Source organism: Chiroxiphia lanceolata, chromosome 2 (assembly GCF_009829145.1).
Source record: "Chiroxiphia lanceolata isolate bChiLan1 chromosome 2, bChiLan1.pri, whole genome shotgun sequence".
Classification (NCBI taxonomy): domain Eukaryota; kingdom Metazoa; phylum Chordata; class Aves; order Passeriformes; family Pipridae; genus Chiroxiphia; species Chiroxiphia lanceolata.
Window position 1 is genome coordinate 33810826 of NC_045638.1, and position 144179 is coordinate 33955004.

Sequence of the window (144179 nt, forward strand, 5' to 3'; positions counted from 1 at the left end):
CAGTGCTATCCCACATGCCCATGTGCCACAAGGACTGAGTGCCAGCTACCAGTGAGATCTGTGTGTGTGTGTGTGTGTGTGTGTGTGTGACAAGTGGTGCTGGCTGCTGGCACAAGTGGGGTCCTGGCATCAGCTGCTGGAACAGGTGGGGTTTTTAACTCCTGGGTGGGACTGGCTGTGTCAGTGTCCTGGGAATGTCCATGCCCATGTGTGCGTGTCTCTGGGACACACGCACAGCTTCCCCACAGGTTGAACCTGCAAAGGGGAAACAGGCAGCTGCGTCACTGTCCCAGGGTCCCTTGGACAGATTTCAGGCAGGGGGGTGCTGGGCCAGGATGGTAGGAAGAGATGGCCACACTCTTAACCATCCCTTAACAGTACTGTAAGAGACAAAATACGCCACCACATTCCTGCCACTCTGTCAAGGTCACATGCACCCAAGGAGACCAATGTCCTCCCAGGTATCTGGCTTCTAGACCATACCAGCCATTGTACGGTGTAATCCTCTAGGGATGGTAGTTTGCTCCATCATACAACAGGTTTGTGCTATTAAATTGTCACTTCATTGCAGGGACAGAGGCAACATGACTGTTCCCTGGGTACCACCAGCCTAAATTCCCCATCTCCCCTACTGCTATCGACCACTCATTGTCCACAGGTGCAACTAAAACGTCTTCCTTTGTTCCAAAATGAAAAATTCTAAAGGTTGCTGGGCAGTAATTCCACATGGGTTACTGGTACCACAAGTACAACAGATTGGAGCCTGGTTGGTGTCTCTGCAAGGAAGCAGCAGCCTCGAGGATCACAGGAAAGAATGTGCCTCATTTGCACTCCACAGTTCATTTCCTTCATGGTTTTGTCCAGCCAGTTTTCCCCCAGGAATTCCTTGTCCTCTGCAGAAGCATGGAGGAAGACCAACTCACTCAAGCCAGCCCAAATCTCACTTGGCTTCCTAACACAGGTATTTCATGCATTTGATTTCTTTCTCCTGCTGTGCACAGCACTTCATAACCCATTGACTTCTGCATTGCTCAGGTCAGACAGGCCTTCTCCTATCAACTTCATTTTGGACATGGACCCTCTTCTCCATAATGTTTTGAGGTCAATGTGATGAAATCAATGAAAAACATTAGAAGCAGCAGAACCAGAAACGACTTGTGTGGGAGTCTAGCTCAAAAAAATCTTTCCAGTTTAGGAGGAACCTTAATGCTTCTCCTGAAGTTTACCTGTAAAATTTTGATTTTACACTTTTTTTTTCCCCTATGAGTTGCTGCTGGTTTTGATAACAAAGCTCTGCCTACCACTGAAACCAAAAAACATTGGCACGTTTTGCCCTCCCACACTGATAAAGTTGTCACGAAGAAACAAGAAAGTTTATACTCCTATCTTGGACTTTTCTATCAGCACTTTTCTAGAAGTGCTGTACCCCATCCCTATTAAGGTTTATCATCAGTACTAAGAAGATGCAAGTGCCCATTAAGTTTCTTTTCACTTAACACTGACCATTTACAAAAGAGAATCCCAGAGTATTTTATATCATGTCCTCCATTTGACATTATATCATGTCCTCCAAAGAGACTTCTCAAAATGCTTCTGCTGAAACCTTTTACAGGTCATGCTGCTAGTCCACCACATGCAAACTCACTGGAGAGAGCTGATCAAGAATGACCACAGTCAGGAAACAACTGAGACAATTCTACTCTGTGTTTCTGAGAATCTTTGCACAATCATACTCACTGGCCATCAGATGACTAAATTCAAAGTTGAAGAACCTGACAGATATAACCATCTGCATTCAAATTTGAGACAGACATAAATCAGCACAATCTTTTCCAAGTATCAGGAGCATCAATTCATAAATAGTTTGTGTGTCACATTCACAGTTCTGTTGCTTTACTGCAATTTTCACTTAAGACAGGGACATGATAGAATATTTTTCCCACCAATTTCACACCTTTCAACCCCAGTTAGGCAAAAGAAACTACAGTGACATGTTTTAGTTCACACCAAAATTTTTAAGGATAAGGTTCATCAGGAGATTAATCTTGAAAGGCAACATCTATAGGAAACTCTACATCTGTACATTTTCTTCAAACTAAAAAGGGAAAATATTTTGTCAATGAGATCTCTCTTTCCACTTTTTCTAGAAGAGTACTGAACGATTTAGTTTTGCACATAGTCTGTTGATTAAGATGCCTGCAGGGAGGGCAAGTACCTATATATGCTGGCCTGAAGACTTCTCTGACTAACATGTTAAGGAACATAAATCACGATAAATGGTTCATGTCCCCTAACCTCCCTGATGAGGGTTGAGTCCTTTTCCTTCTTAGACTAGGAACTTGCACGTAAAAGCCCATTAATAGCAAATCCTATTTTCTGACCACTTGAAACGATGTTTTTTTCAAGACCAATAGCTGGTTACTCAGAAATACTATAGCCTATTAAGGAGGGATGGGATCCACCTGTCTAGAAAAGGCAAAGGAATCTTTGGCAGCAGGCTGGGCAGCTTGGTGAAGCAGGCTTTAAACTGAAGGACCTGGGTGGTAAAGTCCAAAGTGGCAACGCTCAAATCATCACAACTAAGTCAGGAATAAGCCAGGCCAACCAGAGCAGTGACAAATACTCCTTAGGATCAATCACTTCAAGTCTATGTATACCACTGCATGCAGCCTGGGGTACAAACACAAGGAACTGGAGCTCCACACCCAGTCAGAAATTTATTATGTCATAGGAATAACTGAAACATGACAGGATAACTCACATGCCTGAAGATTAAACTGGATGGTTATAGGCTATAGGAAATGTGGGTGGATACCCACTGAGAACTACAAGGGCATTGTCAGGGTTTGCAGAGGTACAGTCAGAAAAACAAAAGCTCTGTTTGAACTGAAATTGGCCAGATATCAAAAACCACAAGAAAGGGTTCTTCAGGTATGTAAACAAGCAGAAACAGAAGGAAAACACTGGCTTGCTGTTTAACCAGAGAGGTGAATTAGTCACTAGCAATGCTCAAGAGGCAGAGGTTCTCAACACTTTCTTCACCTCAGTATTTACCAGCACTGTTGGGCCTCTTGGTCCAACAAAAGTCCACGCTGATGCAAACACAGACTCATCACCATCAGTGAAGGAAGAGTTGGGTATGAACTGTTACAGTTCGACCCCTACAAACTGATGGGCCCTGACATTATCCACCTAAGGCTGTTTAAGAGAGTGGGCTGACATTTTGTGGGTTCACTCTCCATAATCTTAGAGAAACTGTGGAGATCAGGGGATATCCAGAAGACTGCAAGAAGCCTAATGTCACCCATCTAAAAGAAGGGCTTAAAAAGATGATCCAGGAAATTACAGGATCAGCAGTCTTACTTCAGTCCCTGGGGAAGTTATGAAACAATGCTCCCAGGGGCTATCACAAATCAGATGAGGCCCATGATTGAGAAAAGTCAGCACAGATTCACTAAGGGCAAATCATGCTTGACAAACCTGATCACCTTTTATGACAAAATAATTTCTTGGTTGATGTGGGCCGAGTGGAGGACATTGTCTACCTGGATCTCTCCAAAGGTTTCAGTATTGTTTCCCATAGCCTCTTCCCAGAAAAAGTGATGGGTCTAGAGAAGTGGTCCATGTGGTAGGTGGGGAACTGTGTGGCTGACAGGCTGTACCCAGAGGGTGGGCTAACAAGAACCGTATGAAGTTCAACAAGGACAAGCATAAGGTCTTGCACCTGGGAAAACAACCCAGGAGTGCAGTGCAGGTTCAGATCTACCCAGCTGGGGAGTGGCTCCATGAAAATGGACTTGGGGGTCTAGGTGGACAGCAAGCTCAGTCCAGTGAACAGTGTGCTGCTGCAGTAAAGAAAGCCAACGAGATGCTGGGTTGTATCAACACAGACGTCAACAGCAGAAATAAAAGTAGTCTTTACCCCACTCAACACCTATGAGGGCACACCTGGAATACTGTGCTGTTTTGGTCCCTACTACGCAAAAACATGTGAACAGGCTGGAGATGGTCCAGAGAAGGGCCACAAAAATGATCAGAGGGTGGGGAAGCCTGCCATGTGAGGAAAGGCTGAGAGAACTTTGTTCAGCCTTGAGAAAAGAAGGCTTAGGGGAGACCTTATCACCATGTTACAGTATATAAAGGGTGGCTACAAAGAAGATACAGACTCCTTCTTACAAGGAGTCACATGGAAAAGATAAGGGGTAATGAATAGAAGATTACCCTGTGGAGATTCATATTAGACTGAAGAGGAAAGTTATTCATGGAACAATCTCCACAGAGAAATGACAGACTCCCCAACATGGACAGTTTCAAGGTTCAGTTGGACAGGATGCTTAACCATGTTATCTAGATTGTGTTTTTGCCAATAAAGGTTGGAGCAGATGATCTTTGAAGCCCCTTCTAACATGATGATCTATGCAATGCTGTAGTCAGGCCGCAGACGACAAGCATCACACTGTAAAAAGGTCTCTTGAGACTCTTCTGTTAGGATGGGAAAGCAAAGAAGGCAGCTTAAAAGAAACTTCCTTTATGCAGTTCACGGATTCCTTATATAAACGATACTTCCTTTTAACTTTTCTTGGGAGAAAAACTCTGACATTCTTTTGCTTTCCTAGAAGCAAGTTATAAACTTCTCCATCTTATTAGTAGTCCATATGCTCCTGAAATGGGATTCGAAATTTATGAATGGCAATTGAACTTGGACTGAGATTTGGGCATGACTCATTCATTGCATCTCCTGAAAAGCTGACTACAGAATCTCTTTGATCAAGCTAGATGCCTACGGGGCTCCAGTGTTACCACAGCGAAGGGCAACAGATGACCTCACGAGCACTTCTGTACTAGCTTCTCCACTCTTTACCCCCAGGAGAAATTCAATTCAGCAGCAAAGATAAAAGAGGTTGCTTAAGTTTTTTTTGAGTTTTGCATCTTTAAGACTCAAAAAAGATACAGCATTTTTCATCAGCAGACAGAGTAAATCTGGAGGACAGAGCACAGGCCTGACTCTTGAATCTCCAGCGAGACAGAGGATCAGGACAGTAGCAAAAGATCTTCAGCACTAAACAGAGGTGTCTAAAGCTAACATATTTCAAAACTCTGACATCTTAAGAACAAATAGATAGTTTCACCACTATTTTGAATATCAACTTTGTCTCATGAGAACTTTGAAATAATATTAACCCACATTTAATATTTAAATCTAGTTGGAAGAGAAGTCAAATGCACACACTAAAAAATTAATTAATCCACTCAGAATAGTAAAATGTTAAATACTCACATATACCTATCCTGATAATTAGCGAAGCAATGGTATGACGTCACCTACTACTGGATTTTAAAGTAAAATATTAGTGCCTTGGTACAACTAAATCTTAATTCTCCTACTCTGAAAAACCAGTGCATACACCATATGGTCAACACATAATACCTGCCCAAAGGCCCTTGACTTTGATCACTGATTCAAACAGGCCACTGTGGATGCACAGTGTGTCATGATCAAGCCTTGTAAGATGACCTAATCTCCGTGACAGTACGTTGCACAAGCATCATCATACTCTTCTACTCACATTCAGGTACCTGATGACACCTACCCCTTAAACTTCCTCAAAATTTTTTTCCAGGTGTCCAAGAACAAATTCACCATTTACTGACAACAGCTGCCTTAGGAACAACTGCAAAAACATGGTGTTTTGCTACCATTGACACATCACATAGACTTGCTCAAGTTTACTGTAGCTCACGTTCTGTCTCTGGCAATGCACCTACTACTGGTGGAACAGCACCAACAACGTTTACTCAGCAGCTGTAAATTGCAGAAATGTTTCTTAGTAGAGCCATTTCAGTGTTTGTCCTATGTAGCAGCTGCATTACCACAGAAAAACACATACTGTTTTTCAATGTGGCAGAACTTTTATTTGGAAGGAAATTATAACTTCTGCATTTACATGGCACCAATTATATACAGTACACTTTCCATGATAAGAATTATGATGCTGTTCACAGAAAGTATCAAATTTGAGATAAATAACACATAAGCTAAAATATACAAACCAGGGGTGGAGGTGAAACTATTGGCGATTTTTAATTATCTATAGAAGAATTTCAAGGAATAATGTTTATTCAATGTTCAAAAACTTTTAACAAACTTCTAGTAAAGTTAAATGAAATATTTATAATACTATTCAGTTGTTGCACAGTATTTCCAATATACAATCAAGAAGATGCACAGAACACAACACTTAATATGAAAAAAAACCTATTGCACCCACAATTTAAAGGTTTCACTGCCTTTTGGATGCTGCACTACTATATTTATATAAACATTTACAACACTTCAGTAAACACAAAGGTTCTAAATGCAGTGCAGCATTATGGGGGGCCACTTTCAGCTCTTAAAATAAATGTTAAATGCCCATATACTGTGCCATTTATTTTAAGCTGATGGTTTAAGCTGTAACCCTTAACTCCTACTGTGAGTAGCAAACACACTTTCCCCACGTTCAGAAGATTAACATCCCTCTGACTATATAGTCTATATTCTCAAACCTAAACTGTCCTTGGCTTCATTGTCATTTTGGCGTTTTGCCTCAGTGCTTTTGACAACTATTTCTTATGTTACTTTTCAATGTCCTGTTAGGTAGTCCTGTGTAGAATCTGAAGCAAAAGAGTCTGCATCTTCATTATCAGAATCATCACTACTGTCATCAGCTGCTGGCTCTCCTGTCAGTGCTATCCGGGCATAATCATCAGTGTCTATAGACTTGCAGAAGTGAATGGCATACTTCAGTTTTTCCTCTAGTACTTGCTTACAGGAATACCTGGGCAGCTTCAGGAGAAAGAAGCATGTGTACGACTCAGGAAGGAAGTGATCTGGAGGATTGTATTTATCCAATACCTGTTGAAAAAAAAAAGCATAATATTTTTAATTCACTGTCCAAACCACAAATGAGTATCAAAATAATAACTGGGATTTGTTTTTAAACAGGATATTATATTTTTGATTCTGATGTTGATGTTTCTTAAAAGAAAACTAAAATGCAAAATCCATTTTCCCTACTCTAAGTAAATAAATAAAAACAGACATGTATGAGTTGCTTTGATTATGAATATGTGGTGTATTACTTCAGCAAATATCAAAACATGATTTGAAGATCATGGGGGTTTAATTTAGTTGAAATTACTAATTAAGCTGAATGAACTGCTAAATACAGGCCAGCAAAAACAGTTGAATGACAGTGGAAAACTATCAAAATCCAGAGAAATAAGTGGTTGGGCAATTAAATTAATTGTCCAAGTCAAGAGAGAATATTTATATACATTAACAGTCTCTGTTGCACTGTCAAATCTACAATGTAATGTTGCAAAACAGTTTAATGAAATCAGCCTGTTCTCTTGTTATGTCATGCTACTACTTCTCCAGTAGTAGCTTTTTTAAATACCCCCCTACATCCTCTCCATCCCATACACCTTACCTGAATAACAAAGTCCCTCCCCCTAAAGTCTGCAATAGTCCTGGGCAGCCTTGTTCTGCCCCACACAAAACGCAGGAAGAGAGATCGCTCTGTATTAGAGAAGGACTCCATCACTTCCCAGAACCACTGTATCAAGGAAGCAGTTGGTTCAATGCCTTTATAAGTCGCTACAGATTTCAGGAGATGAAGTGGAATATCTGGGCTTCCACATACCTGAAAAATAAGATTCAGTGATAGGCTACACAAGTCTGATAAAATCAATTAGAGGTGATTTGTTCCCTCTATTCCTTTAAAATATTTAATCATCTTTTACACTGACAAACTGACCATTCGAATATTTGAAGTGTCATGAATAGTCTCCTATTACAATAGTACTAAACACACATCTTCCCATCAGGGGACAGTAATGAACCTTCTTTCACATTCCTGGATCACATAACAAATTAAACATTTTACTTGGGACACATATCTCCAAATCACCTCCTAGATCCCTGTCATGTGAGGTTTTTTGGTTTTGTTTGTTTCTTACTGAAAAAATTCATTACATCACTGCTCAGCTATATCAAAATAATCTTACTAACACTAATAGGGCAATTAAACATTTTCTAGTCTTTTCTTGAACTGAATGTTTGCAACCACAGAGCAATCATTGTAAACAGCATTTAATGTGGAGTTTGGATTAATAAAATGAATGAGTGAATAATCTCACTTCAAATTAGTCTGACAGAAGTAATAAAGCAGAAATTGATACCATAGTTTCCAGTTCGTATCCTGTAAAGAGCGAAAGTAGAGGAACTGGAACAACACGGGCCATGCCCTCACGAACTGCTGCAACCTGTTCATCAAATTCATGAAGCCTGCAAAGAAACATTTTTGGAGTTTCTGTGAATGTTATTTCTAGCGATTATTTATAGCAATTACTGTGACATCAAAGCAAGTTTAACTGCTCTCCTCAAGTCTCCAGCTATAAACCAAGAAACATTAACATTTATCACAAAATACTTGACTTTATACACCAATTCATATTGCACAGCAAGCTCAATATGGAGAGATATTTCCCAATGTTTATGATATTTTATTTCCAGTATTATTCCTGTGCTATGCCTGGCAAAAACAAACCAATACCCAATTTGGAAACAACATACTTGTCATGGGTTAAGATTGGCCCCCCCTGAGAGTTGGGGGGCTCAGAGGTGATTGGGTGCCAGGGCAGTGTTCCCTGGAGAGTCAATCACCACTCGTCCTGTTTGCTTCTGCTAAAAATCATATATACACAGCACCGGAAGCTGTTGGCAGTTTCTGCTGGTGTCTGCTGTGTGTAGGTGTAGGAGGCCAGGGGGTGGCTGGGCTCCTTCTTGCCCCCTTTGGGGGGTAGAGGCGAGCCCTGCGGCCCCCCAACTCTGCCTAGGCAAGAGTTAGAGACAGCATTGGAGTGAGTGTATATTTGTGAGGGACACGACTCACAAACAACTGGTAAGCGGGACAGAGAGAGAGGTAGGCCTTGCAGCCAAGCCTTCTTCCCCACCCCCTTTTGCAGTTAAGTTGTGGAGGGGGGCCTTTTCTTTCCCTCCACTGTAAAGTGGAGGAGAGGCTCAGCATTGAAGCAGAGCCAAGTGGACGGGCTGATAATGAAGCAGCTCGGCGCTAGGGAGAAAAATCCCAGGCGAAATCGGAGACGGGCCAGAGAGAGGGAGGCTCGGGAGTTGCCCTGCTGAGGTTTGACCCAGGGCAGCTGAAAACTGACTTGGAGAACAAGTACGTTGTAAGCTACACTACAGCAGCCTACAGAACTGAGGTATGAGACCGAGACAGAGAGATCACACAGCAGAAATGACACAGGACCAAGGAGAAAGGACTCAGAGCTACCTTCTTGGACTTCGTGAGGAAGGAAGGACTTCCACAAACAGCTGGAGCTTGGTGAGGGGCGAGCATTCGGGTCCCCGAACACTCCCACGAGAGAGAGACTGGTTACCTATCAGCCTGGAAAGGCTTTTCCTGGACTAAAGTTAAAAGGAGAAGCTTCGAAGAGACTGATAGAAATATATATATATATATATATATATATATATATATATATATATATATAGTTGCTTTTAGTTTGTACAGTATATTTATTTGTGTAAATAAATGTAAATACTTCCCCCTTCCCCTATAGAAGCCTCTTGCCTGAAAGTTTTCTCTTCAGTGTTGAGATAAATTGTGGGAAGGGGTGGGGGAAGCCTGGTAATTGGATTTTGGATTTCTAATGTGGCTCAAACTGCCACAATACTCTTGGGAAAAGAGAGGCTATGTCTTGAAACCTTAAACATTCTCAATATATGATAGACATTACAGTAAAAGAAAAATGGGTCTAAACTAAAACATCGTTTCTGTGGGGACAGGAGGTTTTCTGATTTCAGGGCAGATACCGATAAGTAACATTTTGCTGCTTCTGATGCCACACATGATTTGTGTTTGGGGTTTTTTTTCCCTATCAAATAATTTCTGAGATGCTTTACAGAGCTCTCCAGAGCACGGATTCACATGCTTCATAAGTCCTGTCTTCAGGCTAGTCATCACCAAAATAAAAAAAGATGTCAGGACAAGTTTGGTCTTTTGAATCCACTTTTCCCTATGGATTCTATTCAGGTGCTAGTTTTCCCCTCTTAAGGGCTTCATATAGTAAAAACCTGATACTTAATCTAAACCTTTAAACGTTTCCCCCAAAGGCCTTTTGACTGCAAAATGCTTTAGAATTGCTTGTGTCCTTTGAGAATAGCCAGAACTGGCAATAAAACAAAGCCATTTCTTCAAAGGAATATCCACTCCAAATGAAATCCCTCTCTTTACTGTCAAAATCAAGTTTAAGTATTGGTTCATAACCATTTATAGAGTAAAAAAAAAAAGAAAAACAAAGACTAATTCAGTAGTTGTTGCCAGACACTAACTAGAAACTAATAAGCAAGTATATAGTGACAACACAGTCTTGCTCAAGCACTCTCTGAAGCAGATAACTATGGTGGAGTGAATAAAACAGCCATGAATCAGTTTCTCATCCAAATTATCTAAATTTCCATATTTCAGTAGGCACTAGACTTACTACTTCACATAGATGCTTATGGTTGCTTCTTAGCTGTGCTCATCTAGATTAGCTACCTGGCTACACAAGCAACCAAAGGCCTGTCTTTTCAAATACTAAACAACTATTTGCATTTCAGTGCAATGTTTGTGCAATCGGATATGTCTGTCTTGTATTGGCCTCATAAGCCACCAGCATGCCCGTAACAAATGTGGACAGAGCCTTCCTAAATCTTCGTTCGCGAAGCCCAGCCATGATGATGATGCAATGTTTGGCTCTTGGCCCTTTTCGGCTTTTGCCTTTTTTGGTGGGTGTGCATAAGTGTCATATCCAAGGAACGAACATTTTGTTTTGTCTATTCCAACTTAGATAAGAATAGAGTAAGAATTCAGCTGATACTGCCTTTGACTGCAATTGATGATATGAAAACCTGTGAGTGCAGCAGTACTACATCTATGTTCTCTTCACAAGATCAAGCCTATTACTTTACTGCATAGGAAGAACTAGATGCATGGGACATATCTCCACCTGTAAAACTGGCTGCCAAAACTGCTCTGACAGGTCATACCTCTGTCTAGAGCCATACCTGCTTGTTTGTTTTGTTTCCTAAAAACTAAGTTTAATCTTTCTCTCCTTGGAGAGATAAGTGAAATCAGAAATTCAACACTGCAATCCTGTGAAAATATTAAAATATTTGTGCATAAGAGGTTGAAGTAGTACACTGTTTAAAAGCTGTTGCATACTTTTTGAAAGAAAATGCGTATTCATGTCAATAATTTTAATGATTTCTTCAACAAACCTGTAGTTTATTGCCAGCCTCACATATTCTGCTCTGTTATCCAGTGTAATATGGGTGTACTTAGAACTCAGCTGAATATCTTGACCACTTGCATTAGGCACAGTGAACGGGAGGCTCATAGCTTCAAACTCTTCTGAAGTAGCTTCATTATCTCGAATGTACATAAGCCCAGGAATAAAATCCTTATCAACCTTTTGAAAGTAACAAACTCGAGTTAAATTCAGTTTATTAGCATTACACAACAGCGTCTCTTGTATACCAAAAGCAGCGCATCATGTGTTACTGCCAAAAGCTTTGATGAATGTCTGACCAGAATTCATCAAATTTAATTTCAAAAACATAAAACAGCTTAGTATTTTACATAAAATTTCATTATGTTGGATGTTGGAAAGTGCATGTGTTCCAGATTTCAACCTTTTTGGAGAGCATTTCCCAAGAAACTGTATTTTGTGAGAAAATAGATTTAAAGCTTAAAAAAATAATTATCTCTACCAATGCTGTGTTTGGTACAAAAGGAATCCCCTTAGTGACAAGTGAATGACTCAATGCTTTTACAGTAAGTACATTTCTACATGACGGGATTTGAGAAGGAGCTCTTCTTTGTACTGAAGATCTAAGTCTTATCCCACATTTACTGAGCTCATTAAACAGACATTGCAAGCTTGTGATATTCAGTATGTGAGCACAAACTAGTAGTAGTTTGCACTCATTTTCTTTTACTTCAAAACAGTGCAGGCATATGCACTCCAATCAGTTGGCACAACAGACAGTAACAGCTACAGAAAGGTCTACTGGAAGTAGGAATTCAACCACAAAGATCTGTCTAGTCAAACCCATGAGATTTAAGAATGCTCTAGAATTCAAATAGATTAACTACTTTTGAACAACTCACATTTACAGTTTTAACAGTCAGTACAAACCATCCTTGTATACTGGCTCAAAATGTAAAAGGCCAGTCAAAATACAAGCATATGGAAAACAGGGAAACTAATCACTTGAGAAAAACTTATGCTAGAATCTGCTTGTCTGCTATAAGCTATATCCTACTCAGGAACTTCATCATACTTACCTCACTGAGATCAGCAATTGTTAGATTCATTCCTGCAAGCTGTTTCCACACTGGCTCAGCCAGGTTGAGGCTCAGAGGGCTTCCAGTCCGGATAGCAATACCCAAAAGTACACCTGTAAGTTTAAACACTTTTTTTTAGATTCCCAATATTCTGATCATGTAATGCCAGTAGCATATCACAAAGTAGGTAAGAAATTACCAAGAAAACGAAACATGTTCATATGCAGGAGTGACTTGGCAGCAGGATTTAACAGGAAACAATCTCTGTTTGCTCCAGATTCATCTCTTCCATTTGGTGTCACAATTAACAGAGGGGTCAGCCCATTCTGAAGCTCTTCGCACATTTCTGCTATTGATTCACTATAACCTCCACCACAATCATCCACAGATTCACCTTGAAGAAAAAAGGCTCAAAATTAAATGTTCTTTCAAAAATAACTGAAGTATTGAAACAAACTGTATTTCATTCCACAGGGATAACTGAGTAAACAAAAGTTTACTAAAAGCTGTGCTGTCTTATCTCTTCATACGAAAACGCTTGAAGTTTTGCTCTCTGGATGTTTCCAGCTCATTGTAAAATGCATTATTTAGAAGATTATATGATATATCACAGTGCCAAAAATACTATTTTGACGGAATGTAACTAATTTTTTTTATCGCTATCCACTAATCAAAATAAAATAGAACAGAGATAGTAAAAGAAGTGGAGCTTTGAATTTCATGAGTGGCATTTTAAAGTAGTATATTTTATTGAGCCCATATTCCGTAGATAGAACTGCTCTTCAATTTCAAATATTTTTCATTAAAAAGCTCAGTGATATGGTGATTTGTAGAAACAACCTTACCAGTAAGACTAGCTAGCCAGGATTAATTACCAATTCAGACAGCTCAAAAACTGGTTTAGGTTTTGCAGAGTGTTTGCAGCAAGCAGAATAGCTGCCCCTGGAATTTGAGGAGAATCACAGACACATTTCCATTAAACCTGAGGGGTTTTATAGAATAATTTAAAAAAGTTTTTTACTTCCTAACATTTTAAGCACTTTGTCTACACACATACACTGTTTTCTATATCACTTCCTTCCTTCAGGTTCTCCAAGAGTTAACTGCAACGTAGAGGGGTGGGGTGAGAAGAATTCTCTTACCAACAAACTTGACTTTCCAAACACGATGAGGAAGCAGAAGGCTATCAGGGCTAAAGGAACTCATTTTAGCACACATCTGTCCAAACACTGACTTTGTACCATCAGGTCCAGCCAGTCCTCCTTTACTTCTGGAACGCTTTACCTATTGAGTAAGCATATTATAAAAGTCACAGTAAGAACATATTTCAACTGGCATTACTGTGCATACAGATAAGGAATTCTCAGTACTCTCAACCACCAACACCTTACTTATCTTTCATTTCAAACAGTTCTTTGTTCATCTGTCACTACTCAGCACTATATCTGTTTATCTTTAAAAGAAAATGAAAAGACAGAGGGATGTCAATGATAAAGTCTGATGATAAAGACTTCTTTTCTTATTTCTGAAGAAGCAGCCAATGCATCAGCAAATTCAGTTTTTCTGATTGTAATTTTCATCCTGTCTCTATTCCCGCAGTCAACTGGCAAACCTGGGTAAGTTTTTCATATGAGACAGATCAGAGGCTGTGTTGTTGGCCAGTAAACTGAATATGTGTTAGTCTTATATTCGTTAATGATAAGAACTAAATATGTATCTATGGTACTTACTAGGAGTCTCTAACAATGAGAAAGTGCTACCAAAATACATATGCATATAGACACAAAGGTAATGTGTTCTAAGGCACCTACAGAAAAAGTGTATTTTAAGAGTTGATGAAGATTCATAAGAATTGGCATGCAAGGAAAATCCCATGGATTCTGCTGTAAGAGATGCACACAGAGATGGTAAGAATATAAAAAGCATTTCACCAATATAGAGAGGAAAGAAATGGAAAGTAAATAGAGGGCTGGAGAAACACAAGGTATTTTTTTCCCCTTGTTGTTCTGCAGGTTATATTCTCAATCTGTTCTGACCGCAAAGGAACTCCTACAGTGCACACAGTTCACCAACATCCGTGAGACTGTTCATTCAGAAATAAACCAGACTCATCCCACCAACCTGTATTTAGTTCCACTACAAGCTATAGTGCATCTCAAAATCCACTTGTTCTGATGGCTTTGGATAAAACAACCATCACGTTTCTTTCAGGTTTTATTGAAAGACTAACACATCCAAATCTTCCTCATGTATAAGATGTTCTGTATCAACACAAGCTGGTTTTATTTCAGTGGACTTCTGAGAAATTTGTATGCCCAAGAAGTTTTACGTTGAGAACTAAGTCACTGAGTCTTCTCTTAAAAAGAAGAAAGTATGAATAGAAGGTCTATGAAAGCACTAGTTAATTCACTGTTTTTTCAAATCTCACACTTAACAAATTAATCAAGTGACAATAAAACCAGAAGAAAACCTGCCTGAACAGAATAGGATGGAATGCACATGCTATTACACATTCCATTTATTTCCTAATACTTAAATTTCTTTTGACTGACAATTTAGATGCAGGAATGATTAAAATTTGACTTTTAACAAAGCAATTTAAGAATGCCATGAAGGATTATTGGCATTTCTGCCAGCATCTTACTATATTCCTTGTTGACAGATGCCCATAATAAGTTATTTTAGGTTACTAGCAAAGAGTAAAACACTTCACTGAAAAATGGCAAAACTTCATACAAATACATTTAGGTCACAATCCACCACAGGTATTTTTGCTTTTTATTGTAGAGGTCTAGAGCACAGTATCTTGCTCAGGTTTCAAAATCATCCCTTATTAAACACAGATTGTACAGCATCTCAATTTTTTAAAATACAGTTCCAGCCTTCTTGTAGATCAGATAATTTTTAGCATAAAACAAGTTAATAAGTTAATTAGAACCCAAGAAGGATTTTCATAAGACAGTCTTCCATCAGAAGATACCAACCTATGGAAAACTGTCCATTCTTGCAACAGAGGAAACGAGGCAGCTCAGAAGCAGCATTCAGTGAAGTGTGGAAGAACCAAATTCAAGAACTTGCCCTAATGAATAATCACTTATTGTGAGCAGCACTATTGCAACAAAGGGGGAGAGTCACTCAAGTCAATCTGTAAGATGGTTAAAGCGTTTTCAAGTGATAAAGAACAAAATTTAAGTTCTTTTTCTGAATCACAAAACTTTGTCTAAAGCAGCTTGAAATTACCCATCAAAATACTGGCCATTCTATGAGACTCTCTTCAACCCATAGAAGCTGGGAGAAATGTAGTACATAAAGCCATGCAACTGTACACTAATAAAAAAAGTTTACAAAAAGATGATGGCTTCTCAGTAGGAATCAGCCAAGAGAGAGAAATATATACAGTTCACGGACAAGACAGATCTATGAAGAAAACGAACACAATTCAAGGATATGTCACGAAATCAATCTCCAGAAGAGCCAGTGAAGTATCAGTGTAATAATTATAAGAGCACAGACATAGTCTCACCCGTACATTGAGTTTCAGTTACCTATGTTCAAAATGAAATGCTACAGAAAAAATAAGAGTATGAAAAGGCAAGGAGTAAAGAAAAGACTACTCTACACAAGCAAACAAAAAACTGTAGCTTGATCACTGTAGTAAAATGAAGGCTGTCATGAAGTAAGAGTTCTTTAAAAGTACATTTTATAAGGCAGAAGACAAAACCAGGACGGAAGAATGATATTTAAACTGAAATATAACCCTCAAAAAAGAACAAATCAATCATTCATATGCTGTGTCTACTTTAAGATCAGATCATTTTTACTCATCATGTTATTGAGACTTCTATAACCCACATTTAATAAGGAGAGACAGTAGAGAACATTAAACCAGGGGATTCCTTGCAGTATTACATTAATGAAAGCAGACAATCTCCTTCATAACTGAATTTTTTTTCTTTTTGACAAGGAAGGAATTCCTTTCAACTGCGGTGGAAAGATACGTTTTAACAGCTTTCTGAAAGTGTCTGCCTATAACACAATGTCCATTCAACACCACATGAGCTACAAGCTACACCTGTACTAAAACACTGGGTAAATCTGATCTGCTAGTAAGAGGGTCAGTAAGCAAACCTGAGCACTGGAACCCTGTCTAGACATAAAACTGTTAGTTCACTTTTTGGACTACTTCTATTACACCTTTCCAGAACAAGGCTCAGATGTTGTTTTGGAACATTTCACTTAATGACTATTCCCAGAAATTACTATGGATAAAACTGCATCAAATTTGGTTTTTATGCCCTATGCAGTCCTCCAACAGCATCCCAAACTGTCTCTGTGCATTCAAGCTACACTCCTTTATGCTACACCTCAAAGCATAAAATATCTACACTCAATTTTATGCTACAGAAACACCAGCTTGGCACTTGGCTGAGTTACAGTACAGCCATCATATTGTATTTCACACACTCTGAGCAGGAAAACTACATAAAACTATGATGTCCCACCTTTACGAGACTCCCAACAGAAAAAAACCAAGCTGTATGTAAGGTGAATGTGATCTACTCTAAAGGAATCTGGTCCTTGTAACCCTTGATCTCAGGACAAGGGAGTGGTGTTTTGCTTGGTTTTACACTGCAAGTTAGACAGCTGTTATGTCCAGTTCTGGTACTTCCAAAGAAACCACTGAACAGCAAGGGATGCTGCGGAAGTATTTTAAAAAACAAGTTAATATCTGGAAAACAACTTTAAATTAAAAACTCATCTGTTTATTTTATACAATTGAAGATGAAGTGAATTGACTGCACCATATATCTATAAACTGCAAGAACAGTTCTCTGAAAGCAAAGGCATTTTAAGGCCTAGTAGCACTTTTAACTTACAACTGCAAATAAGATGAATATTTTTAAACTGACAACTAGTTTTTTTGCGACTACGTAAAGCAGCTTTGAATCTTCAATTAAATATTATAAAGGATCAAATAAGAATTCACATTCTCATTCTCAGCAAAAGATAACTCAAGAAATTGTGAGCCATCCTTTGTACACTGTAATGAGGCCAGATATGTAATTAGGCCCTTTTTAGCCTTCACTTGGCTAAATCTAGGAAAGTCTTGTGTTAAAGCAGTATTTCATTTCCCACAGAAGAAGGGAAGCTACCAATTCATTTCTAGAGTTCAAGACAGATTTAAGTAACAAACATGCAAAAATACATGAGAAAGCCTATCTCAATTAATGAACTCAACAGTTCATTAAGGAGGACAATAGCAAACGAGCCCAAAACCTACTCACTAGTTTCCGGCCTAAAATGGTTGCACTCACTAATTTATTGAACTTTCTGAATACAAACAAAAAAAGTAATCAGAAAATCTCTGGCACTATAAACTAAAATACCACATTTTTATCAGAGAACATTACTACAAAAAAATTTTAAGTGCACATAGAAAATGGCAAAGAAGCAGAAACAGTCACAACAGGGTGTATTTCAGTTCACTAAAAGAAAACTAATCAGTCAAAGTTTTCACAATCTCTCCACTCTAACCTCACAAATAGATGTTCTTACTTTTTCCAGTATACCAGGAAAAAAAGATAGAAAAAAGAAAGCAGCTCTAAAGAAAAGAAATGCATGAGGACTCTGTAAGACCAGGCTTCAGTCCATTTAAATGAAAACAATGGTTTACTATTCTGTGTTACAGAAATATCTATGGAAAAAAGACACATCTGGCCTAAGGCACAACATTACATTTTCTAACGTCAATGATAAGGAAAAAAGCACTTTTGTATCAAAGAGTTCTGCAATCAATATGACCACATGTGACGACCAGCAACAGACAAGAGTTTATCAGCCTGATATTTAATTATATTCAAAGGGTTTTTTTCCCTTTGCTTTTTTTTTGCCCTTCCTGTTCTCTGTTATGAAAGCAACAGCTGAGTAATTCAGCTGATCATCTGGAAAGGTAAGAAAAGCATCAGAATCTCTGTTATCTTAAATTATCTAATATAGTGAGTTTTGAAAAAGCAGTCCTTTGTCAAGCAGGACATACTTTGCTCATTAGAGTCTAAACCATTCACTTAACATTTCACAAAGTGCCCCCCTCTCTCCGAACAACTACAGTGTGGATGAAAAGATACTAAAAATAAGTAGGTCTTACATTCAATTATTCATTGTTTGATTCACTGATAAAAATTAAACTCTTCAGTACTCAGATACCAAACAGCTGAAAAAAGGGTTTTGATCAACATAGCACTGCAGGCTAAACATATAGATAGTACATGGAAACTTCAGCATCAGATACCTGTATCCTGTTGAGCTCTACAACTGGCCCATGCTGACGATCTCTCACCATAGTTGCTTGCACAACTTTTCTGAAAGCTGCTTCCTAAAAAAAGGAAAGTACAAAAAGTTAAGATAGTGGCAAAACTGCAATCAAATAAGAATGCTGAACGTATTTCACAGATAAACACATACTTCAACTCAGAAAAAAGACTCAACAGAATAGAGAAACTGATCCTGCAATGCTATCCTTCAGCAATTTCTTTCTGAGTACAGAACAAGATACTAGAAAAGGCATAATACATGAGTCTTCTTTTGAAGAAATAAAACAAGCATCAAATAGTTTTGACATATTAAAAACAAACAAAATCAACAGAAGATAAAGCTGTGAGATGTTAGTCAAGGATCATGTAATTTGCATTAATACGATTCACGTCTGAAACAGTGGGGATACTAAAAAAGTAAAGAAGAAAGTCCCTCCTGTATAACTCAAAACCATGGTTTGAAAGGTTGCCCTGCCCCCAGATTCACTTATTATTAGGCAACCAACATACTGATGAGTACAGGTATACATTAGTTTATACCAGAATTATACATGTATATGGAGAATAATTAATGTCACAGAACGACAACCACAAAAGCAAAAAAAAGCTTTTTATGCAAATTCAAATATCTTAGGTTCTCTCACTAAATATTTGGATCTGATTTTACAGCCAGTTTCAAGCAAGATTAAGAAGATTTTTAAGTCTTTAGAATCTCTGACAGTAAGCCTGACTTCGATGTCTAGATATGAATATGGCATTGCAACTGCTGCTGCCTCTGTTGAATGTTTCTGACAAAAAATATACCTGATATCACATTTTATCTTATATGTGGAACCTTTCTGTAACTATTCTGTAGACTGAAAGTAAATGAGGTTGAATGCGCCTCCTGCACACCCATTCTTATACGTAATATCATACACGTAAGGACTGCAAATTAATAGCACTAACGTGTCATGAACAGAACAGTTAGGATTTCTGTTTCCTTTTTCTCTAGTGTAGGTTTTGATGAAAAATGTGTTGCCTTTCCTTGATCTGTGAAGTATGTTTACAGCTTGATTGTTCCACTACAAAATTTTACTGGAGTCTAGAAAAAGAGACTTTGAGACAATACATGCGCTAAGGAGTCTAGTTACAGGCCATGTGTCTTGTTTAAGGACATAAAACAGCACTGCAGGGGGAAACTTAACTGCTTCTCTTTTCAAAGATATCTCCCAGTAGGTTTTTTCTTTGTATATAATGTTTTCTTTTTCAGTTAGACAAATTACTATGACAGTGAGAAAATTCAGATCCAAAATTAATGATTATACTGAAGGCAAGTCATGTTTTCACAGGCTTACCATATCTAAAGTTTTGAGTAAGTTTTGCAGCTTCAAAGCATTATAATTATCTACATTTTCTCATGACTGACTTTACTTACAACTATAAAAATCCACTTTTATTACCAATTTGGGATTGAACTCTTAGGTATTCTATTCTCATTTTTAGCTCAGTCTAATAAACCAAGTTTGTACCTGCACAGAGCTTTGGATCAACTAGTATATCACCTGACCCTGACAGAGGAATGTAAACAGGTAGGAACTGGTAGTTGTCTACTATCTCACATTTTTTCCAGGAAACCATCTACTGAATTTTCTAGAAGAATTCAACTATACTACAAACTAAAGATTTACAGTGTAAAGTTATTGTCAATATCAACACACAAAAGCACTATGTCGAACTGTGAAAAACACAGTGGAAAGAACACAAAGAAGTTTGCATCCTCAGAATGCAAATATTTGAGATACAACTTACAGAACAAATTGAGATATGTCTTCTTTCTTCAGAAAGAGTTCAAACAGTACATTACACTTACAGTTACAAATCTCTCCCTAAAAAACACTCTGATAAAATACCTTTCCCTGTGATATCAGAATTCCCCGTAATGTGTCAAACCCAACCGAGGGTCCTTGGCCAGTTTCATCAAGTCTTCCTTCAAGATCAAACATTGGAATGCAAGGACAGAAGAGTTCTGAAATGTGGTGCAAGAGCAGAAGCCTGTTTCTTAATGAAATGATGGGAATTTCCTGCAGATGATTGTACTCCATAGGAACCTATGATAAAGCAATGATATCTAAATGTAATTTAGAATTATTATATAATTTATTTTATTAAATGTAACAACAACCTTTACATTTGTCGATAAATTTGTAATAGAAATTCAGATATTTGCTTATTCATACTGTCAAAATTTAATACATGGAGTTCAGCTGTTTCTAAAAGATACCAATAATATCCATCTAAACTGAAACAAGTATTAAAAATATGACAGCTAGAATATAAGTGCTATTCTATATTTTACAATTTATCCAAGAACAAACACATTTTACATCCTGTCATCACTACACCCAGGCCTTATAGCTGAAATACAAAATATTCAAAAAACAATCCTCTCAATATAAAGCAAGCAACAAAGAACTCCACCGAAAGATATAACATTTTCATAGCTGCGATACAGAATTAAATTCCTGCCAATGTACAAACTCAGTTACTGTTCTGCATTTGGATTAAAACCTGAATGAAGACGCTTTTTCAGCTCAGAAAAACAGAATCCTTTGAAAATACAAAAGTAAAACAAAGTAACTGGCTCAAACATGAAGCCAAATCAAAGCACACTAGGCTTATGCAGGGATTTAAAAGGAAATACATCAACCAAAAGAGCATATAAGCATACGAAGTACATTTAAATCTGAATTTGATAAGCCAAATACATTACCTGTGTAGGGAGCTTGCCAGCATTAGCAGGTTTACTGGTTGACCAAGCTAAAGTATGCGCTGAGCCACAGGCTACTCTGTTGATCTTTTTACCCTGAAGTGCTGCAACCAAGCGCGGTCTTTGGATGGCATTAGTTGTTCCATCTCCAAGCTGCCCTTCATCATTATCTCCCCACGTATACACTTCCCCTAAATCAATAAAAATAATTGATCATTCTGAAGCTAATATACAAGCTTTTTGCTCTTTTTTTTTAAATTAGTATTTATAAAACATTTAACTGAATGAGGCTGTAATCAAGACTTCTAGGACTGATGGCCATCCTGAAATCCACTATCTAGTACAGATAAATCTTCAGTGACATATCTAGGTCCGCAGTCTATGTAGAGCAGCTAGCATAAGATGCATTTCTTTCCTAGTAGTTTGTATAATTAAAGAGTTCTGTTCAGAATAGGAGAAAAAGGTGAAGCAGAAGAACAACAGAACACCAGAAACATAATTTCACAGAAAAAACCAAAGCCAATATTAAAAAAAAAGAATTTAAAAAGGCTTAACATTTTATATGAGACAAAAGATCCTATAAGTTATATTACTAGAAAGGACATTAAAATAGGTGCTCACAGTTGCAAGATAATTGGAAAATACTTTTAAAGTAACAACCTTGATCCTGAGCATTCATTTTCTGCTGCTATATTCACTATTCACATTCATTTTCTGCAGTTACATTTCACTAGAACCCATAAAACACTCAGCTATTGTGCAGATTTGTTAATTAAATGGGGGAGTGAGTCTGCTACAAAGGATATTCAGTATCTCAGCCTGCTCTGTAAGAAGCAATATTGTTTGTGAAATGCTACATTTAGCAAGTTAAACACTTCAGCAGGCCCACAAGACTCTGCAAAAAATAAAAAAAGCCAAATGCATTCAATGCTACTGCTTGATCATTCTGTAATTACTTTTAGAGTTCCATATTTTTCTTTGACCATGAATGTTTATGCAACTTGAATTCTTTAATTTTCATCAATTTAGTTTTATGTGATCACTTTAAATCAACGTCATGCTTGTTGCTTAAGAAACATGCAACATCTGCAAACATAAAATGTATCCATGCACACAGAGAACCAGTGTTTTTTGCAAGGACAACCTACCAACACCTGACTAAAAGATAAAGTTTCATTTTATTCAAATTCAGTGCTAAGAACTAAATAAATTATTTGATTACTATACCATCTTCAGTGCAGCAAACACAGTGCAAAGACCCTGTAGCAATTGCAATGACTTTCTTTCCTTGAAGTCCCTGCACTTGTCGTGGTCTTCTAACATGGTCATCAGATCCATGGCCTAAGCGATGATAATCTCCTTTGCCCCTGCACAGAGAAGAGTAAAAAAGTTGAAAATTGTGTTTTAATTGTGGAAAAAATGCAACGACAGATCATGTCTGATATTTGCTCTGCAGATGTACTTATAAAGTCCAATATCAAAATATTCTCCAAATATTCAACTTAATCATCCCTATTTTGTATCGATGTGATTCTGCTGACACAGTACAAATTCTTGTGCTGTTCCTACTTATTCTGCGTAGGTCCTTTTAACACTTTTGCAGGGGGTGGTTTATTTTTTTCTTCTTAAAGAGTCAAGTATTAGAACCATTTATCTGCAAAAACAGTAAGTTTACTGATCTCAGAGACTCGAACTTTGTACAGTTTAAGTATATCTAATGTCACGCAAACAAGGTGGCAGAGGCAAGTTGGGAAAGTATTTTCCTTAGTCTTATTAAACATTTTAGTCTAGTAGTTTAAATGACAAAATTCAGAGTGGTGTAGGAAGATTAAAACAATGAACTCTAAAATTAAATTCTCACGTTGCAGCCACCACAAGCTAGACACAATTTTGATAATACATGAGAATGTTATTTATGCTATCATCTTCCACCCTGCATGACACTTCATGCTTATAATTCTACTGTCTCCAAAACAAAATACTTGGATTTTTCATTCACAGCACTACAAAATGTTCCCCAAAGAACATTAGTGGATTACTAATCAAGACAGAGGAACTCAGAAAATTTTTGATGGGGTAGATCAAAACAGTGAAGGCAGTGTATTACTAATATCTGTTACAGACAAGGTTACATCTAATACTGTTAAAATAACTAATACAGAATACTTACCATGTATATACTGCTCCAGATTTGGTAAGGGCCACAGAAAATTGTGATCCACATTCTACTTTAACCACTCCAAGGCCTGTGAGGGAATCAATCTAAAAAAATAATATCAAATCAAATCAGAGTTAATTAAGGAGGCTATAAATCCATAGACTGCACAGTCTTAAGTAAAATATAATGTCCAAATATATAACTGTATGTATATTTGCAAATCAAAATGTTTATGTAGATAATATAGAAGAATTCTACTCCCTTCATGTTTCTACTGTTTACCACTTAAACACCAAAAAGAAGCTCAAATTTCACAAACTGTTGAAGATCCATCTCTGGTATGTTTTTCCAATAGTTACTTGGCAATTGCCCCAAGTAGCAATGATAAGGTTTTGTCTGCAAACACTCAACATTAATCATCCCCAGCTGGTATGACAAGGATGTGATTCTGCTGACATAATAAAAATATTTATACCTCTAGTAGACTCTTCCTATTTATTATTATCCTTATGCTGCTTTACCATCAATCCTATGGGACTGATGACTGATGAAAGATAAAGAAACTATTTTCACATCATGTTACATCATGCTGGAAATATTTGGAGACTGAATGGGGATACCTAATAAAGTGTGATTCTGGATTTAGAATCTAAAATCCATTGTGCATAGGTATACACAATGAAACACACATTTCTCACACACAAGCAACATTTGTCTTCATAGTAAGTACTGGAATTCAAATTTGATTGCTACACTGATTTCATTTGTAACATGAAGAAATTCCAAGTCAGCCATGCATTCACAGGAAGGGTTTAATATAAAGTTTAATGTAAGTTTAATATAAGGAAGATTATTTTTCAACTAATTGATACCCCTTTCTGGAATAAACTTATGATTTCAGGAGTATTATGGAAATTTATTAACACAAACAAACATGAAGATTTCTTGGCAAAATGCAATGTTTTGACAGGAACCAAAATTAAAATGATAAACACTGCTCAAATCAGCAATGCCCTCCAAAGAAAAACCTGCAAGTGCAACCTCATCGGTCAGCACAAAACTCAAAAGACTTGTTATTGTAGCCTATAAAGTTCATCTTAATGACAGGCAGCAGAATCCTGATGTCCCAGGAGGGGTCAAAGTTTGCACATATTGGCAAATCTGTCTCCAGTGTTCTCCACCAACATCCTAGTTTCTAAAGCAACAAAAAAAATTACACTGAAATACCTTCATTGGTACTTTACAGCCATCACTGCCTCCTCTCCCAAGTTTTCCATAGTCTCCATCACCCCAGGACCAGACCGTATCATCATCGGTCAGGCACAATGTCTGTGCATCTCCACTGCCACAGGCTATATCAATCACACGGTAACCCTGGAGAGCTTCCACCTGTAACAAAATCACCCATTTTTGTTCACAATAAAAGACTCACTCAGTTTCAGAAAAGATGACAAACCCAACTTGCAGAAGCGGTTCAGTGAAACTACAAGTCTGAAACAGCACAGGCATAAGCAAATAAAGGCAACTCAAAGAGCTTTGCTCTTTTCGAAACAGCAAAATGAAAACTATTTATTTTAAATACAGGATTTATTTATTTTAACTGGTGAACTAGTTAAATTTTTTGACCTAAAATGTCAGGGAAAACAATTAATACAAAATACCTAAGGTTATCAAACACTATATTCTGTTCAAACAATTTCAGGCTCTCTGGGCAAATACAGTAAGAGGAAAAAGAAAAAGCCTTATTTTCAAATAGTCTTTTACTAGTTTTCAATTTTTGAGCACTTGCATCATAACCTGAATGTAATCAACGTCTTTTGAAATGGTGCCATCTAGTGACGAAGTATGGGATTTGGAATCACAAAGTAAAAGCTTAGTGACCCACATATACATCACATCCTTCCCATCCTCACAACTACTTGAAATAGATTATAGGCAGCACTACCCAAAGCAGCATGGAACTTCACATACTTCAACTCATTTACAGGTTATCTATTTTTGTACTACCAAAGAACATGGAGGGGGGGGAAAGGAAAGGTGGGCAAACCTTGCTTTTTTAGGGTCAGGGGAACAAGAACATCTGAATACAGGTGGTAAGGTCCCAAAACTAAGAATGTATGATACCTCATCTCACAAATTGAAACACTGGTAAAAGTTAATGTTCGTTGAATAGAAATATATACACAGAGCTATGAATAAAAATAACAAACTAACATTCAGTTTGAGTCAAAAACCACAATCTTAGCCTTTGCTGTATTTTCAGCAAGAGAATGCAGGTAGCAAAATGAAAGCTCATTTCAAAGGCAAGGAAATTTTCTTAACACCACTATTTCTGGCTAAAAGCTCCTAGTTCACAAGTACAAGTCTGAATTTATCAGTATACTCATTCTTCTTACCTTCCATAGTGTTCAAGTTCTTAGATTTACTACTTAATCTTCTTCATCAAAAACTGCTTAACTCAACTTACTTTAGCAAATAGCAATTAAATACTTCATAATTACTTTGTTAAATTCTTATTAACTTAGTGTATACTTCTGTAACATGTCAGTATTCAATCATGAGAATCAAGAGTATCATTATTATGTCAGGAGAAAAAAGTAGTTTGTAAGTGACTAAGTGGCTATCACTGTAAACACTGTTGTATTTTCCAGGAAGTAAATAATGAGAAGACCCAGAAGACAAGGAACTCACTTTCAGTGCAAACTACATCTGGGAAAGGGTGAAATTTACTTACTGAGAGGTGGGGTGTTTGATTTGGGGTTTTCTTTTAACCTCTCTAAAAGAAATTCCCTGTAAGCTGTTTAGTGAACACTAAAAGCCACAAAGTTTGGAGTTCCTCTTTCATTTTATGCTTCCAGGTGTGGCAATTTGTTAATTTCTTATAAATACATGTCACTGTTTTGCCTTTTCATTCTCTATATGCAGAAATGCAAAAAGTTACAAATCAGAAGGTATGAACTTGGACTACGACTGTAATACTCCAAAGGTTTCTTACCAGTTTAGGTTTTAGTTGGTCCTCACTATCTCCATGCCCAAGGCGTCCATATCTTCCCTTTCCCCATGTAAAAAGGTCTCCTGCAGCTGTAATACAAGCGCTGTGTGCTCCCCCAGCAGCAATATCGACCACTTCTATACCTCTCAGAGACTCAATTACACGAGGACGATCACAAGGGCTGAAATGAAAACATTTGTCTGGACAAAACTTTCAGAACAGACCATTTCTACTATAAAACATACTAGTATAAAACATATAATGCTGCCCCCATGGACTTGAGCATTCCTTTTACTTTTTGGATCAGAACACTTATCTCTAACACAACAAAACTTCTCACTTAATGTAGGCAACAGCGCATGTGGGAATCAGGACAATGGCAGTTTTGCTCCCAAAAGGTTCCACATACCTACCTACAAGACAGATCTCAAAGGAAAGCCACTAAACTTTAGCATCCACAGATATGTGTGTTAGAAGATGATATCTAAATACAGAAATCACAGTAACTGCTTATCTGAAAAATACTTTGTGGTTCTCCAATTTTAAAATACATGTTTCCACATCACTACTTAAAGCTGAATTCTGCACGTAGGCAGTACTCACATAGCACTTTTAATACATAGTAACTATAATAAGTATCCATTAATAGTTTCTTTTAAAATAACATATCGGAGTGTTACTTACCTTCGGTTTCCATGACCCAGTTTACCATCTTCTGCTTCACCCCAAGAATAAACTTCTCCCTCAAAAGACAATGCCAGACAATGCTTTCCTCCTGAGTTCACTGCAACTTTCTTTATGAACACATGTTGAATGGATTCCAGTAAAGTTGGAGTAGAAACTGACTCTGTTCCTCCAATTCCAAGCCTACCACCCGCTCCATATCCAGTGGCATACAGCTTTAGAGTAAAGAATAAAATTTAATTTTGTTTGCCTCATGCAGAACATTGACTGGAGATGTAGAGAAGAATTCTTTAAGTATGTATGCCAGAATACAGTTAAAGGAAAGTCTGGAAAAAACAGTTTCTTACAGGACTTTTATTTTCTATCTTTTGGAATATAAGAAATATTTTGAAATATTTCACAAAAGCTTCCAGAAAATATGGCTCCATTCAAGCCAAGAAGAAGTCTCACTGACTTAACAGATTTCATTTGAAATCCTAAAGCTTGTTTTGTAAAACTATCAAGAAACCATAGTTTTGCAATATAACATCACAAAATCATCTATCACTATCACCTGTAGCTCTCTTTCCAACAGCACTATTCTAATGTTCTTTCTTTGACAGAATTCATACACCTAAACACAATTGCTATTTTCCCTTCCACCCCGTAAATACTGTTTTAAGTAGTGCTTTTCACTCTTTTTGCCTCTCTGAAAATAATTTCTTTCAACAGAATGTCAAGAAATATATTTAATCTGCCCTTTACCCTTCTCTGAATAATTAACAAGGACAACACTGACCCCAAGGAATCATTATAGTACCTCACTAGATGAATGTAACTGTTATGCAAAGCTCCAGCTAAAATTCTCCATCATGTCCTAAACAGAGAGCTGCCATCTGTATAAAAATAAAGGCTTTTCGAATTCATTAACTTATTTTTTTCTCCTATACCTTACACTAAACTTCTGCACTGTGATTCCTTTTTGCTCAGGATTTAAGCATCTGCAAACTGGATCCTGCAATATCTAATTTACATTTAGCCAAATATGAATAATCTAAGATTATACCTCTCCCCTGTTAGAGAGATATAATCATCATTACATTTTACTGTCTGTCCTGTTTCATGGAACTCTGTGAGCACATTGCTTGTGCCCAGCTTTGTTTTCCAAAATCTGATCACATTTTTGAACCAAGAACTAAAATATGCATCTTGTTTCACACATTTAATGCTATAGTACACTGCATTCTTAGAATGCACAGGTGGAGTTGGTACAGTTAAGATTCTTTAAAATAATAAAACAAAACTACTACTACCAATAATAATAATAAACCTGTGCTATGTACATTATTTTTCATTTAGTCAAACCCATTCTGACTTATGATGAAATATTTCAAGGGAATCAAACAAACAACCATTTGTTGCATCCTTACTTTCCCATCAGCGGTCACTGCAAACAGAGTCTGTTCACCACCAATTAACTGCACTGGTCTAAGGGTAGCAAGAGCTTCACATGGAGTTGGGACTTTGACTTTTGCCCCTTCAATTCCACCAAGCTGTCCTCTGTGATTATGACCCCAACCATAAATTGTTCCACTGCCTCCAGCTGAAAGTGTCCAATCATCAGGTCGCCTGCAGAAAATGCAAAACAAACAAAATCTTAAAAGAGCTTTTAAAAAGTCACAGAAAATGCAGTTTATCATTGTACAATAAAAATGCATCAGAAGACCAAACCAGTGACAGCTAAAAGAAATAACCTGTTCATCCACTGGACAAGCTGCTCATCCTGTTCTCTCTTGAAGACATCATGGCACTCATGAAGAACATCCATATTTTCATTATCTGCCATTAATTCTCGTATTTTCTTTGCCACCTGTAAAATATTTTGCATTAAACAACTTTATTCAAATTATCAGTTACTCCTATCACAGTTGGCATAAAATACTTCAATCTCAGTGTATCTTTTTACATGAAACACTTTCACACGTTCCATTAACCATTTAAAGTACTCCCAGAGTACCTCATCAAGGAAAAGGCGAGGTAATGGTGTCCTTTTATCAAGAGCCACAGCAACCCTGGATGCCATACAGTATCTCCTGAACCAGGCCCATTTGTGTGTCTCTGCACAGCAAGGGAGTGTGTCCAACTCCAGATCACAAGCCAGAGCCACAAGCACCTGCAGACAATCAAAAAACATTTTCGGGATGGATCAAAAATGTGCAATAAAAATTAATATGCATTTGATACAGTTGAACAGTGCATAGACCAGTAGGGTCTGAACATGGTCTCAAAGACATGTAAAGTGCAAGGGACACTAAGAGTCATCTTCATTACCCTCACTGATGGGGCAACATCAAGTGTACCCACACTATGTCACATACCTAATTTCCTCTTCCAACCCAGAAGTTTTCATAACCTCCCAGGGAAAAACACTCCTAGATTAATTAACTTTTTTATATCAAATACCATGTGCTGAACTTTTTACCTTCCATTTCTAAACTAAGTCTCCTTCCTACAATAAAATGAATTTTCAACTGATTTTCAACATGATTCGATTTCAAATCAATGTTACTGATGAATATTGGGAACAATGGATTACTTCTTCCTTGTATAAACTTCTGAGAATTTCTTTTTGTTAAGATAGGTAAGCTATCTTTAATTTCACTTTTACTACATAGGAGGCTTCTTCAGCCTTTTATTCTTCTTGCTCTTCTCTACAACTCCTCAACTAGTTTATTTTTATTTTGAAGGATAGGGTCCAAAACAGAATAGCCTTCCACTTAAGACACTTATTTGTTCCAACTGGATGTAAATAAAGCCTTCAGAGTATTTAACTAACTAAATAGAAATATACAACACTCCTATTAGGACAACTCAGAAATCACTTACCGAAAAGTGTAGCCTACTGTACTTCCAAGATGTTTTTCTACCTATCTCTGCCTAGCTAGGTCCTCCTTATCCTTTATTTGTATATTTGATTCTCCTTTTAGAAGTATTCCGGTTTTGTCAGAAAACATTTCTGATATAGGACTAGGTGTGCTTACCATGTCTTATAAAAAAAATCCCAGAACTGTTCTAACGAATTCTTTAATGATTGTATTTCATTACCTTAAAGAAAGGACTATGGAGCAATTGTTTGCCACCTCTCACAATGGGGTCTTCATAGTCAAACTGTCGTTGCAAAGCTTCTGGAAGACCTTTAACCAAAGCAGCTAAAGCACTCCCTGTGAAACTCTAGAACGTCACAGAACCAGAGAGTTAGTCTTACTGTATTCATTACAGAAAGTACATTATTTAGAAATAAAACCATAAATAACGTCCCAAACTACAAGAAGCTGTGTGAAGTATTATTTCCATCCACTTCTTGACATAAAAGTATTTCTACCACTTCCTGGTAATTCCAAAAGCACATCTACACAGTCTTGGAATTAGCCATTTTTTTCCTAAAATAAAGTACCTTTACAGACTTGCAGACCTGTGAAAGACAACTATTCATTTGCCTATTTCCTATTTTGCCATTGATAGCAAAAACATACATCAGGGCTAGCATTTAATGCTTCACATACATCTTAATGTGAAAATTGTGAAGAGGAGAGCATCACTGCCTTCTTACCAAAGCTCGTGTCTCTCCCTCGTTATCCCCTAAGATCCGGTTGATGTTAATGGACTGGCCAAACTCGGTTGTGAGCAGTTTCCGTAGTCTCTGCAAGGCCCACATTCTGTGGCCAGCAGCTAAAGAAAAATAAGTACACAAAGAATGTAATTACTTAAAACAATAATTTTAACTTCAAACAGACAATTTTAAGACTATACCTACCTAAGGCACTCAGTTGAGCACAGGCTGCAAGAGAAGCTGCCAAGCGAGGAACTATGCTCCTGTTGGAAGCAAAATTTAAGCGAAAATCCAACAAACATGTAACCAGATCCATCGAGGGACACGAAAGAATGCAACGATCTGAGAGAAGGTCTTTAGGGCCTGCAAGAAACAAAAAGCAACAAAAAAAAAAGCTGGGGAAAGTCTGTCCTCAGACTGAAATAAGAACAGAACACAGGCAGGATTTAGCTGACCAAATACATCACTGTAGAGTGCTAATCTGCATGTGAGTTGATCCATTCCACCTCCCTTTGAAGGGACTGAAGAAAGAGGCACTTTCATTACCTAATTCACCTAATTTCAAAGCAAATGCATTGAAAAAAATAAAGGCATTTCAGATGAATTGTGCCCCAAAAGTATCGTCTCTTCACCAATGAAGAGGCAAACTAGAGTGATTACAAAATATTTTTATCTCTTCCCTATGAACAAGTGCACCTTCTCAGGACTTAGTTGAAAATGTTTCCTTAGTATGGAAGTATATTTTTCTTAGTATAAATGTAAATGAACTACTGAACTCTGGCATGTAAATATCATGCAATAAATGCAACTGCAAAAAGCAGACAAGAAAATCTACTCTCTTACCTGTCTGTAAATGTCATATGTGACACCTTACCTGCAGCTGGCATGATCGGGTAAACAGTGAATCGCCATCCCCATCCATTCACAGACCCGTCGCTGATGAACTTCCACTTTAACTCATCCCCTGGAATTCTCAATTCACTAGACCAATCTGACCACTCACGACCTGTTACGGTAGGTAATATGAACATATTCATCTATACTGTCTGAGCCAATATGCAAGCCATTCATCCATAGCAACCTCCCTCCATGGTTACGCATTATAAACATTACATAAATGCATTTAAGAAAAAAAGCTATGCAAAGCACATAAACGTAACTATAAAGATGTTACATGAACAAAAGTGAAGTTTTTACCAGTTCAGTTAGCACTGCTAGTAGATAGCCTCAGTGTTTTTATTAGTACATTTAAGAGGTATTACAAAAGCTTACTAAAATCCACTGTCCTATTTTTAATTATCTTTCATATTATAAAAATATATAACAACATATACATTAAATTAAGCTTTACAGCTTCCAACCAGGAATCCAATCAGAAATATCTCAATAATGAAACATGCATCTGAAACAGTCTGGGGAAAAATGGGTCAACAGTAAAAGCCCACATCACAATTGCCCAGATATTAAGCACAGGCAGTAACTACTGATGCACATAATGGAGTGTATGGGCAGGTCCAACATAAAATTTGATGAGATTAAAAATGTTCTTCTAAAATCTACTACAAATTAATAGTGCTTAAAAATTAAATCAGAGATATCAAGATTAAAGATGTGAAGAATTCATGTAGTGTCACATATATAGGCCAGAGTAGAAAACAGAGAGAGCATCAAGCTATTATTTTGGACATTTGACTATTATACAGAAATTCACACATGTTGGCAGGGGTGCTAAACACTGATTTTTACACCCTTAACTGCTCTTAGGAAGAAGAGGACAGCACAACATGCTTTTCTGAGAGATTCTCTATACTTAAAGATGCAAGATCACTCTGTGTGTCTAGATCATATATCATTTTTAGTTTAAAAGAGAATTTGCATATCCCTCACAAGAAGTCTGTCACAGGGAGTGGTACATTTCATTCAACATTTAACAGTAAACCACACAAGAAATTTTGGAAAAGCACTGGATCTCATAACCTGATCGGACGGAAACAATTCTGTTGACACCATCCATTATGGTGAGTGGGTCATGGCGCCGCTCTGTAGAACACTGGCGATCAAATTCTACCCTCAGTCCCTCGGCACCTAAACAGCAACAAAGAGTTTACGGATTTTTACAGAGCTATCAATACCACAAATAAATGCAGTATTTTAGAAATCCACATGAAATCAAACAGAGTTGTTTGGAAGTCGTAGCACTCATTAATAAAAATAACTTCCTTTAGTTTAATGACATTATTTGTCTGTAATTTCTTCTCTTTGTAAGGCTTAGATCACAGCAAGCTCATGTGAGTAGGGGCTAGCAGACAAAAGACCATATCAGAACATTCAAAACTAAAGTTGCAAAAGACAAAAAATGCCTATTTAAAGTTAATGCAAACAGCTCTTTATTATCTGTAACTCTTCATAAGTACTAGGTAACTTACTGAAGGAAGCACTACTGAAGGAAGTGTTAAAACAAAGTATTTTTCTTGCTCAAGACTAGAAAATAAGTGTTCAATTACTGACCCTGAAAAAGACTCAGTCCTTCTCAGTTCCGTAAACGAACAAAAAACAGCAATGATATCCAAGTGCAATCACAGCCAGTGAACCCAAAAATGCACATTTCATCTGATCAAGATGTTCATGCAGTATGTAAGTGCATCAAAAAATACTTTTTTTATAGCAATATGATATGTAACATTTCAAAGCTCAATAAACATTTTTGCAAGCTAAGGAACAACTTAATGCATGCGAGCTTGAAAATAACTGAATCTTAGCAATGTAACTCTAAGAACTCTGTACCTGGTATTTTAACTGTGCCACTAGAAGAGGTATCATCAGTATATGGATGGCTGCTTTCTACCACAACTGGTTGTGAAGAGAGGCGACCACTTTGTGAATCAGTTGCTACATCTTCTAGTTCAGTAACACAGAGTTCCAACAACATATCAGCAACCTAAGAAAAGCAAAATATACACTTTACACACAGTATGTTTGATTAGTCCAAGAAATCTAAGCCAACTACCATTCTTCTCCAATTTAAAATAACTTTTTTTCTGAATTCTGATTCATAGACCACGATATTAATTCAAAAATACTCCTTTTGGTAAAGTTAGAAAAACTCCTGGAACTGAAAGCCAAACTATGTAAGTTTTCAGTAAGTAAATGACAACACATATAATTGTTTTTCCTTACAGAAAAAGCAAACTATTAAATCTAAGTTGTAAAGCATAGAGCAAGAGATTAATGAAAGGTATAAATATTTAACCAGTATGTAATATTGCAAACCACTGCTTAGGCAGAAAATTCCAATAGTACTAATTTTAAAAGAGCAGTTTCAAATAAAAATTCTGACTGCAAAATACAAAACCCCCACACAAACAAGAGTTGTTCTGCTACTCGCTATTAATGCTAGAAGCAAAAACCCCGGAACTAACGTATAATTGCACATACAGCATGTATCTAATTGGACTGGGAAAACTACATCTCAAACCCAACATAAATATACTTAGCTAATCAATGAAAATTAAGAGGGTGAGGAGTAACAGTTTTAGAAATCTTAAAAGAAATTAATTGTTACTACTATTTGAAGGGTAAAGCTACAAGAAATATTAAACAACTTTCAGTTCATTACTGTACACAGATTCTATAAATAATTTATCAATCATTTGCAACATTCTTTTTGTCAGCTATGCCAAAAAAACCCCACACCACAGATACTTTGTAAATAGTTAGAAAGTCCACTGCATCAAATGTAAATCTTAACAATTAAGAAAAAATATTAAATCTTTAAAAATTTATTAACGGAACTTTTAGCCAGCAATAATGACTGCATCAATCTGAGAAATAAACCCAGATGCAAAGCAAAACCACCATGGAAGTTTTTAAAGTAACATTCTACAGATCCAGCAAATAAGGCTTGGTTAATTCAGCTTCATTCCAATAACCACAGTCAATATATAAATACGCTAATTAAGCTTCTATTTTAATGCCTAACTGCAGCATGACAGATTGAGAAATTAGTCTATTTCTGACATCTGTAGCACATGCATATATTCATGTAGTATTTCCACTAAAATTATTAAAGCTTACATGCATTTAAGTTCAACTCAAATTTTCGTGTTTATTAAGTTTCTCAGTGTGTTGAGCTGTACTTCCAATAAAAGAAAATATTCTAGAAAGCTATTAAGAGAAAGGACATAGTTAAAATGCAACAGAAACAAAGCCTGACCTGTGGGTAAGCTGTGCCCATGCCAGACAGCACAGCTGAAAGAACATCTCTTCCCTTTTCACCTGCTCGGTTGGACACAGCAAGCTTTAGCAGGTCAACCATGACTCGCGTGTCATCTGGAACCAGAAGACTCGTAAACTCATCCAAGTACTGCGGTTCTGGGCCAGATACCTTACTCTGACTTTCTACATCCTACAAAACAAAGAATAAACATCACTCTGTCTTTAGATAGATTTAAAAATATGCAGTCATTTACAGAATAATTTTTAAAGCACACACACAAAAAAAACCCCTGCTTGATAAAAGCATGGTAAGGACTTAAGTTTTAAGGAAGGTATTGACGACATTACTTCTTTGGTTTTTGTCATGGTTTCTGCAATGATACTGGCAGCTCCAGGATCATCTGTGACTGGAATGAAAGGACGGGAAGAGGCAGCAGCAGCTGAGGGAGTTACAGCAGACGGTGTCACAGCATCTTCTGAAGGAACAACCTAGCCAAAACAAATAATAACTAATAAAAGCTTCAACAATACACTGTAAAACCTTTAAGAGTTTAATTATTCATTAGAAGGGCTAGTGTTCAAAGACAGCAGCAATCTAAAAAGAGCCGTAAGTTCAGATTCACTGCTTGTATTTTACGTTCCTACGACAGAAAAACAGCCAACACACCCCCTCAATGCCAGCTGCTACAAAAACATACAATAAAACACCAGTGCCTGCAGAAAAGTCTACAAACTACAACACAATCCCTAACAATACATGTCAAATTGATAGTTTGTTAGAGCAAAAGATCTCTTCAGTAGTAAGCCTTTTCTTTTTTCTGTTTCTGTTAGCAGTTGGGAATCAGAGTAGAATTTCATTTAGGGCCTCATGTCTACATTAATTGATCTAAGTTTATAATTTCATTTCATTCAATAATGGTCAAATATCCTCTTATTCTTGACTTTGGTTTTTAATATCACTCCTATAAAAAATTCAATACCTCTAAAATATTACTACAAATCATCATAATTGCATTTAAGTGACACAATGCTTTCTGCGAGTTCAAAATTGAATTCACACTAAAATTTTAGCTTTTCCAAATCTGACATACACAGAGAACCCAGTCCTGAAATTAGAGCATGAAAGATTTTTTCATTCTCTGCTATTATCAAACTAATGGAGATCATATTTTTCAGCTTTACTGTTAAAAACTGATGGAAAAAAAAATAATTTGACACTTTACCTCCCCTCTCCTGTCCTGCCATGGGTTTGGGCTCAGCCTCTCTTCTATATCTCCTACAAGCATGCATTCATCTCCATTTGCAGGGCTTCCTGCAGACGTAGCATCTGATGGGGGGGCTGGCGATGAAGAGGGACACTCTACTGGTGCAATCATACTTGCAGGCATCAACGCTCCAACAACCGCATCCCTGAAATCATTTAGGACAGATTAACAAAAACCTAACTATACTCCCTTGTTGAACTTGAAAAATTATATTAGCTTGTCTTAGTAAAATAAGGTAAGGCTTCCAAGCTCTATTTAGAGAGTAGTTTATCACTCTTCTCCTTTGGGCCTGATGATTAAATACCATGTTTTAAGGTCACTATTTTAACCTGAGTTTCTCTTCACAAATTTTAGCACAAATACTCTGTTCTCTACTAACAGTGAGAGCACTGTAAAGTTCTATTGTTCTTTCCAACCTGCCCCCAACTACTTCCTCCATATTATCTATCATGACTGACTTAAACTGCTAAACTGCTTCTACATTGTTCACTTGAGCATTCTTAAATAAACGTTTTTTTCCCCAGACAATTCAAACTTTTATAAACATAAGAGCATAGAGGTAGCATCAACATAAAAAAAAAATTAAAGGAAGTTTAAGCCCATCCCAAGGAGTCCAAACTTGTTAAGCAATTTATACCTGACTCAAGAGATCCTAATACGTGGTAAGCTGTGTCATCTTTTGCTCTGCAACAGACAAAAATATTTCCTACCTGGCATACATGATTTGTAACGCCATCAGTATATGAGATAATGCCTGCTGTTTGGCAACATTCCCATCAAGTGACAGGAGAATCTTAGCAAGAGAAGGGCGATTCGGCTTGGAACTGTTTGCCCCACTGATTTTGTTACTGGCAGCAGAAGAATCTGCATCTGAAGGAACACCTGGAGGATGGCCGGAAGAGAAGGTCAGCATTTTTTAATGGTGTAATACATCATTAGAACTGATTTATCCAATTTCTTGTCAAATCAGAAAGATGACTAACCCTACAATAGATTCTTAAACTGCAGTGCCTACAGCTACAATATTAAAGTCAATATTGAGGCTTTGCAGCAAGAGTTTTTGTAAAATACAAGTGTTTGAACTTGTTACTTACTTACACAGATTAAGTAATACAAACAAAATATTTTGGTAATTGGCACCTAAAACAAGGTTTACTTACACAAACATTCCCGAATAACAAGATACACATTGCCTTGGTCATCAAAAAGCTTAATTAGCAAAATGTTTGGTGCTTTCATATGCAACACAAAACATTGCTGTTTTGACTCCTCAATTCTTAAGTCTCTTACCTTAGAAACAAAAGGTAACAGGTGAAAAGATTAATATTACAGCAGCATTCATCTGTCATTACCACCATAAAGACAAAGTCTTTGGGGTGTTTGAGAAACCATGCTGCATTTTAATCTTCTGAACAACAATTAAAGTTCAAACCAATATGACTTCTGAACAACTCCTTTACAAGTTCAACTCTCAGGAAGAGGTTTTGTTGGCTTTTTTTTTTAAAGGTGTATTTTGTTGGTTTGTGATTTTATTTTTTTTAAGACTTTTTTTTTTTTTTGCATTCTTCTATCACCTATTTAACCACACACAAAACAAACACTCCAATGGCATTAAAAGAAAAAACAACGTAAGGCAACAAATACCAACCAAGATAAGAAGCACCTAAAGGGTCCCTTGCTGTCTGGAAAAGTACTGGCTCATGAACAGATGGTGTAGCTACATCCACCGTTGTCCATGCTACACTGTGGGAAGACCCACAAGCAACCCGAGTGATTTTCTGGCCTTCCAAGCCCTGGACAAGAGTGGGTTTTCTGTTGACTGTAGTAGTTCCGTTGCCTTGTTGCCCATGGTCATTGTCACCCCAAGCGTAAACCTGCCAGTAAACATTTCCACATATGATTTCACTGCATATCTCATTTAAGTGTTTTCTTAAAAATTCCTACAAAGGAATGTTAGTAGTTTGTACTGTTACTCTAGGACACTACTAGAACCTACTGTCATGACTTTTTCCTACCCTATTCATTAATGCAGGCATTATCATACATTGAAGAAAAAAATCAAAGCACTTTATCAGATGATTCATAAATTATTGCCAATTTATAAATGATCAGTTGATTCATAAATTACTGAATGTTCACAGTGAACAATAAGTTAGAAAAATTAATTGCTTAGTAATTACATTGGAGATCTGAACCAATACTATGATAATGCTGAATCACAGCAGAGAAATCTGTCCAGAATCCTATGACTGCTTCTGCATTTCCAGAGTAAGAAGTGGGAAACTGATAATGAGATAATACAAGGAAAGCATTACAAAAGCTACTACGACAAAAAAATATTTAAACTCCAGTACTAATATGAAAGCTAATATATTTTAAATTACAATCATGCTTTTATTTATGCAGGACTTTAAAAAGCAAATAAATATAATTAGAAATATTTATTTCATTTAATCAGCACCAACACAACAGAAAAGTTACACTTTTCTTCATCACCAGTTTACTTTATTCCTTTCTGGATGAAGGAATGAGGGGAACGGAGGATGAGGCACAACGTACCTGTCCAGTGTCAGTAACTGCTAGACAATGGAGTGCGCCTACGGCCACGTGCACAATCTTTTTACCCCTCAGTCCTTCCACAACCTGTGGCTTTCGTACATGTACGTCTGTGCCATGGCCTAGCCTGAAGTAGTCACCCTTACCCCTGCAACAGACAATAAATGTAACATTCAGAACAACTACACTGTTTACATATCCCTCTGTCAGTGCAGCTTCCCGAATGAAAATACTTCAGTTATCATTGCATTAAACACAAACAGTAAGGAGCAAATTCTTCAAAACTGAATTACAAAGCCCTAAGAATGAAGATAACTGCAGTTCTATGACTCCATAACTTCTCACCTCAATATAGAACAGGCATGAGTATGACTTTTTTGTATGCAAAGTAATTGGAATTACCTTTAATTTCCTCTTGCAGAAACGCTGCAATTATAAACACTTACAAGTTCATGTGTTTTGATAAGACCTGGATAGATTTATACTACAGATCCTTTAAGAAGTCACATAAGAAAATACATAGGAATTAACAGGTTTTCAGAATTGACTTTTTTCACGCTACTGGAAGCATCAATATAGGTTCTCAAGGTTCCATAATTTAAATTCTACGAAAATTGCTATACACAAAGTGCACTAAAAAAATAGCCTACACAAAATTAATGTAAATACCTTAAAATGCCTCTACCAAGAATGTCAGTAAAGAAAAAACCCTGAGATTTCTTCCACTGCATTTTTAGTAACTGTTCATTCAGTTCTGTTGTTCACCACCACCACCACCAATTTTTCTCAAGAAAGGTTATATTATTCTGGAGACAAATATGATATACAGTACTGTTATCTACCTGAAGTTATAACCCAGAAGTTGTGATTTTTTTCCTCAAACCATTACAAATTCAAGAAGAATAAAAGTTTAGAAGCAACTCAGCCATCCTAAAGCACAGACATGCCCAGCTGAAACAGACACCAAAAAATCTCCTTGTAGACATGTAATGTCATGAAATAGCTGTAGATTTTTGACTAGACATAAGTGTTAAGACAAACTGGGGCAAAGAAGGAATGAACAAGAATTTTGCAGAGAGTTCTTAAAGACTGCCAAATTCCCTTTCCTCTTACCCCTTTTGTCACTACAAAAAAAAAAAATTAAGAGGATGAAGGGCAAGAAAGAAATAGTTTCCAATGGCCACTCTGAGAAACAACATCTCTGCTAAAAACGTTTCTCCCCTTTAACAACAGCAGTAACCTATACAAATAAAAGTTTTGTGGGTTTCTGTTCATATCATTTAGCAACGACTGACAAATTACACAACAAAAATGACTGGTTTAAGTCTATTTAGCTTTGATAAACATAAAATGGGTCATAGTCTTAATAACAAAGATGGGGTAAGACCTTGATCTGGCTAGAAGTCTGAAGTTGATCTGCCATGCTGTAAGCTCTGAAATTTTACACAAAGGTTTATAATTTCAAAAAGCCAGAACTGTGTTCAAAACAAAGCAGAAGCAAGCACACAAACAGAAGAAAAATAAAAATGTTTCTGACTAACTCTATGATCATCTCCTACCAATTCTTGCTTCAAGGCACTATTACTGACAACTCAGTGGCCTTCTGTGTAGCAACAAGCTCCACAGAGACCCTGTGTTTCCAATGGAAGCTCTTCCCATCTGCCCTGAACTTCAGCTTACTTCCTTACTCTACTGCATGCTTACTCTCAGTCTCTGCTTTAGCTGGAGACTACATACTCCATGCTATAGTTCTCAGGTTCTCTTTTTCCTCATTCCACTCCAAAGTCTTGAATTAACATTCCTTTACATGTTCCACTGCAACGAAGAGAGGGAATGATCTCTCCCTTCCTCCAGTAATTCCATAAGACTCAGGCACTCTAAATACAACATACAACTAAACACACTACAGGACAGTGTTAGAGTAATTGAGCAGATACAGCTTGTCTCGAAGAGCTGCCAATTTAAAAATCAGAGTGCACAGATAAGGCACAAAGGGAGTTAAGACAGTTGAATAGCAGTAAATGCCACACATACTTAGGAACTGCTTTGTTAGCAGTTCCTGGCAAATGTAACATACCATGTCCATACCACTCCTGACTTGGTCAGTGCCAAGGAGAACTGTGCACCGCACTCAATCTGACAAACGCCTTGGCCATTCAGTCTTTCAATGTTCTGAGGAATGTTGCATCCTTCACTTCCTCCTCGGCCCAGTTTTCCAAAATCACCATCACCCCAGGAAAACACCAAACCTAACAAACACCAAATTTCAGGTCAAACAATGATCACAGTATTCCCATGTGCTAGAAAGCTTCTGGAACATGATACTCCTACCTTCATCTGTCAAAGCAAGAGTCTGAGCATCTCTGCTTCCACAAGCAACCTGAATGACTCGGTGGCCAAGCAGCACTTTAACCTACAAGGAATAAGCAAGAAGTTTAAAAAAACCTGTGTTTTAAAGCCTTACAAACATTTCCAAGGTCTTATGACTAACCTTGCTCATTGTGCCCAGCCTGATCAAAGAACTATCAAGCCACGCTCCCTCAGAATCCTACAGTGCTACAGTAGCAGCTTCCAGCTACACATCAAAGTAGATGCAGGACATGAATGTTCAAAACAGCACTAGTCATTTTATACCATTTCTCAAGAAAGAGACTGGATCTTTTTGGCCTTTCTGAAATAGCTTTACTGTTATTAGAGGTAGGTGTACCAAAATCTAATTCAGATCACTCCAAAACAATGTCTTCATACTGCTTTCATGCTTTTTGTTGCTTTAGCTTTATGTTATCATTTATTAAACACATTTGCATTTCACCAGAGATAAGAAACATTTATTTTACCATCTTAGGCTTCAGCTGTGTGGTATTATCTCCATGTCCTAGTCTTCCATATTCTCCAAGACCCCACGTATACAGTTCACCACTAGAGGTAATAGCAGCACTATGGGAACTGCCACAGGCAATATCACGGATGCGTTTGGTTTTCAGTGCTTCTATCAACCTGGGTTTATCACAGTTCCTAGAGAAAATGAACAACAAATTCATTGAATTAATTATGAAACAGTCACACAATGCAATCCAACCTTCATAATCCAAAAAATTCTGTGCAATTACCAATAGCAATCTCAAGATAAAATAAGATGCAACACTGTGATTCGAAGATGTACTCTTTAGTGGCACCATAAATCTAAAGTTAACACTATTTTAACATGTTTAATTCAAGAAGTTTTTGATGTATATGCTGCAAAATTTAGGTGACAAAGTCAAAATATCAAAGTGATGAATCAGTTAAACAGCATACAACATGAAGTGAAAACCAATATCCTGTTATTGCCCAAAGTGAGTGATTTGCTAGTAGTAGACAGAGACAGATAGAAAAAGATGATACTCCCATCTCAACTTTGCTCTTTGAGAGAAATCATAACTAGAATTTACTGTTAGGCTTCTTTGCAAGTACTTGAAACTTTTACTATTCATATGTTTACAATATTCCCTTAATTCAGGGAGAAGATTCATCTCAAGTTTTTCTAATATTGACTGTATATCAGAGCAACTTTTAAGGTTCTACATAATTATGCATGGTCTCTGGAAAATTTCCTCCCATGAAATGCTCCAGAATTCCAAATCTCACTTCTAATAAAATTACAGAAAACATGGGACAGTTGAACAATAAACAAACATACTGTTTTCATCTGACCTTCCCTTTTCATTAGTCTGACATGCACCCTTATGAATATGTATTTTTTTTAATATATTAACCATCTGAGTGGGGTACTGTAATTTTTTATGTATTATGAGCAGGTCCTCAAAATATATCAGAATGACAAACAAAGATTCCCCCACAGGCTTTGTTTATCAGGTTTTTTTTCTTTCAAAATATTGTTCTGTGAGTGCATACAGATTAAAATCCTGAGAAAATTCAAATTTTCCTCAAAGCTGTTCTACGGAGGATTAAACTCTGTATTACTGAAAAGTGTAAGAAATTTATTTCTGGCTAACAAGTCTGTGAACCAAGGTCTAAAGAAAAGTGCTATAAAATACTCTGACAGGCTCACATTATGAACTGTTACAGCTCAGGAATGTAAAACTGCAATGGTTTTACTCCTCAAGGCACCTCTGAAAACCTTACCTTACAAAAATAACCAAAAACTGTGTGTCCAAAAGCATGCAATTTCATCAGTGATATTCCAAAATACTACTTAAGACTTTATCCAGTAAGTATGTTTCTAAGTATCACATTAATTGAATACCTCCCTTTTAAATGACTGAAGAATGGCACACGGTACTGAAAAAAAAGAAAGTCTTCTTACACGACTTTTTTTTTTACTCCTATTGTATTAAAAATCCTGTTACTGTCTATAGTGGTGGGTCAGCTGTGCTGTAACATGAAACACAAATCTTTTCTTACTGAAATACACACAAATTTGATATCCTTACATTCTACTGAAGTGACCAAGTTTTCCATCATCTCCTTCACCCCACGAAAATACTTTTCCATCAACAGTTAATGCCATAGCATGTCGGCCACCTGAAAGTGTAAACAAAAAAATTAAATTCAAGCTTTCAAGCAGGCAGCAGGTCTAGCTACAAACTGACACTGATGTACAATTCAACTGTATGAGTCTTTCACAGCTTCTTTTCTTCAAAGTTTTTATGTGATTTAATTTAAAATATATAACTTTTGTAACAGTAGGTTTCCTGGCACATCACAAAAAAAAAAAAAAATAATCACTCGATTTTCTGTTTTCAGTGTTGCAAGAAAAAAGGGAAAAAACAAACCTGTCATTTAGCAATATTAAAAAAGGAAAACACTTTCTCTGAATTAGACAGAAAAAAATTACCAAAGTTCCAGCAGATAAGAAAAAAATGTTTAATAACAGAACCATTAGATTTAATCTGACATTGTTTGCAACAGCCAGAATTAAATAACCTGTATTTATTTAAAAAACAAAAAATCTGATATGTGATGCTGGGGCATCACAGGACCCAAGAAAATTGCAAAGCAACTATTTTCAGGCTTATTATGTTATGTTTGCATATATAAGCACAGTAATAGTCAGTACCTGAGTGAACAGCCACCTTCTTTACCACATAGTTACTGAGAGCTGTAATTTGGCGGGGAATAGGCACAGTTCCGCTAGATATTCCTAAACCCAGCCTTCCATTTGTGGCTTCTCCACAGGCATATACTTTACCCTCCACAGTCACTAAAATGAAGAAGAAAGTTTGAAACACCATTAGCGTTTCGCAACTGGAAATCTGCTTCTGGCCTTAGATAATTATACTTACTTCAAACTTACATTACCTGCAAAAAGGCTTTTGGATCCTCCAGCTACTTGTACAACATTCAAAGCAGACAAGGTTTCAGAAAACGAAGGGACCTTTATCTACAGCAGACAGAAAATAAAAATTCCACTTAAATGTTTTACACTTTAAAAAGAAGACCTTTTACATGATAAACCAGTTAATCTAACAGGTACTTTCAGATGCCTTACACATACCTGTTAATATACACCAGGCATAAGACAGAAAGCAAGAAAATGCATTTAATACTAGAACTACGACAAATACAAAACCTGAGAAAAAATGAACTGTGACATAAACAAGGACTTTCTTTCAGTAAAGTTTTCTTGAGAAAACCAAAGAATAAAGGAAAGGCTAATATTTTGTTTCTTAAAAGGCACTCTACGGATACAATAGTATATATTCACAACACAAATTATGAAGACTTGAATTACAACATAAATTGAAGAAATGCTCTCAACATAATGTTCATATTAATCATATCTTAAATTGTTTAAGCATTTGCCTTGTATCTCCTATCTTGGATTGTACTAAAAATTATGTCTAAATGGCTGCACACAGGGTTGAAATTCCTCCTGAATTACACCGAATAGCAATCAAGTTAAACCAATCATTAGATCAGAATTCAGCTTTTTTTCCTGATGACTGTACCATTTCCAGGAACAAGTAATACATAGAAAAGTTCACCAATATCTTCATTTTATGCATGCAAACTCAAAAGGAACTGAATATATACAGAGTGCTACACATTTTTAGAAAAATTAGTTCACTGTCATCTAAAATGAATGATTAAGTGGCTGCTAAAAATCAAACCAGATTTCAGAGTAACAAATCTACTCTTCATAGCTTTTGGCAATAAACCATAAAAATCTGACTAAATTTGAATTAATTTTAGTTGTGTGAGACTTGTACATTTTTATTTTTCTCTGTTTCTTTTTTGTACTGATGTATGAAAACAAACATACCTTGGAGCCTTTTAGCCCTCCCAATTGGTCTTTGTCATTCAGTCCCCAAACAAAAACTTTGGTTCTTATTGTAGCTGCTGATTCAAGCCCAGCTGCCTTCTTTCTGACAAGACTGAACGTATTCAGAAAAGAAAATAAAGTCAGTTTAGCAAACAGCATGTTTAGCATAGGCAACTTTTTACTATATTTCCTGATTTTTTCAGTTCGGAACAGTTTCAGGACTCAGACTACTCTACTACAGTTAAAAAAAGCCCCAGAATATTTTGCTGAGCACACGTGCTACATACCAAATATAAGCACATCAGGTTTTTAGGTCAGTTTACAACTCCAAGTACACTGCAGAAGCATACGAGATGTACAAAATGCTACCACCTAGTCAGCGTGACAATCTTAAAAACTAACTTATTGACAAAGGATCTACTTACAGTCCCCATAAAACTGATTTCTCTTTACTAGCATTCAAGCTAATTAAGTTACTTTTACAATAATCTCCTGATTATAAGAATGTGTAGGTTCTTCATCATTACCCCCTCCCCCCACCACTGTAGTTACCTACCTCCCAGTGTTAGCTTTATCATCATCCTCTTCCTCATTATCAGAAGCCAGGAAAGGGACTGCAGCCAAATCTTCATCCTCTGCTCGTATACGTCCCAGTATGCTGAGGCCATGTATTTTGCAATCAATCCCAGAGCTTCTGCACTGCTTGATTGCAATCTCAATATACCTGTGGTACTAAGAAGAAAAAAAACTATATTGCCATCTTTTGGGTTCTACGTAACTTCATAAAACATAGGAAAGAATTAGAACTTTTCCTTGACTTTATCACCTTAACAAAATGAATCTGTAACGCTAAAGACTTGGCTTTTGAGGTCTAAATTCATACTTTATGATAAACACATGGCCTCATTCGAGAAAAATTTCACTTACAGTCCCGTAAAAGTTTATTACGCATTTCTCCTACTGTTAGTCAAAAATATCAGAACTGCTGTCCAAAATTATCCCCAAATTTAAGTTTACTGCAATGTCTTCTTGAGTTCATAGATACACTGATTTTCATGAAAATTCCCTAAAATATCATTACTACTATGTTTACAATAGAGTTGCACCATGATTATGCTGAAACTTATCAGAATAATTAACTGTACTAAACTGCCAGAAATACCGCTAATTTAGACGAAAAATAAATACCATTACAAATAATAATTACAATAGTGCTTTTCATCCATCCCTTGCAGCACAGTATTTTTCTGTTGCACATGAGGAATTCTCACACAAACTTCACTTACTTCAGTACAATCACTGAGTAGAGGCACTGTGGTGTCTGTAGGATTTATATTGATTGTCTTTAGCTCTATAAGGTTATTTAAGGAATTACCCCCTAGAAAACATGGAAAGAAAAACATTTTAGATATGATGCTTGTTTCACAAACAGGCACTAAGCATGCTGAACAGCTGATTATGTTAACTGAAACCAGCTAAATATCTACTATTAAGCACAAAAAAAAAAGGTTTTGGACTTCTCAGAGAACAAACGTACCTGAAACTACAACTAAGGAGGGCATGTAGCTGCTGTCTGCAGGGTCCACAATCATCTTTAGTCTGTGAACAAGAACATCTGGAAAAATCTCCAAGCGAATCCAGTGCTAGGGGAAACATACAGAATTTCATTTTTAGATGGTACTGTTAGGACCATATGGTTAACAAGAACATATGTGTAATGCTTTTGAAGAAAACATGAAAAACAGATACAATATATGGCCAAAGGAAAATGATCTTGTGAACTTCTCGCTTGTCCGACCTCTAAATACAAGAAAAACAGTTGCAGCAAAAGATTTATTTCAGCCAAGACCAACACCACTGGGAAGACAGAGAGCACAATATCAGTGGAGGTCAAGAAATGGAATATAATATAAATCTTAGGTTTAAGACAGACAACTAGCAGCAAAATCCCAGTGCCTACGCTGCCCACAGAGCATTACTGCAGGCCAATAAAACTGATAAACCATGAAATAAGGAACAAGGTTTTTAATAAATATCTAGACACGGAAGTCAAATTTACACTAAACAACTTTGCCAATGACATTAAACTAGGAGAAGCTGTTGACTCCCTCGAAGGCAGAGAGGCCTTAAAGAGTGACCTGGGTAGACTAGACAGTTGAACAATCACCAACTGTATGAAATTTAACTAGGGCAAGAGTGGCATTCTCCATCTGGGATGGGGTAATCCTGCTTATACTTACAAAATGGGAGATGAGAGGCTGCAGAGCAGCCTCACAAAAAGAGAGCTGGGCGTCCCAGTGGATGAATAATTGAATACGAGTCCCCAGTGTGTACCCATAGTCCAGACGGCCAACCTCATACTGGGCTGCATCAAAACAGGAGTGGTTGGTAGGTCAAGGGAGGTGATTCTCCCTCTCCACTCTGCTCTTGTGAGATCCCACCTGGGGGACTGCATCCAGCTCCGGGATCTCCATCACTGGATGTGGACTTGTTAGAGCAGGTAGGTCCAGAGGAGGGTCACAAATGCAATCAAAGGGATAGAGCATCTCTCCCACAAAGACAGGCCGAGAGAGCTGGGGCTGTTCGGACTGGTAAAGAGAAAGGTCTGGGGAGACCCCACCGTGGTCTTCCAGTACCTAACGGGGACTTATAAAATGGAGGGAGAGGGACTCTTTATACAGGCAGACACCGCCAGGACAAGCGGCAATGGTTTTGAACTGAAAGAAGACAGGTTTAGACTAGATGTTAGGAAGAAATTCATTACTCAGAGGGTGGTGAAGCACTGGAAGAGGTTGCCTAGAGAAGTTGTGGATGCCCCATCCCTGGAAGTGTTCAAGACAAGTTTGGATGGGGCTCTGAGCAACCTGATCTAGTAAATAGCATCCCTGCCCATGACAGTGGACTTGGAATTAAATGATCTTTAAGGTCCCTTCCAACCCTACCATTCTATAATTCTATAACTAGGAAGATGAAGCACAGTTTAAAAAAAAATAGACACATTTATTATGAAGAAACATAGTTTTGTACTTCAGATGTCTGTTTTTACTACTCTTCTACCTTACACAAAGGTAATAAATAAATATATTTCCCTAACGTAAATACCTTTCCTCCGAAGAGGGAAATATGCCACAATAAACCAGTCAGGGCTTAAACTTACCTTTCCTTGTGAACCAGAAGACTGCCAGCATTGCTCACTACCATCAATAAGACGCGAAGCCTGATTCACAGAGGATGAGACATTCAAATTCTTAACTATCCTTGACCAATCATCCAGTAACATTCCCCGCTGACTACTGTGCCGTCTCTTCAGCTGCTTTCCAGAACGTCCACAGAATACAGGAGACTGACCTGCATGGTTAAGTGAAACATTAAGCATGTATCACTCAAAGAAAATGGCTTTTATGAAACCATAAGCAATGTGAAAGGTAATATAACAAATCAAAGATTTCAGGTATGTAGTCTAAATTTAGAACACAGAAGAATATCCCATCAGTACTCAAAGAGCATGGTCTTTTTTTTAAAGGAGTTTCACGTCTACAAGTTCTTGACTAGATAAATTCAAAAGACATTTAAAAGTTGTTTTTAAAAAAACAGTTTTAAATTTCAGCTCCTTAACACAATGAAATTACAGTTCAGACTGACTCCATAGACAACAAAACATTTTTAGCAGATCATAGCACTGCTACAAATGCAAGTGGTGGATTACAACAAAACATTGACCTTTAAACCTTTTTTGTAATGTTAAGAAGTTTAAAAAATACGTCATTTAGATTGTGAAACTTACCTGGCTCATTTATTCTGCCAAAAGTATGCCTGGTATTATGCTTCCTGGTTTTAAAACAGGTTTCACAAAAGTCAAAATCATCACAGTTCCTGCATTTGAATCTAGGTCCATTGATAGGAAACATCTGACAGCCATCACACCTGATTTGACAACAGAATAACAAGGAAATATATATGGTACAGGTTAACTGTAACACGAGACAAGATAATAGAATCAAGACAATAAGGTAAAGGATAACCCATATTCATTAAGAAAAAAGTAAATCATCACTTACGTGACTCCAGGATGAACGCTGGGGACCAATTCCATTTCTGACAATAAACCAGTCCAATGAGACTGTTGAGGAAAGTCCACAATAACATCTTTTCCATTGGCACTAAATGCTGTGACAAAAACATGGAGAAAACACGTTGCAAATTGCCATAAAATAAAGCCTAAAGTGCTTAGAATAGTATACTATTTGAATTCCTCTACTCCTATTTTTTCATTTGTTTTTTTAGAAACAGTTCCCAAGCAAGAGTGTACTTCTAAGCACAAATACAGCACGATCAAAATCTGCACCTCTTCAAAGAACCTATGCCTCACCGATTACTTCAATAACATCCCTTAGAGCTTGATACTAGTGCATCCCACTTTCTCCTCACTTCTTTATGAAGACTTCAAGTTAGAATTACTTCTTAAAGGAAAACTATTGATTCTTCCAAAGTATAAATGAGAACAGACTGCACAGATGCTTGAAGACTTTTACTGTATATGAATGAAGTGGCTCAAAAGCAGATGAACATGCTAAGAAAATGTGCTGCCCCAGAGTACATATCTAAATTTGTCACAGACTTCAAATGCATTCTATAGTCTTTATCATCATGCAATATTCCACGAAACAGTGTGATTTTTACATGTGTCTAGAAGAAAGTCTGTGTGGTTTTGAGTTTTATTACCTCCCCATACATTTTGAATATACATTACCTTTCACAATCCCCACACTTCGGTGAGTAACTGATCCCCATTTGTACTTAGGTGTGGTAACAGTGCTTTTCACACGCACTTTGTCACCTATCTTGATATGAGAGGCAGAACTCTGTGGTGGGAATCCTAGCAGATGAAAGAATAAATGTACTGTGAGTGGGTTTCCCCACTCCAAAAATAAATTTTCCTCAGTCTATCATTCACTTTTTTAATTAAAAAGCAGTCAGCAGTGAACTTACCTAAAAGCTCAACATGGATATATCTGACCCAGTATGTACCACCCTTTTGTTGCCAATCACACTGTACATTCAAGTCATGCAATCCATCTCGATCCAGTTTAATAACTTTGCCTACATCTCCTTCACAGACCTCCTCATAGGTTCTGCAGCACCTAACCATCATCCCCACCTAGGGAAAAAATGACAACAGAATGCAATAGCTATGCAAAGACTTTTGTACCAAAAGGAAAGTAGTTTCAATATAGCTTTTGATCGCCATACTTACCTGAATATTTTCCCTCACATACACAGCATAGTCATCATTACTTAAGAAATCAGCTCGTTTCTTATAGGTCTGGCTCTCTGTTACAACAGCACCACTTGACTGAAAAAAATCCAAAATAAATATGTAAGAATTACAAAATTTGTTTTCAATTCCGATAAATAAAACTGTTAGCAAAGACTGAAGATAACTCAACAAAAATAAACACATATAATACCCAAGTTGCATGCCAAAATGGGAAAAAACTTCAACAGGTTCAATTCACTATAGGGGTAACATTCATGTTCTACTTTACTTTCATTTAAAGTTACTTTCTAAAATTACTTGTCTAGGAATGCAGATGCAGATTTTCAAAAAGGTGTGAAACAAGCTGTAAATTGCTTTTATGAAACCTGATTGCCAAGAAAAATCTGAACAAAGTGGATTTGTCAGTACTCTACTCCGCCTTGAAGATATACATCCACTTCTTGGGCTACTTGTTGGGAAAGGGAAAAAACAAAAAAACCAGTGGTAAATGGTAATCTCTAACCTAAAGTACACTATTTTTTTAATATAATACAATGAGATCTAAAGTATTCCTTTAGAAAAACAAGCTAAAAAAGATAACACTGTAGTTATCCAAAATTATTTCTTTCAAGATTTGATTAACTTCTTTAAGAGAATCAGAAGTCAACGTCAAGTTAATTTCACTGAAAATATAATATACTTCTTTCAATTACAAAATCCCTCATGTGCAAGAAAACATAACTCCTTCAAGAATAAACAGAAATATGGAACCCATTTCATTTTATTAAAAAATCGTTACTGAAACAGTTCCTGAAAGTCAACAGAAGAATAATACAAATTCACATTAAAGCTATCACACTCAATAGGTATTGTAAAGGTAATTTTATCACCAATAAGTGAAAAACGTTTTTATAAGGAAAAGGTTAAGTTATTTAACAGACTTTTTGGCTATTTATTCACCAATTTCTCCATCATTCTTTGTAGCTAACATACATTTGTTTTTCAGACCAAAGGAAAGGAGAGGGGGGAACTCCTTTACAAAACATTACACTATAGCATCAACTACTTTTGAAGAAACTAAGAGCATCTATCAGGGATACTTATAGCTACGACCAGTGAAACATCTACCTGCACTCCATTCTCCCCTGTGCTACTCATATATAAAGTATTTATAGATTATTCTCAGTTGCTTTATGACACGCCTTGGAAACATAGGGCAACCACGATCCTTGTTACTGTTCTGAAACCTTGGGACAACAGAATGTCCCTGTATTCTCGCCATTTTCACAAAAAGGAAAGAATTACAAAATTTGCAGCTAGCTAGCATAACGTAGGTTTAATACGTTGATACTTACCACAGGACAAGCAGCTTCAGCTTCTTCCACCTCCTCTGTTATTTCCTCATCTGAATATTCGTCAGAGATAGTATCAGCATCAGAGAGATCCGTAATTTGAACATCAGGGTGATCCAACAACCAGCCAACTAAGGCTTCCACTCCTAATACAAAAAACAAACTCAGTCTCCAAAGGATTCCCTGACATTCTTAAGAAAGCATCCAAAAAAAAGAATAACAACTGCTACCTGCTAAGAACCATTTTAATCTGCTTGTAACTTTCCTTCTCCTTCTAATATCATTAATTTAACTAAATAAAATACCTGGTAATCCAGAAGCACTTCCAGAGGTTCCCGACAGAGATTTTAGTGCAAATTCTATGTTTTTCCTAGGAAATCCCATTTCCATAAGTTGAACTACAATGGGGAGGGGTGGAATTGGAGATTGTTTGCGTTTCTTCACTTTTGTGGGTCGGATATGCTGTACTGTGATGGGTGTTGTAGCTTCACTAGAGCTGCAGTCTTCAAATAATGGAGTTGAAGGATGTGTAGACTCTACAGCCAGATACTGGCATACTGCCAAAGCAGCAGCCTAAATGGGAACAGATAAATCAGTCCAAGTAAAGCAAGCATATTTAGTATGTCTGTGTGTGTGTACACCTAAAATTAAAGGTTATTTGCCAAAAAGGGTTCAGTGTCACTTTTTTAAACCCATAGTCTAAAAAGTTTCAATTAGGATGTGAACTATAAAGGGTTATTTATTAGGTTACTTAGCAGAAAACACAAACTCTACCTCAAGCTCCTGTTTGTCAAATATTGCTTTCACAGGTGATGGCTGTGTAGCAGATGACAGAAGTTGCTGTAAAAGGATCATGGGAGGCTGTGGTCCTTCAGGAGACATATCTCCTATGTCGGGAGAGGCAACTGCTCCATCCTCTTGAAATAAAAACCATTATTTTAACCAAAACCATGCAACATGAGTCAATCAAGAGACTTACTCTGAGGTCTACTGGTTGATCAAGTATACTGTTATTTTTCACATATTTCTTCTTCATAGGAGTCATGTGTTTAAGATTAAACCATTTGTGTCACAATCTCCATACCAAAAAAAGCAAGTAAAAAATACGTAGATAAACAGTAAATTTACCAAAATACACCTAGAACATGTCTAGCAGAAACTACTCAGTGGAGAGTGAATTTGTATAGGTATCTTCTGAGTCCAACCTTTTTGCAATATGATTATTACCAAGAGAACCTTCTGGGATAAACCATTTTTTGTAGAAAACCAACAGTCTCAATGATCCCAAACCCATGGTACATACTTCCTGGATTGGGTTATTTCCCCCATGATACACCTCTTGGGAAGAGCTCCCTATGGGAGCCCATAGTCCTTTTGAAAGAGAATACTTCTTTTGAATCCACTTGCTCACAATTCTGTAACTTTCTTATTTAATGTTGTATTCTTGTTGGCATAAACGTTCATATTTCCTAGATATTTTCTGTGATTATCTCAAGAAAGCGTTCTCACTTTTTATTAACTCCAACAAAAGAAAGCTTTATTTGAAACAATAATAAAACAGTTACTAGTCCTCATGTAGTTATGCTCTTCTGATTAAAAAAAAAAAAAAGTGTTAGGGTTTTTTTCCCCTTAAAAAATGATGGTAGAAGTAAAATCATGTTGCATTCCTAAAAAAACCTTGATGATTCTGCTGACTTAAAATTGGGCAATTGACAAAAACCCGCAGAAATATAGGAATAAAGCAAATCTATCATAATATTTAAAGACAGCACGTTTCACAAATGCCCAAAGAATAAATGTAAACTCTAAAGTCCTCAAATAGCTATCCTGAAAGCTGACAGAGTTATTGTATTTATTTTTATATGTAAAATGCATCTATAGAAGATCTAATTCAAATTATTAGAACTCCTTAGACTTTAAGGACTCCTTAAAGCCCTTTTGAGATTATTCTTAAGGCACTGTATCCCAATACTTGTTTGACTGGAAACTGCAAAACATTTGAAGTAAAAGCAATAGCCAACTGAGAATTCCTACTTTAAGCTTTGAAGTAGAAAAAGAAACCACTGCAAAAAACTTTCAAGTATTTTAAAATGACTTACAAAGCTTTAACTACAGAAGACCTAAAAATTCAGCTAACGCCAGTATTTCAAGCTTCAAACAAGCTTCAAAACCTAAGTTAAAAAGTCAAAATGCTTTTAACACACAATTTTAATTTAACATTCACAAATTTTAATTTTTTGTCTTTAAAGGGCAAACTGAAATTTCTACCCTCCAAATGCCATTAGCAAGGGTTATAGTCATACACTGTGTCTACCATCTAACCAAACAGCAGCACAGTCAGGTTGCATTTCAGAATACCTGCAGGATTTAATGCACACTCCTGAACAGCTGGCTGAGATAAGATCTGCCTTAGTGTATCCTGGTGAGAAAGCAGGGCTCGGCCTGCTTTCAGTATGTACAGTTTTAATTGCTGGCATCGCAGTAGATCCAGATCCACTTGACCTATCAGAAATATTAAGCAGCCATTAGTGCTAGGAATCTCTTGTATTAGATTAGAGAAGTTATCATTCATACAACCTCAGTCCAAACATCAGTTTACATCTTAACTCACTGTGCAAAAGTTTGTGAAATACCAATGATAAGACAGTTTGAACACATGGATTGAAGCACATGGATTGAAGGTCTGCACACATTGTACGACCCATGATATCAAAACCAGTGCCTTCCTACTTTTCACACCCTGGACAATCATGCGGTTGATCGACAGCACAGTAAGTGCAGTTAAAATGTTATATGGATTCAATATTTTAAACAATTCAGTACAAGCAGTTCAGCCCCTAAACTTACTTACATTTTCTCATCAAAGTAAAAAAAGATACTTTACTTACAATGCAGAGCAATTCATCTCCTAGCTAAACTCGTCTCTTAAGTGTGTATTATTCAATGTTGACTAAGAAAAAAAGCAAGATTGGAGGAAACTCTTTTTCTTATGTATGTTTGCTGTTACCAATATTTTTCCCTGAGTATATCCATCTACTTCCAAACAAAGCAAATCGTAAAAAGCCCCCAGCTGTACCTGAAAGACCCTGATTGGGAGATTTCATTCTTTGTTTTTCTATTTTACTTCCAGCCAGATTTACTAGTTGAGCCCAAATGGATAGCATAGGTTCAGTGAAAGGCAAGTTGTTCACATTAAAAGCCACAACTGGAAGCTAAACAGCGAGGGAAGAACCAGACAAAACAAAAAAAATGCAGGTAAGTATTTTCCTAAAATCCTACAAAATCATTCAAAAGTTTCAACGGTTATTAACGGAAGAACAAAAGTAGCATGTCTTACTGCTCTTGCCAGGAACAACTAGAGAGGATTTCTATTCCCTACACAGCTCCTAAGCCTGTATTTGTACCACACAATTTTAGGTCTACATGATGAAAAGGCAGGACAGTGTCAGAACAAGGAAGAACTGTGGTCTCTGAAGCAGATCAAGCACTTGGCCCGTGCTTTCACTAATGGCATACCAATCAAATCAAGATTCAAATGAAAACACCCAAGACTTTCTACATTGATTAGCAAATCAAGTTAAACACAAATAAGCTCCTCTCCTGTAAGAGCTATAAATCACATTGTAATGACTTGGGATTTTACCTCAAGTCAAAGAATTTTAGCCATCCCTCCTCCTTTCATCTCCTCTACAATTGAGGATGAGATTTAAAGGCCCTATAGAGGTTTGCATGAGGACCATCTTAGATGTGCGTTCTAGCATCGTATGTTTTCAGTGTCAACATATTTATCCAATGAAGAATGTCCTCTTTGCACTATATTAGAGATTTAAACCTTACCCTTCCCAGTATTAAAGCCTCAATAAAACAAACTTACTGGTTTCAGCTGATTCAGAGGGCACACTCTGCATGTCCGCATGTCATAGAACTGTACAGTGATTTTCCCTTTTGGAGTGATGCGTGTCACTGTGCCTTCTCCAAATTCATCATGAACTACTTGTCCACCCAGTCTCAAGCGACTGTCTATGCCACCAATCACAGCCAAGACTGCCATTAGAGCTCCCACCTCTGGATTCTCAGTGTCAGGAAAGTAGTCATCCAACACAGCCTAACAAAGAACAATAAAATTTAACTGTAGGGAGAAAATATATACTTCTATCTGCTTTAAAATACAAAGTTAATCACAAATATTTCAACTTAAAAATTATAACACAAATATATATAAAAATAGAAAAATGGTTTCAAAATTAAGCTTAATATTGTTTACAAATATTTAGTGTTTATAATTTCAAAATAAATATTGCTATAAAAATGAGCTTATTTTAAAACGTGGAAACTACCCCTTCTGACTGTTTTCCTGCAAAGATGTGGGTGATGGAGGTTAGCTGAGAGTTGATGTACTTGTTTATGAGTCCATTCCATTGGCTGAGCGAATGGAGCGTCCTCAGCAGTGCCACTATCTCTTCTGCTAAAGTACTACTATGAGTGGCAGTTAGAGATGCTTGGGGCCTGGCCTTTCTCCTTCTCAGAGTAGATTCTGGAAAGACAAAGTAATTGCACAACGGTTACCGTTTAATGCACACATTTTCCATACATAAGAATAAACCACTGAGGGAAAATTCCTCTACCTCTGAGTAGTGGGATATCTGAAGAACAAGTACTAAGTAGGCTCCCTAAAAATCCAAACAGTTTTTCCACAAGAAATTTCATGTCTCTTGACCTTTCATTTTTATCCCAGGATGGAAGTACTGCTTTCAATAAATGTACAGCAAGGATCTAAAAAGAGAACAAAATTAGTGTTATTCTATTCTAAGTCACCGCATATTAAAGAAACTTTCAAATATATTAAGTACAGAAGAAAGAAATTTTTAAAGTTAGCTTTCCTTTGCAGTTCTTTCTACAAGACTGATTTCTTTCCAGCTGTGGAAATTACAGAGCTACTGATCTTCAGTTTACTAAGGGATATTTTAAAAGAAGTTGTGACAGTTCAGAGTCAGTAACAATTTTACTGGCACATTTTATTAGTGAATCCAACCTCTTTAATACTTAAGGCATGAGACAAACAGAATGCTGGGAAACAATGTAAATGACTAAAACACATAGGAAAAATTGGAATACAAAATGGGAAAGTTTGTTCAGATTCTAGACTCAGAAATTAGTACTAAGATGTATTTCAGAATGAAAGTTTCCAAGTGTTCTGCAATGAGGGTATAATAGTTAAAATTCATGAGATATAAAGCTGAATGGTAGAAGGCAACAGTGACACCCAAAAGTAGTCCCTGTGAAACTAGGGCCTCTGACACAGTACAGAGGAACAGGCTGGCATCTCTATACCTAGACAGTGCAGGATTAACAAGGAACAGGGGAAGGTGCAGCACTTCAGTATCAAAGAGCAGAAGCGGTTCCATATTCTGAATAGAAGCATTTCAGGTTTTGAGCTTCATCGTTTTCTACCCAGAAGACCAATACAAGTGACTAACAGTGAAGAGAACTCACTTCTTCTAAACTTCTGTCAATAACACATCTTTCTAGAACTTCAAGGTCTCATCTTTTCGTTGTTATTAAGTTAGGTGCTGGTACACGATGAATGGTCATTTCTCTGAAGTATTCCCTGAACAGAACAGATGATTCTACTGCACTAAATCCTGGGTGATGACAGAAGTCTCAGTATATGAAAAATATTGGCAAGAATTTGCTGGAAGATCACACAAAAATTAACAGGCCTTTATGATACAAGGCTTCAGTTAAAAAATGCTGATGCCTTATCAAGGAAAAGATTAAGACTATCTTTAGATCCCCAAGCCTTGAAACTTGGTAGAGTTATTCCATAATAAGGTTGCTTTTCAGTCTCATGAAAAAGGCACTAACAAGATGTTAAGGAATGAAAAAGAAAAAAGAGGGAAAAAAAGAAAAAGAAAAGAAGAAATAAGGGGAAGAGGACAAGGGAAATACAATACCAAACTAAGAAGCAAAGATGTAGTTTCTTAAGAGAGATTATAATTAAAATAATATTAGCCGTTTACTATGGAAGGAGGGACAGTAGCTAATACACAATTGCATAACTTCTATTAAAACTGCACATTTTTCCAAGCCATCTTCTCGTTATTTTCTTTATTCACCATCTAGGAAATGTTACATGGGCGTTTCTGGAACACACTTTCAGAACACTGTTTTGACCTTTTATCTCCTTTCAACAGAACAAGGGAGTCAGTAGTACCCTGAAGGATCAAAACTTACAGGTGTATATTTTAAACAATGAATCCTCAACATAAAAAAATGTTATTTCTTTTAATTAACTAAAAACTGATTTAAGGACATTTCCCACCTGTTTTTTTAAAATACACCTTTTTTTTTAAGACAACTAAAGTCTACTAATTTTATTGCCTATCAAAGTAATTTGGAAATACACACATTACCTGTCTCTGTAGTGAAGCAGCAGTGAAAGATTCATGCCCCTCAACAATTTTCATTAGCAAAGTTATCCACTGAGATGTACTAAGAGTGCTGCACATCTGAGGCATGAGTGCTATGCTTCGAATGAATCCCAACGTGCACCAACTCCTATGCTGTTCTTTATAAACTAATTTATTTGGCAAGGAAGCTAAAAACAAAAAGATACATACATGTAACAGTTGAGTCTTCCACCAGCTACATCTATACACTACGTGGGGCTTTTTTGGACAAATCAGAACACTGCGCTACTCCACTGTCTTTACATGAACTATTAACTTCAGTTTTAGACCCTGTACTTAATTTTATTAAATACGTCTTTAAAACAATTCTCATCATTATACTGTTTTTTCACTTGAAAGCAGTTAACAGCATTACTTCTGAAATTACAAAGAAGTTACAAAACCAAATATGAAATAGTCATATTGTTGTGTCAAACAGAAAAAGGTTGCTATGAAATTAATTGTCTAAGCCAACAATTCATATCGCATGCATTTTTTCTGCCTTTACTGTTTATGTTCTACAAATGCTCCAGATCACTTACCTTATCTTTAACAATTAAGATTTTTAAAGCTCTGAGAACACATTTTCTAGCCTTTGGCCTTAAAAGATTAAAAACTAGTAACAAAAGACTTACAAAGCACAAAACAGAAGCACACAGCTGAATCAGACTGCTTCTATATAAAATACCTGATTTATCTATTGTTCCACTCTCCACAAGCATACGGAGTAGACCACACAAAGTCCTAGTTGCATCACTTTGCATGACTTCAGCATGGACACCAGCAGAGAGACACAGTGTCTGCAACAGGTTCACAGTACTTGTCAGCATCATGGCAGTAGGGTGGAGATTCCTTTCAACTTGTTCTCCTTCTGAAGAGAGACACAAAAGGCAAAGGAATACATTAATACTGAGTTATTTTATTTCACAAAGGTACTGAAACAAACATGATGTGAATCATTCGTTGTAAATATTTTCTCTGAGATTATTTGATAGGAAGAAGACCCCTTATTTCCAACTGCAAGAGCAAAATCTAAGCCAGATATTTTGTGCATACATTTTCAAGTTATTCTCTAGCAATACACAGCTTAAAAGAAATTCCAAGGGCAGTGCCAGGAACAGGGAAACAGTGTGACTAGATGTATAATTAGGTCATATAAAAATCAACTTTAGAATGGCATTAATATGTTAAAATGTATACCTCCTAGTATCTGTAACTGAAACTATTTCAATTTAATAATACTGTTCTCTTTGGCCCATGAACATGCAACAAATCTGATACCATCCTTTCTATCCTCCTTTATCATAGTAAAGTTACATTAGGAAAAATTCTGGTCAGAAGTGTACACCTATTAAATGAATCTTCTTTGATGAAGCATTTGCTCCTGCTGAAAGAAATATTTTCATATTACAAGATAGCAATTTTGAAATTTAACTAAAACTGTGCCTCCTTTTATTAAAAAATAAACTGGTTTTTTTTTACCAGAATCATCCTCAGTGTCTGAATCTTCTGTTGTGGGCTGCGTTGCAGGTGGTGGCTCAGCTAGTTTGAGATCATATTTTCCCTCCTTTCCCATTCTGTAAGAATTTGTACTTCCAGTGTCCCACTGCACTCTAATCCAGCCATCTTCTCCCAATTCTCCAATCACACGACCCAAACCTGGTGTGGGTCCATCCTGACAGAACAGAAAGGCTCAATTTGCACAATCAACAACACTATTTCGTATCCAAAGTGCATAAAATAATAATGCTGTTTCTTGTTGCTAACCTAAGGATTAGGTAGTAAACATTCAAAGTCACCAAACGCCATCTATAATGGGACTGGTTCCATTCCACTGGGACAGGACAATATTTTTAGTATAAAAGGGGGGCTTCAGAGGTAGAAGGGTGAACACAACTCTGCCTCCTCAAGATCTGGTGACAGACTGTGTCTCTCCTCCTGAAAGGAAGCCTTCAGGTGAGCTCTGTGCTTCCAACTGTGTTGGAGCACACCCGGGCATATTCATGTTTTTAATATATATATGTGTGTGTGTGTGTGTGTATATGTATTAGATCTCTCTTACTATACTTTCTGTCTCAACACATATTAATACTCTGCAGTTAGTGCATTTATCACCGGCAATCCTAAATCTGCTTTTCTGGTGCTTCAATTTATTTTTTTCTGGATCAAACGAGTCCTTACTGAATCAATCAGGCCTACAGTATTGCTTTGGTAAACTGCACTATTTGTGCATCTGTGCTTGGGCAAGTTCTTTCAAACTCAACCAGACTTATAATGCTGAACTGGCTATAACCAGAAATTAAGTCCAGGTGAACCTAGCCCCTCTGATCTCCAAGGAATGCAAGGGGGCTTATTTTCTGCTAAATTCCCATACCCTTAATTCAACATTTTTGAAATGTAAAATGACCCTGAAGTTTGAATGACCAGAAACTTCACAGACAGCCCACTGAACAGAGATTTTAGATTATAACACACCCAAACCTGTACGAAAGAAGTTGTACCTGATCGCCCCATTTCCAGTCTACCCCTCTCACCACTCGGGTACCAATTTTCATCATGGCTGCCAGCTCTGGGCCAGAAACAGGGAGCTGAACAGGTGTAGTTTCCTTTCTTGACTCTTCAAGGACCGTGGCAGAAGCCCCATGAGAAGAGGTAATCATATCCTCTTCAATGTTGTCAGAACTGGGTCCTAAAGAGGTAAAAAACATGAAAAAATTAAAACCTGCTACAAGTTTTTATATATACCTTTGTCACGCATAAACTTTCAGACACATAAACTTTATAATGGAAAAGCAGTAATAAACAGGAAAAGCTGACTGAAGAGCTGATAAGTCAAATGACCTTTTAGAAAACTAGGTTTTGAATGCACAGGAATTTAAATACTTGAGTTTGAACAAAAAAATAAGTGACAAATAAGAGAGACATGAATAATGATGATTCAATTGGCTCAAGGGGTCTACAAACAGATTTTTTTGGTTTTTAAATCTGCGAGCACTCCAGTTAAGTATAAGTCACAGGACAAAATGTTTGCTATTATCTAAGAAAACCAAAAGAGAACAAGCACAGCAATGGGAACCACGGCAAAACACCCCACAGAACTTCCTATAATAGAAAAAAAGAAAGTTGAAAGCTTAAATATCCAGACTGGGAATGTATTTTAATGAGTAGAACAAATGAAACAGAGTGAGTAGAGAGCAGGCAGTTTTTAATGTTTTCATTTTAAATTTTCATTTTCAGTTTATTCGTAATGTTTCCACCAAAACTACTCTATAACTCAAATTCTAGCAAGGGATGGTCAAAGCAAAGGCTTAATAGAAAAAAAATTGTGACTGAATAAAGGCTACAGTTGAATTAACTTTCTCAATCACACAGATGTGGTTTTTATGTAACGGTAAAGGTAAATAACATTAAGCACTATCTTTAAGCAGCAAAATCATTCTGTAATTTGAGTACACCAACAGGTAACAAACAAAGGAGATTTATAAAGCACATGCTTTCTTCCAAGTAAGAAACAAGAAGACCCTGTACCTATCAGCCGCAGTGTTGTTTGCGTCAATGCCAGCATGCCAGAATTCAGGAGGAGGCTCAAGGTATTTGCACCATGCTGCAGTGTCAACATGTTGAGCATGACCAGCAGAAAACGTGCCTGCGGAATAGTCCCAAGACTTGGTCCTGCTGGATTCTCATTCGTAATTGTTTGCAGAGGAACAGGTTGCAGACCTAATTCAAAAGCAACAAAGTCAGCTCATATTTGGGAGCTACAGTAGAATAGGTTATTGATTCATTTGACTGATGGTCTAAAACATTTTTTATTCCCTGCCTGGCTTTAAGAACTTACAAACTGAAGTTCCAAGAAAGTTTTTATAATTTACTTTTTAATGGTAAAATATTACACTAATGAGTATTCAATCACCTGCTGCTAGGAAATCACCAACATACTCTTGAACACTGAATAGTGAGTTAACATGGGGTCAAGGTGGGGGGGCTGGAACAACACACAAACAGAAAGTCTAAGTAATTTTCAGCACAAAACAAAGGCAGTGATTTTAACATTCCAGTTATTGGGAACTTTAAAAAAAAACCCAAACAGTAATGTTAATTTAAAACAGTTTTCTCCCCAGATGAGAACAACAAAATGAGATTCACCTAGTTCTTTAAATTTTGCATTAGCATCTAGCAGGATGTTCCGGACATTCTGAATAGCCCACGCATACAATTTTCCAAAAGTTACTTCTAACAGCATTCTGTTAAATGGTGGGATCAGATCGACATCCTTCAAGCAGTCAGTAAGAGGTTCCCTTCACAGAAAAACAACAACAAAAATAAGCATTTTTTTCTTATTGAAGAACTGTAAAAGCAAAAGCAACAAGAAGTTTTACCCTATATTGGCTCCTTCTGGAATAAGCCTCTGCCATCCACAGAACATAGCATACTGCACAGAAGGCAGCAAAAAATTTTTAGCTGCCAGTTTCAGAATAGTATCTATTCCCTCCAGACGAACTTCTGCTCTTTCCAACTGTGAAAGAGAAGAAATAAATTATCATACTTAAATAAACTGTTAGTATGTGCAAGCCCATTTCCATCCAGTTTACCTGTTTTAATAAACATTTTCTCATTTTTTCTACATCCACCGGCTCTTCTTTAAGTGCAAATTCAACAATGGTGTTAAGGAGGGCAGACTGTGGATACAAGCCCTGGACATTTTGCTTCAGCCACTTGTATTTGTGGACACCTGTAACTGTACTCAAAAGTGGTTGCCACTTATCCTGCAAAACAGGAAGGTAGCATGTTTAAAATTAAATTGTTTGAAAAGTTTTAATTACTTAAAATGTAAGTTATTTCATGTAAAATCATGTCCAAATTTAAAATAATAGAAAGGTGAAAAAAAAAAGAAACATCTTCAAAGCTCAGAAAAGAGCTTGGTATTATCTGAAACTCATTATCTAGTTTACAATTGCTACATAAAATTTCAAACGCATTAATATTCAAAAAAAGACAAAGTAATCCATCACATTTTATTTTGAAATGAAGTTTTATCTAAGATTACCAATAATCTAAAAATTTGAGGAGGTATCTTTACATATGCTAAATACACAGTACGAGTTTATTTTTAAAAATTATTCCAGGTTTCACTGAAACAACATGCCACACTAATTATACATTCCAAACACCATTACCAGAACATTAAGTGCCAAGTTATACCAATCATGGGGTTGATTTAAAATCTGATATCCTACCTTGGGTGATTTGATTGGTATGGGCTTTTTATCTATAGGTACAGGACTGTGAGGCACCACACAGGATTCTTCTAAATCACTTTCTTCGTTTCCAATTTTGGATTCTTCTACATCAGCAGATTCAGATTTTTTTGGCACTATAAAAAAACCAGTATTATTCTTTCATGTAATTTGATAAGATTTTCCACTGTCACATTTTTAGGTTTTCAAGATAACCTAAGCACACCAAATTTTTAAGATCTGCCTGTAATAAAATGGAAATGCACTCTTGGTGAACTCTGTGTCCAGCTATTACCAAATTAACTCTGGAATTACCTGCAATATGCTTTTACCTTTAAAGACCAACTTCAAAAGCACTTTGGTGTCTGTTCATAACATTAATTTATTTCCAGTTGAACAGTTCTCTGACTACACTGCTTTAATAAAACATGATTTCTAAAAAGATGTCACTTCCAGTTAAACTTTATGAAAACCAATTCAGAGGGACTGATACTAGAGGATCATTTTTAATATACTGGAACACAAACAAACATACCTCAAATAAACTTGACACTCTTGTTTGCCAGTTCCTGCTGCAGGAACTGTCATGCAACCATTGGTTTAGAAAACTTCAAGAAAATGCAGCAGAAAGCAAATGGCTTCAGTACTTTAACTAACTAGAGTCGCAAACAGCAGCAAACCTTGAAATAAGGTAGATTTTTATTTTTTCAAAGAGAATACAACATTAATGCTGCCTTACCTCTTTTTTTCCTTTTTTCTCTAATGATTTTCTGAGCTACCCTTCGCCATCGGGGCAAGGAACTAAGAAGTTTAAATTTAGACATTATAGAGAGATCATTGCAAACTGCAGGACGCAGTTCGTTGAATAAGAATCTCAAACGCTCAATGACAGGAGCACAGACTTCCTTGTAAGAACGACCTTGTTCTTGATGGGTCTAGAAAAGACATTGAAAGATAAGGTTATTGTCTAATACACAATAAAATGAACAATATATAACTTTTTAATAAAACATTTCAAGTGGAAATTAATCTAAACTTCAGCAGCTAAGAGGCTTACCTTAATCAGTGAGCACTTTGCTTGGTAGACAACACGACACACATCCACTACAGATTTTGGTAAGGTTTTGTGCTTTACTTGGTCAACTCCAAGGGTACCAGGATGAACAAGAGACAGTGCTATGTGACCTTAATAGGAAAAGACAATCTCTGAATATGCATTTCCACAATCATCCATAGCAGAGTTTAAACTGATCCTAAAAGATACACCACAAGCCTACCTACCCAAATCTTCATGCTTTAGAAGACAACATAGTAACAGACGTCCTACTTCTTCCACAGGATGCTCAGGAGGGAATGTGATTGGTGTTGTTAAGTGACACTGTTTACAGTATCTTTCTATTTGACACAAGAAGTCCTACGAAAACACACAACAGCCTCTATTTAAATTTGTTTTTAAAATGCAATCAAAGGACTCAAAATACAGACAGCATTTCAGTAACACCAAATAATCTCCACCATCTGAACTAATATTCATAAGTGAGATACAACACACAGTATGCACTATTTAATACACAGCAATTACAACCCAGTACTACAAATACCCTTTATCCTTCTTCCTATATGAAGAGCAACATGGTTCAAGGAACAAAGCTACTACTGCTTTTATCTCTTTGTGAGACAGTCAGGTCACCTAAAACAATTTTCAATTGTCTTCTGATTCATTATCATTATCCTATCCTCCCAAGGACTTATTTGGGGTTTTTTGATAAAGGAGATGAACTCAAAGGGTTAGAAAATCTGACAGCATTACCGAAGACACTGATCAATGAAAATCTTAGAGGTTTTCATGTTATCCATGGTTCCAACTACGTGAAACCTGAACCCCAAGGCACAGAGGGACTTCTAAGACAAAGGCATACATGCACCCGATACAAAAAATACATTTGCACCTTGACAAAGAAAATTCCATCTTAGTTCAAGTGGACATGAGTGGGATCTGTCAATGCTACTGAAACTTGACACGGAAAGTAATGCACTGTTAATTTTTTTTTAGTTATCCCTTGCAAAAAATCTAAAGAAAAAATGTATTGTTACACTATTAAGTGAAACATACAAATTTTATCCATTAGTAGTACTCAACCACTCCTTTCATATAAAGTAATTCTGAAAGAACTTTTTCAGTTGTTTTGCTATAACTTTTGGAGAATTTTCACCACCACTATCACCCTTCAGCAACACTTTTTGTGCACAGAACTACTGAGGGCTTACCTTCACGGTGTGATCCTGAATATTATTATCTGCAATAGCTTGGAGGAAAGGTTGTGAATGGTCACTCAAAGTTAATCGATGTGTATACAGTTTTGATTTATTTGGGGTAGTGTTACCAGGTGAACTGCAATGGTCTTCATCTTTTTCCTCATTGTAACTGTAATGAATCTGACTAGTTTGCAAGCCTCCAGAAAAGATAGATGACTTCAACCATTCTGAAATAAAGAAAATAGAAGTGTATATTCTGATCAAAGACTAAGCTATCAAGAATTTCCTCTAATAAAATGAATTCACAGCTTCAAATAAGGTTCAGCAGCTCTTCCATTTGCTGAAACAAATTACTGAGATAACTGTGCTATACAGTCTCTTTTCTCTTCCAACATTCTATGTTGTATATTATGACATTCTGGATATTTAACTGTTAGAAAGTATCTAATCCCCATCTAAATCTTGTAAATTATTGGATCTTGATGACTGTGGTAATTAATGTTAAGAATAAAAAACTTCTGCAGAAGACAGCAAGACTAAAGAAGATTTTCAGTTAATTTATTTGTCCTTTGTCGTCTTCTTGCATGCTTTCACAAGTATTTATCACTTATTTAAGCTCAAAACGAAGTTCTGCTTACTGGCACATTCCATTTCCAGAGGAGAAAGCGGTGTGCTCATTGCCAGGTAGGAAGCGTGCAGTCCAAGGAGAAGACCCAAATTCCGTTCTGTGTCTATTAGAGGTGATGACAAAGTACTGAGATCTGGTGTTGTAATCACCTCCTGGTCAGGCTAAGTAAAAGAAATCGGAGTTAAAAGGTAGAACTGAACTCCAACAAGGATTCTGAAAGTAAAGTAATACTTTACTTTAGAAAGGATTTACCCATTAATAACATTTTTACCTCTATATATTGGCCAACACAGAAAGCATGCATGGATTCCCGTGTGTCCTCAAATTGCAAAGCAGCTTCCAAAGCAACAACTGGGTCCTCACCTGCAAACTGAGCTAATGAAAGAATGAGACAGTCAATATAGTAACCAAAAATCTAATACAATAACCAAAAATCTAATACAATAACCAAAAATCTAATACAATAACCAAAAATCTAATACAATAACCAAAAATCTAATACAATAACCAAAAATCTAATACAATAACCAAAAATCTAATACAATAACCAAAAATCTAATACAATAACCAAAAATCTAATACAATAACCAAAAATCTAATACAATAACCAAAAATCTAATACAATAACCAAAAATCTAATACAATAACCAAAAATCTAATACAATAACCAAAAATGTAATACAATAACCAAAAATCTGTTCATTTCATCCAGTCTTGAAACAGAAGTAATCTGTGTCTTTAAGTCAGATGAAAATTCTCACCAAGTATGCTACTTCCAGTTAAAGACTGGGTTTGGAAGTCCTTTATATCATACACTTTCCCATCGATCACTGTCCAAAACCCTCCGTCTTTGTTATGGTTCTCTAGATCAGCCTTACGTATAAGTGTCACCTCCTCATTATTTCTGCAACTCTGGCCAGTAAAAAATGAACCTACAGGTATAAAAAAGAGAATTTATCAACAGAAAACCAGAAAGTAAGGTTTTTTTGTGAACATTCTTTTAATAAGTGCCTAATTGAATTCTTCACTTCTGTTTAAAGGCTGCTTAGTTTTTGATATGCTCGAAAAGTCAAAATGGCTATTAATATGTTCCTGTCTACATATTATGCAATTAAATTGTCTGTATACTGTGTTCTTTTATGCACTAATCTCTAATGTCACACTGTCAAAGACCTAGCATTGCCCAATTATATGGCTGTTTTGTGTGGAGGTGGAACAGAACAATCAGTGTTCTGGCAAATCACTGCTCTAATCGGTTCTTCCTCCAAATTCTTTCAGTTTTATTACTCACTTGCCTGCAAGGCATTTGCTGTATATTTAGTTTCAGTCTAAATGCAGACTTTTTTAATATAAAAGAAGCTTCTCTTTTAACCACAGACACAGTTCATATTATAAAGCGTACTGAGAAAATAAAAATTCCTGATTTCAAAGCTTTCATATTACTCACCCTTTATGTTACAGATGGAATTTAGTAACAAAATGTCTAGATGCACTACTCATGTTTTCACTGCAACTTTTCGCACTCAAAATGCAAAATTATGTGGACTACTTCTTGAAAAAGTTGCATCTCTACTCTGCTTATCCTACCTCTCTATATGTAACTTCCTTAAGAATGTACTGACAGAAATAAATACTGCCATATGACTCAGTTAATAAAAATTGGTAAAGTAGAATTCCCTTCCTGAGAATAGTTCATGAACAGTCACCATTTTTATGTAGCTACTTTATGAAAACATAAATAAACACCTCAGATGCTACTGGTACACACCCATTATTCCTGGCCATGCTAAATCCTCATTGTCATCCCTTTCCTTTCCAGGGGCTAAATGGTTAAATCTGTCTAGATGTTCTAGCAAGCCAGCCAACAGAGGGATAGCACCAGCTTCCTGCATTAATCCAGCATTTTTACTGAGGAGAAGCACTATAGAAACCACCAATTCTGGAAGAAGAATGCCTAAAACAGAAAACACAGAAGATACATTTAGTTCAAGATTTACGTTTATTGCATCACAGAAGTAAATCACCATCAATATATTCTGCCTTCTATTACTCTTCAGTACAAAGCTCTTGCCTTCCTTCTCTCCCATCAATCAAAACATTAAACTGCCTCCTTCTTAGTCATTTAGAACTTTCAAGAATGTCTGCAATATAACTTTAAAATTCCACGGAAGGGAAGAAAAGGACAACAAAACCCACCTGTTAAATCTCCATCCACGACACGAGATACTTCTGCAAAATGCCTATGACTAGTAGAAGCAATGCTGGTTGCCACAGGAAGTATATCACCAATGTGTGTGCACAGAAGAGCAGCGTATTTCTTCAGTAACGAACCTACACCTAAGAGGTCAGGACCTACATAAAAAGGAGGAAGAGCATGGAAAACCATCACATAGTCATATATAAGTAACAGGCTTCAAAGCTTGTAAACTCTTCTGAAACGATGCCACTCAGTACTAGCACTAATTTAAGAAACCACATATTTTTAAAAATTTATGGCAAGTTTATTATCTAGACCCTTTTATCTAACAGAAAACAATTTAAATAAACTACTTTCCAACACTGTCCAGACAGACTCAGCAACTAGGCTGATAAATGAGACAAGAAGATAAATTAAAGTAACAAACTGCTATCCTGTAAAACTTATTACAGAAATCTGTGAGGAGAGGGCAGGGGTTTTTGTTTGGTTTTGTTTTTTTTTTAAACAATAACTTACTGTATGTATTAGGGACCTGTCCAACACAATCTGCTGGGTAAAGTTTACTAACAAGCAGACGCTGAAAACGGAGTAACAGATCCAGAGAAGCAGATCTCTCCTTGCTATAAAGTTCTTGGTCCATGCAGGAAGAAATGCGACGAGCAACGTCTTTCAGTTTGGCTATCGTCTGTGAAGCAATGTTCCTAAGTGGTATAAGAGTATCATAAAGGGAGCTCAGAGTGAAGACAGTGCACAGAAACATAGGTTAAGCTTTTGCTAAAATTTCATACAAATACATAAGAAATCTATGCAAAGTTTCTTCATAGAATGTTCACTTCTCCGCACTGTAGTACTCAAAAAGTCAGTGGGTTTGTGGATACAATTTGTTTAACAGGATTCGTAAAATACCAAGTTTCTGTATTTTGTCATCACTCACTACAAAACACAGTCTGACAATTTTAACTGAAAGGCTGCAATGAAAGTCATGACAATATATAGTTCAAAACAGTCTCATTATTGATTAAATTATATGGTTGCCATCACAATTAAGTGAAAAAGCACAATAAATTTCTTGGTAAACTCATAATTGCTTCCTGCTTATACATGCTGTATGTTAAACACTCCTCTAGCTGACATAAAGAAGCTTTGTTCTCAGCACACTATTGGTTATGCATTGACAACTCTCTGAGTCAAGAATTTAAAATTCAGGTTTCTTCCCCACTTACAGCTCCAGATACAGTCTCCTTGAAGCAAAATATTCAGTTCTAAACAAATAGGGTAAAACATTCAGTTCTAAATAAATTCATGGTGATTCTCCTACTTTATAAGGACAGGTTTTTGAACATTTGTCCTATATTTGGTAAAAAAACTTTCAGACTAAAGGAATAAGTATTAAAATCCATTAAAGCATGGCAGTAAGTCTTTCTAAAATTGGGTAATTAAGTATAGAACATTGCTTCTTAGCAAACATAAAACAGCAGAATTACAGACAAATTAGGAGAATGTTCACTATTTTGAATTCTGAGGAGTTAAAAATGCTAACAGGAGACCTTATTTGCTAGCCAAATAAGGTAGACTAGTTCATAAAACATCTAAATACATCTTCTGTACAAAAGCCAAAGAAAACTTCCAAGCAATTACCTTAGTAACTGCTGAATTAACTGAACTAATGGTAAACTCTGTTTTCCTGCAGATTCATAGATTCCAGTATTAATAAGGTCTTTGTCCAGTGGAGTTCTGCTCCTATGAAGTGTTGATGCATTTGCTTCTTGTTCATCAATTTCTTTTTCTTTCTGTGCTTCTTTTTTTGCTTCAATATCCTAAAAAACCAAATCAAGTTAAAGAAAACATACAAACTTTCACTCTGATTACAAAACATTTTCCTAAACAAGTATCCATGGTAAAAAGATCAGGTTACTTTTACCTATGGTAGAAATGAAACACTTCCTAACAGACAAAATGTGTATTGCATATTCCATAACAACCACATGGACACAGTTTTTTCAAAGCAATTATAATATAAAAAGAAAGGGGAAGGGAGGAATGAGAGGTTGTAAAGGCAAAGAAGAGTAGAAAAACTCCACAAAACCGTGATGAAACCAAGCCAGTAGCTGCTGCACAGTTCACAACTGAAGGAATATTTACTCTGTATTCATAAGAGTAACAAATCCAGTACGCCACAAAAGAACCTGAACTACAAAGCTGCTGAAACATACCTGAATTTCTGCAGTGATAGCAGCATTTAGCGCAGACTCTAAGCCTCCATCAGCCATCAAGCTGCCCACCAAGAGGTCAATCATAAATCTACGTCCTGGGCTTACGTTCATTTCATTTCCTGAAACTAAGAGCAGGAGAAGCTATTAATGAACTCAAAATGCAAGCACCAAACAAATAGGTTTAAATCTCAGGACCAACCTGCACTGGGTAAGAGTGCTGAGAGCGCCCTAGCCCGCTCTTCCGCTGTTGGCAGTAACACAGACCATCCACTCTGCAGCACTGCTTGAGCAGCCGATTGCACTGTATTAAGGACCCCAGCATTGCTTGCCAATGTTACCACAGTCTGTTTCAGGCTATTGAGCAGGATACTGCCCAAACCTAAGCCAAGGCATTCTGGATCCACCTGATGACTAATGGCAGCATGAAGCTGAAAAAAAATGGGGGGGGGGAAGCAAATTTTAATTAAGAAGAGATATGAACTTGGCAGGGGTGGGGGAAAAGTCAATCCTGGAGCAATTGAGTAAGTTCACTGACCAAGATACAAATTTTCATCTACAAATCTAACAGGTTTGGCTTCCCAAATGCATAGTAAATTTAAACCGATACTCACAAATTATGAACAGTAGCTGTGAACCCTGAAGTTCAGAACTAAACCTAAAGAATAACCTAACTTGTTTCTACCTCCCTACAACTATGTTAGAAAAAGCAGTACATTTTCAGTGACTGTCAGATACCAACTGAAGAGGACATTCACTCTTAGAAATGCTATTTAAAAGTCACAGAAATGCTCAAAATCTCTGAGTGGGTATACAAGGTCTAATCAATTTAGATACTGTTTTTATAGTTCATTTTTAATGAAACCCAAAAGCTGTCAACAAGAAAAAACCCACAAGCACTAGATGCCAAATTTCAGAGTAAAAGCGATACTGTAATTATTTCACTTTTTAAAATCAATAGAAGTGTTTTAAAGCACATTAAATTTACTATTTTCATCCAAGCAATTTACTGAAAACATTTAGCTCAATGACTGCTCAATGCATAAGAAACTGAAGGTACCTGAAGCCTCAGAAGATTTAATGTTGCCACAGCCATACACTCCTTTTCCTGAGGAGGGGGCCAGTCAGAGGATCCATCCATTCCCTCTGTCACTTGTCTTAGTAGCAGATCTAATTGCTCAAATGTCATGGGGCAAACATCCACCACAAAAGGCACCCGCAAGCCTATTGACCATTCTGAACATGATGACCAAGCAAAACTCTATAATTGAAACAGAGTTCCACAGTTAGTTATTTCCTAAATACAAGATGGCACTGATTAGAGATAGGAGTGTAAAGCTAACATCTGCTTTCAGACAGCAAGAGATGATGCAGAAATAATACTAGCACATCTGCTGAAGAGAACCCTTCACTTGCATCCTTGGAAACATACATAAAACCCTACCAATCCAGAACTCTCTTATCAAATTTTCCAAACTGCTGTCATGCCAGTCCAGATACCTCACTATCTTTGCTGCAGGAAACAGTCTGGTTGACAACTCCTCAACTCCTGCACCAGACAAAACAAAGCAGGTAAATAGCTACTTGTCAGAATACCCAACAGAGGGAAAACTAGTCACCCCTTTTTGGCAGAAGAACTGCACAAGATTTTTTTTTTTCCCAAGTCTTCATTTATTCGGAATAAGACTGAAAATAAGAAAAGTCATGCAAGTACAGAAAGAGGGATTGGGATTAGAGTACAGAACTAATCTCAGTGGGAGACAAAACCAATAATTCAAAAATAAAACCTACCTGAGCAGGCCCACAAGCAATTCCAACTATATGCTTTGTGTCTAATCCTGGGAGAGCTGCAGGCTCTGGCTTGGTGATACGTAAAGTATCAAAATGTTGACACTGATCATTGCTCCCCCAGCTATGCACTTCACTATCTTCAGTCAGTGCTAAACAATGGGTAGATCCAGCTGCCACATCTATCACTTTTTTTCCTGAAAGTCAAATATTGAAAATATAACTTAAACATTACAATTATTGATAGAAAAATATTAGAGATAAGGAAAACTGCTAGTTGCAACCATACTTAACATATTATGGATGTCAAGAGCCTCACCTTTCCTCTAATAGTGGATTGGAAGAGTACAGTAAAGGATAAACCAAAGAAATATTTTAAGATTCATAAGAGATAGCTTAAGGACAAAACTTAACAAGTTTAAAAACAAAAAAAACCCAAAAGATCAACTCTGTATCCCTTCTACTTCAAAACCTTTTCAGGAAAGATTTATTAAAAGATCTCCCCATCTATGATGAGAGACTGTAAAGTTATTCGTAGTCATTAGTTCAGAAGCTATTTTCAATTAGATCATTCAACACATATGAATAACAATTTTAGGAAAGAGAGACATAAAAAAGGTTTCTTCCTCATCCTCCCCCTACAGAACCCAGGTTTCTCACAAATGAAAGAAATAGTCTTCACTCTGCTACAAACTAGTCAAAAATACACAGCTTTAACACTACTTGTTGTCTGTGATTTTCATTAATTCCATTCACGTGCCCTAATCTAAGCATATGATATATATTTATTTGCATGACAATGCAAAAATACATGCTTTAAGTAAGCATTTCGGTGAACCTAATAAAAGAAAACCAGTAAGAATAAAGAGAACACAAGACAAGCAACATTTAAAGTAGTCATAACACTGTCTCTAGGTCTGCTAAAATCTTAAAGGGATAAATGCAGAAATGATGGGAAACGTGCACTATTAACGTTTCCAATGCAACCAGCATCAAATACAACCGAGTACATGGTACCATCATACTTCAGTTTAGTTCATTTGTGTCCAGTAAAAAACTCCACCAACAGCAAAAAGAACTTTGGAATATTCCCAGCTCTGATAATTACCCTTCAAGCCTTCCAGCAGTTTGGGATATCGAACATGCTCTTCTGTCCCATGCCCAAGTCTCTGACTGTCACCTTTTCCCCAGGTGTAGACCTGGCCATCTTTGGTTAATGCAATAGAAAACTGACTCCCACAGCGAACTTTCACAATGTCCAGATCTTGAAGTTTTTCTATCAACTTGGGAGTCTTGCAACCATCACTGCCTCCTCTTCCCAGTTTTCCATAATCTCCATCACCCCAAGACCACACTTGACCTTTAAATCAAGAGAAAGAAAACAAAAAATATTGCACTGCTTTTATGTAATGTCGTTATCTGTTTTGACAAGTAAGTTCTTAAAAATCTGAGATTCTGTAATAAGCACAATTTTTAAACTGTTTTTCAAGAATAGCAGTTTCTAGTTAATTTCTAATTTTTTTGAAAAGAAGGAAGAATAAGATTTGAAAAGTTTTCATGTTGGTAAAACTAAACATAAAAAGTGTAAGATATAATATGCACTGAAAATTCATCAGTGTACTGAAAGTCCTTCTTAAAATCCTATGAAGCATAGGATTTACTGTATATCAAGCAAGTTATTTTATAATAAAGCAAGTTGCTTTATTATTTATAAGAACTTGCAAAATCTTTTCCATATTAAATGGCCAAATTGTCTGCAAAACCTGTTTTAATTCTCATTCAAGCATTTCTCAAAATGAAACAAGGAGTGCCATTGTCTATCATGTTTTTTGAAATACAGTACTAAATCTAAGTCCTGATGTAGGAACTTAGAAATAATCACACTATTTTGTATCTCCATTAAATAAAATTACGGTTCAAAAATTGAAAGCCACACATGTCCAAAAGGAAAGCCTTGTTTTACATTGTGATGCATTGTGTTCTCTACCTGCATAAGCAAGTCCCTAAGGTATTCTGATAAGCAATGAAAGCATGTAAGGTAGAGATCAAAAGGAAAAAAACTGGAACAAATCTGGTTTCCATTTCCTTTATGAGAAAACATTTCAGTTTTTAAATATTGCACATCATATTAACAAGCTATATTTTGAAAGAACAACTAGCTTCTGAGAACTATCTTCTTTCTAAGGGATTACTTCAGGCATAACCTCACATAACAAAATTTGGGCCTCGAAGCTGTCTCACCCTGGACAGCTTGCTCAGGGATGTTGGGAAGCAGAATTTCAATACAGCCTCTCTTTGGCACTTTCAATGGGTCAACACAGGCAGCTCTCCTACTCAAAATTCTGGCTGTTGTGACAACATGAGTTATTTACATTTATACAGTAATAAATAGAATGTAGACACATAAGTACGTAGATGTAATATCTGTGTGTCTATTTTATATTTACATGGATATTTTAAATATATATATCTCATAAAATATATATACCAATGCATATTCATAATGAACACACTGCATATCTATGCACAGAAATATATGTGCATACACTGTATGCAAAATATATAAATGTATACATATATATCTCCCCAAAAAGAATTTCAGCTTTAAATTCTTACTGAGTTCAAGCCACTAGAAATAAGCGTATCTGCAGTACAAGTATCTCCAGAATGAAAGGAAGAAAAGGTAAGCTTACTCAAAATTTTAAGTTTCACTTTGCTACTAACCATTTTCAGTAACTGCAAGAGTCTGAGCATCTCCACTCCCACAGGACACATCAATAACTTTGAGTCCTTTTAACCCCGTGACCAGCATTGGGATGGTCTGATCTTCACTGGAACCTGCAAAAACAAAGTAGTTCTACGAGAAGCAAAATCAAGAAGGCCTAGTATGTTCTTTTCTTTGTTTTTTTTGTTTGCTTGCTTTTGGATGTTTTGTTACATGGGTGTGGGGGGTGTTGGTATGGTTTTGTTTTCAGATCTGAGCATCATGATTAAGTTTCCATATGGTTTCTTAGGTATCTAATATGAATTTAGGTAAGTCATAGAAATTTAGTGGGTTTCAATTCATGCAAAGCCCCCTAAGGTTCTCAAATCAGCCTCAGCTAAGTTAGACAAAAGATCATTTGACACAGGCACTAAACAATTCTTTAACAACTTATTTGAAGATATCAACTTATTTGAAGATACCAACTAACTTACCATGACCAAGTCTGCCATAGTTTCCTCGTCCCCATGTATACAGTTCTCCTTCAGCAGTTATGGCTGCACTATAGGTACTTCCACATGCAATATGAACAACATGTTTTCCAGCTTGCTTCCCAGATAGAGCAGATATAATCTTAGGTTCCTCCAGGGGGCTATTGAAAGAGAGGGTGACATATTTCCATAAAGGTGATCTGATGAGTAGTTAATAAAAGGTGTGTTGTACTTGTTAGAAACAATTGCTACAATTCTACCTGCAAGCCTTATTACTAGTCTGCAGTATCAAGATATAAACAGAGCTACAAGCCAAAATTAAGTTCGGATTGTTCAACAACATCTAAACCACTGAAGGAATGTCTAACAGCTGTGAATTTTGTTTCCAATTGAACTAATGCAATCCTTTTAAAAAATATTTCATCATTAAAAACATTATCTTTAATTACTGTATCTGAACAATTAGTTTCATGACACTGACAAGCCTTGTGTATTATCTCCCTTGCTTTATAGGGAATTCAGCACTGGGGGAAGACACTTAAAATCTCTAAAATTCATTGATGCACATCCCCTACACAACACTGTTGCTGAAGACTGCTTCTACGCAAAAGCAGGACAGTAATGTCGTTGTCTGACACATAAGAAAAATGGAATGATATACAACAAGACTGCATAGGAAATGACAACCCCACTCCAACATGTGAGTCAATGTTTCAGGGAAAATATGCTGTGTATTCATAAAACCATTAACAAAAGGCCTAATAACAGTACAAGCACTACTACGCCCTCTGTCTACAAGTATTTCAGAAAGTAGCATTAATACAGAACTGGGAATATTACAGACAGAAAACATGTAGGGAGAATGCAACTTCTGTTCATAAAACAAATAAATGTCAAATGCTGAGAATGCTTATATACACAACAAAGTAATTTTTACTACAAATTCAAAACACTGGCAAATAAATGTTATGATTATTTTTAATACATACACTGTATCCCCATGACCTAGTCTTCCACCATCTCCGCAACCCCAAGAGAAAACTTCACCATTTGCTGACAAAGCCAGATAGTGATGCCCATCTGAATGTGCTGCTATCTTCACAATATTCCTGGAAGCTAAACTCTGCACCAGCTGTGGTCCCTGTGAACCAAGCAAAAGAAATATGGTTACGAAAACTGCTGACAATTTCCTTCACTTGCCTATATACAGAATAACTAGGTACAGTTTTCCTATGGCTTTATCAAAACTCTGAACTCAAATTAATGAGGTGACAGAAAGGTCAAATCTGACAAAAGCAATGCTCTGAAATTATTTTGTTCCCATTTTTATAATGTCTTCAGTACATATGAAAATGGTGTTTCTCTTAACGTTACAGGCTATCTTAGTGACAAATGCTCCTGTTACAGTATATTTTTGTTTGAGAAACTACTCACCTTGGGCACAGTTACATCACCAAAGTAAAATTCATTTCATATCTGCCACTTTCTGAAGTTGTTACCAAGGCCAGCATACCAATAAAAGCAATTATTGTATCCATAACCTCTAGTCTGATAGAAATTACAGAAACAGTATGGATTTCATCAAATCAATACAAGAGACAAAACACACTATTTCTGAAAGTTCTTATACAACACCATAAAAGCTCACAAAAATCAGCACGTCTCCACCTAGTCTTCCAAAAAGTTAAAGGAGTAGACTTATGCTATGAAGTAATACAGAAGAGAACAAATTTTTAAAACCATGTAAAAAACTCACCAGAGTATCGCTGTTGTACGCTTGCGTATAAACTCTTCCATTTCTAGATAATATCAGAAAGCGTTTCTCTGCACAGGCAACCTGTACAACACCAAGGTTGGCCAGTCCTTCACACTGAATTGGACCACTCACATTAGCATAATATTTCCAACCTATTAATCCCCAAGCAATGACCTCTTGCAGTGATCCCTAGAAAATAAGAAATTCTCTAAGTACTAATTTTGAAGTACACAACTTAATAACATGCACAGAGCAGATTATTTTTAAAACCTAATCCAATCTGAGACAGTCATTCCTGCCAGTAGTCAGTAAAAACCTACTTAATTAGAAGATGTCAAAAATAAAGACTTGCACGCATCATATTCAGTTCAGTCTGATACTGAATGAGCTATAAATACCTACAGAAACTGTTCAGAGATTTTTCAAGTTGGGAAGTTTAGCATTTACTTTTTTCTTTATTTTTTTAATATGTCAGATCCCTAACATTTATAAAGTCTGGTCTTGAGAATTTACTCTGATAAACACAGGGAAAAGCCCAAAATATGGTAGAATTAGCCAGAGTGTGATAAGAAAGAATGGTTCACAAAACAAAAGTAAAATTTGTACTCTAAGGGTGACTGAAAAAGGGATGATGAAATAAAAAATACCCAAGTAAGACAGATTTCAGCAACTCTGAGTTACTCTGTGAAAATCGAAAATTTGAATAATCTTAGGAGTCAGTTTCCTTACATTCTGAAAAATCAGTTACGCTTTGAGAGAAAAGATCTTACTAAATCTGACATTGCAAACAATTACCTTATGAGATGTAGGAGAGCTACACTGAGGAGGCATACATGGGGTGGCTAAACGATCTAAATGGGCCATGATCACCACAGCTGTTTGTCTCAGATCAATGGCCAGCTCATTGTCCTGTGGCAAAGTCAGATACCTTAGAAAACTTTCATTTGGACTTAGAGGGTAAGTCAGGAGCTAGAAAAGAAAAAAGGGCAGTCAGAAGAATTCAAGGTGTATCTATGTCACTACACATACACAATATTATTTAGACATGATGAGTATCTTCATAAGTTTAAAAGAAAATGAATTAACTCTGTACGTCCTTTTTTTTTTTTACAGTAAAGAAAAATTCAAAACATGCATGTTCAGAAAAGAGATTGTGAATATAATATAAAGTTTCAAGCATAATGAAATTGATTTACTATGTTTTATTAACCTCAGTAATTTGCACAAAGAGTCACGGTTCAAGTAACTTCAAACACAACTAAATAAAAACAATCTATATAGCAGAGAAGTTACCTGGTCACATCTCAGATAATTATCACAACAGCATTAACTATGAAACATAACATTTACCTCTAACCATACTGTGACATTCTTCGTCCTACCTAAAGGAACTCCAATGTACACACGAAAACCAAACAACAGTGGTGTATATACATCTTACATGGAAAACACCACCACCCATTTTGGTTGGATAATTTTATAATCATTGTAGCCAGGCAAGTGAAATTTGATTCCAACATAATTAACATCCCCTTCAAATAACCCAAGGATAAGTACCTGAATCTCTTCCTCTGTATTGGGCATGTCTTTGTTACATATTATACTCTGAAATCTTTGTAGCAAAGGTAGAAGAGGTGCACTTGTTCCCTGTGCAGATCGCTCATTATCCGTTTCCCTTGCTCCATTATCCCAAAGTTGAAGCAACAACATCACTGCAGACAACATTTGGCTGAAAGAGGGAGTTAACACCATCTATTAATATGTATTCCTAAAAACATTGGTTTAGGTTATCCATATAATTCACTTTCTACAATTAAAAGTTTTGCAATATCAGACGTCAGTGCTTATCATTTTAAACAGATTATCAAAATATGAAAAACTGATTTTGCAATCTAGAGAATATTAGATCTCAATCACCACTGTGTTACAGAAAAGGTTCATATGCTTTGAACCACAATTATTACATTAAACCCAAACCCATGAAATGGAAGACAGGCACTGCTCAGGCCATTCCAACAGACAACGATGGTTAAAAATTAAGCGTGCTCCTGCTTCTCACCTTAGTGTACCCCTCTGCACTGCCAGTTCAAGCAATATGGCAAGTGCCAAGTGCTGGTCTTGTAAAGGAATGTTTCCTGGCCCTTTGGTACTGGGAGCTCCATGCACATCTCTATTTAAAAGTCAAACAGTATACATTAAGTAATAGGAGATAATATGTAATTGCTTACCAAAAGATCTACAACACCCCAAGAACCACTAAACTTACAGAAAACTATAAAACTGGTGATGAAAGCAGCTGAGAAAAAAAGCCCAAACATTCCAAAGGAGATCAAGTTTTAGAGTGGCAGCTAGGCTTTAAAATTACCCCAAGCTTCAGTGTCTGTAGCTCTATTAAACATGTCAAGAACAGGAAAAACATTTTTCAAGGTGAAATTCAGGTATTTTTCATCATAGGTACTGTAAGGATGTAATTCCAGTATTCAAAAGACAAGTAATTTCTAGTAACTAATGTTAAAAGGTAACTCTAAGCCTACTTAAATAAAAGGAAAAAGCAGTGGAGCTGCTTCAGTGGAGCAGTGGAGAAAAAGCTTCAAGTCCCATATGACTGTATTTTCCCTCATGCACACAGGTCTGCATTATTTTACTACACCAGAAAGCCATGATTAAGTGTGCACATATATAGTATTCCCAAAGCACTCCATGAGATATATTTACGTTAGTGAAACACTATTCTTTGGATAAATCTACACACAGAGATTCAGGATATTCAAATTCAGATTTTTCTTAAACAGCTAAAATAATTAAATCATATTTTAAAAGCATCATTTCAACAGTTCATTAATGTTCTGCTTGCCTGTATAACAACATCAGAAAAGGAATGCAATCTTTATAGTTTTCCATAAGCTACTATCTTTATACCACCAGCTACTAAAAGATGCAAATTTGCTGTTTAAGAGCTACTTCAGCAATGCTCAAGAAAAGAAACTTACCCAGTCACAACAGACCTTAGGAATTTAGTAGCTCTTTCTACCACTTCCAGCCATACAGAAGATACAGTCCCTTCATCAAAAAGGGACGCCTCCGGTAGAGCTCGCAGCGCATCAAGTGATTCCTGTAACAATTCACTGCACAGGTCTGCATCTTCACCTAAGGAACACAGCAAAAATGGTTACATTCCCATCTTCAAATTGCTGTACACAATATTTTGTGAGGGTTTTTTTCAACCACAAGATTACAAGTTATTTAACATATACAAAGTTCTTGATTTTCACATGAACATTTTAACTGCAAGATCTTGAAGAAATTTTCACGAAAAAAACATTCAGTAAGATAACTCTTAAACCAACTCATCCCACTATGTATCCACTGAGGAAATCAGAAGAAGAACTAGGGCTGGCTGGGCAAAGATTAAGCCAACCACCTGCCATGTGAACAAACACTGCAGAGACTGAGACAAACAGGCAGGTTAAAGTGGCACAGGTGACAATTCTGTCAACCTCTGCAATTTGACAATCGCTGACAAGCACACAAACTAAACACAAGTTTCATACCTCACACTCTTTCTAAGCTGCCACTATCATGTCATAATACAGTGGATTGATCTTGCCTGAAGAATAAATCTAACTTTTCTGAAATCTGGCACTAAAAATACATTCCCCTTCATGAAATCCCAATTTGTTCTCATAAGTATAAAATATCCCAGCACAACACAGCATTGGTAGAGGCCTGGATGACTTTGATCAGCAACAGCATTGTTGGGCATAGCACCACATGAACATAAATGCAATTATGCAAATCTATCACATATAAATGTATAGTTCGATGCAAATACTTAACACACACAAATGCTTGAATGAGCAAACAAAAAAATATATGCAACATGCTCAAGTGTAGACCTACCTGACCTCCAGGCTCTACGAAGGAAAGCAAATGCAAATGAAAGTGCTGCCCGGGATCCAACTCGTGCAAGTCCTTCTACACCTTTACCTACAGGTCTTGGGCTAAATAAAATTACATAAGCATTTTTTCAATATAATTTATATTATAATAATATATTTATGTTAGTAAAATTTTGTATAAAATATACTCAACAACTTTATAATTTAGCTATATGCATGCGTATGTGATTACACAATTTTTATTTATAAAGAATTGTAATTGTCTCAAGAATGAAGGTGAACAACATCAAAATATCAGCAGCCCACATTCCACTTCAACTGCTTCAAACCACTGATTCAACACCCAACATCAAAAACTTCCACATAGAAAAAAATAAACCAGACTGGCATAATTGACTGCAATCAGAAAAATGCCCACAGATACTGAGAGTGAAATTATGATGCTGTATTCAAAACACACAGACGTAAGATACTTCATGTACTCATTATTTATTCATTAAGCTTATATTTTAATTTGGACTGCATAAACTATGCTTACAGATTTTTATGAAACTTTAATTATTGATAATTAATTCTGCCCATTTTGTCTCTCCTTTTTTTTTCATTCAAGTGTCAATGTTACGAATCCCTCTTTGCAGCTTCTGTATCAGCGTGTGTACGGAAGAGAGATAGCTTCAACTTTTGTTAATATCCACTGGACTTACATACATTGCTGTTAACTTTTCTTTTCATGGAGACAATTGCATTAATTTAAGTATGCTCCCCTTTGTACTTAACAACAGGACATACCCTACAGCTTCCACTACTTAACCAACAATTCTATTTCCTTTTGATGTGAGATTAAAAAGACAGTGAATTGCTTAGGACTTTTCCAAAAGAGAAAAAAATTATGCTCTCATTTTTAGCAATCCGATAACTTAAACACATCAGTGTTCTTTTTAATCAGAACTGAAAAAAAGTCTAGAGAACTCTATTTGGAGAAATATATCCTTGTCAGAACTCCAATCCCATAATAACTAGTCGTGATATCTACTTACACTCTCCCTTCATATCTGAAGCTAGAGATAACGTAACAAAAACTTTCCTAGCTGAATTGCTTGTTCTGTCAGAGAGCAATCTTGTTCAGCTACTGAACAGATCCTTTAATGCCCCATCTGAGAGATTTTTCTATTTTTAGGTCTAGATAGCTATCTAGTCATGGAAAGTAATCAGACAATTTCTTATTCCATTACTTCTCTTGAAACTGTTGCATATAAAATGTATAATTACATCATTTTTCAACCACGCTACAGAAAATTACGTTCAGCTTTTATGTATTTGCATTTTTAAATTTATGCACCTTAACTGAGTAAATATTGACAAAAACATATCAGCATTATATGTAACTTCCATCAGCACCATTTCTAGCTGAGTAGAACAAAAGGAATACTTCCATAAAAGTATGCGTATAGCTAAAAGAATAGTATCTACAGAAATGTATTACAATTAAAACCTACCAGTAGAGAGACACTAAGAAAGCATCAGGCAAGAAAGAAAACTGCATGGCAGATAGCACCACTTTTTACTTAATATGGTAAAACCATCTCAAGAAATAAGTTTCTTTACTGCTAATGTGTCTCAAGGAGGAATACATCACATCAAGCGCTGACACACAGGTTGATAATCTTTCTATGAGTTTTCTGATGTATTAACTTGTTCATGCATTACCTTTTCTTATCCATAGCAGGCAGAGAAACACTACTGCTTTTCCACTTTACTTTGACATTCTCCTGAAGAACTGTTCTGTTCAAAGCAATGAAATATCGTTCCAGGATAACTAGCCGCTGTTTTAGCCTCATAGCTGACAGAGCTGTTGTAGCAGTTTGTGTGGCCAGACTTTGCTGTTCCTTCACCAGTACATGAAGGCACTCCTTCAATTCACTCACATCTGAGAATCAGAGAAAGATATTCTTTTATGGTTGTTCATCTTTGTTACATACAGTATCAAGAAAAATCAAGACAAACTGAAAACTGTAAACCAACCAGGAGTCTGAACTTCAAAACCCAGTGAAACTCCCTGTTCCCATACATAATGTGCACATTTCTAATCCACAGTATGATATAATCACACTTAAACAGGTGTTTCAACAAAGGTTATTATCAAAACTGGTTTTGTATACATATCTAGCCCTTCATATTTCATGCCTGAAATTAAAACATCACAGGAAATATTTATGCATTTCAAAAAAACAAGTTAGACAGCAAATTCTTATCACCATCCAACCTCAGTCAGACTTCTCCTGAGTGCAGGCAAGTCCCCTGCATGTCCCCACAAGGATATGCTTTCATTTTGCAGCTATACTCATTGTCTTAAGTTTCTCAAAAGTTATAAAACTACTCTCAGAAGTGCTAGGATCACTGCCAAGAGCTGCTACGCTTCTGAAACAAATAATGTCAGAAATTTAAGATGCTTGCAAGTACGATTAGCAAATAAAAGATCTGACTTAAGTACCAATGTTAGAGAATTAATTGTTCACTAATCAGAGAAAGTACTCAACAGCCCAAAGTCCTAGTAATATAATAACTGATGATAAGAAGTACAGTGTCAACAATAACAAAACCACTTTAAAATAGAGATTTGGAAACTATTTTTATATTCTCTGTAGCTTTAATTCACAGGATAAATATCAATGAAGTGCATTCTTAGAGGGGTTCTTTTCTGTCCTGTCATTAACAGTCTGATCACTGGGCGACCCCACTCTGCTTTGCGCTGAATTACTGCACTTGTCCCTAAGCCAACCACATTTGTTGCCTGGCTGCTCCACAGAAGTACCTTTGTTTTAACTGACACCTGAATAAGGGGTATGGGAAAAAAAACCCATATGTCTGCATATATGTAACAGGGCTTATGAGAAGATGGACAAACTTCAAAAAAAAATAACAACCACAAAACCATACAAAAACCAATATATTTTTTGGAACAGCTGCCTCTGAGCTATATACATTTATGGTAGTCTCTAAAGTTGAAAATTTTATCTAATGAGGCATAACTTTTTTTGTAGCTGTAACTGCATAAACTATTTCAATGTTTTGTCCCCACTCTGCGACACATCTTTGTGTACCCAGCAGAGAATTCAAGCAGCCTTTTCTGCCACGGGATCACATTGCACAGTCACTTATGGTTTGCTGTCAGCCTGTTTTCAACATTGCTACTCACATTTCACCATTTCATAATGTGTTAGATTCCTTTCCCTGAGGCAATTCACATCTTTCCACCTGACTATGAGGAACAACTTATTTTTTCACCAAGTAAGAATAGATTAAAATGTGTTCCTTGCAGTCTAGACCTCATAGACGAAAGCAATTGCAGCAATTATACACACTGACTCAAACAACAAGAAATACAACAAAATGAACAAATTTGACAAAAAGCCACACTGCATTAGTGTTACGTACATAAGGCTCCTCCAGATCACAGTGTAAAGTAACACATAAATAAAACAGATGCCTGTCAAAGGCACATTTGATTTCTTTGGTTTGGCTTTTATACTGTCCCTTAACATTACGGTCATATAGAAGTTAACTCAACAGCTTTAATAGATGACTATCAGTACCTAGCCTGAAGCTTCTGTATACCTCCAGGCTTATGTAAGAAATTTTGTTTCATTTAATACAATTTTGAGGGAAAAAAATCTCAGTTGTAGTGTTAGCATTACTTAGAATAGCAAAGTAAAACATTCCACAAAATATAAACTACATGTTCTGAGACTGCTGCTGTTACCTTAGGTGCACCTTAACTTTTATTTTGTAAGCAAAAAAACCCCATTTTGCAGTATATACTTCAGGGAGCATGGACAATACTGATAAGTAAACCATAGGAAGACATAAAAATCTGAGCTTTTTCCTTCTCTTTCTTAACACTAAAGTCCTATCTACCTCTACATACCACCAGTCTATAAGAACAAAGGATGAAATAACCATGTTCTCTGCTTCACAAAGAGACTTTGCTTAACATCACCAAATCACAGAATATTCTGAGTTGGAAGGGACCCACAATGATCATTGAGTCCAACTCTAACTGAATGACTCCTACAGGGATCAAACCAACAACCTTAGCATTACCGGTACCAGGCTCTAACCAACTGAGTGTTGGTTTTGGCAAATAATTTTATCCTGCCAATTCATTCCCCATATTATGGTCTCTTGTCTCTATAGGAAAATTAACGAAATAGTCAATGAAAAAAAAACAAGGGACTTTAACACTTATGTTTGGGGAAGAGAGCCCATGTATGGTGCTACAGAAAACAAGCACTAGGTGCTAGACACAGCAGCCTGCCAAGTAATACAGAGATACAGCATTCATCCTTCCTTCTTGACTAGCAAGTTATCCAACTGTGGACACCCTCTAAAATTATTTCTGAGAGTTGAAGACTTAGAGGAAAAAGGCCTTCATTTCAAAATAACATGCTTATTAAACATATGTCATGGGAACTACTGAAAAGAAACACCTGGGACAGGCAGAGACCACCTACAATCCTCCAGCAATTATTTTATGAGGAATTTTTCCTCAAAGTTTACAACTGCATACCTTTCACACCACTTTCAATCAGCCACAGTGATGTCCAGGTGTTAGAAAGATAAATTACTTGTTATTAAAACTGCCTTGTTAAGGTTTAGGGCTTGGCATGCTTCAACGATCTCAGACAAGAGAGGGAGGTTAACAAAGCCTGGGGAGAAAGATGTGCCACTGAGAGTGGACACAATGAATGCAGAATTTACAGGCCACAGGGACATGGGGCAGAACTCCCACAACAAGGAAGAAACTAAAAAGCTAACTCAGCAACTGTGCTGAAATCAACTCCAACTAGATAAAAGATAATTCTGGCAGGGCGAGATTGTGACCACCAACTCACGACCCACTGATTCAAGAAACCCATTGACTCAAAAGAAGAGAAAGACCAAGCATGCAGACTAACTAGCATGAGAAATGAGACAAACATTTAACAAATAGAAGGTAGAACACTAATTAATAAGAGAACTACGTAATTTGTAGCCAGCGAACCGTGATTTCTGTTTGCCAAAACATACAGATGGCGTAAAGTTTTGATGACTGGGGAGCCAGCCTTTTATGGGTTACCACCCAGCTCCCTACTTTGTGCAAACTAGAATAAAGAAATAGGAACACCTTGTCTTGGTGTTTAAACTGGTGCTGTGCATTGGGCAGCGAGCTCACATTCGGGGCAATAGCCCTGCCATTATCAGCATCCCAGTCACGCCAATGCAGCAGGTGACACAATCTACTGTATGAACTCTGAATGAACAGAAACAGAATCCTACACTGCATACCATGTATGCACATCAAGCAGTACCAGTCACAGAGCTGGGCCATTGTATACACACATGGTCCTGTGTGTCTGCAGAAAAAGTTCCATAGCAGCACCTACTGAATTAATTCCTAATGGTTCAGTAATACATACTAAAGGTAACCTCATCCTACTCAATGATCTGACAGAACAGCTGGCTCATTTGACAAAAAAAAAAAAAAACAAAAAAAAAAAAAACAACATTACTGTAGGTTTTTAATACCTCAAAGGTTTAGTTCTGGTTTAATTAAAAAACAGTCCATGGTTCCACAGACTTTGCAAAGTCTCACAGAAAAAAACTTCACAAAAGCATTTCCTAGAGTTAAGGAATTTTAAAAGCAAGTTATTTTGCTTTCTTGTCAGTGAAGTCAATGTCAACAAATTAAGACAATACAAAAGCTAGAAAAGGAATTAATTAAAATTCTGTCTTGACTTTTTATGAAAAAAAAAAGGGCTGGAAAAAAATCCATTTTTCAAGTGATTAGCCCTAAAACCCACAACGTCTTTGCATTCAGAAACTAGCAATATGAAGAACTGTCCAGTTACAATACACTATTTTCAAATACTGAAACATTGCAGGACAATTTCCTTAATGGAAAATATCATTTAGCCTCACCAAGATACAAGCCATACAAAAATAACCTGCATAAAGAATAAATTTAAGTTTACTGAATTTAGCTGTAATTAAATTATTTTCTTTACTCCTTCTTGCTTTGCCTTCAAAATCTCAAATGGCTACAATTTTAGGAAGGTTTTCTACTAGAAGTAAATAACTCTACTCTTAAATACTTTATACAAACTCCTTTAGTATTTCAAGAATGTAAAATAAAGTTCATATACAAAGTGTAGTAAAGACTGGAACAGATCACAGTAGTCCTGTAACTCAGACAGCTAAGACTTGAACAAAGGACTGCCTTGTTTTATTAAAAGTAACGCTATTTTAAAGTGAGATATATCTATATACTTCCTCACTTTAAATTTTCTCCTGTGTCATAAGTAAATTTATCTTTACAAAAAATTCCGTTCATCTTTAGAAAGATTTAAATATATCTGGGAATCAACCCAGTGAAACTCATTTCAATAAACCCTCAAGTCTAAGCAACACTTATTACCAATGAACTAAACAGCCTAGTGAGAGAATAGCTTATTAATAGTAACGATTCAAGTTTCATCGGAGAAGGTTACAGGGAACTCTTTAAACAAAACTGTTCATATGTCACTACACCAGCCCTTGATGTTAACCATCCCTTGCAATGCTATGCTTTGCCAGTTATTCTATGAGGGTGGAGACACATTATTTACCTAATCTGTACCTACACTGTAGGAGTTGAAGTCACACCATACCAGTATAAATTCTCAAATCACCATTAGCAGAATACTTGTTAATTGACAACCATAGTTAGAGATGTTGCTGGCTGCAGTAGAGACAGGTAAGGGCTTTACCACCTTCTGTTAAAATTTATCACATCTCTCTCCCCTCAACAATTAACGTAATCACATGTCTGCACTTCTTAATTCTTCCTGCCCAAAGTTCTCTGCATTAGAAGGAAAAAACAGTGGAATTGTCTAACTGTGACTTTTTGGTAGAACAGTATTAAGAAGTGACATGTTATTTAGATATCTGAGCAAAACATGGAACAAAATAAGAAGACAGTGACTTCTTAAACCATCTCAGCCACAGCCAGAACACTAACCTAACCTGAGCCTAATATAAGTTACCTGTCCTAAGGCATGTTTGCTCCTGCTTTAGCAGCTCAAGGAAACACCTTAACATGCTTCATAGTTTAACACTCATTTCCTCAGCTCTTGTAGGGAACACAGGCTTCTGACTGGTAAATTAAGCACCTTAAAAATGCCAATATCAGACTGAAAAGTTTCAAGGACTTGGGTTGAGTCACAAGCTTTAGTAACAGCAAACATAGATGTTACAGTGTGGAGAGATTTCAGACCTGAAAACACATTTCAAAGAGAATTTGGCAGGAATCTACTGTTATAATGAGCACACATTCCTGTCATCAGCAGAACTAATGTGCTCTAATTTCCTAGAGAACTTTGTATTTTGTCTCTTCTTTCCCTTTCCACTATGTGCTATTTCCACTGGACAAAGAGGAGATAAAGGATGCAGCTGGCTTGGCTTAACTGGCTTCTAATGACCCTCTAAGCCTGCAGAATGAGTGAATTCAAAAGTTAGAGGGAAGGACAAAAATGCAGTCACATACATATGATTTCCTTCAGAAACAAACCTAAATATGCTCCCAAAGTTATTTTATACCAACAAAGAATATAATGCCTAAAGGGTATTTAGCTTTTAGCTTTCTGAAGTCGGCTCCCCAATTAAAAACATGACCACCATCAGACTTGACTTTATTAGTATTCAGCAGGAGAAATGATGATTAGTTGCATGTGCATTCAAAATCCATCTCATTATGTGGCTGGACGCACAAGGATGGTGAAGGGTCTGGAAGGGAAGCCTTACGAGGAGAAGCTCAGGTCACTTGGTTTGTTCAGCCTGGAGAGGAGGAGACAAGAGGAGAGACCTCACTGCAATCTACAACTTCCTCACAAGGGGAAGCAGAGGGGCAGGTACTGATCTCTTCACTCGTGATCAGTGACAGGAGTTGAGAAAACAGCATGAAGCTGTGTCAGGAGAGGTTTAGGTTAGATATCAGGAAAAAGTTTTTCTCACAGAGAAACAGGTTCCCCAGGGAAGTGGTCACAGCACCAAGCCTGACAGAGTTCAAGAAGCACCTGGTGTGACTCTTGGGGTGTCCTGTGCAGGGCTGAGAATTCAACTCCATCCTGATGGGTCCCTTCCAATTCAGCATATTCTATGATTCTATAATTTTCCAGGTTTTAAATCATCAGCAAAACTTGTTTAAATTGATGTTCAAATACTCATGATACACAGAACAAAACAGCAAGAACTGAAATTCCTGTGTGTATAAAAACATACACGTGCATACACCCCCCTTATAAGGGCATGAGGAGCAACCAAACAGTTACCTGGGGCTCAACAAGTGGTTTCAAGCTGGGGCAGAGGAAACAGGGGCAGAGGGAATGGGATGCAGTGATGATGTGAAGGCAAGTTAAAATCTGTTTCTAGTGGCAAGAAAGTAAAAGAAAAAAACAGGGATGGAGAAGTTCTAAGAAATGTAAAACGGGGAGGTCAAATTTCATCCTTTAGATTTACAAATGCTAAACCAAATGAGTATTGATCAAGAAATTTGATAAAAGCAGAAAATATCAAAATGAAGAAGGTTAAAAGCAAGTTTTTTCAGTGCCATGACTACTTTTTAATTCCTTCTGCACACAGTATAAATTTAGATTTAATCATGTAACTAGGAGCCCCTCACAGGATGGAAGTTCTGCGTATCTCTTTCTCTTTCACAAAGCAAACACAGGAAGAGTCAATTGCAGTTGCTAATGACAGGTAACTCAACAATAGCCCACTGAAGTCACAGGGTTAATTTTAATCTTCCATGTTTGGTGCTGACTCTAAATCATTTCTTTGTGCAGTCAGCTGTACTAACAGTATCGGAAAACAAGATGCAGCACTGTCTGTAAACAAGCCCTCACTCACACATGAGGAAACCCCAGAAGTACAACACCGTGACATGGATTTACCATCATAATAGATTAATGCACCATTAATACAAACCAGATCTGACTACACAAAAAAACCATATCCCCACTTCAACTGTACATTGCTTATTCATTTAAGGATGTTTGCATTAAGATTATTTCCTCATTTACTTTCTTGTCCTGAGGGGAAACAGAACAGTAGCACCTCTACTGAAACTTCTAAGTAGAAAGTGCATTTTCTAGTCAGACAGCAATTAAGGTGACTTTAAACTAACTTTGTAAGTATGCAATATTTAGCATCTTAAACATAAGAAATGAGATCAGATTACAGTGAATTTGAATCACAATTTATTTGTTTGTAAAGCTCAGTTTTTAGACAGATAGTTGTTGCACTAGTGGAACTGTTTCTAATCTTTTCAAGAAATAAAAATTACCTTATCATTTCATAAATAGTTTTATTTTACTGTTCAGTAACAGACATTAAATAAGAATATAAAACATAAATGTGACCTTCTGCTTATATCTCTTCAACAGATTCAATTCTCACTCCCCTTCCACTGTAGTGGCAATTCTTTTCATTCCTCCTATATTGCAAAATTCTGTCCCACTACCAGAGTGACACCACATCCATCTGTCCTCCTGCCCTTAAGAAAAGGGAGCAAGCAAGCTGGTTGGCACAGAGCAGAGGACAGCAGACTGGCAGCTGACCTGTGGCTCAACAGAAACAAACAGCTTCCCTAGCAAACAGAGCTACACAGATGCAGATTCTGGCACTGAAGAGATAATACTTTTCCTGGGGACCTTCAAGTATTTCTGGGTGAGGGGAAAGGACAAGTGGCACATGAGATGTCTCCGAAGTTTGTACATGCCAACATCTGAATCAGGCAACATTATGCACCAGAACTGTAAAACAAACCACCAAAGTGAAGCTTCTTCTGATCTGCTATTTTTAAACATGGACTATTTTAGACAATGAACTGCTGATTTACAGTAACAAACAGCCATGAACTTTAACTGGCTTCAATATCAAAATCAGTATTTTATAGACCCCCACATGAACATGTGAACACATAAACCATTTTTCCACCAAAGGGTAAGTTTACTGTCAACAAAAGTCAGGACAAACACTTAATTGAACTAACCATTTCAACCTCCCTTCCATGATTCACTCAATCTCCCAGATCATGAAATCAAAGTGAAAAATCATTTATTAAACCTTTATTGCCTGCACCACATTCAGGTTTCAGAAACTAAGCCATTTCTTTTTAACGTCTTCACCCAAAAAGAAATATTCTGAAGACACTGGAACATTTCACTGCATAACTTCATTTGTTCCAAGTCACTTTATCACTCCTTCAAGCAACCGAAAGGTGCAAATTGACTCTTCAAGTTATGAGTCTAATTATATCTGAAATTAATTATAGTAAATGTTTATTTAAATCATAGTTAACCACTTATCCAACTTATTGCACTAACCTAAAAGATCCATCTGTGAGCAAGTACATTTGATGCAATTACTTCCTGATGCTACAAAAGTAGCGATCAATAGAGAACACGTAATGCTTCAGTGACAATAACCAAAACAGCTGTAATACCTGGTTGTTTGCCCCACACCCAACTCTCAACAATCGATTTGGCCCTGTAAGTGGGCAGTGGAGTCTCTTCTTCATCTTTCTTTTCTTTGTCGTTTTGCTCTTCTTTCTTTGATGCAGTTTGGCATTCAGTGCTATCATCTAAAGGAAATAAAAAAAGATCAGTTAAGCTACTTTCCCTTTGAATTCAGGTCTATTTTAGACGTGTAAAGGTGAAATACCCAGCCCAAAAGCTTAGAGTAATACTGTCTATCATTAAGAGTACAGGGTGGGGGGAAGTAGTATTTCACCATATTAACTGTCACAGGTGCTAGGTCTCATCTTACATTTCGTAAGACAGTGACCTTAAAACCCAGAAATCCCCACTGTAATCTCCTCGGAGTGATGAACGTTTAATATCGATACCGTCACGTAAGACTTGCAATGGATTTGCAACACAGTACTGCAAAGGATGCACTTTAAGTCAGGTTTTGCTTCCAACTATCAGCATTTCCATAGAATTTACTTGTTTCTATATTCCATTTCCAACACAGGAAAAAGATAGTAATTGCCTTAATTTCAAAATCACAGAGAGCTATATATTGGCATTTACACTACTTTTATGCAGCAGTATTTCAACATCTGTAATGTATCCGGCATCTTAGTAATTACCAGTAAGTAATGAAAATAATACCACTATTTTCTGCCCAAGCAATGAAGCAGCATTTCCAGTCCTCTTGAGACTACTTTCATAAAGACAGAACACAGACATTAGTCACTTATCTCTGTAATCAAAGGCTCCATGAAAGTCCTAATTTTCTAAACACAGTAGAATTAGAGAGCTGGACATCTGTCCTTATTCACACTGGGAATATGGATTTCCATACCCATACTCCAAGTCAGTTCAATGCATAAGTTTGCCTTGCAATAAAGGGACATGTGGGCAACAGCTTTTCTCACCCTGCTCTTCTTTTCAAACAATACCATCCAAAATTACTCCAGTCCAGCATTTGAAACTTATCTCTGAAGAGTTTAGTTCCAGCCATTTTCACCTGGCTCTTACAACTGGCCAGTCTTCCATTCCGATCTGCCCACCTAGTGTAGAGAGACTGCCTCCCTAAATGTCCCAGCCACACCATGTCAGATAAGCACTACTATTTTGTCTGTTTTCCTATCACACCCCACACATCCCCAGCAAAAATGCATTTGTACCAGCATTATTTCAGAAGATAATAATGAGGGGTTTACAGCTGTAGCCAGACACAGAACATCTGACTGCAGCCTGCCTCACTCCGACAGAGAGTGAGTTCAAAGGCTCAGAACAAATAAAATACACCTATCAAATGTACAAAACCATTCAACTACTCTTTCCATCTTGCCTGACAGAAAATTAATGTTTAATCTGGTTGTAACTGGATCTGTGATTACCTCTTTGTTTAAAATTTGTTAGGCTATAGACAATAGCACATCCCAAATAAACCTTTTTGGGGTGCCTTAATTATACAAGTTTTAAATTAAAGCTAGCGTTTCCTAACCTGTCAGACAGAAGTACTCAGGAGGTGGAAGATCAAGATTGAAGAGCAGGAAAAAAGGAAGAAGAGACATAACTGCAGTATCCATGCTAGAGCTGAGATTGTGAGCTAAAGAGATAACAAAGTCACTTGAGAATAAGAAAATGCAGCTTGGATATCCCTCTTTTAAGTGGCAATCATAGAGGGTACAACCGTCTCCCTCAAACACTGAGGAACAGCCTATGAGTCATCAGCATGATAACAATGTCCAAAATGTGATTTAATCCAGTTGCTTCTATTCAAAGGCACAAGCAAATAATACTAAAGGTACGGAATCCATTATAACTAAGGACACTGTTCAGTCCCAGTGGTTCAGAATATTTCCACAGTAACACCATAATCTGTGTTTTGCCACTCACCCACACAGTTAGAGACACACTTCACAAGGTCTGGAATTTTAGTTAGTGGGTAGAAGGGTGCTGTGCCAAGACACTGTTTTGCAGGCAGCTGTAGGAGAACTTCTAAATAGATCCTTGGCAAAGGATGACAACCAAGGGCTGCAAACTTAGTCATTTAGTCCAGCTCCTCACTGCAAATACAGAAGGTCCCAATCCAGGTGGGAACTCAAGCTTTGTACTGTAAACAACATGTAAATCCACAGGAGAATTTCTTTGTTTGCATGAACAGGAAAGGGGAGCAAAGAGAGAAAAAGTGGGAAGAAGCTGAGCTAAAAATCTCATTAAAAGACAGTTCACTATACTTCCAAAAAAACCACTTGCCCTCTAAGGGACAAAGCTAAGGGACAAGTATCAGTCTAAATCAAAAGCAGCAGCACTGACATCATAATTATGGAAGCTCAGTTACACTTATGAAAGAGATTTGTAAAAAGGGAGACCCAAAGATATTTCAGAAAGAGAGGCAGGAAGAATAAAATCTTGAGCAAAGCCAGAATAGGCCAAAGTAACAAGTTATAAGACAGCTTTCAAAACAATGTATGCAAAAACACAGTGCAGTGTGATAACCTGATTTAACTTAATTTTTCTCAAAGTGAAGTGTGAATATTGTGGTCAGGGAAAACAACTGTGTAACATTTCCCTGAAAGAACTTTCTCTTAACTATGTTTTGGCTTAAGCTGAGGCAGGTAGGCATCCCCAGTCAAAACAAAGCAACTGTAGTAACCATCCCCATCTAGAATTCTGCTCCCAAAGCAGAGAGCAGTAGCTTACCATGTGTGCATTATCTTAGACAGCCACAGCCCAATCCAGTATAAATGGAGGATAAAAAGGAAGCACTAGAAGTGGAACTTATATTTCATAATCAATGACGAAAAAAAGACAATAAATACCACATAGTTGCCTCCACCACGTATTGCAGTATGGTCTTATGCTGCTCTGAAATGCCAATGAATGGGTATCATCAGGAATCTCTCAGTAGAAAGAGAAAGCCTGCAACACTTTTCTCCACAGATGTTGCCATTCACAAGGCAAAAAGTCACACAGGGTGCTCAGGCAAGGGTTGTATTTCACAACTACTCTAAATCAGCATTTGGTAGTCCCAGATTCAGGAAGTATTTCAGCTGCAATATGAAATAGTAATTTGTTTTCTGTTAAAGTGTTTTCTTATATATACATATATATATATACACATATATATATACATATATATGTATGTATGTATATATATATATATATATGTGTGTGTGTAAACTTCAATTGATAGTTATTTGTGAGGGAAGAACACATGCCTATACATTTGCAAGCCATGTTTACACACCCTTTCAGATACAGAAGTCAAGATGATACAAGATTCTGACCTCCTAACTCTAATCAGAAATAAAGTTTATTTTCTTCCCTAGTATACTATTTTTTTAAATGCATTCTTTAAATTATCTGTTGAATTTGTAATAGAGCATTTTACACTTATGAAGTCAAACTGTCCAACAGGGTGATTACAGGCTTCCCTCTGTCCTGCAGAGAGAGTATAATAATCCCCAGCTGAGCACTGAATTCTTGAGCCGCTGGGTACAGCCCATAGCTGGGTCAGGGAAAGCAGAAGAGAGGGGGTGCAAAGCAACACTTCTCACTTCCAACAAGTTCTTTCTTACACAAAAGAGGAAGCTCAAAGCAGGAGCCAGCCTACATGCCTGCATACTACTATGGTCTGATACATACATGGTCTGAACAGCAGCCATCATCACCAATTCCACATGCTGTTATTCTTACCATAAAGATTTCATTTCTGCCAGCCTCTTTGGAATTGCTTGTGGCATTTGGACTTTATTTAATTTGCTTGCAGGTGCAACACTGAATGAGGTTTGTGGATTCAATGGCATCAGGCTGACAAAGGTCCAACTTTCAGTAATGAGGGAACAGAAGAGGAAGCCACAGTGTTTACCAAAGGCAAGACAGAGGCATGAGGCTAATAATTTCATGGTTTTGCCCTGTAACTTAGAAAAGCTAATTGAAACAGAAATTCCCACCTATGAAGTCTGAGGAATCAAAAATAAATAAAAAATAGGAACCCATAAAAGAGTCCTGTGTACTTGACTGGTAAGTCTTAAAAATTTACAGTAAGAGTTCTCTAACTTCAAAATTTAGTAAGAATAATATTATTTAATCCTTTTTATTATTTTCAGTACACAGCTTCCAGCATACAAGACATTAATCTAATCCAAATTTCCCAAGGGCAGCCTGATTATCCTTTAAGTACATGCCACGCTGCAAGTGCACCTGTATTTGGACATCAGTACTGTCACAGCTGTGTCCTCAGATGATACTTGGAAACATGCAAACACATTCTGTTTAACACATTTATCAAACATGTTTTTCTGAAAGTGCCATGAAGAAAAAACAAAAAGAGGTTATTCCTAACCAAATGCTCTTGCTAATAGAAGAGAAAAAACACACTACTTGCATATTCTTCCTAGAGAGAAACAAACTGGTTTTTGCTATCAATAGCATGTCTATTGCCACTCCTAATATCCGCTGAAAGAATGAAGTGCCTCTTTTGAGCAGTCCAGAGAGCATCAACAGAGAGCGACAGCATCGGTGGAAAAAGAGTTACCATGGAGTAAAGTATGAAGTCAAAACTTCTTAAAACAGACTGAATAAAAGGGACTACTTACAGCAGCCTCTCTTGTTTATCTCCAAATTAGTCAATTTAGTACCTAAGTCTGAATATTGAGATGAATATATATTCCTTTTTTTATAAAACCACTGGGTTTTTCATAACTCTCATTACTCGTATGTACTTTTCCCACTCCTTGAATTACATTTGTAGATCATTTATGCAAAAAACTAAGCACAAACTAAACAGATCAATACCTAGATCTCGATTTAATGAAACTCAATTCAAGCTGCAAGTTCAGAGGTGCAAACTGTCACTTTTTCTGCTTCTGTGATTCACTACTGCCTAACAGAATCAAATATACAATCTGATTGACACTGACCAAAAATAGCCTTGATTAGCTCTTTCTTCTTAAAGCTCCAGTCTAGTAAGCAAGACCGTTGCATTCTACAATCCTGTAGGGCCCAGCACAGTGCCATTTATGAAAGCGAACTTCACTATAATAGAATTCACACATTGATGCTAAGCATTAAGAGCTTCAAAAAGCTCTTATTTAAAGTTCTAAACTACTGTAGCATTTAGAGTAGTAAATGTTTTAGAAGTACCTATGTAGAAGAACATACACTCTCCAGTTGTGGAAAGGAACAGGTGTGATCTGTGCTATGTGGTACCCACACTTAACTCCTCTAGACACAAGGGCAAGGGGAAGGTGGTGTTTTCATCTTTGTTACTCACATCCAATTCTATCTCAACTGGCACTAAAATAAACTAAATTAATTTTTCTCAAGACTATTTTACCCATGACAGTAACTGGTAAGTGATTTCCTTGGCTTTATCTCAATACCCTAGCTTTTCCTTTTTGAAGTCCTATTGAGGAAGGGCAGCAAGTGAGGACCTGGAAGGGTGGGCAGCTGGCTAAGGTAAAGCCATCACAATACAGTACTGGAAACAAGTGGCAATCTGCCTTCAACATCACCACCACCACTATGGATATAAGAAAGCTTTCAAAAGCCTGATTGCAGCTTGGATGCTTTAAGGTAACATAAAAGCCTTTACTGTATAAAGTAAACTGTCAGAAATTCTGTATTTTTAAGTAACAGTATCCTACAGCCTTTAACACCTTATACCTTTTTGATCCTTCGAAGTCACACATACATATATACAGCATTTTTTAAAAAATCACATCATTATTCAGAACAAATGTCCCCATGTGGATGAACATGTGAAGTCACAGAAGACTGACTTACCTAACACTTCTGGTTTTTTACTTTACACTGCTCTCTACATTTTGCATCAGAAGTGACAGACTGCAATTTCCTACCTGATATTTCAGTGATTCCCCTGAACACTAAAACCTATTATACTATGACACCTTTCTATAAGCTTTCTCAGAACTATTGAAAACAGTACAGCACCATAACTAACAAAAGTATCAATTCAACTGCAGCTACTTAGCTATAAAGTCAGTAGAAGAATAGTTTTCTCTCAAAGACCAGCACAGGTACAACTCTAAAAACAAGGTGTAAGTATCTGGCACAAAAAGATGAATTAATCAATTTCACTGGTAAAGTAGTTATTTACTTTATTATAGTTTTCCTTATTATAGATGTTATCTTCTCGCTACATGAAAGCAGCGTGTGTGGAATTGTTATACTACAACCATCACAACTCCTCTCTCATGAGCTTTCAGTGAACAGGAAAGCATTTTCCATAGTTCACTTAGGGGGTAATCCTTCCCTTCACTACATCAAGTTTACAAGGCCTTTTAGTAATACACATGGAACTGGCCAATCCAAAGAAAAAAGAAGTATTACACTACCTTACCTCCACTCATTTCATGGGAAGCTATTGTAGTAGCCTTTCTCATAAGATCAGCTGTATTTTTGCCCAGTGTCAGCAATAATATTCAAAAAGGCCAGCAGAAGAAGAAAGACAAAAGATTTCTAACTCTGAAACAGCTAGGAGCATAACTCTAGTCCTTACTACAGCACACAGCCACTCATAACCTACACAGCTTGTACTCTTGATAAAAATAACACAGAATTCACTCTCCTCTCATAAACTATTACAGCTTCTTTCCTGTAGGAATAACTTCCTCTAGTCAAAAACACATTCCTCTCCCTCCTATTTTTAAAGAAGGTATACTATAGTTACAAAAAAATTGTCTACATAAGGAATTGAGCGTAACTGGTCTGAAATACCATGTCTATCCAACAGTACAGTTCAGGAAGTAACAGATGCTGAAATAATAGTTCACTGATACCAAAGGCAGTATTTCCACCCTTCTCATTTATTTGGGGGTCTTATAAATTACTGACAAAACTTATCTCACCATTTGGTAAATCCATTTCAGCCAGATTAAGAAACAAATCTTTTCTTTTTTTGAATGTTTTAATTTTCTCTTCAATAAGGAGTCGAAAAAGCACCATAATATGAAGATGGAAAAAAGGCAAGAGCAGAATCCCTCCATTCTGGCATAGCTCATCACAAAACAAAATCCACCTCCACCAAAGTAATCTTTCTAAATGGATGTATTTCTTTGCCATTTGCAGGAGTTGCAATGTTTGAATGGCTCTCAAGTACACTGGAAGGCACACACACACAGAAAAAAGCACTACATTCTCAGTCAGATTGTGGACAGTTTTTTAGATGACCTTTCAGTTACTTTATGAAGATCGTAAACAGTATTTGAAATAGCAGTATCGGCTTTATCCCATTCCTCAACCCACTTTCTTTAAACAAAGGCTTCAGCTGTAAACACACCAAGCATACCAAACAAAAAGACACTGACAAGCTGTAGTGGGTTTCTGAGGCTGGGTTTTGGTAGTGGGCAGGGGGGTGGGGCTACAGGGGTGGCTTCTGTTAGAAGCTGCTAAAAGCTTCCCGTGTCTCATGAAGCCAATGCCAGCCGGCTCCAGGACAGACTTCCTGCTGCTGGCCAAGGCCGAGCCAATTAGGAACAATAGTAACACCTCTGTGAAAACATATTTAAGAAAAGAAGATTGTTGCGCAGAAGAAATTCCAGCCAGGGAAGAGCAGAGTGAGAACATGGGAATAACAACATAGACACCAAAGCCAGTGCAGAAGGAGGGGCAGGAGGTGCTCCAGGCACTGGAGCTGAGGCCCCTGCAGCCTGTGGTACAGACCATGGTGGAGCAGCTGTGCCCCTGCAGCCCATGGAGGACCATCGGGGTGCAGAGACCCACCTGCAGCCCATGGAGGAGCCCATGTTGGAGCAGGTGGATGCATGAAGGAGGCTGTGACCCCGTAGGAGGCCCAAGATGGAGCAGGGTCCTGCCGGAGACCTGCAGCCCATGGAGAGGGAAGCCCATGCTGGAGCAGGTTTTTCCCAGGTAGGACTTGTGGCCCCTGTGGGGGACCCACATTGGTACAGCTCATTCAAGAAGGACTGAACCCCATGCAGAAGTGACCCATGGGACAGCAGTTTGGGAAGAGCTGCTGCCCAAGGGATGGACTCACGCCAGAGAAGTCCATTAAGGACTGTCTCCTCCAAGGAGGGACCCCACAGGAGCAGGGGAAGGACTCCTCTCTCTGAGCAGCGGCAGAAACAACAACTGACTGTCACCCCCATTCCCTGTCCCCCTACACTGCTGGGGGGTGGGAGGGAGAACATGGAAAGAAGGAGGCATGGGGATAAGGTGTTTTTTAAGACTGTTTTATTTCTCACTCTTTAGCTCTTATCCTGTTAGTAATAAATATAAGTACTATCCCCACTTTGAGTCTTGTTTTGCCTGTGAAGGTAATCAGTCACTGACCTCTCCCAGCTCTTATCTCTACTCATGAATTCTTAGCTGTTTTTTTGATCTCCCCTCTGTCCAATTGCAGAGGGAGAGTGAGAGAGCAGCTTTAGTGGGTACCTGGTATCTGGCCACGGTCAACCCACTACACAAGCCTCTCTCATAATAACATGCCTAATTATGAAGTTAAATTTCAGAAGGCTGGAACAGATTTAAGCCTTCATTTGAAGTATATTTTTAAGAAATCACTTTCAGTTGTATTTCATTCAAAACATGAACACCTGCAAATCATATAGACAGGTGATGATAAACTGAAGTTCTGTCACAGTATGGAGTTTGAAGTCCAATTTCATCATCACAAGAAAAATTGAATAAATAAAAAAAAATTAAAATGCATACCTTTTCTTGGAGGTAGTTCACCACTTTGTATTAATTCTGTTCCAGGATATACAATCTCCCCATCTTTTACCATTTCGTTCCACAAGCCACATAGTCCATCTCGTGTAAAAGCAAGCTGTTAAAAATAATACATTATATATAGTTACACACAACAATTTTCTCTCAAGGCTAACATTTAAAACACATCTGATTTTATATTTTGTCCCAGAAGAAAGAAAACACACGTATCACCTCACTAGAATATTTTGTGTGTGTGTGTGTGTGTGTGTGTGTGTGTGTACGATTGGGATTTAAATGATTTCCAGGATCTCTGATTCTCTAGCTATGCTATTTTCAGATTAAAAGTGTGTGAAACAGACAGGCTCAAAGATAGCAAAATTAACTTTCTTTTAGTGACAAATTCTTATCAAAAGCTTGGATTTGGTCACTCAGAACTATCCACACATTCAATAGTGGGTGGGGGCAAAGGCACGGGGTCTCATTTTTCCCTTCAGGAAAAGTTATTCAAAGTCAAGCTACATAAAGTCACAAAACAGAGAAGTATAAAGTCAACAGCCCCTTTCACCAAACCAAACTGAAAAGCTAGGTATCTTGACCAGAACATATGATGACATCAAGGCACTGATTAATAAATTAATTTAACCAGTTCAAACTGGTCCTCCTGTGCAAGGCATCTCTCACAGCCCCTCCTTCTTCCCTCCAACTGCTACAACGCCTCCTCTCAGATGCAGAACCATATTATGGAACTGATCAAGACTAAAATCAGCTGCACATGGTAGAAGAGCAAAGAGCTGCCTCAGCCCAGGTCAGTTCCCAATACACTTTGTGTTCAAGAGGACAAATACTCGCAACAGAATAAACAGTAGGACTCTGGTAGCTGGAACCGCTCACAAAAGCACTGGCTGTAACACAAGTCTCCTGATGATTTAGTAATTTGGATCTCCCTTGGAGAATTCTAATGACCAGGATAACTTTTCTTCTATAGATGTTGTTCTCTGCTTCATAAAATGCTGCAAAACAGGTATCAACATCCCTAGGGAATTCGAGGCTATAACTTGCAACAGTAAGGGAGAAGAGCAATACATGAAATTGAAAAACAGAATATCTTTGCATACCAAAGTCATGAGTGAATACATTAAAAAAAACCAACAAACTGCTGAATACTTATTCAGAAGCATCTTTGTGTTATGTAACTACTATTCAAATCCAAAACTGAGAAGTAATACACAGATGCTGCTTACACAACTGCCGTAAAATATTTACCATTACACACAGAACTTCACTTATCTTTAGGAAATAGCTCAAAATAAAATCTATTTTATCGATTATAAAGATTAAAAGTTTTAAGAGACACAATCACCAGCAGGAAAGACATTTGCTAATCCAGTTTATCTCAGTTAACGTGAAGAATTAAAATCAAGTTGCATGCTTTCACACCACTGTAACACACTAAATGACCATAGTAGTTTCTTGACTTCATATTGCATACTTCAGAAATTCACTCAGACATTGATGATTTAGTAGTTTTTCTTTCAGTGTAAAATGTAAGCTGACATTGTAATTATCTGTCACTTACTATGCCCTGATTTCAGAGATATAAGAGGGAAAAAAAATGATGCAGTGTGAGCTAGACATTATTCAATTTACGTGTGATTAATCAACTGTGTAGCACCAGAATTATAGTGACCATGCTTTACGGAAAGGTACAGTCCCTATTCTTCAGAGCTTGACAGCACAAAGACTTTTTGCAAAGATTTGTGTTTTCCTAAAAGCCTCACATTTGGCTTAATTTAAAAAAAAATTGAAATAATCTTATAGTTCATTTCAACAATGAAAAAATCATTCCCCATTAACTGATTTTCTTGCATTGTTCTCAATCTATAAATATTTCAACAATATATGGGTTTTCCTTCTTCAGATGTGGTCTTTAGAGGGGCACCTAAGGAATTCATTTATCATAATTTTTTTCTTGTGAAAATAGCAAAACACAGCTGTTTCATTAATTTTGGCTCATATGTGATAGATTAAAAAAAAACTTAAATGCTAACCTATGCTAAAATACAAGCTTGAAAAACAGTAAGTAAGGCAACCCTCCAGATGGGTTGCATAATAAGCTACAGTTTTCAAAAACTAAAGTTCTTTCTCTAATAAATTGTATTTTCACACATTTTCTTTTACATTCAGATCACCTTGGTATGGAAACGATTCTCACAGTTTACAATCTAAAGGCCTACAGGCTTTGAATTCAAGGTTCTTTATAATGTAGCACTGTTTTATTTCAGAAAATTTACTACTTTTGAAAGCATTCCTGCAAAGGAGAATCAAGAACTGTTTTCTCCACTTTAACTTCTAATCCTTTTACACAGCACAAAGTTCACTCAATTCTTTCACACAATTCAAAACTGGAAAAGTAAACAAAATTTCTTCTGCCTTGGGTTTGGTGTTCAAATTCTTATCAAAGTAATTTTCTTGGTATGTTGCATAAAGATAGAGGAACCACCAAGACTAGAGGTCACAGAGAGTTCCACCTCCTTCTACAAAAATACCTCATGTGGAAGCTTACCCCATAAGCAGCCTTCAGATAAACAATTTTGCCTTTACTCAGGTTGTAGTTAACATTTTGTCAGCAGTATGTGTGTTGGGGGAAGGGAAAAAGGAGACATGCTTGAAAGTAAAGAAACACTGGACCTATTTTGCAGCAATAATCAAAGGAACCAACTGAAAGGATCACTAAGAAACAGTTCTTACAACCAATTCATCTGTCATAACTGAGGACAACTTAATAATCTACTCAACATTCAGCAAATAGACGCTATATGCTATACATGATAGTCAAAAATGAAAGAAAAGACTGAGTTCTAAAGTGATAAATTATTTAAGCAATTTTATTTTCATGATCTCAAAATTACATAATCATAAGATTTACCACTCTCTTGAGAGAAATATGTCATTTAACCTACAGAAATGGGGAGGCCAGAGGCTCATGCTGGCATCCAGAGGGACCTCAACAAGCTGGAGAAAAGGGCTGAGAAGAACCTCATCAAGCTGAACAACAAGTGTGAAGTCCCGCACCTGGAGAGAAACTGCTCCAGGCACCAGTACAGGCTGGAGGTAACTCAGGTGGAAAATGGCTTTGCAGAATAGACCCCAAGGGTCCTGATGGGGACTGAGCTGAACATGAGCCACCAATGTGCCCTTGCCACAAAGAAGGTTAATGGGTGTCATGGGCTGCATTAGGAAGAGTATTACCAGCAGATTTGGGGAGGTGATCCTTCCTCTCAGCACTGGTGAGGCCACACCTTGAGTGCTGGGTCCAGTGCTGGGCTCCTTAGTGTGAGAAAACATGGACATATAGAAGGGAGTGCAACAAAAGGCCACAAAGATGATTAGGGGCCTGGAACATCTTTCTCATGAGAAAAGGCAGAGACAGCTGAGACTGTTTAGCCTTGAGAAGTCTTATGGGGAAAAAACTCATCAATATATATAAACATCTGAAGGGAAGGTGTAAACAAGAGGGAGCTAGGCTTTGCCCAGTGGCACCCAGTGACAAGGACCAGTGGGAGTGGGCATAAGCTGAAACACAGGAGGTTCCCTCTGACCACCAGGAAACACTTTCACATTGCGAGGGTGACCAAGCACTGGTGCAGAGGGCCCAGGGACGTTGTTTTAATATCCTGGAGATAGTCAAAAGACATTAGGACCTGGTCCTGGGCAATGGGCTCTAGGTGGCCCTGCTTGAGCAGGGGAGTTAGGCCAGTTGACCTACGGAAGTCCCTTCCAACCTCAACCATTTGTGATACTATGAAACTGGCAGCTGAAGATAACAGTAAGTCAAATGTATGGTAGAAAACTCGAATATCAGCTTTGACTACATAATCCTGCTTTTCTTTCTTTCTACAGTATTTTATGACTATCTTAGGCAGAACAAGTATATATTACTTTCTTTTTTTGCTCTCATTGATACCTCTTGCATTCAGTAATTTGTAAGGAGTCTCTCAACACATCCAAGCAGTCAGAGAGAAATAGAAATTTGTTCAGAACAAATTTAGAAAGTATCTCTCTGCCTTCTATTTTGAAAAAAAAAAAAAAAAATGGCACTTCTTCCACTGAATTCTTTATTTAAAGTTCACAAGGTAATCCGTGGTGAAGTGGAAGAGACAAAAAACACATCTGGTGTCTTCACCGTTTCTGACGTACTTGAGTTGCAAGCACAAGAGCAGCAATCTGTGTTTTGTAAAGTCTAACACTCTCTCACACTAGATTGCTTGATTTATGTGGACATCTTTCCCTCTAATACCTTAGTAACTTTATTTGTGAATGTTTAAAGGGATGAACTTGACAAACTCAGTAAGCTAACAAATTAAAAATAATTAAGTTTCACTGAACTTTTGCAACTGGCAACAGTACCAGAGATGTACTTTATGTAAACCTCCCTCTTAAGTCCCTGCTTGCCCTACCACCTACACGCTGGACAAGAGCAGTTCCATGCTCCACTACTACTATCCACTGCCTTGCAACTTTAGCCCATGTTCGTAATCCTCCTACTCATTCCCCATGCTCAAAATCTCCCTCATCCTTCCCATGGCATCTGTTGACCTCCTCTCAATCCCCATCTCCTATGCACCTCACTTTCACAAACCCCAAGCCTCTTCCGCCATTTGTTGCACTTTCTCATTCCCAGAGCACATCTTGATCTCTGCACTGGAAAGCCATGTATCTCACCAAATCCATACTTCCCACACAGACCTAAGGCTCAGCCCTAGTTATCCCAAACCAAAAAGGTAAGGCCCTAAGTAGACTTTAAAGTGAATTTCTACTGTAAACTGGGCAGGCCCCACTCTAATCTTTCGTTAATCTCATCTCTGCAGTTAAACAGTAATTTATTCTGTCTACTACAACATTTGGTTAAGTCCAAGGGGTATCCAGTTTGGCTGCTGGCATATGCTGCAGCCATTCTCCAACAGGGCTAGCAGTGAAATTCCTGTCCATTCCCATCAACTCTAGACAATAAGACACCGGCATCGACATGGTATTTTAAAGAGTCCATTAAAAAACATTTCTCTTTAGATATATAATAAAATTAAAAACAGCCCAGTAATAGCAAAGAAAATCACAGAACAGTACGTCCTTTCCCAAGTCTCTCTTTCGTATTTGCTTTTTTGAATCCATTCAACTCATGCTTCCTTTTTCATTGTTGTCTTTGTCAGTATTTTGTCCTAGCTTCCTTCCTTCCCTGCTGAATGAAGCATGTTCTGAAACCACAGCTGCTTATCATACCTATGCAAAGCACAGTGAACCATCATTAGATCTAAACATACTGCTCCAAAGCTCTGACAGCAAAGACAGAAAAGTTCAGCAGCCCCACATTTCTTCACTGGATTTGAGGGTTAAACTAGAAACGTCTCCATAGTAAGTCTGCTGCTGGTCTTCCAGTTCAAAGAGTAGGATTTTCATAAAAATCAAAATGCTGAATGTAATTTTGAAGGGAAAGTAAGAAGATTTCAAACCAACACAACTCTTAAAGGCAGATTTTTCATCTTAAAAAGCTCACTTTCATCATGGCAAAAGATGATGATAGAAGTAGTCTCCCAACAATGAACTCAATGAAAACTGATGAAAATGCATCATATTCCACTTGTAGACAGCTCTTGCACCTTCACCGTTGCCTAAAGTTTTTCTCCACACTACAGGAAAATGAAAGTTTTCTAACTCCTGCTAGTAAGCACAATAGTTCTCCACAGGATCCAGAATAAGCAGTCTAATTAAACACCATTTGAACACACACATGCATCCCCTTAGCTCACAGCAATTCTAGTTTTCAGTTATTCATCCATCACTAATTAAAGGTCTCTGCATAAGAGTCTAAATTAGTACAGTACATCTATTTAATCAGAATTATTTTAAGCACAGTTTGATTCTACAAACTGAGTATCTAGGTTTAAATAAACAACTTTAACCTCCCCTCTTTAAAATAAAAGGATGTCTTCCTTAGAAACAGTCATTAAAACAAAATCTCCTATTTCACACAGATTTTGCTATAAATGTGATGGTTTCTACTAGAAATAGTCATAATTATGTAGGTGTTTTTAAATGTATTACTTCAAATCTAAATAAATAAATTAGAAATTGAAATTATATGATGACTTTTCTAGTGACGTTAAACATAACACATGATAAAGTGACCTGTAGTAAAATCCACCTATGACTTCATAGGATTATTTTATTAAGAGTGATGTTATACACACATATATTGATATACATCATCGAAGGCTGGATTACATATTGTACTACTGATGTTATCTTATATTCAGCTGATTTAATTTTTCAGCTGCTGTAACAGTTTGTGTTTTTTTCAGACAACACAGAGTATCTTATTTTGCTCCACCAAGAAATTTAGAATTTCTAGTAAAACAATTGTTTCTAAGCATTTCAAAATTATACCAGTAACTGTAAATCATACAATCACAGGTCAAAAATCACAGACTTAACAAAATAACACAGAATAGTCACGGGATGCATCTGGGTCTTTGTAGAGCATTTTGGCTTCCTATAACAGTATTATTTAGTTTCAGATAAATTAATATAAGCAAAAAGCGTATTGTCAAGATACACTTCTATTAACATTTCGCACCACTTCAGTAAATCCTGCAGGCCAGAGGCTCACTGCTACTACAAAAGGGCTTGCACCTTTAACATTCTCTTAAGAACAGTAATAACATGCTACCTCACACTGCCTTTGTTTCTTAGCAGTAACATCCCAAAACTGAGTAAGAACATTTAAATTTGGCCCGGACGCCAGCTGCAACAGTGACGCACACAGGTGATTAAACACAATCCATGCTACAATCCACGTATCATTCTTTCCTTATTATATTAATACCACTATATTATAGACTTATTAATGCACAGAGTACTAGAATATAGTGTATTACATTGTTAACGCAACAGCATCTTCAACTGAAACAAAATGATTTTCAGAGACATTTCACTGGCTTAATCCACAATAACTGCCAGTCAAGTCTAAAGAGCAAACTGTCCAGCAGCAGTGACAAAGAAAAAGGGTAAGTCAGACTTTGGAGACTACCAGGCCACCAAATGAAACATTTTACTTACAATTCTAGCTACACACCCCAAATTTTGCTACAGCAAAGGTTAGTTTTAAAGACTTTGTATGTCTCCTAAGTATAATTCTGTTTCTCCAAGAACTTTCACCTACTCATTCTTGGAATGATTTACAGTGAAAAGTTAAAAAAGCTGCAAACTGAAGAGTTTCAGGGTCCCATTCTAAACAATAGTTTGTAGTCATTTAGTGTGTCTTCTTCAAACCCCTCATAGTACTGTGTTCATCTTTTCAGCTCCTGCTGACAGTCTCTTGAACACCAATAAGACCCTTCTATGGTTGGGATGGCAAAAACAGGCATGGTAGGAGATCTGCATATTCAGTACACATTGAACTCAAAAGGATTAAGAGACAGGATTTATACCTATTAAAAAAAATTCACATGCAGCTAGGTCATGCTAGTCAACCAGTAGCTAAAATAGCCAATCATGTAATAGAAAAATTCTCCAGAGCCCAAAACCCCTTTACTTGACAGAAGACATCTGCCATTTAATACATTAAAAAGATGCAATTCAAGGCTCACATACAGATTTTTCAAAATACCAAATACATACATCCAAATAAGAGTTCTGTGATAAGAACCTGTGTAATACCAAAAAACAGTTAATCTAGTAAGAAAATTATATTATATCCAGGCAGCCTGGGTAGTCTTAAGATTCCAGAAAAGTGATGTTTGTGTCCAGCAGATTACAAACAATTACTGTTATTTCATTAATCTCATTATTTTGATTACAGCTTGATTAGAAGAAAACAAAGGGAGTACCCTGACAATTAGAGTCTAACTTGTAATTACTCATAAAGAACTCTTATAAGTAAGAGCATTTATTCATAGAACTGTGTTACAAATTAAGACTTTTATTATTAAAATGCATTATTACAACACATTAACTACAGTCTCATTAAAAACAAATATTTCATTGCATTTATACACACAACTAAAAATAACTGTTAGAAGTTTGAATGACAATTGAAAAAGTTTACATGACAAAGGGGTGCAGAAAAAAGCTACTATGAATAAGAGGAAAAATCTGACAAATCACATGAATAGTCACATTTTTCACCCCATATAATACAGAAAAAAAAAAAGGAACACATAGTCAGCAGCTATTACAAACAAAGGTTGTCACTTTTTCAACTAAAATCTTCCTGTATTCAACAATCATTGAAGCAATATATTTGTAATCTAGAAGCTACCCTCTTGGAAACAAAAAAATATTTCCATATTTCTTAATTAGCTTATCTCCAAAACATCTTTTACTGTGCTTATTTACCACATTAGACAAAACATCTGACTTTAGATTAAAACTTTTACTTTTGTAAGGACAGAAGATGAAAATAGAACCAATCTAGCCAAATCAAGAGCAAGCCCTGTCATTTTATAGCATTTACATACAAAACCTAGTAAATAATGTAACCTCTTAGGCTATATCTGTCACTTCTGATTCCACTTTAGCTTGTTTGATGTAAAATACTGGAGAAAGGCTGCTTTCCAATCACAACTGCATGGGGAAAAATCCTTGTCTAACCACATGAACAGCTCAACTCAACCATTCAGACTGTCAGTACATATCTGGGATAAAGTCATAAAGACAGAATTTTTGAGAAATTTTCAGTAGCATTATTATTAACTGTAACAAAGGAATAACACTGGCTGGCACAACCCAACAAGAATTTCAGAGTTTTGAGCAGGAACTCGCACAGTTATTCAAGGTAAGGGATCTATATGCAACATCTGGGGAAAGGAAGATGAGGAGACAAGGACTTAATCTAGTTATTCATTTCATCTAAAACAAATATAACTGACCCAAACTACTCTATTTCTCTGTATTTTCCACTTGTCAAAACCGATTTTGGAAAACATGATGGTATTCTCCTCCCTTATGCAAGTTCTATGATACAATGAAGAGATCATCTTCTAAGACAAAAGAAAACTTTCACCAAACACTGGCACATTTCAAAGACCACTTCCATTTCAGCCACATATCTTTGACAAAAAATTAACTCCCTTCAAAAAGGAGCAAATTCAAAAGGATGCCTCTACCCATCATATAAACGGAGCTACAGTTAAAGTTAATTTGAATTCTTGAAAACGTAAATTAGATTTCCATCACCTTTCGCTTCAGTTCTCCCATGCATTAAAGCTGCTATGCAGGCAAGACATTTAGCAACAGCCTAAATGAAGAATTTATAGTTCTAGCAGAAATGCCACATACTAACTAAGGGTTTTGACATTGTACAAAGATAACATACATATGTAGCCCAGCTTGCTTCAAAGCAGAAGGGACTGAACTGACAATGAAGATCTATTTGCAGCTCAAAATAAGTTCTTCAAAATGTTTCTTCAAAACCAGCTTTAAATCTGCGTAGTCAGAAAACCCCATACACTAACTCAAGAGCAATCTTCTATTCATCAGCTTTTCAGACTAAAAGCATCCTTGATCTGCACCTGAAAGGTCACGATGCAATACAACCATCAAACTTCTTACCTGCAAGTCTGTCTTCAACCATTTGGAGTCAAATCTTGCTTGAGCAGACAGACAAAAAGAATCAGAAGACATGTTTCCTTCTTCAACCTTCTCTCCAGGCTGGCTGAGCAGCCCAACCTGCCACAGAATGGGGGGGGGGGGGGGGAACAATCTAGCACATGAAGTAAACCACACAAGGTTATTTTTGTCCAGACTAGGATGGCTTCCACTTGATCTTTAAAAATGTATCATGAAGAAGGACCTCCCTCGCTTACATCCCCTGAATTTGCACGGGGAGAGGAACACGCATTAACAACACTATCTGAATCCAGAAAAAAGCCTTCCCTTCCCTATCACACCCGTGGGAAGAAAGCCTCCCTTCTGCTGCTCTGAGCCACACCAGAGGCCTTAACGCTGCCCCTCAGCCCCGTAAGTGGTGCATGAAATAAATAATTGATCGCAGATTACGCAAGCCGCAGGCCAACATAAAGCGATTATCAGGGTCACCCGCACCCCCTCCTCCCCGCTGGCAGCCCAGGCCCGGGGGCTGCCCCTCTCCCGGGAGCATCCCATCCCAAACCACCCCCTGCGCTCACGTCCCGCTATCACCGCCCCTGACGGGGCCAGCCGCTGCTTTCACCCACCTCTGCCAGCCCGGGGAGGGGGCGGCGGGGCGGGGGTCGCCGGGAACTCGAGCGGGAGGAGCGGGGAAAGCCCCGCCCGGGCAGGGGTCGCCGCACAGGGCGCGGGGGCCGCTCCTCCCCTTCCCTCCCCTCCTGGGATGCGGAGCGGAGGCCGCTCTCCCCGCGCCGCCCGCCCGCCCACCACCGCTCCGCGGGGCGGGGGCACTGCCGCCCTCTCCTCCCTGCTCCCCGCCGAGCCCGACCGAGCTGTCGGGGCTCTCACACTCACCGGGCAGCTGCGGCGATGGCGACGGCTCCTCGCGTCGCTACACCGCCGCCCGCTCGGCCCCGGGTAATCCTCGCCCCTCCTTCCCTCGCCCGCCCGCCCCCCACCCCTCCGCCGGCGGAGCCGCTCGCCGGTCCCTCCTTCGCTACTGGAGACGGGCTAAGCTCGGCTCCTGCTACGCCCGCGGAGCGCTCTACCAATCGAGAGAGCAGCGGGAGGCGGGACATCCTGTCCCGCAGCGGGGAGGGGAGGGGAACGGGGCAGGGGCGGGCGGAGCCGCGGCGGTAATAGCGGCGACTACGACCTAGTCGTAGCTGGAATGCTATAAGAGATTAAACAAACAAACAAACAAACAAAACACACACAAAAGATGTTTTGGGTTGCTTAAGTAATTGAGGGGCCATCTGTAAAGTGTACTGTTGACTGTTGATTTCTCAAAGAAGGAAGCTTTTAAGTGGGTCAGAGGAGTGAGGTCATTAACGAGGAGTAGCTCGGAGGCAAACAAAATGATAGAATCACAGAATGGGTAAGGTTGGAAGGGACCACAGTGGGGCATCTGGTCCAACCTCCTTGCTCAAGCAGGGTCATCCTAGAGCACATGACACAGGATTCTCTTTCTCTCTCTCTGGAGACATTCAAAACCCACCTTGATGTGTTCCTGTGTAACCTTCTCTAGGTGACCCTGCCTTGGCAGGGTGGTTGGACTAGATGATCACTAGAGGTCTCTTCCAACCCTTACAATTCCGTGATTCTGTGATTCTGTGATTCTGTGTCCAGATGGTTCTTGGATATCTCCAGGGAGGGAGAATCCACTGCCTCTCTGGATGATCTGTTCCAGCGCTTGACCACCCACACAGTAAAGAAATTCTTCCTCATATTCAGGTGGAACTCCTGTGCATCAGTTTCTTCCCATTTCCTCTTGTCCTATTGCTTGGCACATCCAAAAAGAGTCCGGCTCCATCCTCTCGGCACCCTTCCTTCAGATACTTATATCTGTTGATGATGTTCCCTCTCAGTTGTCTCTTCTTGAGAGACAACACAGCACTGTCAATCCAGCCTCAGAGGGTTGAGTAGAGGGGCAGGATCACCTCACTCAACCTGCTGGCAATTCTCTTCCTGATGTACCCCAGGATACCATTGGCCTTGGCTCCAAGGACACACTGCTGGCACACGAATACCTTTGTTGTCCAGCAGGACCCCCAGGTCTTTCTCCACGGATCTGCTTTCCAGCAGGTCAGCCCCCAGCCTGTACAGGTGCCTGGGGTTATTCTTCCTCAGGTGTAGGACCCTACACTTGCCTTTGTTGAATTTCAGACAGTTCTCTGTCCATCTCTCCAATCTGTTGAGGTCCTTCCGAAGGGCTGCACAGTACTCTGAGGCATTGGCCCCTTCTCCCAGCTTTGGATTGTCAGCAAACTTGCAGAGGAGGCATCTGCCCCTTCATCCAAGTCACTGATGAATAAATTAAACAATACTGAGCCCGACACTGAACCTTGGGAGACACCACTAATGACAGGCCTCCAACTATGCCACTGGGATGCCCTCTGGGATCTGCCAGTTCTCAATCAACTTCACTGTCCACTCATTCTGGACACAGGACACAATTCCTGAGTTTGCCTATGAGGATGATGCAAGAGACAGTGCTGAAAGCCTTGCTGAAGTCAAGGTAGACAACAACCACTGCCCTCCCCTCATCCATCCAGGTAGTTGTTTCATCATAGAAGGCAATCAGGTTGGTCAAGCATGATTTACCTTTAGCGAATCCATGGTGGCTACTCCTGATCTCCCATCTGTCATCCATGTGGATAGAGATGACCTCCAGAATGAGATGCTCTATCACCTTTCCAGGAATTGAGGTGAGGCTGACTGGCCAGTACTTCCATGGGTCCTCTTTCTTGTCCATTTTGAAGACCAATGTGACATTTCCTTTCTTCCAGTCCTCAGGCACCTCTCCTGATTGCCATGACCTTTCAAAGATAATTGTGAGCTGATGTGCCAGCTCCCTCAGCACTTGTGGATGCATCGCCTCAGGGCCCATGGATTTGTGGATGTCAAGATTGCCTAAGTGTTCTCTAACTCGATCCTCCTTGAGCAAGGGTGTCTTCCTTCCAACATTCCTTTGCCTTGGTCCTTTATCCTTTCAACATTCCTGATCTCTGGGGCCAGAGATTCTTGAGGGCTGATTTTGTCAGTGAAAACCAATGCAAAGAAGGCATTCTGTAACTCTGCCTTCTTTGCATCTTCTGTTATCAGGGAAAGAGTAGAGGCTGGAAACAGTAAAGTGATGCCACTACTTGTGAAGGAAGAAGGATTCTGGGATATAAAGCAGGGACTTGCTAATAGCAGGCAGTGACAGGAATTTGGAGGCAAATGCTGACTGATTACCTGAGGGAGAAACTGCTCTGAGGCAAATAATCATCCTTCAGCATAACTTTATTGGGGATGTATATCAGTAGCTTGAAATTCAAATTAAAGAAAAGTCAAGCTTCTCACAATACTTAGACTTCTGTTCTCTTGCTGCTAAGGAATTAGGAATGTAGGAGCAAGACTTGGCAGATGGGACCATTATTGGGTTTGGCCAACATGAAGCCACAGACTGAATGTCAATGAAATGCTAACAGAACTGAGACCATTTGCTGGCATTTAGGCAAAGGTACACAACATTTAGTTGTTATTATGTAAGAAGCATTGTAATAAATCAGTGGATTTGATTCTCCAGCGTTGATTTTCAAAGTAACAAATGCAACCATGACCTAACTGGTTAGCCTGTTACCACAGACCTCTCTTGGATCAAGATATAGTAGGCACTTGAAGTAAAATACTGTACAAAATTTCTGAAGTGCCTGAAAATTTATATAAAAATACAGAAATACAAAATTTCCTAAAGTTACTCCTAGAAACTTTAAAATATGAGCCTTCAAAACCAAAAGTAGTTCCCTTTGAAAAATTTTCCCAAATGCCTACACGTTAAAAGCTTTAAGTTGAGAGGACTGGAAGTATTGTCATGCGTATCATGTTGTGTCTATTCTGACTAGTGCGTGGCTGAGCAAGAACTAGCACACCAGGATGGGAAATATTTTAGTCTTTGCTTACCTGGCAGACTGAAAATATAAGAAAGTAGTCATATTGACGTATTCTATATAGGGATAAAGACTGCTTTGACATGTAAGGATTAAGGGACAAACAAATAAAGTGGATGTTGTCATGCAAGTCTACTAAAGGCCAGACATCCAGGATGACTACACTAATGAATTATTCTTTAAGGAACTAAGAGACACCTCTAAATCAACCACCCTTGTCCTTAGGAGGAACTTCAACTTGCCAGATGTTAACTGGACTACCACAGAGCTGAGACAAACAGGTCCAGAAGATTCCTAAAGCACTTTTTGTTACAGGTACTAAGGGAGCTGAATAGGAAAGGTGCTCTCCTTGATCTTTTTGCTTGTTAACTAAGAGGGTATTGTGAGTGGAGTGATGAATGGTGACCATCTTGGTCAACCTGAAAACCTCAAAACAATCGAGTTTAAAATCTCTGTTGACAGGAGGAAGGGAGCCAGAAAAACTTCAACTCCTGATATGAAGAGAGCAGGCTTCAGGCTGCTCAGGGAACTAGTTAGCAAGGTCCCCTGGGAAAATGCTTTGGAAGGTGCAGAGGTCCATCAGTGTTCTCCCAATTTTCAAGAAACGCAAGAGGGATGGCCCTGGTAACTACAGGCCTGTCAATTTCTTCTGTGTCTACGCATCATTCAACTGGATAAACACGTGCAATGGCTGAGCAACTGGCTCATGGGTCAGGCACAAAGGATTATAGTAAATGGGGTTGCAGCAGGCTGGTGGCTGGTCACTAGTGGAGTTTGGCATGGCTTCATTTTAGGGCCAGTGCTCTTCACAATCTTCATAAAGGACTTGGAGCTGTTGACTCCCTCAGAGAGGTCCCACAGAGAGGCCTAGACAAATCAGAGGGCTGGGCAATCACCAACCATATTAAGTTTAACAAGGGAAAGTGCTGGATTCTGCACCTGGGATGGGGCAACCCTGGGTGTACAGTGCAAACTGAGGAATGAGACACTGGACAGCAGCACCACAGAAAGGGACCTGGGGGTTGATGGCAAGTAGAACATGAGTCAGCAGTGCCCTGGCATCCAGGAGGGCCAATCAGGCAAAGCATTGCCAGTTGTTCAAGGGAGATGATTGTCCCATTCTACTCTGCCTCACCTCAAGTCCTGTATGCAGTTGTGAGATCCTGGATCCAAATCTCACTGAATTATTGATATGGGTTGGAACGAAATCACTGTGTGTGTGTGTGTGTGTGTGTGTGTGTGTGTGTGTGTGTGTTTGTGTGTGTGTTTGTGTGTGTGTTTGTGTGTGTGTTTGTGTGTGTGTGTGTGTGTGCGTGTGTGTGTGTGCGTGTGTGTGTGCGTGTGTTTGTGTGTGTGTGTATGTTTGTGTGTGTGTGCATGTGGGGAAGGGCTGGGCCTGGACCTGCAGGTCCATAGCAACACCTGCACATAAGACCTGTGCTGAGGGCACAGGACAGAGCCAGAAGGCAAGGCCTGCTGCCCACACAGAGCATATGGCATCACTGAAGGCCCTGCAGCTGGGCTGTCAGTCAAGTCAGATCTGCCTGGTAGCCCACCCACACCACACCCCTGCAGCTTGTGACTGCTACAGCACAACTCACTCCGGCCTGGAAGGCCCTGACAGGATATCCTGCCTGGGAGGGAAAACTGAACTCTATAAATACACGAGATTCCATGTGGTCTCTTCTCTCTCTTCTCCCTCTCTGGCCAGCACCATGTAAATTATTGAATCTTGTTGGTAACTATTCTCCTCTCCTTTTTCTCCTTCTCTCTTTCTTTATTCCTTTTAATCTGTTTTCTTTTCCTCTTTTCCTTCTCTTGTGATTAACTTAAAACTAATGAACTGTGTTTTACTAAAGCTGCTGTATGGATTAGTTTAGTGGGTGTTTCCTGTGGAATGGGTCTTTTTGCTGAATGTTTTAGTGAAATGCTTTTTTCTTGGTTGTATTTTACTCCTGTAAAAACCTTTTGCCAAAATATCTTATTTTTCTCACTAAATTAAAAAGAATTCTTTTAGAGAAGAGTGTGTGACTCTTTCTCCAGACACTAATTAGAGGTTATAATGAACCAAAAGGCTTTTAAAAAGTCTTAAATAAAAATGTAACTGCTCTGGGCAGTTTACAGCGTCCTGTGTGCAGTTTTGGGCACCACAATACAAGAAAGATATAAAGCTGTTAGAGAGTGTCCAAAGGAGGGCAAGAAACATGGTGAAGAGCCTTGAGGGGAAACCATATGAGGAGCGGCTGAGGGCACTTGGTCTGTTCAGCCTGGAGGAGACTGAGGGGAGACCTCATTGCAGTTACAACTTCCTCGTGAGTGAAAACAGAGGGGCAGGCACTGATCTCTTTTCTTTGGTGACCAGTGACGGGACCCAAGGAAATGGCATGAAGCTGTGTGTGGGAGCTTATGTTGGATATTAGGAAAAGATTCTTCACCCAAAGAATGGTTGGATTCCAAGCCTGATAGAGTTCAAGAAGCATTTGAAGGACACTCTCAGGCACATGGTGTGATTCTTGGGCTGTCCTGTGCAGGGCCAGGGATTGGACTTGATATGCATGTGGGTCCAACATGCATATCCAACTCAGCATATTTTATGTTTCTATATTCTATGTACAAAGCCCAAACCAGAAGGAATTATGAAAACTTGGTTGAAACCACAGTGCCCACTGGTTGTGCCTACTGTTTGTTTAAGTGATTTGCAAGTCATATCTGAATGAGATACTTTGCATGTGTAACATTCACCACCATTTTTGGTTTGGCTCTTCAAGAAGATCATCTTTAGACAGTCTACATTTATGTCCAGAAGTTTTTTTAATTTTATTAAATAGCAAATGGCAATAGCCTTTGCTGGCATTCTTGATGTGAATAATTTGAAAAGTACCTAACTAGCTAATTTGTTAGACTTGAATCACTGGTCCAATTAGCAGGTACGCACTCGCTCCAACAAAAATCATATTTGGGTGCTGTAACCATGGAAATTCAAAGTTAGAGATACTTGTGAAGAATTTATGGATTATTCTGTATTTCCAGATTTAGATTTCACTTCTGATGAATATTTTTTTTTCCATTTGAAATGCACTGTAATAGCGTGGTGCAATCTCAAATGGCATTCTCAATTATAAAAATATGTACCCAGCACATTTTCCCAAGAGAATGTATGTCTAGTCCAACAACATGAATAATTACTTCGGTAACATTATTAAAAATAATTTTATTTTTACAAATAATCATAAAATTTGAAAGCTCAGGAACCTGAAGTTTGTCTTCATATACAGCATTTGCAGTATTAAATCCACCAATAGCTGTTATTCTGATGTTATTTAAATAACAATGGCATGTCACTTTAGACCAACCAAGGTAATAATGAAGGTGATGTACAGGTCTGACAGACTTCAGAAGGCAAGTTCAAGCCAAACAGTTGAAGAGTTACCACTCCAAGACTTGTGCGCCACTTGTCTGATGATATTTCCATCTTAAAGCAGGGTTATATCACCCTGTGAATCAGTTCTCCAGCCTTTATCTTTTTTGTCCCAGCATGCTCAAGTACCAATATAATCATTAAGTGGATCTGATGGATTTTCAAATGCACACCCTAATTAGATATTAGAAACAAATTCTTTCCTGTGAGGGTGGTGAGGCACTGGAACAGGTTGCCCAGAGAAGCTGTGGCTGCCCCATCCCTGGAATTGTTCAAGGCCAGGTTGGACAGGGCCTGGAGCAACCTGTCTAGTAGAAGGTGTCCCTGCCCGTGGCAGGGAGCTTGGAACAAGATGATCTTTAAGGTCCCTTCCAACCCAAATTAATCTATGATGGCCCTGTCTTAGAGACATCAACATCCTCAGGAGCTGCAGGGCAGACTTCTAGTGACATGGAAGGAACTGCTTTCACTGCAAGTCTGCCAAAATCTGTGCACCTCTTTCTTACTTCCTCCAGAGAAATGGTTGGACATGAAAAATCTAGTTTCTGTGGTCAGACACAGTCACTCATTTACTTGTATACACTTCTAGGCATGTTCTAGGTCTATTCACTCTATTAGATTAAATCAAAAAGTAAATACATCAGAATGAAAGATACACTTAAACTAAGGGATCACATTTTCTACTCTACTTCTCTTGTTTGAACACCTTCAAACAATACAGAGTACTTTAAAATGTCTGCTTCTGAGCAGGAGACCACTCTTTTTTTGTAAATGTGGCAGAGTCGTCACACTGGCTTCTACAAGAGGCAAGGCACTGTAAAGGTGCAGGATGTAGAGGAAAAGAAGGATGCTGATGCACACGGGAACTGTGTAAACCACAGAAGGCTGAAGAACATAGGGTTGGTGGCATGAATGGGACCTTCAACTCCACGCAGTCAGTGCCAATTTATAGCCCTGTCAGGCAGGCCTAAGGAGATGGGGAAGGACAGATACTAATTGAATAAAGTAAATCTATTCACAGCAATCTAAAGCAGAACAGGCAGAAGAAAGAGAAGTATCTTTGGACAATCTGGGCAGTACCATATTTCTCTTTATTTCACTTGTGACAATGCATTCATAAGTATTGCTAAGATCAGTTTCAAAAATTGAGGCAATTGCATTCTCAACTAAATGCAAAACCTTAAAAGCTGTAATAAGTAAGCAATGGTAAAATTTACTCATCAAAATATATATTGTATTTTCTGTATATTATAGCTAATGACTGGTTGGGACTACGGAGTTGTAAGCTGTGGAATAGTTAATTGCTGTGTTACTATTATAAGTTGACTGTCCTGCAACTGGCAGTTCCCTACCTAGCTGGCAAAGATAGAGTATCTTGCTTTACTGAGCATGTATACCATATCCTGCTTTTCTAAAAATATTGTTTAAGTGTACTCATTAGAAAAGAAGAAGAGAATGAGGATCAGAGGGTCAAGGATGGACATGATAAAGAAGAGCCAAGGAGAACATCTGGACCATCTGGACACCTTCCCATATTCAGCTCCAAGGACACTGGGCTAATTAAAGCTATTGAATGGAAAGTACTGATGGAAAGTCCCTGGCAATCAAAATGGGCCTACAACGGAACCAACCAGAATGAAGCCCGCGAACCCAAGCCCAATCAAGAGCTAACAAGTGGCTATGGGAGGGGGAGTTGAAAAAGTATAAAAGTTTGTTTTTATTGGGTTTGTGGGCCGGTGAGGAGCAGGGGTCTCCTCAGGCCACCCAGTGCGCTGATTTGCTTATCTGCACTTTATATAAATCTTACAATAAATTTTGCTGCTAAATTTTGATTTGGTTCATTTACCTATAACAAAGCCAATGAACAAATGGCAAGAATAACTTTTTTTTCATCAAAAAGAGCCAAAAATAAGCAAGTATATGTTTACATAAAAATAGTATGTAGTCCTACCTGCAGGTCTTCTCAGCGTCAGCATGAAATCTTTACTAATTAGTAATTATTTTAAATGTGTGAGCTCTAGGGAATCCATTCTAGTTATAACAGCAGTGGAATGTGGGGCATTTTTTTCTCTCATTAGTGAATATCAATAACTGTTATGCATGCAAATAGGAAACAAAACCATCTCTGTAAGAGCAGTGTGTAGCTGTTCCCTGCAAGACAATGCCTGTTTTGTTTGTAATTCTTTTTTCAAGAGCCATTTGTGTTGAGCTGTCCCACTGAGTTTGGAAGCCTTTGTGTATTATTATCCACAAAATGCAAAATCTAGTCCACTCTGGGCTTAAAACAAGTCTCAAAGAATTCCCTGGCTTAATCTTGAGGGATGAAGGCTGTCTCAGTTGAAAGCGAGAAATTTCTACAATTAGCCTTTATTAATTTAATACTCTCTGAACTGAACTGTTGGCCAAAATTTCAGTTTTATACAATTAAAAGCTCATGATAAGGCCCATTACTTCTTTATTGTATTATTTGCAAAGAATGCCATCAGTTCGAATTGGTTCAAATATGTATTATTATGCCACACCAGTGCTTTCTGCAGGGGGAAAACAGGACAGTAAGGATATGAAAGAATCTTCCTCCTTTACCATATACACTAGTATTTCTAAATAGTCACAATAGTACTTTCTACTAGCCATTTTCATTACTGAATAAATAATATTTACATTAGGAGAAGAATAACCAAAACAAAGGAAGCAGCTTCCATGTTCAGAAACCCAAGCCTCTTGCGATCAGTATCCTAACTGTCTTTCCTCACACCTCTTCAGGACAATGAAAGATCCTCCATCTCTGTGCATGGCTTTCTGCTCCTTTCTCATTTTCAATGGTAACAGCCCTGCTGCTTCTCTTCTATTCCTCTGATAGATCTTCCTTGCAACCTATATCCTTCACATTCATCCACACTTCCAAGGTGATTTCACTCCTACCTTTACTGGGTAGTAATGCAAGTTCTAGTGTGGAAACTGTATTGCTCCTCCATTAAATAGAATTAGGTTAACCCCTTTCCCTCTTTTTTCACTCTGATTTTAAATGATGAATATTGCTTACACCCCGAATTTCACCAAGTTCTCCTGTGACAATTTTTCTTTGCAAAAACAGTCTTGTGTGTATCACAGTATATCGTACAGCTGATACAGCTCAATTGCAGAGGTGGTGTTGGAAAAGCAATTCAAAGTACAGAGGAGTGAAAAAAAAAAAGAAAAACCCATCACAATAAAGCCACAATTTCCACAGGTAGCTAATTAGAATTCATTGTTAATTACATTCTGCATAGTTAATTATTTTTAATATTACAGTGAATCCTGTCCTTGTTCAAGCAGTAACATTTTCATCAACTTCATTAACTTCAGAAATTCAGCCTCATATATCACTTATTTTACTCACCCAATGCCAACCATGCTAGTTTTTAGTCTTTCAGAAAAACACAAGCCCAGAAACTTGCTTTCCAGGTTATGTCTTTCATTACAGAGAACAAAGGTTGTTTTACTTCCCTTGGGCCAGGCCCAGTGTTTATATCTAGGGAGTCTCTTGCTTTACAGCCCAAACCAGTCTGATCTGATTTCATCTTACACCTCTGAACTCAGCAATAGTAATGAATTCTCTGTGGCTCTTCCTGTTATTTCTTTAAATTATCAATTCAAAATAATCACTTCATAAAATATTCAAGATGCATGTTGTTCTCTGACTGGCAAAGTAGCTTTGGAAATTCAGCTTGAGTATGCCCACTAGACAGATTTTCATGAGCCTTTGTAAGTAAACACTACATAGGTATTCAGATATCCATTACAGACCTGTTGAAATTAAAAGCATTTGGAATACAGTAATGGATATGTCAGCAATTTAGATGGAAAATATATGTAATTTCATATATTAAAAAATAGGAACCTCCACATACTAGAAAATAGCAACTTCCATAGGCTCTCTATCATTTTCTAATTGAATACAATTCTTAACTTAAAGCCAAGCAGAAAATGCTTGCATTTAAAAGGCCTTTTCAATTACAGGAACATTTTGTATAAGATTAACTCATAATACCATCTAAAGATATATTACAGTACTAAACTGTATTTATAAAACTGTTCACCTACAAATATTAGATTTGCAAAATGATCGAGATGTAATTTAAAAATCCACCAAAACATCAAGGCAATTCTAAGGGTGGTAAAAATCGACATGTATTACACTGAAAATTGAAATATACCATCACTGTTACACTAACCTATTTATTGGAGACAGAATGATTCTCTATTATTCTATTACCATGCAAATAGATTATCAGTATTTAAATAGCAGTATTTAAATTTACAAATTAACCCTTCAATGGACAGTGCAACCTGCTTCACAATCACTTAAAATGAGGGAGGGGTGTTCAGCAGGCACTTTCAGCAGCAAGAACATTTCAAATTTTGAATTTAAGCACATAAACAAGAATGTTGCATTTTTTTGATAAGTTAGTATGCAAAGCATAGGTCATTGCAGAAGACTTAAAAACAAAATGGAAGTGATTCACCAAAATGAGAAAAAGCATTAAATTCATTATATCTTAAAAATACAGAAGCCTCATGCCCTTTAGTTAGGGTAGGTGGATACAGTAGGAGGAAACTTTACTAGATAGAGATGAGAACCTTCAGCCAAGAATCAGAGCATAAGAAAAATCTCGTAATATATAAGAAGGAAGCATGATGCTAATTTTAATTTTTTCAATTTAAAACCTACTGAGTATTGAGTTTCTCCTAAAGCCTGAAAGGTGGCCAAAACCACTTTGGCTTTTATACATTGCTTACTATATAGGGAAACCCTTTATGAATGTTGGTAGGAGCTTTTATTCATTTAGCAGGAAAGGAAGCAGTACTTCTATAAAGGATTTGTTAACCTAGAGCCATATGGTATCCTTTCATACAAAAATGCTTCATGGGGAAAAAAACCCAAACTTACTTTAAAACTAAAAACAGTTACAACAAGTTGAGCTTATGCCATGGTTTGTCCTGGCTGCAGTGTTGGGAGGGGCATTAGCAGTGGAATAGAAAGGTCAAGGTCAGGTTGATGAAAGCACAAGCCCAGGAAAAACGGCCCGGGTGGGGGGAGGAGGGAAGGGAATCAAGAAAAATTGTTAGGTCTGTCATTTAATATTTTAAATGAATACTAGCCCAAAATATTATCAGGCTACTTGTCTAAATGAATCAGGCAACTGTTCACAGCTCCCTTTCCACAGAGGTGCAAAAACTGTTGTGGAGAATCCCTGCTGGGTTTCTCCAACATGCCCATTTATAAAGGGATTTTTTTGCAGCTCTTCTGTCTTGCCAACTCTCACCCTATTTAATACAATTTCAAGAATTGTTTTATCATCAAGGGAGAATCGTGTGGTATTTCAGACATGATGATGCGTATTGCGCTCTTAAAGTTTGGGGAGGGGACACCAACAACATTAGTGATCTAAAATTAATGAGTTCAAACAGGAAGGAAAACAATCTACTGGGACAATGTGTGCTTTGGCTCGCTCCAGCACTAGATCTTCTCTTGATTTCGTGTTGTGTTGGCTGCAAGCACAATAAACTGTTGCAACCAAAAGCATTCACACCTGTTATCTTTTCTGCTTTCAGTATAAGAGTATTAACACCACTAAACACTGCAGAGGACTTGGACTCATCTTCTAATGCTTTCTTCAGAGCCATAGTTTTGCATCACCTCTCAATCAGATCACAGATGTGTCTCTATCCACATCATTTCAACATGCCAGTTATCATCATTTTTGAAAAATCAGACCTTCAGTATCCTTTTCGCCATATTCATATTCTTTTGAAGAAAATCGGAGGCTGGGAAATTGCTGCTATGAATCTTCTCTTCCATATGAATTTCAAATTACTGCTGTATTTGCAGACAGTGTAGAAGATTTTAACAAACATTTATGAAGCCTTTGCTGTAAGATTGACTCTACTCCTCTGTGATAGAAAGCTGTAATGTCTGTGCTATGATGGTAGGACTCCAGCTTTGTCACTAAGTTCAGAGTCCTTATTCTACAGGTTCCCTGCCTCTCACACAATGACCCATAGTAATTGTGTGCACTTTTGGCTCTATATACACATGCATTTCAAAGCACCAAATACATATCTTCATTCCACCACCTGGAGAGTGATTTCTGCTTCTACTTCTTTTCCAGATGGACTCTAACTTTCAACATCATACATTTGAGACAATTATGATTTTTAGTTTTTAGTCTTTGTCACTCATATCATCAACTCTCTTAATTACTGATGGCATTTGAAGTTCTTTCCAGTTGCTTGGTTTTTCTCTTTTCTCTTTGATACTATTATTTATTAACATAGCCTCAAAAGAACCTGAGAAAATCAAAACTAGCTTTGAAGGTCATATACTACATTTGAAAGCAGAGCCAAAAGGTAAATCTAGTTTTACAGCCTGTCACACTTATAATGAAATAGTTCTGAGTCTGACATTAATGATGTTATTATTGTTATATTAATGAACAATACTTTATAGGTAAAAGGATCCCTTTACTGTTATGAGTTACTCAAATTGTAAACAGCTTCCTTCCTGTTTTGAGGACAAACAGCTGAAATCCCATTTGAAATGTGCAGTTGTATTTACTTCTTGTCTGAGAAATACAATTGCAGATACAAAGTTTGATGTAGAGTAAATCAGATATAACTGATTTACAGTGGTATAAACTACATGTAACTAGAGGTGTGTCACCAGGATTTTATATATAAAATACAAAAATATCAGATATAATCCTCTAGAAACATTCTATTTTTATTATAATCAGTGATCTTCAATTCTCCTCCCACTTACACTGTAGTAAAATATGGGTAGGGTTGATTTTAGCTAGTATTATTCACTCTAAGTTAGTTATTTGGATTACTTCTAGTGTCAGTGACAAGGGATAGACACCTCAAATGCAAATCATTCTACCCCAAAGCAGGATGGAGGAATTGCACTCAGAAGTACATTGACCTCTCTACTCATTACACAAAAAAGAAAGACAGTGAAGTGAATTCTAAAGGAAGATAATAAGGCTGAAAAAATGGACACACACAGATGGTGCTGAGAGTAAAATCTTGTCTTGGCTCCTTCAATGATCTTTAAAAAAAATATGCAATACCTTTTTTTTTTAATTAGAAGGAAGGTCACAGGACTCCCACCTCATTTCTAAATTCAATTCTGATAATAAGTTAACTGCAGTCACTCCAGTTATGTCAGTCCTGTTACATTACATTAGAGCTGGCTCACTGTCAGGAAATTGCAAACTAGATTTGGTTAGCAATTTATGTGTTGATAGTAAAATTCTCTGTTCAGAAAATGCTAGTTCAAAATTTTCACTACAGCTTCCCTGAAGTATCAGAATACTTTTGCAGCAGAGAATTATGCTGCCCAAGTTTAAACAAATTTATTAACCTTAGTCACCTCAACAAAAATATCACTACAAATGCAATGCATCTTGTCATATTAACTTGTCATTGTTTAATAGTAAAATAACAAGCTAGGATAATGTATTTCACATGTACATAAAAAAATTAGGAGAAGAGTTTAATTCCAAAATATAAGTTGACAATATATTTAACAAAAGAGTTACTGAATCCACTTGGGAACTTGCTAGGCAAAAAGCACATCCCTTAAGCCTATAGAACCATAGAATATCAAGATATTCCATGTTATTTTAAAGTTAGAATGGACCCATAATCAAATCCAACTCCCTTCTCACAGGACTACCTAAAACTAAGCCATATGACTAAGAGCATTGTCGAGATACTTCCTGAACTCTGACAGGCTTGGTGTCATGACCACTTCCCTGGGGAGCCAGGAGTTCCAGTAGACAACCAGCCTCTCTGTTGTAAACCTCTCTGTGAAGAACATTTTCTTAATGTCTAATCTAAACTTCCCCTGACAGTGCTTCATTCCATTTCCTTCTGTGCTGTCACTGGTCACCAGAGAGAGATCATCACCTGCCCCTCGGCTGCCCCCCCCATCATCTCTTTTCTCAGACCTTCAAGCCAACACGAGTTTCACTAGGATATACCTTTTACCTAAGACTATTCTACAGTGGAATTTTTCTCCAATGCTCCAGCCCTGAGGAGAAACTCCAGGAACCTCTGTTTTACAAAATATTTTAGGACATTCTAACCTTTAACCCTGGCATGAAACCATGCTGAATCGAGGCATTAGAGTAGATTGTTCTCTGGAGTCTTCCTGCTTCCTTACTTCATCCAGTCTTTGAATACAAAGGAGGCTGCATTGTCTGCTTTCATTATTAATTATCTGGTTAATTAATAACAGTTTGCTTCTATTTCTCCTTTTGAGTAGCAGACATGGGAGTTACCCAGACCACAGTCCAAAAAAGTTCAGGGAGTTCCTCCACCATTTAATGCAGTGATGTCACAAGAATAAACACAGAGTAGATGAGAAAAACTTGACTATCATAGGGTGAAGGCAAACTGAATTGGAAACAAAAGAGAGGAGCTAAAAGGGCCTGCCTGCCCATGCAAATCTTACTGCACATCAATCAACTTGTGCCCTAATTTTTCACTTTTTACCAATTGTCCAGAGTATTAGAGACAATGCTGAGGTAACATCCTCACCACTATGTCAATCCCTTGCCTATAAGTACAGTAAGGTAGGCGATGGTGCATGTACATGGTTTTATGTATTCTGGAAGATTTTTCACATACTCAGAAATTAGTGTAAGTTATAATTGTCTTCAAAGTTTTGCATAAACATATGTTACATCTGATTTTAGCACCTTTTGCTGTTCTGTGGAAGAGTTGCACACTGTCTTAGCTGCAAGTTGGCTTCCCTAACTGAGGCCAATGGAGGCAAAATTAGCCAATGCATCAATTCTTTATAAAATGAGCAACAAACAGACTTCCAACTACTTTACATAACTGTCATAAGTGGCTTCACGTATGATACTTTGAGTGGTCAAAACTACTTATGGACGGAAGTTTTCCATTTACACAAACAGCTATCATTTCAGTAGCTAACACAGCACTAATTCCTGTGCATGTAACAAAAGCTTGCTGACTGCTGACTCTAGTCAAGTGACATTTCAGTAGCAATGAGGGCATCAATATAACTTTAATATTTCACTGTCTAATTAAAAAACTAAATCATTTTAGTCCCAGTTCTTTTACAGCTGCTTGGTAAATTGGATGCTATTAAATCTACATGGCAGTCTTGTTAGATTAGTTTAGCTGGAAAGGGCTGCTACTGGACCAAATTAAGTTAGAATTTGAACCTTAAAGCATTAATGAAGACATTTTTGCCTTTTATACAAATATTACATTAAAATTTAGCTCTCAGCAGCATCCCATGTATTGCCTTGACACATCCACCCTGGACATGAGAAGAAATAACAAATGGTGTACAGTTAGTCTTCCTTAACAACCCAATTGGTAAAAAAAGAAACAGTCAAATTTTTTTCAGTGCCTTTTGTAATGAAAGTATCCTGCAGAGCCATCTTTAGTACTTAACAGAATTCATCATCTAAGTTAAAGATTACAACTCTTGGGTCCTGATTTTCCTCAAGACTATTAGAAATCCATACAGACCACACAGGTTCTACTATTTTCATCACTTTAATATATAGTAATTTGTTATGGACTTCAATAATAATATATCAACCAATTTTGTTTGATTTTTTTATTTCCCCTCTCTTCAAGTTGCAACTCTGAACTAATATTATATTCCCAGACTTCTCCAATGTGTTATGGACATTAATGTAAACATCTATTTTGAAACAGATTCAAAAGCCAATATATTATCAGAGAGCACCAACAAGGCTAAGTAAAGTACAGAAAAGATTGTACAGAAGAGAAAGTGCTTAGATAAGATTTTATAGATTCTGCCTTCACAAGTCATATCATTTAAACTCTGCAAACATTTTCTGTCCTACTGTACTGCTATGTCATGGATAAGTCTGGAAAAATTTTATTTTTGCATCTTTTGATTAGAACCTCTCATAAATTACTTACTTTGCTAAAAATATTCACCAGGATTTACCGTATACTGCATCAGCAGATGAATGACCTCCAGAGTATTTTGTAAAAAACAATTAAAAATTTCTGAGTTCCAGCAATCAAATGGCTGACATGGAGACCAATTCCAGACTACTAAAAGTTTTAAGCAAACCCTGTAATCTCAGTGTGTAAAAATATTACAAGAAAAATCTCAGATTATCTCAATGAACTTGAAAATCTCCTCTCCACTTTTATAATAGGTTTATTGTAGTACAGGAACAAAGCCTGGGAGAAAAGCCAGAGATTTATGCAACCGTTGCATTTGAAACTGTACAACAATTAGGGTTAACAATTTTGCATCTTTTGGAACTCATCCACTTTACAATGGTGACATTGTGGAGATCAAGGACAGGAGAGGGTGATTTTTATCCACCTGTAATTGGACAGAAGAAAGATTTTAGGAGCTGTGGCACTGGCTGTGTGCCTTACAGATAATCAGATTTTTATTGTCAGTACTCTACCCTTATATTTAGAGGTGGAATTATACTGCATCAGTTTTTTTAAAAAAATGCACTAAATAAATATACATTGCAAAAGACCTGTTGATTTCTAGGATACTCAGAGATATCTCATCATAATGAAACCAGGATATTTCCTCTATAATTACCAAAACATTCCTTAGCTTCAAGAAGGTAAGAGGTATGGTGACTAGAACCCCGTTTAAGTGGTTAATTAAATGTCTTTTTTGTACAAGAGGTCTTCTGCCTCTCCATGCAAAAAGAGCGGCTGAATTGCTCATCTTACGTATTTTTATTAGAAAATAAGTTTCCTGGAATTCAAGTACGGCCACTTTTGCCTCTCTATCCAGGGTATGTTTATACAATTTAAGGGATGCTGGACTAGCCTAAGCCCTGGCTCAGAGACTGTATCACATAATGCACCTGAGTCTGTCACGAGCAAATTCCCAAAGGCCTGGAGTACAGCCAGTGGAGTGAATAAATGTCACCTGAGAGCAGCCTGGAAGACGCACACTCTGGGGGCCTGAGTGTTCATTCACACCCTAGGAGAGGTTTGAGGGCCAATGAGCTTCTCTGCAGCAGAGGACGAAGGGAGACGCCAGCATTTCAGGGAAGCTGTGAAGTGGCCACAATGCTGGGAGTTGAGATAGAGTGACTCAGGTGCCCTAGTCCATGAGAACAAAGCTACTGAAAACAGTGGAGCAGGAAGGAGTAACATAAACCAAGAAACGGCAACGAACTAGAGGCCTTAGAACCAGAAAAGTTCTAAGCAGAAAAGCCTAACATTGCTGGTTCTAAAAGGATATGAATAAAATACTTTAGTACAATTATGGACCAAAAGGAAAACTGGCTGTAATTACTGTACTACCCACTTGCATAGGTGAACAACAAAAAGCTGGCCAGATACAAGAGTTCTTGTTCACTAAATGTTTTCTGATCAGCTTCCAGAGTGTTACATTATTACATTCCACATCTTAAACAAATATAACTTCTACAAGTTGATCACGTAGACCTTAGACCTTAATTTCCAAATTATTACATCATCCAGTCTATTTTTTCAGTATAGCATAAGCTGTAAAAATCTGTGCTTTGGTATGGCAGAGCAAAAAAGACTTATGGAAACACGCAATGTAACAAGAACAGGATTTCAGTATGAGGTACTCTGTACAGCATACTGAAACAGGAAGTGCATCTCATGTTAAATTTTTAACATGTTTTAAAAGCACGTTAAAAAGCTAGTGATGTAGAAAAGAGCTTGTAAATTATTTGAGAGATAAAAGAATATGTCTGAGAGGTGAACAACTTTAAGATCTTGCTTTACGTCTCAACAGGCAATCAAAAGGTGATTTGATCAAAGCATGTAATCCCTTCCTCATGGCAAGGGGGCATTGATGTTCTTCAGTTCAATGGGAAAAGCATCAAGAATAAGTAGGTACTAGTTAGAAAGGGATGTATTTCTTTGATTTTTTTTAGCAGTGGTGATGACCTGCGGGAGCATATTCCCAAGAGAAGTAATGAAAGATCTGGTCCAGCCATGATCTGCCCAGCAAAGGGAGGGAGTTGTGCCAGCAGGACGGGTAGAGGCAGTGACCTCACTGACAAAGGGTGCATTCCCATAGTAGGGTGAGTGTAACCAGGTTCATTCAACAGTCCTCTCTGAGGACCAGCTGGAATACAAGGGGGCTTAAATTCTGCTAAATTCCTGTATCCTTAACACAACAGTGTGTCATCTACCAGGTTCATTATCTTCGTGTTCGGAATAGTGCAGAGCCCCACTGGATCACGTCTATTCAGTGACACAATGACATCTATATTATTGTATGTTCATGATCTTGGTATCAGTTACACCCCAACTATTTTGTCTGTTATGTACTTGTCTAATGCTGTACAAAACTAATTTGCGGTCAAAACAAAGTCTAATGTCTTAAGAAAATTATGTCTATTAAATAGATACAATTACTCTTACCAAATTTGTCATCTCAGCAAAGATGAAGAACCAGTTCTGAAGGAAGCTTTCCAAAGCTCCTCCCATCAACCTCTTCTCTTTTAACTCTTTTGTCTTGTAATGCTATACCAGTTTTTCCCCTATTATTTTGCCTAGGATCAATGTCAATCTAACAAACGTTGTTATCCAAAAAGGGTAGATGAGATGTCCTAAGTCCAGACCAACATTAATGCCCCATCTTTCTTTACTTTCCAAAGTATTCCCAGATGTATTTGTATAATCAGTGCAGAGATCATCTCAAATAACTCTGTGAGAAGTTACTTAGACCTGCTGAATCCGAAGTGTCCATGAAAAGTTGATTGTGAAGACAGCCTAATTTCACATTCTTTGACTCCTGAAAGAGAAGAACAGGGATTTTAGTGATAACATGAGGTCAGAGGAGCACTGGAAAGGACAACAGCACAATGGGACACACACTGCTGTTGGACAGAACTGCTCACACAGGCTCAACATAGTTACAAACTGGAATTTAAGTCTTCAGCCCCAAACTGCTGACCTTTATGAAGCCTGTAAGGCAATTACTTCACATAATCATTATGCACCTGTTTGTACCACTAATAGGCTGACACCATGGGGCTTGGGCACAAAGTCTTCAAAAGCTATAGGCAGAAGACTGCCAGAAAATGTGCTCCCTTTCCTACATACATTATGAGCTTATTATACAAAGATAAATAGTTCATGTAGTATATAAAGAGATCTCAGGGTAGCTCATAAGAGCTTCTTCTTCTTTGTGCCAGAGAAGATGGAAATGGTGCTGCTGCACTAGCTCCTCATCCATAGCATAGCAGGAAAGTACTTTACTTACTGGATAGATAGTCCCTATAGGGCTAACAGAATTATCCACACCTGTTGCCCAGTTGCCCAGTTGCCCAGTTGCCCATCTCAATCATAATAAAAAATAGGTTTAAATTTTTCTTCATAATATCAGAAGCTCAGACTATTTCCCCCACCTTCTGGATCTTTCCAGAATCCCTTTCACTTTATCAAAACACCCACACATTTATGCTTCAGACTGGTTTATTCCTTAATTTTTCTTTCAGCCTCTTTAAGCTACATTTCTGGATCAAAGCCAGTACTAGCTGTCTCTCTAAGGAAATTAATTTAAGTCGCATCATATCCTGTCCTGCTGCTTTTATTTCTCTATCATGCTTTTGAGAAATATATATTTGTTTGTGACTCTTTTGGGAGCTGAGTGCTCTCTGATTTTAAATCTAGCTACTGTTTATCTTACCCTGATCTTGTAACTGTAGCTGTTCCTGCAACAGCCTTTAAGAGTTAATCAAAAAAGAACAGCCATTTATAATCGCAAAATTCATGTTGAACATTATCCTAATGTTTGTTAGCCTCAGCCTAAAATCATGTTTTATGTGGTTGAAGTATTCTTAATTACTGCCAAAATTATCTTGAGTCCCTGAACAGGTGACGGGCTGGATCCACTTTTGGCATGAAAGGCAAAACCTCAAAATCTTGCCTGCTGGTGCTCTGGTTATCTGGCTGTGTAAGATGACTCTAATAGTGGCAAACGTTTGCCACAAAACCACTCTGGAGCTGATTGGCCAACTTTTTTCCCAGAAGAAGCCTGAGAGAGGGAAGGTACCTAGTTCTCTGACTTGAGGAAGCTGTTGTGCTTTATCCTCACCTTTCATGAAGGGGCAGAGCAGAGAGCAGCATGTGGCCAGTGTTAATCTCAGCCAAGCCGCTGCTCTGGGCACCTCTCCTGCACAGTTCATGCTCCTTCACTCGATAGTTGTTACTGTTCTGCAGTGCATTTTCAGCTGCATCAGATATTACTCCTGCTTCATCACAGTAGAGATTGAGCCAAGAAATGTAATTAATATATAAGATACCACTGTGAGCAAGAAAACAAATGATTCAGTGCCTCTGTCAGCATTAGTCTTACTAAAATTGTTGGATGAGTTCATTTTTTACCTCCAGACCTCTCAGAGACAACCAGCTCCCTTTCTAGTACAAAAAAAAAAAAAAAAGGAGATAATTATTCTAGTTGAAAAAAACCCCCATCTTCTGTTTGTACTTGAAATTTGAGGTGGAAAAAGGGGGGGGGGGAAGGAATTATACAAATGGAAAGCATTTCTCCCTTTTTATCTACTGTTTTAGAGCCAAGTAGGTCTCATTTCCATATCATCTACTCATACAATAATTTCATAGGAACTGTATTTTGGGGTGGAATAGGGAATAGGGAAAGGACTTTTGCCTGTGTTAATAGTAATTATCCTAAAGCTTTATTTTTCCAAGGGAGGAAGAGGCTATCAGAGGCATGTGCTAACACCATCTACCAGTAAGAAGCTGCAAGTGCTGTAACTGGCTGCCCTTCTAGACACCATTGTTCTCCCACATTTTGCTCTCAGTGACTCACCTGCCTGTGCTGTTTTTAGCTTCTGCTATAGATAGCACTATCCACTCAAAGACACAACCGTTCTTCCCCAGCAACATTCATTCATTTACAGAAAGCAAACCCCCTGCAAATCCTGCTCCTCAATAGGCAAGCAAATGCTCCAGAAGAAAATTCAACCATGGACAGCAGAGTCCTTGAGCAGCAAGGGGATGATTAACTGCCATCTAACCCTGCCTGCCTTAAGCCTCTAGTCTCCTTCCTGCTGCCTGTGCTTTACGCTTCAGGGAAGGGCCTGAAGGGAACTTGGACAAATGGAAATTCCCATTTGACACTTCCTTTCCTTAAAACTTTTCCCCTTCGGCACATAGGTTAATACTACAAGGAATCATATATATTTGATTCTGTCTCAGTGTTTGATGCATTACTTTTTTAAGCCTTAGCTTTGTAACCACACAGATCTTCTGTAAAGTTTTCTTTAAGGCAGAAATAGCATAACATGAATTATACAGTTAAATTCTCAGTACAGGAATCTGAATTAAAAAAATAAGCCCCTCTAACTTTAACTTAGTGTTCCTTGGGTTGAGACATCATTCAAAGTACAAGAAAGTGAAAATGACTGTATGAAAGATTGCATAGCTGATTAATTTTTTTTAGCACAGACTAGACCAGAAACATCTTGCACACTAGTGAGCACTTACACTCAGTACCAAAAAGTACCAGTTAAGAGCAACAGCCTACCCATCCTCTCCTTAAAACAGCAAAAGCCCCAGAGGCAGCAGGCACTGTAAAGCCCTGAAGGTCTTTCAGTAGAGGAACAAGTAAATCCTTTGTGCTCCTCCAGATCTTTTTCTTCTCACAGATATAGCTAAGGGTTTATCCCACCTGAACTTCAACTATGTTTGCAATACTATAATTTCACCAGTGACAACTTACAGTGGAGCAGTTCTGGAGTAAACGTACCAAACAGCTCCTGTGTGAATCTTGTGTGATCACCCAGCCTCAGATCTGCCAGGTGAACCACATTAAAAAGACTTGAAAACGTGTCCTTTGAACTGTGGGATCACCCCCACATTTCTGAAATCTAAAAGCACCTCACAGTCAAATTTTTTTCTAACCAAGTGCAGGGGGACCAGAGAAGAGTATATGGGAACTCACTTTTCCATGGCCTCTGAAGCATGGTTATGGGACTACTTTTTGTGGAGACAGGCTCCCTGTTTTGACCAGAGTTTCTTGCCCCTCTCCATACTTCCTCCCCTCTTGCTGACTCCCTTTCTCCATAGTTTGCCCATAAGTTCATTCCGCTGGTCCTTCCATAGGAACCATGGTCACTCCTGCCTCCCTGCCACAAGGACCAGCATGACTGAAACTCAGCAGCTGGGGAAGAGGTAAACAGGCAGCTTTTCTCCCTGCTGCCTACTGACATGACTTTCTCATAGGTATACAATATGCAATATCCCCACACTGAAGTACAGGCAAGTTAAAAATAATTCTGTCATGGGGATACTACTTCATACTTGTGGCGTTCTCCATTTTCGTAGTCACGTAACACAAGGTTAAAATACATTAAGATTTGTACAACAGTCAAAAATGTTTCAGACACCTTTTCCCTCCTTCCCCATAAAGGAGGAGAAGAAACCCACACACTGGTGTAATCAGTCTATACAGGTACAGTAAACCACGTAGTGCAGATACAGCTGCTGACCATGTAGTGCAGATACAGCTGCTGGCCTAACGAAGCTATTCTGAAATGGCTTTAAATTCAATTTGTCAGGGTTTGGGGTCAGCTGTTGCTTTTATATGAGTTTTAAGTGAATTATCTCTCTGAAAGGAACATAAAGTGTTTCTTCGAGATATGCATTCAAGAACCTATTTTTTGCATATATCACAAGAGTTATCTGTGTATTTGAATTTTCAAATATCTTGACCTTGAGTGAGCCACAATTTATGAAAATTCAGATCTGTGCTAGGCAAGAAAGGGAAGGGAACCCGAGGAACCAAGGGCTGCAACCCTGAGCGCTGGAAGTATTTGGGTGACAATTTGCAACACATCACTTATTTTAAACAATAGATTTCCTTCACTAAGTGTATAGAAAATAATTTAAGGCATTAGAACAAGATGTTAAATATAGCACTGATGCTCTCTTCTTTAATAACCCTCTTTCCCTCTGAAATGATGGCCTACCACCCAACAATTTAGCATAGTGCTGCTCTTCAGTGGAAGTTTAGGATTTATCAATCCGTCCTCCCATTTCCCTTGTGAGAGAGCTCCACAGTGTGGGAGGAACATGCACAGTGAGCAACAAAAATAAAGGATGCTGAAAAGAGAAAGCATTACACAAAATTTACTCTGCTATTTCACTAATCAGTTTTTCATGGTAGGATTGTCAGACAAAAACTCTAATCTCTCTTTTTTTCCAAAACGTATAGAGTTATTATAACAACATTGCTTTACCATAGTCTTCCCAAGCATGTTAAATGCAGCAGAGAAGTGGAGAGAGTCATCCCAGTTCAACCAGGTATTTAAATACATATCCAGCTAAGATGATGGTTAGTTTAGAGGTCTCAGAATCATAGGCATAGAGCAGCATACAGAAACAATTTGAAGCTAGTAAATGTTTTCATCTTGCTGAAGCAATGATTTACTTAGAAAGTGCACTAGAATTTTCTATGCTGTCATTTCATACCTATTTAGTTTCTTAATCCATTTTAGACTTTAAAATCTAAACTGCATGCTTACCCCTATTATTTTTAAGAAAAGATAATAAAGGAAGCACTATTAGTTACCTAAAATGCAGGTTATGAGAATCAGAATGCCATGACCTTTAAAAATGAAGTTGCTCAGTACCATAAAATTTTTTTTGTATGCCATAATTGGGTGACATTTTGTTGTGCAAATTTTGTACCTGCCAAAAACTTTAATTAAAAAAAAAATAAACTCTTCCACCCTGGTAGTGACAGGGATCAGCCTATTCCCTGTAATAATTTTTTTCTCTTGAGGCCAAATTCTGCAACCCCTGGGTGGTATGCAATTTTTAATGTCAGAATCACCCCCTCCCACTGCTGATCTACACATTTTCTTTCTGGTTTTGAGTCTTGCTTCTTTGCAGTTGCCAATCTAATGACCTTTTTCCTGCTCACAGTATTTCCCTTCCTTTACCACTGACAGCCAGCTATCATCTTTTTCACTACCCTTTAGTCTTTTATGTTTATTCTCCATTGAAATTGAGAGCAAGTGGTAACCCTCTCCCTCCTTCCCACTCTGACACTGCAGCTTGGGCCCATCTCCTTGTCCCTTCATAGCATGTTTAGGTGCTGAAAAACAGAAACTGAGGCAGCATCTTACAAATAAGATGAAGCTTTAACTACAGAAAAAGTTTGTATGAGGAAGGTTTGCCTCTTAGGCTGCTTAAACCAGAAATTCGGTATAATATTGTGCTTTCTCCCAAAACTCTTAAAGGACGAAAGCTTTAAAACTATCCACAAATCAGTTGACTTTCCCAGCTATTCAATTTAGCCTAGTACTACAAACGAGCAGCAATCTACACAGAGATGAAGACCCCATCCTTCCCACCCTGGGCAATGGAGTGGTAGAGTTTCCACCAACACAGTGGCCTTTCTCACTCCTTCTTTCTATGTGCATCCTGTCACTGGGATGAGGAGTGAAGTTGGGTGACACCTACCTTTGTAGACTCCCTCTGTTGGGGATTAGTAAAGTAGGACATGGCAGAGGTCCTTCAGGGGTCCAAGTACGTTCCTTTCTGGTGCAGCAACTGCCACTGTGAGCAGTGGTATCTGTTAAATGGGACCCTAGGCAGGCAGTAAAAATTAGCTGTATTTGACTAGTAAATTTCTGTATGCTTAGGTTTTGCACCAGGAGATGCCAGTGCATGATGATATGAGTAAGAAAGTCACTCAGACTCTGTAAAGTGTCATATAAAATCTAACACTATAATAAAGAGAGAATAGTACAGATAATCTCATGCTCCTTTAGATGCTGGAAACTCCAAGTCATGCAGCATCAAATGGAACACTGATCCACACACAGCATACTGTGCAGCCCCTGTCCATGGAAAAGGTTACACCATTTTGATCATTCAAGTTACTATGGGATTTCTTTACAAGAAAATAACTCTATTCATCATTTCTACGGTCAAACAGAAAGGATACTCACACGAGAACTTGCTACACTACTAGATAAGGACAAGGACAAACATGGTATAGTCACCAGTACCGAGTGGGCAGTGTTGCAGTGAGGTGGTTGAGATTGTCCAGGAGCCAAGGGGCCATGTGCCACATGGCACAAGCCTGAAGGCCAACCTGTACATGCAGCAAAGCACAGACCTGGTCCTGTTCAGGTTCACTGTTACGTGGATCACTAACTCCTTGCTCTACAATGGTCTACTGCTTAGTACCAGTACATCTTGGCCAACTCCAGCTGAAGGATTCAAGGAGCTGGGGGCAAAGGTGGCTCTAGGTGTAGATGTGAAGGAAAAACAAACCTGTTAGGCTGCTGCTGTCTGCCTTTGCATGCTGACCACAGCTTTCTACAGGCTTCAGAGGTCAGCCAGAAGCAGCAGGGGGAAACACAGGGGCAAGCCCCTGTGCACAGCCTGGGAGCCAGTGGGCGTTGGGGACAGAGAACCTGGGGGAACAGGCTCCATGGTACTCAACTCCAGGCTCTGGAAGAGCTGTGCTAACTGTCACGGAACAGCAGCAGCAGTAGCAGTAGCAGCAGCAGAGCTACTCTATAAGGGAAGACAAGCTGAGGGTGACCACAGTGCAGGCAGTGACTTCACCAACAGGGCACAGTCCCTGAGCTGGGCAAGCAGGGCAGGGTGGTGACAAGCAAAGGCAATGTGACAAGTCGGGTCTGAGGTGAGTCTTGGAGATACAAACAACAGTTCAGATATGTCAGGGAGCTGCCTAGGAGTACACGCTGCTATGACATAAATTATACCTGGGCCTGAGCTGCAGGGGAGCTCCTGCATCAATGGGCAGAGAGTGTGGGTGAGGGTCTCAGACAGTGGAGGCCAGTCAGGGCAAGTCATACCTACAGGGACCTTCATGGCCCTGACACAACACAGTCCAGCCACCCACATGATATTCCGTTGTTGAAGAAAATTACAGTCCCATCCATCTGGACCCCTAAGTCACCTGACATCTTTCAGCTTCTCCAAGAAGCAGAGGACTTCTGCCTCATAGTCTTCTTCCTGACTCCTACTGTTCTTGTGCAAGTTCAGTGACTCATACCTTTATGATACAATATTGCTATATCAGCATATACTTTCACTAGAGGGCCATATTAAAATTGCATGGGAAGGCTGAATTTGGGCATTTCTTGTCTGAACCACCATTTTAAACATAATTTATGTTTAACCCATATGGGCTATTTGAATTATCCAGACTGCCAAACTAACTGACTATAAAAATACACATGCTACGGTTAAGTTGCTGGTTCAGTTTGCAAGTATTTCTTATACTGAAGAAAAATAGTTTAACAGCAAGAACTTTGTTAATTAAATTCTAGCATATAGGTAGGGAGTCAAAGATAATGATTACTGCTAAATAAAAGTTCAATAAACTGCCTTCATCTCCCATTTTTCCTGTATTTCAATGTAGGAGACCTATTGCAAAAATATTTAAATGTCTGACTAGAAAGGAAATAGAAAGCAGAAAGTTTCATCCCTTCAAAAATGTTGGTCATTGGAATACAGGTAAGCAACCAGAAAATACTCAAAAGAGTAGAACGGGAGAAGAGTTTGAAGTCTGAAAAAGAATCCAAGAACAAAAATCCATTAAAAAACAGCAGAGAGTGAGCTTTGGAAAAGGAGAGGGACTTTGTCAACACTTGAATAACAAGTGAAGATCAGCAGCCAAAATGACAGTTTTCCCAGCTGTTAGGTTTTGTATGAGTGATGCAGATTGTAGTCCCTCTTGTGATGACAGGAGATAAACCTAAGGCTCCCTCTGATGGAGGGAGCACCTCTGAGCACCACACCAAAGGACAGTGGGAGCTTATCAATAACAGTGCACTGCAATTTTTACACCTAAGCCACTGCTAGGTAAGTCTGACAGGCTGGACAACTGCCTAGAAGAGACAGAGAAGGTGGGTGGATGACAGCTGTAATTTCTTCAGAATGAACATCTGTTCCCACAGATTCCCTAACTTTTTCCCTGGGAGCCACACAGGTACTAGTATGACTTGGCCCCTACAGAGCTCTTTCCTGTAACAAAGGAGAAAGCCCTGTCATATATGCGCACAGTGACATTTGGGCATTCACATGTTGTCATGCTATTTTGGAACATAGAGAAGTGCCACTTCCTCCTCAGCAGTGTGGGAGAAGATGCACTGAGCCAACAGTCCTCAGATTGCTTTTCTACATCCCCCTCACCATAAGTATGTTCTGGATTTTGGGTGCTCTTCCCACATAGGAGTTGCTTTTGGTCTGGATGGGTGCAGGATGAGTGCTGGCTGCAGTGTAGCAGGGGAGATGGCAAGCAGTGGGGGAAGGGGACAAAGTAGCTCTTGACAGCCAGGCTTAGAAAGGACTCAGGAGAAGGCTGTAACTGCTGCAAGCCACAGAGCCAAACCAGTATCCCTGAGCAGCGACACCAGAACCAGAGACAATAGAAGATTTTTCCCTGCAGCTCTCAAAATCTACAGGTTGCCTCAGACATGCTTTTTTGTGCTGCCTGTCTCCTCCCACAGAGGGAATCTTTTAAGCACTCTGCTTCCAGGCCATTTTCTTGTTTTATTCCCTCCCCTGCTCATCTCCCAGCAGCTCCCTAGGGCCAGGCCACCTTCCCTCACCAGGAGATGTATTCCCTAGACCCCTAATGGAGCAATCATTATCAGTTTGACAATAGCTGTGCTAAAATGCCATGTCCTCTCCAAATATCATAAACAGTAGCTCACAGCTCACAGTCAAATAAGATGTGTGGCTTTACTGAAGAAAATTGTTGTCAGGCAGTGAGAGAACCAGGCAAGATAAGAAAAGCACACATAAACCAAAAAAAAAACCACTAAAAAAGAAAAGCGAAAGTGTTGACTCATATTCCTCATTAACTCAAGGCCTCAGGAGAAAAGAGCTAGAAAACTGAGGAAAAAACTCAGCAAATGGGTAGAAGACAGCAGCTCAGCAAGACAGAGGATCATCCTGTTCCAAGGAGCAACAAAGACTGATGCTTTCTCACTTGACTGACAACTTTGTGGCCAAGAAGAGCATGTTGCCCTGGGAGGCTGAGGTTTGCATGCCAGGCATCTTAGAACTATTTATCCCCATGAGCTAGATCTAGCTATCTTCTTCCACCAACAAACAGTCACTGTGTACTCAAAAACCTGTATACTCCTGCTTGCAATCCTCTGTGCATGGAAAAGGATGGCCAAATAGTGAACCAGTGGAAAAGAAAGCTCATGGTCCAGACACTCAGGTGGCATTTACATGTGCCAATTTCTTCTCACCATGCTGCTGTTAGTAGATCCACTTGCCCAACCTTAAATACTGAGAAGAGCTCAGTACTGAATCTCGGAGCCTAAGTGTAATGCATTCATTTCACAGTTCAGATCAGCAAGTGTTCGCGTGTATTTGCTTTAAACACTACCGCAAATAGCAGGCTGTTTTCTTACTCGATAGAAAAAAAATTTCCATCCACTTTATCTCAGCACCTCAGCATGGGGGTCATTTCCTCAAGCTACTGCGTGGCTGTAGCCTACCTTCTAGCAGCAAAGCAAGCCATGGTTTTGTTTCTGCTACTATTGTTTTTCTCATTTAGATCTTCTTATTTGATAAGAGTTTGTGTTTTATGATATAGGTGCCCAGGCTCTAAAGGGAAGAGAACCTTTACATCCCTCCGTATTGTCAGCAACAACTTGGCCACACTCATCACAAAGGCAGAAGCCAGAATGGGCTAATGCTTGGTGCCCGCTGCCCCCACCATGACTTGTGCAGGACAGCTTATATGCTCCTCAGCCATTCCCACAGCAGAAGGATTAGCATGAGTATAGGAACCTGCACAAAGCTGCCCAAAATGTGTCTCCCTCCTAAGCCAGGTAGAAGTCCTGGGTGCAGTGCAGGATTAGTAAAGCATGCTTCTGGTTCCTGAGCTAAGATCTCTGTTTGCCTGAAACTGCTGCTGGCATATTTCCTTCTCCGTACACATCTGACTAATGACCATCTCAAAATCCAGCTGCCTTTTTGCTTTTTCAGGAGAGGAAACTCTAACAACCGTGGTTGAATGCCTTCCATGCTATAACCTGGCAGGTGTTTCTGCACCTGTTATTGTCCCTGAGTTCAGAGTGGGGCAAAAGACATTAAAAGGGAAAAAAAAAAAAAAAAGAACAAAATAAACAGACAAACCCATGATTTATTTAAGGTCCCAAAGAGGGAAGTCTCCCAAATATTAATTCTGGGGGTTGGCAAAATTGAAGTCAGGCAAACAGAGTCCAAAAGAAACATTAAGGTAGAGAATTATTCTGTTTCAGCTACTGTCTAAATCACAGACAGGAAGGAGCTTTAGGCACTCCTGCTGTTCTATTGCTGAAGTTGCAATTATCTTATCTCCCTTTCACAGTGCTATTATGTGGCAGCCTCATTTGAAGGAAAGATGTCCTGAAACAAAAGATTTAAAAATACTCTTTTGTTCACAGGTTCCTTTTAAAAAGTGTTGTTTTGTTCTGTTTCCTTTTTTAAGTGACATTTATTTGACAAAGGAACCTCATAATTTCATTGAAGATTAGATTATTATACCTGAAACACTATTATTTGTTACAGTCATCTATGACTCTCTACCACAAGATCTCATTTCAGCAGTTGATATCATTAAAATCATCATTAAAATACTCTTAATCAGTAAAACCAGAGATAGTATGATGTACATCAAAGACCACTTTATCTCTCTGCAGCCTATACATAGGAAGATTTGCCCTGAAGACTGATGCTACCTACAATATTTGCTGGACATCTCACATAGCCAGTAAAATATTTTTAAGCACTTCAGATTTAGTGACAGCTCAGCACAGAGATTCCAGTTCTCAGATCTCATTCTGACAGTTTAGTACCTAATGCCTTTTGTGCACAAGTCAGTTGCTGTCAAGGTGCCAGTAATCATGATCTTCATATATCCAGGATAAACATAACACTGTGACAACTAGCAGTAGAACTGTGAGAGGGACCAAACCCTTTGGAGGAAGTATTTGAGGACAAAACAGTATCAAAGGAATCTTTAAGACAGATGTATGACAAAGAGACCCCCAAATACATAAGTAGAATAGCTTATGAAATAAGAAGAAACTCAGTAATTTAGTCTAATAATTGTCCTGCATCCCCAGTACCTCATCTGCTAAGGACCAGAAACATGACTTCCAATTTCACTTAAGTTAGCATTCCTTCAGCTGCTTTGCATGAACTCAGACCAAATTCAACTCAAGCATTTTAGTTGTCACTAAACCACCCTTTATGTTAGTGTCCATGATATACAACAGGGCATTAATACTGACGTAGCACCTAACAGGTCCTTTAACTATTCTGAAAAATGACTTTTCAGTGTAGACATTGCCAGCATTCAGAGAAGATAAATAAAATTCCCTAGAAGGTGACAATACCATTCTGACATTGCCTAAGATCTTAATGTCATATTTAATGCAAATATAGCCTTGTTTTATTAAAAGGTGCAGATCAGCATGTGCGATCATTGTGGCATAACACTGAACATCTGCTGAACAAACTGAGACTAACCTCATGCCAATGGGTTTCCTTCCAGCAAAGATAAATAACTACCACTGCTGCCTTTCATTGCAACAGCTGTTTTAAATATTAAACTCAGTTTTAGATATTAAATACTGTCCTGGTTTCAGCTGGGATAGAGTTAATTTTCTTCCTAGTAGCTGGTATAGTGTTGTGTTTTGGATTTAGTATAAGAATAATGTTGATAACACACAGGTTTTTTAGTTCTTGATAACTAATTTTTGACACTAAGACAAGGAATTTTCAGCTTCTCATGCACTGCCAGTGAGAAGGATGGAGGGGCACAAGAAGTTGGGTGGGGACATAGCTTGGGACAGCTGACCTAAACTGGCCAAAGGGATATCCCATATGGCATCATGCTCAGCATATAAACTGGTGGGGAAAGCTGGCCAGGGGTCACTGCTCAGGAACATAGCTGGCTTTGCAGCTGCCCTGATCTGAAGCAGACTAACTTTATAGAAAGCCTCCTATCATGCAGTGTCTGGTAGAATCTCCCTAGAAACAGTTTGCATCAGCCCATCACTTTTGCATCAGCCTACCATCATTTCTCCAGCTAGAACCCTGTATAAGCCCATTAGCTGGGAACCGCAGCATCTCAGCATTGTTCTCTCAGAGCAGACAGATTGCTTCTTTGTGCTCTCAGGAGCAACGGTGAGGGAGGTTGGAGATGTAGCTTTGCTACAGAAAAGGCACATATTTAGTAAATAGAACATATTACTATGGTGGCTTATTGTAAACACCTCGAATTGAATACCCGAGTCCCAGGAGCTCAGTGGCTTACAGTTTACAAATGCATGGTCAGCTGAAAGTGAAGCTTTGAGAGGAAAGAAGTTAAATATAGGCCATTCTCATGATGGAACTGGTACCCTATTGTTTAGTTTGAAGACAAAAAATCCCAGTTCAGATACACAGCAATGCATTTGCAGCCTTCCAACAATATTGCCTTGAAACCCCATACAAAAGCACCCATATCAAAATAAACTTTATCATGAAATTTGGAGCTTTGGAGTACAGGAAGCACTCAAGTATACAAAGATTGATCTCTGAGCAGGCAGCTGACTGCTATATTCTCTGAGGTGTCCGCTAGAAAAGATGTTTTGCTGAGGAACAATGCAGTAGAAAATCCATATATATATTGTGGGAACTACCCAGCGAGTCTTACAAGTGAGTTTACTGGATGAGTAGGAGTGCCTCCAATGTTCTGCACTTGAGAGAATTTTATTTGACCAAGACTCCAAGGTATACCCTAAACTTGGTCTTTTCTGATGGAATTCAGCAGGTGATCAGCTTAACAGGAAGAGACTTTCATCATAGGTGATGCAATGATTACTACACACTATTTTGATATGTAGCTTGTGAAGTGATGTAGATCACCACGTCAAAGCTTACAATAGCATATAGATAACATCTATAAGTCTGAAACAAGGGCCAGAACTCCCTTTAGCTCAAACAGAACAGTAATGCCACTAAGACAAAGTATGGGAAAGACAGGCAAACTCTTCTCATGCAAGATTGTGATAGAGCCCGGAGATTTTTTAAGATGATAGTGATGACCATACCTTGGAAGCCTAGTTCTAAAGGTTTGTGCTAAAACACTTGCATGTGCTAGGCTTTTACCACACTCCTAATATAGGAGGACAAGGAGCTGAATATATATGTACTATATTCATCACATTAAGATTGTGTATTCAACTTCCAGAAATCAACGTAGAAAAATACGTCCTGGTCAGTTTGCCGCTAATGTAGGTGGACTATAGCATCTGCTACAAGATTAACTGGGAAATCTGTGCTTTTTCCTGTGTTCCCTAGTAACAGATGATTCTAGAAGTGATTTCTGCAGAGCAAATGTGAGTAGGTATGATGTTAATTAACAAGGATTCTCCACACTGTGATCATGAACATACATCAGAACTAGCTGTGTAGCTTCTGCCTGCTGCACGAGGGGCAGGTTCTCTCTGAAGAGATCTGTT

General features: G+C 37.9%; 1 protein-coding gene across 3 annotated transcripts; it reads right to left on the minus strand.

Annotated features, from left to right (window-relative positions):
• Positions 1–5888: 5888 nt before the first annotated feature.
• On the minus strand, positions 5889–111249 carry HERC2 (HECT and RLD domain containing E3 ubiquitin protein ligase 2). Of its 3 annotated transcripts, none has more exons than XM_032677825.1 (93): positions 111133–111249; positions 110242–110344; positions 100636–100750; positions 91926–92063; positions 83114–83333; positions 81408–81508; positions 80498–80654; positions 79567–79677; positions 79065–79236; positions 78303–78476; positions 77508–77696; positions 76741–76892; positions 75755–75912; positions 75281–75394; positions 73665–73916; positions 72560–72753; positions 71829–72029; positions 70971–71199; positions 70772–70896; positions 70197–70375; positions 69075–69259; positions 68558–68713; positions 68130–68315; positions 67123–67293; positions 66633–66736; positions 66372–66522; positions 65746–65960; positions 64759–64891; positions 64535–64662; positions 64217–64412; positions 63478–63614; positions 62833–63006; positions 62620–62756; positions 62387–62538; positions 61769–61960; positions 60742–60929; positions 59723–59915; positions 58929–59111; positions 58205–58389; positions 56417–56564; positions 56129–56325; positions 55666–55896; positions 54868–55003; positions 54150–54293; positions 52566–52708; positions 52097–52364; positions 51795–51937; positions 50437–50535; positions 50172–50340; positions 49933–50058; positions 49241–49349; positions 48967–49106; positions 48340–48530; positions 46720–46825; positions 46469–46560; positions 45739–45914; positions 45183–45294; positions 44219–44300; positions 43977–44120; positions 43351–43441; positions 41755–41932; positions 41249–41330; positions 40995–41166; positions 38921–39065; positions 38010–38235; positions 37072–37243; positions 36320–36506; positions 35445–35585; positions 35095–35286; positions 33666–33819; positions 32859–32966; positions 31756–31887; positions 31086–31244; positions 30882–31000; positions 30377–30502; positions 29289–29444; positions 29026–29141; positions 28702–28900; positions 27293–27507; positions 26612–26789; positions 24844–25005; positions 23629–23720; positions 22686–22825; positions 21462–21649; positions 20602–20799; positions 18688–18771; positions 13541–13682; positions 12598–12792; positions 12399–12511; positions 11330–11520; positions 8224–8329; positions 7473–7685; positions 5889–6895 (listed from the first exon to the last, which is right to left on the minus strand). In XM_032677825.1, the coding sequence occupies exons 2-93, from the start codon at positions 110311–110313 to the stop codon at positions 6623–6625; spliced, it is 14520 nt and encodes a 4839-aa protein (XP_032533716.1). In that variant the 5' UTR covers positions 110314–110344; positions 111133–111249; the 3' UTR covers positions 5889–6622. The 3 variants fall into 3 exon arrangements, with proteins under 3 accessions (XP_032533716.1, XP_032533718.1, XP_032533717.1); XM_032677827.1 differs by having other exon boundaries at positions 6196–6895; positions 80513–80654; XM_032677826.1 differs by having other exon boundaries at positions 6196–6895; positions 110242–110340; positions 111133–111202.
• Between the last annotated feature and the right edge of the window lie 32930 nt (positions 111250–144179).

Coding starts and splice junctions, on each gene's coding strand:
- HERC2 (XM_032677825.1), bottom strand. CDS start 110,313: ATGTCTTCTGATTCTTTTTGTCTGTCTGCTCAAGCAAGATTTGACTCC. Junction 81,509..83,113: donor CCTGCTATGGATAAGAAAAG/GTAATGCATGAA, acceptor AATTTTATTTAG/CCCAAGACCTGTAGGTAAAG. Junction 68,316..68,557: donor CGTGGATGGAGATTTAACAG/GTGGGTTTTGTT, acceptor TTTCTGTTTTAG/GCATTCTTCTTCCAGAATTG.